The sequence below is a fragment of the Amphiprion ocellaris genome, chromosome 3 (genome assembly GCF_022539595.1).
Source record: "Amphiprion ocellaris isolate individual 3 ecotype Okinawa chromosome 3, ASM2253959v1, whole genome shotgun sequence".
NCBI classification, from domain to species: domain Eukaryota; kingdom Metazoa; phylum Chordata; class Actinopteri; family Pomacentridae; genus Amphiprion; species Amphiprion ocellaris.
In genome coordinates, this window is record NC_072768.1 from 10935782 (window position 1) to 11071966 (window position 136185).

Below are 136185 nucleotides of genomic sequence, written 5' to 3' on the forward strand. Positions count from 1 at the left end.
AAAGCTTATAACACATATACAATCTCAGAATACCACTTTGTACAGCAACAGAAGAATACTGATTGCAGAATATTGTTTGTAACATATATCTAAAGTGTTTTGTGTCAACCTATTTGCTAATGTAAGTCTGCTATGATACACACTTATTCAATCACAATAAAATTATTAACTTAGTGATTAACACAGTACTTTTCAGTGTTTCTAATTCCCTATTCACATGTACACACACACACACACACACGCACACACTCACACACACTCATACACTATTAGTAGCAGAGCCATTGGGACATTTCAACATGTGAAGAGGCTGGTGACATCCCACTCTATCACCTGAGCCGCAGCCGACCCCTCAGTCAGCAGTGTTCACCATTAGTCGATGCATTAATTCATCACAGTATCATCCAGTCTATTCACCAACTCACCCCTCGGACATCAGTAAGAAACAGTAACCCATTAATTATTCAGTGAAATTCGCTGAACATAACAGCTGCCGATGAATCAGCAGAATGAAAGAGACTGTTTGGATATAGAGTTTAGCATATTAGCTACTAATTACTAATAACTGCAATGAACACAAGGTCAAAGACAGAATGACTCATGGATAACAACAAAATACTGTATTTTTTCTTTCAAGTTCCTAGATTTCTATATCATTCTTTCTTATTGTACTTACTCCTTGTGTGCGCTTTACTTTTAAGCATAACAAAACAGTATGACACAATATTTAATCACATTACATTGCATTCACTATAAGTCATCAATTTGGCGGTCTCTTCATATTTTTAAAGGTTACTATATTGTGCTCCTTTTTAAGCCAATAATGAAAGTCTGACATTTCCCAGAATGCACCTTTCAGCTCAAAATACTACAAGTAGTGTCTAAGTCTAAGTAGTGGTAGTGCTCATCTGTGTGCAGGTCACTTTTATCATCCTTTTGTTTAGCTGCATGACTAGGCATAAACGGGCATGTCAGTGCATTTGTTTATTTACAGGGCTGTTTTTTTTCATTATTTGGTTTTCATTCATTTATTCGACAGAATTCACGCTCTCCATAAAATTAATCAAATGCAAGAAGACAGTGAAATTTTGTAAAATTTTATTGAGGCCTGTTTCAGCAGGATCCACATGCGATCTGTCTATATGTGGACATGACAAATGATGTGAAGATGGTCTGATGATGATGGTCTTAGAGTATATCTTGTGCTGTCCACAAATAACTTGCAGCCTTATCATCAGTCCTTTGCCATTCTAACGATAAGTTTAGCTTGGTGGGAGTTTCTTTGTTATCTCTCTGTGCCCATTGTCATGCTTGCTTATAGAAAGATGCTTGCTTCTTGTTTTTCAGTGCACAACTTCCATGTAGATCTACATACCCACACAAATACTATGTTATCTCAATCATTCTTCCTTTTATTTGCTAATGGATGCAATATCACACATGTCCTGGTGCTTTTTCAACAAGGTTCAAGCAGTATAACACATGCAGAATTCACAAATGACCCCAAACAAAATTAAAGACTGTCCATTGATTATTTCCTTTAATGTGTTCTGACAAGATTTCTAACAGTTTTTATTGATTATTTGTAAGACCCTCACAGACAAATGGATTAGTAAACGTGACCGACCCAGTGGGACAGTTACACGTCAAGCACAAGCAATATTGACTAGAGAGGATAGCTAGCAAGAGGTAAGTACAGTGCCAATGGTTAGAGAATACAATTTAAAAATACACTAAAATGAGTCCTTTCAAGCCTCAAACCTTATCTCATATTTTTACATTGTTTATAACAATTTTTGTTCATTACTTGATGTGAAATATGGACATTAATCATCGTCTATGTTCTCCTTGTGTGAAACCTGACAGCATCTTGCAATAAACACTTTTCCTAATGGCACAGATTTAAAAATGATCTGACTTTAGATACTTCTATTAATTTCTAGTAGCCTCCCAATGTGCAATCAATACCACATCTCAGTGTCAAGATTTCTATAGATACATGCACATTTTGCTACCAATTGTAGATGGAGCACAGCTTTCTATATTACACATTATTTTCTATGTAGGTGGATTGTCCACACACCTTCAATAATGATTATGACAGCCCTCCTGGTTTCTCATATGCTTCCCATATGTCTGCAAATGTTACACTGTTCGAATCTCAAATCTGATTATATCAGGCAACATTCACATAACAAATAAAGATCTCTTCCTCATATTTATTTCTGATAAATTAGATTCAAACAGAGAATCAACCAAACGTTTGTCATAAATCTGATGAAATATTTTTTTTTAGCAGCATCAGGTCATCATGTGTCATTGATTGTGTAAATTAATGGTATAACACTCTCTCTATCGCACCCTCAGTGTTAAATTACATCTGAAGATGACACCATAACTCATCATAGCTCTCAGCCTTTCTCTCTATTAAAATGCCAGTATGTGCTATCTCTAAACATTGCTATTTATGGCAATGGGCCCAGATCAAGATTGGAGCTGAATATAGTATTACTCACATAGTGGTAGTCAATACACACTTGTCAGATGGTATAATGTTAAATATTAAGCATTTTGAAATGAATTTCCAATATGCAATATAGCAACCTGTTGGCAATAATTCCTCAGCAGCAAACAGAAACCATCCAGTCATATAATATATGTAACCAGGATAGCTTACCGAGAGCCAAATGTTGGATTCAGAATTGCTTTAATACATGTTTACAGGAGAAGTGCATTTAAATTAGCCTTAGACTATAATATGTTTCCATTTAAATTTACATTTTCATTATTGCTGTCGGAACATTTAAATAGAAATAGAAAATTTAAATACTATTTTTATTAATAACCCAATAATTATTATGCACACAAACCTGTAGTTAAAAGTGTTTGTATGGTTGTTATTGACTGCACACCTGCACACTTTAAACTGTGCTGTTGGAGCCATAGTGACTGCATGAACAGAAAATCTGTCATTCTTTGATTCTAACCTTCGCTTGCTGTTAAATGCTCCTCTTTTGGGGATTTTAGTTGGAGGCAGATTAAAATATTTTGATAATTATGTATGATTCACAATTTTCAGGAACGTAATCTGTGTGTTAAGATTAGGTAGTCGAGAAAAGATCCTTCTCATCACACTTGTTTGCCTGCCTCCCCGTAAGACACACTGTGCTGCTGTTCTCTCAGCTGACGATGACTGAAGGCTCACATAGCTGAGGTTTTTATTTTGGTGTCATATTCAATATAGTGACAGAGCAAAACAGGATTTATAGTTTATGGAACTATAGTTTATGTGAAGGTTCACTTAAGACTTGATAGTCTTGCGTCCTCACTGACAAAGTCCCGCACAAGCCCTGTCTTACTTTTCCATCTGACTCACAACGGATCTGTGGTTTGGAGTTTTTCATGCATGATATTAGAAAAGACTGGGAGAGCTGAAAGTTTTTTCTACCAGCTTCTGTACCTCATTTGCCATTTTCTGCATTTATCATTGTGAAAAACAAAGAGTGTCTCCAGGGTTTACTTTCCCTTGTAAGACAGATGTACATCCAGTTCAGTAGTTGCTATTAGAAATCAAAACCTGTGATTTGAAAGTTAAGCAATGATTACTTTGTGCGAAATGAATATACTGGAGCTCCTAAAAAAGAAAAGAGAGAAGAAGCAGGAATCATATACTGTGAGGCCTGTGGCTGCTGGGCCCAGATAGTGCCTCCTCCCCTTTCTCTCTCTCCAGGTGTGTGTGGTTGAGACTGCAGCGGCAGGTGTCTTCAATCCGTAATCATCATCAACAGGCAGGAGCAGGTGGAGAGCAGCCAATCAGACTCCACTCTCACAGCAATACCTGACGCCACTCACCTCTCAGTGCCAGATCGTGATACCAGCCAGTAATCAGCTCCTTGCAAGTCACCTCTGCCTCAGAACTTAGTCACGCGAATCTCTGGTAATCTTGTCTGTCTTCTCCCTCTGTTCCAGCACTGGATCCACCTGCTCCTGTTTTCATTCTGCCTGGTTCCAACATTGGTCATCTCCAGTCCACTGCAGAGTCGTGTCCTCCGTTCCACAGCCCACCATCTAGGATCCACTCACCTGAACAGAAAACTCACTCTGGTGTCCATCCATATCTCCTCGTCGCTGCAGTCTCTCCAACCACACAACCTGGGTTCCTCAAACCGTCTTCCCCTATCCACGACCGAGACCTCAGCCACAGTTAAGATCCCCAGTTCAAGCATCAGTTTGTTCCTAGTTGTTCAGTTTGATTCGAGTTCCTGTAGTTGTTTTGCTAATTAGTATTTTGTATTTGCGTAGACTAGTTAGAATTTCCTGGTATTCTGTTTCTGCAGTTCCAGGTTTAGATTTCGAGTTTAGTGTTGAGCGTTATCTAACGTTTCTTTGTTTATCTCTTTCTTGCCTAGGTAATACCTACCGTGAGTCAGAGGTTTAGTGTAATGATTCCTCTCTACCAATAGGAGTCCTCTAGAGCTCAGTCTTGCCTTTGTTCCGATTTTGTCCAAGAATTTCCGGTTGTAGTCTTCCGGCCATGTTTGTAGTTCTGTTTCTTGAAAGTCTGTGAATAAACCTTTTTGCTTGATTTTTTTTTTCTTTTTTGAGCCTCCAGCCTACATATATTCTCATAAATTGGTTCCATGAAACTCTGCTGTCTCACAACTTTTATGTCTTTCATTTCTCCTTTCAGTTATTACAGACATACAACCCAGTGAATATTCCACAATATTGGATATTTTTTTTTGAAAAAAAACACCATTATCTGAACATATGAAATGAATAACACAACACACTGTTGAGGAAAGCTCTATTATAGGGTTGCATTTTAAGATATTGGTGTTGTTATATGGTTACGATTTTGAATGAGATTTTCCTCCTGAACAGAACTCAGGAGTTCTGGTTTCACTTCATATTCCTGCACTGATATGTTCAGAACCATAACAGCTACACTACTTAAAGCAACACTGTGTAACTTTTGCTGAGGAGAGACAAGTGTCCTCTGTGGCAGCAAGTGGTAATTACAAGAATAAAGTGTTGGACAACTGCCACTTTTTGTGTCTTTTCTACTGCGATCATAGTCTGTTTCATCGGACATATACTGTAGCTATTTGCTTGCCATTAGCGATGCATTTCATGTAGCTTTCTCCTCATCTTTCGTTTATCCCCTTTGCTATGAGGAATGGCTACTACATCCAAAACTGAAAAATTGCTGAGGATTTTGATTGTGCAGTAAGACAGCTCTGCATTTGTAATGCCCCTGTTTTGGCTGCTCCACAGTGAGAGAGACCTTTTAAACTGGAGGTAGATGCAAGTCATGCAGGAGCAGGAACTGTCCTGTTCAACAAATATCAATCTGTAATTTAAATGGAAACACTAGCTTTGATTATGGCTTTGTAGCACTTCAGTTAGCACAGGACCTGTGGTGGTCTTCACAGATCTTAACCCCTTAACCTTTCTCAGTTTCTTACAGTCTCCCAACCAGAGGTTGGGTCCTTTGGTCCTTATTTCTCCAGTCTTGCTGCCTGGATATCTGACACATCAAGGGGTGAGACAATGTTGTGGCTGATGCGTTGTCTTGGTCTCATTAGTAAGGTATGTATCTGTTTTTTAAACACTCTGCTGTGTTCCATCTCCTTGCAATATCGTCGTTCCTCTTGAATTCGCTTCAAATATCCAGTTGCAAAGGATTGATAAGAAGTAAAGCTGGCTATGACCAGTGGTGAGATTTTCTGATGTTACACTTTGGCCTGTATTTTGTCTAAGAGCTAAGGTGATGCTACAAATAGATAAATAGATCAAGCAATACTAGAGAAAGCTTTGAATAGAGGTCAGGTCAGGTTGGGGAATATGTGCAAGAGCACTTTGCCTCGTCGACGACTGTTGTCTGTATGCCAGAGGGTCCGTTTCAGCAACCTCTGAGAAAGCACTTATTGGTTTTTGAGGGGGAACTCTTCTCTTGCAGGTGTTGTCTGGCTGGGCAGAGCCTACAATCAGCTAACCTGGTACACCTGGCCAGTGTCCCTGGTTATTTAAGCCGGCCTGCTGAGCCAGTTCCCTCTCTCTCATAGCCAACCACCCACCCTCTTGTTCTTTGTTTTGGTTTGGTTTGTTTTACACTGACAACATGCACCACACATTGACCACTGCCATCATACACCTTCACACACCACTGATGCTTACTATCACACCTCATTGTCATTGTTTTTTTCTCAATAAATCACCATTGGTTGCAGTAAAACTTCTCTGTGCATCTCCTCCTTTGTTATGGCCTAAGTGCCAGTCATGACACCAGTGAATTAGTCATTTTTATCACAGTGCTCGCCTCCCTGTGTGCAACATTTCACCAAAACAATCCTTTTATTTGAGTGACACTGTTGCTGCATCCTGGCCTTAGCTCCACACAGTATGACTGTGATTGGTTTAAAGAAATACAAATATACACAAGAGAATGACAATGAGGTGTAGCCAGAGCATTCTACAGCACCAGATAGTCTGGCTACTGCTACGGTGTCAGTATTAAAAATCTTCAATACAAACATAGTAAGGCCTTCTTTTTTTGTTTTATATCAGATGGCCATAAAGCCTTTTCACACTTCTCAGACTTCTCTAGGGAGGTCTTACCCACTCACCCAAGTCACAACATGACAGGACTTCAGGGTGGAGAGTGAGAACGAAAGGGGAACCATTCTTAGAAACAAAACTTTTTCTAAAATACATATTTTTTACATTTTACAGAAGACTGAGGATTAAGTGTACTACTGAGAGAATTAAGTGTCCGTGGCTGAAAAATGTCAGGGGCATGATATGCAAATGAATATTTCTTTTTCTCAGGTTTCTCCTGAGAATGAAATTTTAAGCTCAATAAAACTACATGATTAAGTAAAGATTTTGAAAATAAGGTCAGATGCTTATATAATCCTTAGTAAACTCTATTTTACTAACAGTCCAAACATCAGTCTGTATTTGTGAGTCATAAATAAAGCTCCAGTGTGTGGTGGAATTTTCAGTGAATATCGTTGGTTTCACTGCTCTGTCCTTTGCCTTAGTAGCTCAGGTGAGCTGATACATAGAATTAACCCCAAATATGACCTCAGATTTAATAGCTTCCATGAGCTGAGTCACAGTGGACCTTGCTGACACCAATGTCTTTATTTTTAGGGAAAGAAAAGCATTTTGCCTTTATCTGTAACTTCAGCTCACTGAACAGAAATTAAACACTAAAGTTCAGAGACATGTCATAAAGTATTTGCATAATTATAATTATGACTGGGTCTCACTTACGTATGTTTGTACACTTGGTAATTATTTAATTTTGTTATTATTGAAACTGAACACCATAGATTTACAAAGCTGCAGTTTATGTCAAGATTTACAAATACAATTCTAGTTAGTTTATCATTATTTAGATAACAAAAAGGCTATTTTTGTTGAAAGAATATAAGATTTGTTGGATTTTTTTTCTCAGAAAGTATACAACATAGTGGTATTAGCCTGGATATGATCATTGCAAGTGATTCTCAAAGGAGCCATTGAAAAAGAGCCAGGACCTCTGACAAAGCATCAGAAATTCAAAGACTAAAAATTTGCACAATTTTGCAAAAACTTATAAAGAAAAGCTGCTGGACTTCTGGCAGGCTTCAGAGATATCAGCACAGTGTCAGAACATCTTTAAGTTTTTGCTGCTTGTGTGTAAGGCTTTTAATGGGCTGCTGCTCCTTGGTTTTTTGAACTCCTACACTCTCTCGACCCCAACGTCCTCTGAAATAGACCTCGTAGCTGTTCTGCAGTCAGGGCTGTTGCTGGATGGAGATCTGGCGTTTGAGGTCGCAGCCTTTACACTATAGAACAGCCTCCCACAGTGTATCAGGTTTGCTGCCATCACTGACACTTTTAAACTGGTTTCATATCATCTCTTTATATTCTTTTGACCTATAAACCCACATAGCATGCCTTTAAGTGCATCATTGAAGTCATACTGTGATAGTAGCTGATCCATCACCCTCTTTATACAGAACTGTCTCAACATTTGGTGACTAACAGCAGTCAAGAGAACAACAACGCTGTAAAGTATTGTAACAACTGTCAGTTGTTATGTTGGTGATGTGTCTTTCATTGAGATATTGTTCACTGTTCTTTTGTATTGTCTGTTTGTGATTTGTCTAACCATATTGTTTTATTTTTGCCATTATATTATCTAGTATGTAGTTGCTTGAATCTCAGAACGAAGGATGTAAATTAGCACTTAGCAGTTAGCATTAAACACTTTAGTTTGTAGCATTTCTATATTCAGTGAATGCACTATCCTTTGTATTCATCCACTTGTGTATTCAAATACTGTACAGTTTCAGGGTGGAGTCGCTGACATTTTTTTTTAGTATCCAGTGGTTTTATTGTGCTCTTATGTTTTGACTTTGTAGCAAAAGATAATTTGTAGCCATAAAACATGGTTCTTAAACTTATAAGATCAAAGGAAAGGATCGTAACATAAAACTTTAAAAGAAACACAGACTTTTTATTTTAAGTTCTCTCTTTTTGGTATAGTTTAATCAGAACAATTATCAACAGAGAAACCCAACAAATCCAAAGTTTTCTTTGGATTCCCTTTGAGCAAGCACTTGTGCGACAGTGGGGAGGAAAAAAAACTCCCTGCTAGCAGGCAGGAAGGAAAAACCTCCGGCAGAACCAGGCTCAGGGAGGGCGGCCATCTGCCTCGACCGGTTGGGGTGAAGGAAGCACAACAGAGATCCTGCACCAGCTGTTTGTGCTGAGCTGAAAAACAAAAACAAGTTAACACATAAACACAGAAATGGTGCAGTAGAGTGTTTATTGTGTGGGATCTAGGAGGAAGCTGTGAAGGAAAAACACACAGAAACATTGTCGATTGATTCCCTCATGAATCACATTTTTTTAGACATATATATGCTATATAATGAGCATTTGTGTATGCACACTATCTGTAGGGTCATTTGTACTAAAGCACAATTAAATTACCTCCGTGCTCCCTGTAATGTCGCTCCTCTTTCTTATCGTCTCTGGGTCTCAGGGTTCACTCATGGTGGGTTCAGTCCCTCGTCGTCATACTGGGGCCCTCTTTTCAGTCGTGGAGTCATTCAACGTCTCTCCTGAAAGAAAACAAACAAAACAGCACAGCAGAATCTGATCTAGTTTTTTTAAAGGACAGTATTTTTGGGAGCTTGTTTGGCTGCTGACAACGTCTTAAAAGTATCAATCAGACAGCCAACAACATGAAGAGTCTGAAATCAGCATGAAACTTACCTTTTTCTCTATATACTTATACCTACATACTTACATGGTGAGATGCAGCAAGCTGGGAATCTATGTGGCATCAACAACACCACTAATACTTACCTCTCTCCAGCCGCCAGTTTTACCCCCCCAGAAATCTTGCCCAAGTCCCTGGTGCTTGGAGGGCAGCTAAAAGCAGCTAGAAGCTCAGGGGTGGAGGTCTCGTGGGTAGCAGTGATTCAGGACAGTGGTCAGCTGCAAGCCTGCGAGCTGACAGCCATTGACCTGTGACCCACTGAACTGCAACCAACCGGGCCTGGGCCAGGCTGGATACAAACCAGTGAGCAGCCTCCCTCCGAGCCTCCACCCCAGAGCTTCCACCCTCCAAGCCTGCGAGCCGGCGAGCTAAGCCCCTCCGAAGAGTTCGCTCAGTGTCGACAAGCCGCAGAGCCGCCAGCCTACGAGCTGCCAACCAGACGAGTCTGAGCCAGCGAGCCGCAAGCCGGGGATCCTCATTCCAGGGAGGTTGGTGCAAGAGAGTCGCGACACTGCGAGCTGCAGCCTGGATAGCTGCAAGCCTGCGAGCGGTGCGACTGCGAGCTGGGGGCCTGGGAGCTGGAGCCCAGCGAGCTGGGGGGCGCTCGAGCTGGGGGCGCGGACGACTCTGATAACAGAAACAAGACAACATTTAAACATTTGCTTCATGAACACACATCAAATCATCATGAGGATTTACTGGTCATCAAATAATTAGCTTTATATGAGAACAGCTCATCAAAACCGTGTTCAAAGTCACGGAGGATGGAACCGTCGACTGTCGGATACAGTGTTGTGGTACACAGTGTGTTGTTGGAGATGACATGGACACTGTGCTTCTGTTAACTTCACTAGACATCTCAAATCAAAGAGCACAGTCACCACAGATGAGACTGAATGAAAACAATGCAGCAAACTTTACACATATTTGTCCCAAGAGGATATTTGAAGCAAAATTGATTAAAAGCAACTGAGATTTCAACTACCGATTTGTATTGACAGCTCTATGAAATAAACAGATATGGTTGTATAAAGTTCATGACTGAAGCAGCTGTCAACATCTGTATCATCATAGAGATGGAGACGGAGCAGTCAAGTTAGATAACAAAGTCAACAAATATCAACTTTTTCTCATATTCATTTCATTTTACCCTGAACACACCCCAAACTTTGGTGTAACATCAGAGCATCAGTTAATTCTCAGACTTCTCAAAGTCTCAAATACATAAACATTACATTTTCCAATTTGAAACAGCCCATCTCTGAAATAAGCACACAAATGTGTTCAGTGTGTTATTATTCTACAGGTTACAAACAGGAAAATCAGCAGAAAGGCTCTGTGTTTGACTCGGACTGAAAACACATTACACATAGTGATAAAATACGGAGTTTCAGGTTCCTCGATGACAAATGACAGATTCAACGCAACAGCTGTTTGTCGGACACTGAATTGAGTTCAGCTCTGAGCTCAGAACAACACAAATCTGACTGTGTTTTAAACAACATCTCAACATAAGTTCACAAACAGGATCATCACAACTTGATGCGCTTCTTTACATCTGCACGTTCTGACGTGCCCTCCTCACGGTTCTCCTAATAGTTCCAGCATCTCCATGGTTACCAGAATCTGCATTTTTGGTTATCTTTTGAAAAATGGCCCAGTCGCCATCTTGTTTCACTCATTTCTAACGCAAATTTCGACAAAATTGTTCACCTTAAACAATCAAAATAAGTTGTTTTTGTAACCTTCAGGTCACTACAGCTTTGTTAATACATCCCTCACATCTCCAGGCCTTTTCATAAAAGAAAACTCAGAAATAACAATTTTACACCACGTAAATGTCAGTATTACTCAGAGTCAACAAATATTTCCTTTTTATTTAACAAACACTTGTCTGCGACTGTTTGGGCAATTACTATCACTGCTATAAATCACAAAATTGCATGCGTAATTACGCACCTTGAACATTTGGTTTTAAGTCATGCTAAATTAATCGCGACCAGTAACAGTTATCTTTCCAAATAAGCACGCAAATGTCTAATATTCTCTCACTTTAACGAGGAGCATTTTATGAAAAATGTCCCAATTTCCATATTGTTTCCAAAACTTTGAATGCCAATTTTGACTAAATTTATGCCCTCAAAAACCAAAGTCACGGTTTTTCAAGTTACTGCAGCTTTGTTCGCACATCACTCACATTTACGGGGAACGTTAATACAAGAAAACTTAAAAAAATAAATACATAAATATAGTTTTACATCAAGAAAACGTCGGTATCACCCAAACTGTGGTTTTCGAGCAAATCATCAAACATTCTCTTACTTAAAAAATTCTATATTCATCTAATTATTTTTCAGTTTTGTTAACAGGTGTAAATTAGTGAATTAGGCTCATGAAAAGAACGAATGAAATTTCCTTACCGGCATGCTGACTCTAGGGTCTGCTGGCCTCCGAATAGCAGGTGATCTTCTCTGACTGGTGGTCTCTCCTGAAGGATGGGTCCCTTCTTCTTCTTTTCTTCTTCTTTTTTCCTTCTTCTTCCACGGATCCGATGAGTTTCTTCTTCCAAAGGTTTGTTGTTCAGATGCTTTCAAGCGTTAGATCTCCAAAGATTGCAGCTTTCCAGCGGTCAGGTCGTTTTGCAAAAGTCCTCAAAGTCCAAGTGCAAAAAGAGACAGAACTAAGGTCTACGGGCCTTTTATAGGCGATCGGCTTCTGATTCCATGACTTCCAAATAACGCAGAGGTGTTGCTATGGAGCTGAATGGATGATCTATTCTGATCACTTATCTGTTCTATAGCTGTTTTTTGCACCATGTACGTTTCCATCACCGCTGTCAGAAATGTATAAAGCTCTAAAATTATCTCCAACAAACAATATGAACCTTTTCTCTTAAGATCGGCCTTTCAAGATAATAAGAAAGATCACAAAAAGTTCAGCGGATAGAAAACATGACATCTTTATAGTCAGGCTGTTAAAGAATTCAAGGTTTAATTACATCAATTAAGATGTGAGCTGTTCTAATCTCTGCAGGAATTCTGATCCTTTCCTCTGCTGGTTTCTATTGATCACACTGATCTCTGCTTGGAAGAATTGGCAAGTTTTCTAATTTATTTATTTTTTTATGTTTTAGGCCAACTGTGAGTTTTCCCTGCTAATCATTGATATTTAGCCGACTGGCATCATGTAAGATGGTTTTAAAACGATTTTTAGGCATTTTTAACTCTGTTCCCATCCCAGTAGTTCTGTAAAATAAAATGTACCTTGCCTTCACTTTGAGAGGCCTACATTTTTCTGGGTAATGTCCTCAAGTATTGTTTTACAGTTTAATAGCTTTCATCATTTGCATCTACCTTTTATATATTATTGAGTTTATGATCCAAAAAACATTGGTCAATCAACTGTTGTTTGAATGAAAGGACAGAATTGGTCAAAAATATTTGTCACTGGGCGCCCAGATAGCTCAACTGGTTGAGCAAGCGACCCACGAAGGCAGCGGCCTGGATTCGATTCCAGCTCATGGACCTTTACTTCATGTCTTACTCCCATTCTTCTCCCTTCTTCCCTGTCTGCCTATCAACAAAAGGCCAAAAAAAATTTGTCATTGAACTGAGCCAGAAAAACTTTGGAAACACAATCACTTTTTTCATGTTAGCTGGAACTTCAGGGAAAATTCCACTTAATAAACAAATGTATATTATTACATTGGCTTTCAATGTGATCCAGTGCAAATACATGTCTCTCCTTATAATCATACAAGTACTGACAGCTTTGAAGTAAGATTTACAATTGCGACACACAAAATGTCCTCATAATCATGTAGGAAGTCAGACTGTGGTGGTAGCTGATCCATCACCCTCTTTACACTGCAAAAACTGTCTGTTTGCATTATTTTTAGTCAAAATGTCTCATTCCACTCGATTTAAGATAAATTCACTTAACAAGAGACATTTCAGCAAGATGGAGGGACTTGTTTTAAGACAATGCATCTTAAATATCTTATTAAGTCAAACAATCTTGAAATTATCTTGTTTTGAGTTGTATTTTACAAGAAAACTCAAAATAAGTTCAATACATCTCAAATTAGGAGGTTACATGAAAGCAAAAATCTATTTTTGAGATAAAAACTGCTTTCTTTTATAGCATATCTGGCTTATTTCAAGACACCTAAGCTTGACTATCTTGGTGAAATATAGCTTAAAATAAGTTTTCCCAGTTAATTTTAAGATCTCAGTATTCTAAATATCATATCTTATTTCAAGAAATCTTACCAAGCCATTTTCACTTGTTCTATTGGCAGATTTTCCACTTATTTCAAGGTAAAAGTTCCTTGAACTAAGTTTTTTTTTCTTGTTTTGAGAGGGGAATTTTTTCCAGTGTATACAGACCTCAACATTTGGTGACTTAAAGCATTTCATTGCAACTTTTCAAGAAAAATCATTAAAATAACAGTAGTTCATCACAAACTTTACAATTCTTCCTCACACTCAGTGCAATAAAACAGTGATAGTTATCCAGATACAGCACACAAAACCACATGCGTAATTACGCACGCTGAACCTTGGGCACTTCGACTCAGTCATGCTTATCCAACAACAGCCCTTCTCCGAAATAAGCACACAAATGTGTTCAGTGTCTTATGTGTATGCGCTTGTGTTTGCAATGTATTCATTTTTGCTGTTCCATTTGATCTATCATTTGTTTTATAGCTTTCTGTATCTGCTCATGCTTTTGGTGTTGCACATAAAGTTGGACTCAAAGGAACACACATTAAAATCTATGAGTCAGTTCATCCATCTATAGACACAGTAGCTGCTATATATTTAATGCTGCATTTCAAAATGAGGACATGCTCAATGCAGTTATCCGAAAATGCCAAAGAAAGTGTAAAACATGTTTACATCAAATAGTTTTGCTGCACATATGAGGACACCATATTATAGATGATTGATGGCACCACTGAGTGGGTGTAGCCCAGTTCATTGTTTGTTTTATGGTTACTTGTCATTGGAGATTAGGAAACCAGCCAAATGCTGCAGTTAAGTCCCTCACTGTTGGCTTTCTTTTTCTCCCCTTTTCTTTAGTGCCATGTGCAAAACACTTGTTTCGAATACATTTTGATGCAGTTCTGTTGGACTGTTCTTGATGCGTATTTTAATTTATTGCACTGTTCTTGAAGCTATCTTACTCCAGTGTCTGAGTTCTATGCTGATGAGCTCAGTAGGACCTGTATTTTAAGGATTTTATTTGAGACAGCTTCTTCCAAGTATAGTGATGCAGTATATTGCCAGTTTTGTAAAATAAATTGTTAATAATCTTCAAGTGAATGATTGAAGATTTATAATTCTCTTGATTTTCAGCAGTTTTTTTTCTTTGCAAAGATTTAATGGAATTAGAGTTTGATATTCTGCAGGTATATACTGAAAAATGACTGTGAAATCAATAGATATCAGCAATATACTATAATAAATTACAATGGATGCATCTGTGCTGCCAGTATTTTACTGTTATTTTAGTAGAAATCTTCACAGCAACTTTATTTGTTGCTAAATCTTCAAACAGTACCTTGTTTGTACCAAAGAGGAGCAGAGTGGGCTGCATTTTCAAATATATATACACACACACATATATATATATATATATATGTGGCTACAAAGTTCACAGCATTTGATTCCATTGTTATTTACACGATTTTCCAACTGTGACCAACCAAAATCACTGCAGGGCTGAAAGCACCCTAGCAAAATAAACCTTTAAAATCATATCTTGTTAGTGAGAAAGTGTTTGGAGTACAGGTTTATTTCACTTCAAAGTGTTTTTTTGGGATGAAATAACGCTTTGAAACTATAAGTTGTTGTTTTTATAACAGCCTAGTTTGGTAAGCAGCACTGTCGCAATAAACAAAGGTCTTAGAAATCCTGTCATTCAGCTTCAGTCCTGAAACTGCAACTTTCTCTGCTGCAGACACATAACACTACCTCCATAAACCCTTTTATAAAGTCCTCCATCAACCCATAACCTAAGTAAAAGCATATTGATTTTGAGCTTCTTCATGCATTTTAATGAAATTTTTTCAAATTCACTTCAATTTCTGACAGTACACTGTACTCAAAGGCTTTGGAAAAATAAAAGACTTGCCGGCCTGCAGTTATGCTTTTGTGGCACAATCAGAAGAATATTCTAATCTAGTTAACCCTTTGAGCTTTTTCTCCCTTTTCAAGCATTCCTGAGATAGTTTCTTGGAAAGGAAATGAAACCTCCTTTTAAAAAAAAAAATAGTGAATTCAAAGGAGATTGGTTGTTAGTGTGCATTCAGACTCGGATACTTGGAGGACTATTGAGGTCAAGAGAGTGTAAAGTGTATAAATAGATGCTGGAACTCAAGGTCAGGCAAGATGTATGTGTTGCATCAAAAGCGTAGGAAACGCACGCAGAGAAGCCTGTTTTAAATGTCGTTTGAAAAAATAATGGTAGTCAAGGCAGAGAAAAAGCCTCGGTGTTTATATTTATAGAAAAAGACTACCCCCTTGCTAATCAATAGTGTTAAAGCAAGCGACATTTTAAATGACCTTCACTCCAGAAATTCTGCTCAGTACAGCTGTGATCGTACATAAACATGCAGGGGATGTTACTAAATCAACACACACTAAGAGAGCTTTTATCAGTATCTATATAGGTGCAGTAAATGCTGGTAGTTGTGTCACAGATGCTACATTATCTCCAAGTGCTCAGTACTTGGTTCACAAACTGTTGCTGGTCCAATTTCAATTCTTCAATTTTTCCAATTACAATGGTGCAATATAATTTATTTCAGAGCTGCTGATATGAGCAGAAACTGCAATGAGTTTCAGAACACTGGGATAGACTGAGCTCAAATGGACTGAAAAGGCTTTGTGAGTGTTAACCATCAGACCTTTGGTTTATTAATTTCATCATTTCTTGTCTGATCTTCTTCATCACAATGAAACACGTTCAGAAAGAATAACACTTCTCACTTGCTCATCTCGCTTTTCATCACATCTCTACTTTTAATGCCTGCAGAGTCTGCTGAGAACTTGCTGGAAATTAACTTTCCACTTCGGTGAAAGCAAACACTGTGAAAGTCATTTTCCCCCGAACTTTTCAATCAGGAAGCATGTTCACTGCTTAGGCTCAGAGTTATTTTAAATATTTAAATGTATCATTGAGCTGTCTGCTTCATCGGGTATTCAGTTGTTTTGATTGTGGAATCGCATACTGATTGGCAGAGAACTGACATTTCATCTAAAGCCATATTTTGAAATTTGCTTCAAAAGAGTTATATATTTATTCCATCAAGTTACTATTATGATTGAGGATATACTGTATATGAAACAATGCTCATCAAACACTGTCCTGCATAAGGAATTATTTCAAGGTCACTTGTTATGGCTTCACTGCTATGGAAATGAGTCCAGCTGATATGAGAATACAGAGTGACCTTATGAACAAAGAGCTGAGGGCATCTGGAAAAACATCACATTTGAATCAACATTTGTTTTTCTAGGCAGCTCATTAGTTCACACACTGGACCAGCCCTTAACAGTTGAGATAATATTTCAGCAGCACAATAATTTTTAAATACCGCATTAAATCATAATCTTGTCCATAAACTTTCAGAAAGAATTCCACACAGCCTTTCACAAATCCCCCCATTTCCTAATACAGTGCCTTGCCAAAAACAAAAGTTGCCACCTGGATTTAACTAAGCAAACAGTTAAGAGCCTTCCATTGGATAATTACTGCAGTGATGAATACGTTTGAGTTGCAACAACTTATTTAACCCAAGCTGACGCAGTGAGGAACTTCTCATTTCTTAAACAACCATGTTGTAAGACAAATCCTGTGGTCATAGAAAGGATGCTAATCTGTCTCAGAAGGGTCAAATTATTGGCCTGCATCAAGCAAAGAAAACAACTCAGGAGATTTCTGAAACCACTAAAATCAGGCTAAGAACAGTCCAATTCCATTATTCCATTATTAAAACCTAAAGGATAGTAGTGAACTGTCATCTTTGAAGAACAAACGTGGTCGATCATGTGGTCTGTTCCAAACTGATGGGCAGATCAGGGTAAGAAGACAGATGGATGAAGTGATGCACTCATCGTGGTTAGTGTCTACCAGCCTGTGGGGGTTAGAGTTATGATCTGGGGTTGGTCAGGTTTAGCAACGTTATGTTCCCAAAGAATGAGGTCAGCTGACTACCTGAATATACTGAATGACCAGATCTTTCCATCAACAGAGTTTTTCTTCCCTGATGGGCATATTCCAAGATGACGATGCCAGGATTCATGGGGCTCACATTGTGAATGAGTAGTTCACGGAGCATGAAACGTCATTTTCACATATGGGTTGACCTCCACAGAGTCCAGACCTCAGCTCTATCGAGAATCTTTGGGATGTTCTGGAGAAGACTTTGTGCAGCGGTCCGACTCTCCCATCATCAGTATAAGATCTTGATGGAAAAGAAATGCATCACTGGACAGATATAAATGCTTTGACATTGCAGAAGCTTATCAAAACGATGCCAAAGTTAAAGGCAGTCCAACAAAATATTAGAGTGTGAAACATTGTGCCTTCAATGACACACAGTTTTATGGAAAACTCAAACTGTGGGAATACATATTTTAAGAAATATGTATTTATGTATTTGTGTTGAGTTCTGTATGTTTTTCTTACTGTAAGTCACAAATGTAGCTGTGATTGCAAAATAATGTCTCATCATTGGAATTCTCGTCATTTGAATTCCTACAGCGTGATTTAGGTTGATGAAATTGCTGCCATTTCTCATAGACACACTAAATGAAGAAATTACTACTTTATTTACATGTATATTAGAGTGGTCTTCTCAATTCTGCAGATTGAAGCAATTTGCAATTTCCATGACAGTTTATTTATTTAGAATTTACAACCAGGTTCTTAACTGGGCTGCTATGTAAATCTCTATCATCCATTTTGCACATGTTCAAGCTATCTAAAATGAAACCCCAATAAAAGCAGTATATGGGCCATTAGGGCTGCATATCCCGTGGGTTACTGTAGTGAGCATTACTGTTGGAACATATTTTTTAGATACAACACAACTATTGGCAGCATCAAGGAAAAGTATCGTGATCAAGCAAAAATCCCTCACAGGTCTGTTTGCAATCAGCCTCTTTGACTGACTAATTGGTATATTGGATTTATTCATTTTTAGTTCACCCCTGAAAATATTACTTGACAGCAGCTTCATATTTTGTACCTTCAGTGTAATTTTAGGATGAGTGAGTGTTTTAATATGTGGAACTTGAGCTGCTGGACCAGATGGAAACATCAGTGGAAACAGTGCCACCAGGGGGTTACAGGTTAATTATCTTAGTTTATAGTTCGGCTTTCCACCTTATTATCTTCTGCGTCTATTAATCTGATGTATTGACACCCTATGGATAAGGTTTTGTTGGATTTTAGGTGTAACTAATTATATTTAGTTTAAATAATATAGTTAATTTGTGTGGTATTTTTGTTATTTTCGTTTACCAGCCAGATGATATAAAAATCGTGAAACATCACACTGAGGGCCAAGCGAGGCAGAAATGTATTGGAAAAATATACACCTCATTACAAACACAACAGTCTCCCAACAGTCATACAAAAAGCGAAATCCTCTGTTAGTGCTGTGTAAAAAAAAGAAAAAGAAAAAAAAGATTCTGGAGCTGATTCTGCCCGCTGTGGCAGGTCTAAAGCAATTTCACAGACATATGGATACATTTCCTGGATCTTATCTATCAGCCGTACAATAAAATAACTGGTGTCGACATTACAGCACATCTGATGGGTGACCCCACAGCCTGTATATTTGTGGCCTTTAGAGGCTGTTGAATATGGACTTTTTGGATTGCCAGGGATAAAAGGCACCAATACCTAGTCTGTGCTAGCAGCACACCTGAGGACAAACACACCACAGAGACAGTATGCTGTTACTCATCATCACCCACACTGTCAGAACATATTCAATCAGATTGTTATATCACATTGTTTGGTTTTATTTGTCATATATTTAACATTTATTTTAGAAAAGATCCCCTTGTGAGAGCATTCCTGCGTTTTCCCTCCTTTTCTAATGGTCTCCTCCACCCTTATTAGTTTCACCTATGTCTTGTTTCCGCATGAGTTCTCCATTTACATATGTGTCTTCCCCTGTCAGTTTCTAGTTCATCTGTCTGTTTACCTTTTTCACCAAACTGCCTCTGCTTCTGCTGCCTGAGCTCCAGTCTGTTTATTGTGTCCTTCCCTGTGCTTTAGTGTCTCCCAGCTGTATTTAATTCTCCTTTTTGAAAATTTTCTTGGTTACTTTTTGACGTCTTTTATTGGACTTTGTTTGTTCAGTCTGCCTGGGTGCCTTTTCTTTGTTTTCCTGGCAGCCTCTGTTAACCCTTTCGGTAAGTTTTGGATTGAAGTTTGTTTTCTGCTACAACCTGATGCCTGGCGTGTCTGCATTTGGATTGTTTCCTGATCCCAGCATAACAAGATGGATTTGTTTACTCTGCACAAAGGAAGCAAAATTAATGCCAGCTGTAATTAACCATTAAACTTATGGCAAGCGTTAGGAAGGTTGCATCCTTCCAGTCGTTAATGCAGTTATTGAAGGGAAGGTTGCACTTGAACTCGAGCAGTTAGGTCATTATCAGTCCTTTGATATATGATGCAACACTCATCAGCATCAGATATGATCAGTTAGCTGTAATATTAAAATGCTACTAATGTGAAAACGTCAGTAATAATGTGATGTACTGTATATCTGTGTTGTACTTTTAATGCTTCTCATCTCACTTAATTGATCATAAATTTGATGTTGACTTTGGTAATTTACATGATAAGCAGTTTGTAGCGAACCACAAATCACATGTAAATAAAATCTTTGCCTCTGGCTGACTTCCTGTCCGTGCTGTACTTGATGAAACAGACTGAGGCTAATGGATGGCATTTTAATGCTTTAACTGTATTATACATTAAGCAGTACATGCAACAAATATCCCTGTAAAATTAGAGTAAAATACTGGCAGCTGTATTTTTTGAAGCTGTTAATTACTGTATTCTACTGTAGAATGTGAGGTTTACGGTAGAGCAGTGACAGTAGTGGTCAACAGCATTGGAAATATTTATACATATTTATTATTGCAATTTACTTAAACACTTAATGACTGTATAACTGATTGCAGTACTCTATGAAACTTTTCAGCACGATACTTTTTCCATGTAGCGTTGCCACTGTGGCCAACATTAAAATTACCTGTAAATAACATTTTCTTCTTTAAAAAATTATAAACACTACTGTGAATTGCAGACATATACTATAGATATCAACATCTTTATGATACAGAAATGAGATCAACCAACTCTGTTCGACATATTAAAATGCATATTGAGCTAAAACATCAAAAATAATTAAGGATAAGGCAAGTTACATTATAATAGATTGGTAACATTTATTCAAAGGCTGAAATGTATGGCAAATTGTAGAGTACTGATTATAATTTAGAAACCAAAGAAAAAATAAATTTAACGTATCATGTAAAAAAATGTAAAAATGAGTCAGGCATCAATATGAAGTTAGTTATAACATCATGTAAACTACAATATATATCATCTAAACAGCACTTTGTGATCTGTTGTGTGAGAACTTTTTGTGTAATTTCCCCCATTTTTTTATTTTTAATCTATTTATTTATTTTTACAGTAGCTGGATGTTCATGGTTGCTCTTATTTTGGATACTAAAAAATATCATGTTTTTCTATATTTAAGTGTGCTTTGGAAACACTTTATACTGCTGATAGAATTTGGTAGAACCTTTAATTTAACTTATTGATGTAGAAATATATCTGATACTTTAGAGTTACTAAACACTGTCAAGTGAAGCAATTAAACAAAGCCCAACTAACTTTCAAAATGTGTCCATATTTATTTATAGAAAGTAACCAACGGGTAATTTTATTGTCCTATTTCGTGTATTTCTAATAATTAAAAGCACTTGAGCCGTGGACATTAATAACAAGTTTACAGTTGCCGTTTTTCTGTTTAATCCAACTAGTTTTGCATGTTTTAATCAGTGTCTTATCAGTGTCTTACCAAACTTAGGACTGACATTTTCTGCACCTGTTCAGAACTAAAATTTACAGTTACTATAGTAACCAATAGTAACGCACTGGTCCGTCCACAAAATGACTCCGTTCTTGGTCCGTTTCCAAAGCTGTCCGTCGGGAAACAAGTGCGTCTACGGTTTTGCTCCGCCGTTGTACATTAACAGAGGCGGAGGGCAAAATTAGCTTGTTGACAACGTGGGACGCGGAAGAAGTTTCAAAATTCTGAATACCTGTCAGAGTTTTAATTGGAAACGTTATGTAAACAGCAATTACTGACACTGTTTAAACTGACTGCAAGTAAGTGACATTACACTTAGAAAAATTAACGTTTACAGCTCCGTCGCTGAACGAGGTTAAAGTTGACTTTAGCTAAACTAGAACAACCTGTTCTTGGTCGATTTTTACAATGGACGCGGTCATAAAATTCACCAGTCAAAGTCAAGGAAGGGACCGTATATTCAGGTGAGTGGACTGCTGTATTTGTGACCTGGTTATAAAAACTGAGGGTTTATTTTATTAGTAGAAAGGCGAAGTTACGAGGTGAGCGTGAACCAAACGCTGAGTTACGAACTTTCCTCCCTGACGCTTCTCTCCGTCTTCTTTTAATACTTCAGGGCAACCCAGTATGCATGTGCACTGGCGATATATTTACTCCGAAACCACTCTGAGAGAAAGGACCTTGTGGCGAAACTTAAAAGTCTGGAGGCCCACATGAGCGCTGGACGAAAATGTGAGTATGAAGGGAAGGAGTTGAAAGGGTCATTCAGTGTTTATGGCTGCTGTAATGAACTCCAATTATAAACCACACAGCTACTCCCTGTTGGGCTGAAGATATCTATCGCGGTTATTTAAACTATTATTGACCATTATTTAGATGAAAGATTTACCAGATAAAGTGTGAAAATTTTATATTTCCAAGAACCAAATGTAAGATTGATTTGTTTTAATAACAAACCAAACAGATTCTCACATTTATTGAAAGCAAAGAACAGCAGCAAGCACATTCTTACTTGATAAATGCATCAAATGAACAACCGAACAATCATGATAACTCTCAATTTCAGCTAATCTGTCTTTGCCCTCTCAAAATCTGTTCTTTTTTTCATATTAACATAGTAATATATCAGCAAAGTCAGGTAGAACTCCTGCTTTCCCATTCTTTAAAGCCCCATGACACAGGAGCTGATTCACAGAAAAATCTAATTAAAGCAAAAAAATCGTTTAACAGTCTCCACCTCAGTCCAATTTATGGTCAGTTATCCACCATTTTTGGCAGCCACTTTGTTCATGGAAGTATGTTTTCATAGAATATAACACGAAAAGACCAAAATGGTCCTTGTTGTGCAAAACACAGAAACCGATCTGCTATTTTTCAAAATGTGTGCACACTGCATAGCACTGACCTCTTATGGGAAATTATGAAAGCAAATGGAACATTTGTGTGTTTACTTGTATCCATAAATATATGGCATTTGCTTTGTGAATAGCAGCGAGACCTTTTACACTGAAGGTCGATATTTATTTCATGAAAGCGTGTTTGCTTTTTATGCTGTTTGTATAGGAACCCTCCATACATCATACCACTACCACATTGCTATAAATGCCATTTATTATTCAATAATAGATACCCAGTTTATCAAAATCAAACTGTATCTCCATGAATACTGATGCGTACAGGCATTTGTTAAAAGCACAGTGTGACAGTGAAGACATACATAACATGTTGAACAAACAGTAAACAGTATACATAACATGTTTGTGAATGATGTTGCAAAAAGTGATCCGATCACGTGCGTTCCTACCTTTTAAAAGTGTGATCTCACATAGCTGGACTTATTTCCACTGCAGTGGAGAACAGTCAGACAAAATTTCAACAAGTTGAGGATAAATTAAAGATTTTGTTTTCTCTTTGCCATTCATATCCATTCAGCCCATGGGCTTAGAAGAGGCTTTTTGTAGCAACATTGAACTCTGTAGCTTTTTGTTTTTCCCCACTGTGAGCTGAGATGAACACTGTAAGGGTGACTGCACTGTCTGCTGTTATGTGGACTGCCTGAGACCATTCACAGACAAGTTCACTTTAGAATCCGGAGGGAATATGGAAACTTTTTGGACTTTATGACTTTAGAATGAGTTCAGAATTTTCAGAGACTGACTCGACATGAGCTATACATGGAAATGAAAGATATGGCAATGCCTTAGAGCAGGGCCAGGGGAAAAAGACCTTGTGCCACTTTGTGTTGTTGCAGTCGAGCTGAAACAAGGCCAAAAGCCGGGACACAGAGAACCAGACCTGGCTCTGTCAGACCAACACTTAATTATCTATTCTCTGGACCAGAGCTGAAGCCATGGGGCTCTGCTGCCTCTGTGTTCGGCCTGCCTGGTAAAGTGGTGGGTGAAGGAGACATTCATGTCAGTTTAAAAATGAAGCTTTTAGGAAGATTTGCCTGTAACATGTTGTCTGAAGGGTTCAGAAAGTAAAGTTTGAAAGGAAGAGCCTAAACCAGAAAATGGAGTGAAGAGAGATCTTTATTTCTTTCATAGAGTGGCAAATATTTCAGATTCGTAGCTGATTGATTGATTAATTCCTTTATTTTTGTGTCAATCACACAAGCGTGGCCAACCCTCATGTGTTTACAAGACACAAATGCACTAGTGATGCAGAAATACATCCAAAACACACATTGCCTTTTATCCCAGGCCTGGCAAAGAAATTCCTACATGAAAAAGGTTCCTCTTCTAAAACATAGCTCAGGCTTTTCATGGTCATCCAACCAAAAGAAATCAAAATAAACATTGGACATTTTACTGAAAAATACCTCTATGATGTCTTTGTATACAGGACAGTAAAACATAAAATGAACCCTAAACAACACTGGTCCATAATACGTGCAATATATGCAACTGCCACTACCTCTTGTGCAATATCCAATTTTCATCCTGTATATATGAACTACAGTTTCTCTCTTAATTTAAATCCATCCTGTCATTTTGTGTTTTTTGTTTTTATTATTACAAAGCTTTCATATATATATATATATATTTTGTACTTTGCACTGTATGGCCTGCACCTTACCTTTCGTTGCACTTGTTGCAATGACAATAAAGTGAATCTGAATCTGAATCTGAATCTTATCATCAACCTTCACCTACATTACACAACAAACAAAGTCAGTCCTTCTCTGTAGTAGCATCAAACCTCCCAGTCTCTAAAGCTAATGGTAATGTTCCTGAGTGTAACTGTGTGCACAGGGATCTCTGTCTTTTGCCTAAATTATACTTCACATAAGTTTCCACACTGTATTTGTCCTTTATAAGACAGTTAGTTCTTAACTTTGGTTTATATCAAATATAAACAGTTTTTCTCTAAACCTAAGAAACATATAACTCCTCATCTCCTAAATCTCACAGAGTAACATATTGTCAAAAATAAATGATGCGTTATTCAAATGAAATAAAGATTTTCGCTCATTAGCCCAGGGGTGACGATTGGAGATGCCCCAATTAAATATGTTTTTTTGTCAGTCTCTGATTGGACATCTTCACCATTTGGCATTTATGTCTGATGTTTGGAGGCTCCCATCCCATATCTCCAGTAATGACCAAAACTGAACTAAATCTATGGACTCCCAGAAATGATCGTATCACTCTGTGATGCACTGCATTACAACTTGTATTTTCCCGGAAGTCCCAGAAACATAGTCGGCCACCAAGCAGCCACATAAACTGTATAGTTGTGTATAATCCTATAGAATCCTAGATTACCACAGTGCTTAACTTTGTTCACTACAGATCCCAGAGCTTGTAGTTTAGTTTAATGTAGCTTAACTGTTTCTTTGCAGTCCACTGGGCATTGCGATTATGAAATGTTGACCTGACATTTCATATTAAATTGATTACTGCTCTAATACGCTCTTATTTCTTCCTCCTTTGTCAGTGTTCAGGCTGGGAAACACAGCAAATTCCATTGAGGCTGCTAAGCGAACCATGCAACTCTCTGACCGAGTGCTGTCCCTGTGCCTTACCGTGGCCAACATCAACCGTGCCCTCTACTTTTTCTGTGACAATGTACTTTGGGCCAGAAGTGTCGGTCTTATCCGCAATATCGACAAGGAACGCTGGAGCGTAAACGCCTCTCGCTGCTACTTCTTCTCGTTAGTTATGAATCTGACCAGAGACGTTTATGTAGTTCTCCGGTTGATGCTTCAAAAAGCAAGAGATAAACGCTGTAGACAGAAAATGGATCAGCATCTGAGTGAGAGTCCTGAAGTCGCTGAAGCTGTCATTCCTCAGCTGGATGCTTTTATCTTCCTGCTTTTGGAGTCCTTAAAATCAGATCCAGCTCTTGCCTTGGACACTCTGAAGAACATTTGTGACCTCTTCATTCCCTTAGATAAGTTGGGCATATACCAGTCACACGGAGGAGTGATTGGGTTTTGTGGTCTGATGTCGTCACTGATTGGGATCGTCACCCTCGCACGGCCCACATTAAGAATCAAACCGTAGCAAGGGTGAAGATAAACTCTGCTGACTAACTACTGATAAACGGGTTAATCATGTTGAGTGTTGAAAGGATGTAGTGTCACGTAGCCGGAGCTGTAAACCTTAACCTGGTGAAATGAGCAACACAGTACAGGGACATTTGGTAATATTTATGTATGATTTGTTTTACATCAAACTCAAGTCAGCAATAACTAAGTGCTTGCAATTTTCTACAAATACAGAATTTAATTGGTTTGTACTACATTTTTTGATTATCTTTAAAACACTTTTTTCAAAGGGAGCAAACCAAGTTGATATAATATCCGTGTGCATTATTTTGTATCATTATGTTTGTATTTGAAGACTTGACTATTTTACATTCCTGCTTTCTATGACACCACACAAAACGCTAGCAGTTTTGTAAGTGCTTCCAAGTCAAGGGCTCTTTGCTCATGCAAGTGTTGGCATCTACTTTTGAAAAGTGTTTCTCTGGGATGTGTTTGTCACTTTTATGTGAACTACTTTCCTCTGCTCTCTACTTTGTGATAAAAATGCTGCAGAGTCAAGAGATGAATAAGTTGCTTCTCAGTCAAATGTGCTGTCGGAGGTAAAAATCATTTAGAGATTTCAGGGGATATCATACGTGTTTTGAATTTTTCATTCTGCCATTCTAAGAATGGAGTTTGGCTGAGTCGAATAATTTAAAGAAGGTAGAAGGTAAATAATATGCCAGATTCTTAATATATTGTCAAAAAATTGGATGCTTGTGTGTTTTGGTCTTTATGACACAGAGAAAGTGCTTCAGGGTAAACCCAAAAACCTTCAAATTCCCTGAGTAAATGTTATGAAAAGTTCATAGTAGCGTCATCCAGTTCAGATGACTGAATAATTTCACTATCTCGGTTGATTGAAAGGTCAATAAAACACTATTTTATACACATTAAACTGTGTTAAAATTGTGCCTTTTACTAACTACGTGTTTTGTATTTAAACGATGTTAATAATCGCTGAAGCGTGTGAGCACTGACTGCTGAAAAACGTTTCAGAAACAGAGTAACACTGCCCTCTTGGGGCAACATGACACCTTGCTGAATTGAAAAGAGCTTTATTTTTCAATTTCACTGAGACAATACACTTTTTTGAAAGCTTTTCTTGAGAGGATGACATGATAAAGCATCCACCATCAAAAATTGCAAAAATATATTCCATTTCCCTTTCACCGTACTTTGAGTTTTGCTGTGAAAAGAATGAACAAACTATGCCAAGATGAATCCCATGAAAGAACAAACATACAAAGCAATAAATAAAGAAATTTGTTCTCCTAGGTAGATCAAATGCAGTGATTTGAAACAGAAACAAACGCTTGATTTCACATTTCCATTGAGGAGGAAATTTCTCTAGTACCAACAAACCAAACAGTATGAAATATGTAGGAACGGTTTGCTGGTCTTGAAATTCAAACAAAATCCAGGCCATTATTTCAAATACACATGGAAGCAAATATTTAGTGAATGACGATCGGTGTCCTCGAAAGCCTGTGAGTTTTACAAGGCCAGTTTTCGTAGCTGGAAAAATGATCAAATTAAATAGAAGCCAGTGCCAGTACAGTTTGTACTTTTTTTTTTACAAGTCATCTGAGATAAACAGGAAACAAAGAGCAAAGCACTTTGAAAAGTGGCAACAGTGTTAAACTACAGATGTGTAAATACTGCTGGCCAAAAGGGTTTTTTTTGTTTGATTTTTTTTCCAGAATATCAATAATAGTTACGTGCAGAATCACTCTGCTTTGTGAATGAAAAGGCACCTTCAGTAGTTAGCTCCTGCAACAGTTTTTTAAAAAAAGAAAAAAGATGACAATTAGCACTTGAAAAGCCCCTTTTATCAGGGGTGTGGTATCCCAAAAACACACAAATGGCACAATTATCTTTATCATCCTGTGATTAGACGGATATTTCGCCCAGAGAGTGTCAACCATGATACATTTAATTGATCGGTATTACTTAAGTGGTAAATGGGAAGCCATTAAATTGAAATATTTAAGTCAGTTGTTTTGACTTTCAGGCTGTTGATGATCTAAATGTTGTTCCATCGTTAATGATGATCAAAAATGTTTCAGTACCTCTCTGGTTTGAATGAAAATATACTAGGCAAAGTACAAATGTGCTCTTGCCTTTTAATACAAGTGAACCTATTTACTACCAGTACCAGAATAAAGCACACAGGTGTTAGAATCTTAACGATAAGAGGTCATGAGACAATATTAAAACACTTCTGTAAATGTACCGAAGCTTTAAAAATCCCGTCTTTTTTAGCTTTGGTAATATTTAACACTCAAAACTGGCAAACACTTCCTGGGCTTACAATGATCAATGTTCCAATAGTTGGTGCCGATCAATATTCCTTTTATATGTGCCAAGACAGAGTAACGGCTGCTCGTCTTAAATCCTTCAAACACACCAGAGCACTTACTGTAAAATGTTGATTTGATTGCAAAAAGATCTGCTAAATACGTGACAATAAAACCACTGAGTATTTGCACTGAGCGCGTTGATTTGTAACCATTTCTGCAAAGATTTTTTTCTTTTGATAGAGGTGCTTGATAGGATTGGACAGTGAATTAAATTCCTGTACAGTTCATGATTATCTGACAGATAACGAGACAACAAATGAAGCAAAAAAAAAAAACAGATTAAGACATAAATTGAAAAAAAAAAACTAGAACAGCACAACTACCCAGTAACTAAACTTTTCTTCAAACTAAGAGACATTTACAGAAATAATGTGAGAACGTTGAACTGTGCAGGTAAAACCAAGGACATTTCAGAACAGAGGTACCAGAACCATGGAAATGTTTGACATACAGTACATGTTAAGGCAAAAATATCAACTTCATTCTCTCCTTTTAAGCCACTATTAAGACAACAGTTGTGAATACAGCTACATTGATGCAAACGTCTAGAGAACACTGAAATTTGATCACTAATTCCTACATCAGGCCACGGCTAATTAAGGTGAAATAAAAATTACAGGTTGTGGTTAATCAGATGCACCTTGTTGGGTACAAACAACTCAAGAAAGTCTCTAATGAGTCTAAAAGCCCCGCTAGCAGCCCCTAAAGGTCAGCCCACTCCTTCCACCTCACTGAACCAAAGTGGTTTAACTGAGTGAGCGGTCCACAGTGCCGTCCTCCCTGTGGGCTTTGTTAAAGGCATTTCTATCACATTCAGCAGAATAACATCCAAATGTAACACACACTGAAGTGAATTATTGTTGCTCAACCAAAATCCCACATTAAACATCATCAAGACTTTAAGCGAAGTAAAATCATAGTAAATAAAAGTGTACTGACTAGACTGATTACCGACATAAATACCCTGTAAGCTTTTTAAACTGAATGGAATATTGAAAAGCTTTCTATCATAGAGCGATGTTTAATTATTCATCTACAGCGTAAACACGGCGTGATTACTGTATGCGGCATTATCCGTAAACCAAAAGACTTGAGAGATGCTTGAGTCGATAACGCTGTTTTTATGACATAATAAAAAGGCAGTTCATGGTTCTGTAGGCTACATGTGGGTGAAATCGACACTAACAGGGCACGAGCACTATTTTGAAACCAGAGTTACAGTACTGTGAGGAGTCGTTTTGTGGCATTTCAACATTTCTCAGAAATGAAGCAGGACATTTGTTGAACGCTACGTGATAAAATTCCTTACAATAAAAGCCAGAGAAACTGTCCTAACCATTAATTCTGAGTGAAAACAAAAAGTAGCACGTTTTGAAATTGTGAAATAACTCCGCACGTCATGCTTTAAAGAGCTTCATGTCAGATATGAGCGCGAACTTTTGTGTCCTCGACAAATTTTGCTACGAGTTAGGATCCAGTCAGAAGAGAGATATACTGTTCTTTACTGTCCATATGTGATCTTTTACTTATAACTTCTGAATATTTGATGTGATTGAATATGTCATCATTTCACTTTCTGTCAGCGAAAAAGCAAATAAAGAAATTCCTCTGTATTTAAATATAAAGACTTTAGTAGCATTTGTTTACCCCTAAGATTGATTGTACCATCACTTTAATACTTAAAAATCAACACTTTTACTCTGACAAGGTAAAGGATATAATAAAAATGCAATTAGGCAGGAAGGATCTCATGTGTCAGCTTTCACTGTGTCATCTGACCATTTTACAGCAGAACAGAATCCAGCCGTTACAGCGATAATCGTAGCTGAAAACCGTAGTGTTAAAGGGTAACATTTGATCACGAGTCGGTGGTCTCAGCCTCGCTCCTCGATTCCATTAACACTCCGAGGAGTAAAGTGAATAGTGTCTCAGCGACTTCAGGACCCAGCTGGGCAGTCTTTTGGTCCATTATGAGTCTTTTGGTCCAGTTGTATTCCACCCTGCTGAGGGCAGAGGCCAGTCACTAGGAGAGTTCCTGTGATCGGTCATAATCTGTGATCAGGCCTTTGATATGCGACAGTTTCTTATGGAGGTACTCGCATCGCTTCTTCTCTTCCCTGTATCCAGGAAACTTCTGAGAGAGGGAGAAAGAGACACCAGTGAGCCTTTAGTACCTTAGATTTCAATCAGCATGGTGGACCTCATGTAAAAACATTTTTATGTTCGTGCTTGATTGACTTCACTAAACTCTCTTACTGGAACGAAGTTATTATAAAACATTTTTTTCAACCTGATGGATGCCATCTGTTTACAAGATGCTGCTCATCCAACTAATGCGATAATAATATAGCTACTAATGCCGTGTCAGCAATTAAGAAGGTATGGTTTGACATAAGGATGCCAAATGCCTTAGTGAAGCAAAACACACCATCATTAACTTGTTTAGAGGGCATGACATGATAGATGATAACAAATTAGATTACCGTTAATGTTTAGCTGACTGGTGCTTTAACAGATGATGTTTACGTCGATTGCGAGCTGCATTTATTTAAAACCTTGACAGATGCAGAGCTTTCAAATTAACTGCTGAACTCTATAAATTATGTAGCAATAATAATGTCAACGGAATCAGAAAGGAAAGCTTGTTTAATCTTTTAGTGAATGGGCAAATCATAATATACGTCAAATCGATACACTGAATAGTATTTATTTCAACCCTCTCTCTTGCTCTTGTCACATTTTTCCTCACTGTGAGATATTTTTTACTGCAATATAAAGTCCTGCACTTCTATGGAAACAGCACAGCCATGGCTAGAAGTAGAGAGAACTCATACAATATATTTTTGCACAGCATGAGAGTTATAATACCATAAATCATAAAAAAGAAAAAACTGAAGTTGGATTTCTTTGATTATTTCTTTTACAAAAACAAAAACCTGGACTTTTCCAAGTGCCCACAGGTGATACCAATACTGGAAAAAAATGGTGACTCTACAAATTATCTATAGTTTATAAGGTTTTTTGTCCCCATATTCGTATCCTCTCTGCTCTGTGTAAACACAGCTTGCAGTTCAGATGAAAAGTCCTTTAATTTATGTCACATGACTGTTGGTCACAGCTTAGTCAGTCATGGCTTCTCAGTTGTGTTGAGGAGATTTTTTGTATTTTACACAATCTCATTGAAACAAATAGTTATTTTTTGGTTAAATTTTAAAAGAGAAACTTAGAATAAAGTGATTTTAATGAAATTTCTCAATAGAAAGCTTAGATTAAAAGCTTAGATTTGGTAAAGTTTCAGCCGTGTAGTTCAAAGACTGTGGGAAAGTAAAACATCTGATCATTCTTTCTGTTTTTACAGGTTGTGGCTCTGATCATTCATGTAATTTTGGCAATTTTTGAAGATAAAATGCCTTTTAAACTTGCCTGCATGTTATGGGGTTCAGAGGGTAACTTTGATTTTTTGTTGATTCCAGTAACACATGTGACTACAGAAAATTATCATGCTAATTAAAGTGTTTATCCTACCTGCTATAGAAGGACAGAATATCTCTACACGACTCAGTAAAACTGGAAAATTGGTCCTTGTTTAAAACCCTTCTATGTGCCACTTAATCGTGAATATTCCATACAAGTGGTTCTTGCATGAGGTCCAGTGGATAAAGCTAGAAGTGTAGGATTAAATTAGATAAAATTTTCATAATTCTTACTTTCTTATACTTTCGATACTTCTGTAATATTTGGTCCTCCATAAGCTGCAAAAAAAAACCAAGAGAAAAGGTGTTAGTGTGCCATGTGTCTGCTCTATTTTCTGTTTGGTGTTTTGGAACAGCTCTAGTCGACTCCCAGTTCAGACAGTACCTTGTACTCTTGTGTTCCCGGGGAGAGAGTGTTGATCTTTGAGCCCAACTGAACAAACATCTCTGTGATAGCCCCAATCCGGTCATGAAGAGCTCTGTATTCATCGTACTCGGCACAGAAGTCGTCATTATACTGCTGACGCTGCTCCAGTGCTGTTATGGTGCTGTATTTTCTAAAAAAAAGAAAGCATTAAGTTTTAAAGAGCTGCTTTAAAAACAGATCTCTCTCTGAGGGATCTTTAAATGCTGAGTCTTTTCCCAGTATTTCCAGCAGATGGCGCTGCATGTTGGTGGACTGAGAGGCTTGACACGTCACAGATTTAATAACAGCATGATGTGTTGACCAGATGTATAAATGTAAGACATAAGATCATTTGTTTTCAAAGTAATTCTCAGTGAAGCTTTGTGACAGCTTATTTAGACACATCTGTTACTTCCCTCTATTTATATGAATGTTGTGAAGCTGAACGTAACCCTTTAGGGACATGTTGGCATCTGTTCTTAGTGGGTTCGACTCAGAAATTTTAACTCCTCAGTGACATATTATATCAACAAAAACTGATCTGGTGCACTGATGTAGTGACAGTTATTTGGATTTCATTCCAAAACCATAAATCCCTTCTGGATATAGGAATATGACATAAATAACCATCAGGGATGTGATATGTATTTAATCTTACATTAGGTAGTCAGGCAGTTCCTCTTCTATGGTTGGATTAACAGGTGGTTTCCCTCCTTCATGACCTGCAGATAGGAAACACACACGCGCGCATATTGAAAAAAGGTTAAAGCAATTTACCAATGCAAATGTGATAATGTGGCCATCATATCAAGGCTGATGGAGTCATTTATCGCTGTCTCCGATAAGAGATCTGATCCAAGGCAAGCGGTGACGTCAGCAGCACAGAGTAGGAGGCAACGCTGCCTGCTGACTCGCTCAACCGTAGGTCACCCAGCTGTTCCACAGTCAATCATCAACAGACTAGAGGGCGACAGTGTCAGAGTCCTAACTGCTCTCTCAAATGAAAACATATGAAGGCCTCTTTGTGGGCTTCCAGAAACAACTACAGCTGAGCGTTCTGGATTTATTCTTTTTGTTGAATTTAATCTGATCCTTTACAGAAATCTGCACAAATCAAATAAAGATGATTCACAATTGCGCAACAGATACATGAAGTGTGACAGAACTTTGAGGAGAAGACCATTTAATAGTTTTATTGCCATTTACCTTTGAGATTTTCTTGATTCTGCTTCATGTCTGGACTAGTCTCTATCCAGTCTGGTTTTAAACGCTCTCGCTCCTTGTCTTTGTGTTTTTTGGACCTTTTCTTTTTGTGCTGGCCATTGGTGAACTGCTGGTCGGTGAAAATGGAGGTGTCGTTGTGTGAAGGATTAGGGCTGGGTGCAGGAGGAGTCGCTTCTATCCTCTCCAGTTTGGGAATAGTAGTAGACCCGGTGACTTTGTGTGGCGAGTACAGACCGTTGAGGCTCCTGTGAAGGTGATTGTTGGTTTTGTCAAACTCCGTTTTAATCTGTACACCGGGGTTTCCGTGACTAGAGGAGCTACGAACACCGTTGGTGCCATAGTCTGTGTGAGAGGGTGACTGCAGACACTGGTCTAATAGCTTTTGTTTTTTAGGGGTTTGAATGTTGGATGGGTCCAAGGCCAAAGGGCGTTTCTAGAGGAAAAAAAGACAACACAGTAAGTGGAAGTGGCTAAATAGTGTCAGCAGTATGTGCATAAATAAGCTCTTTAGTTAGAGCTAGATATGAAGAGTGACACCCTTCTGATATCTTTACACAAGTCTATACCGATCAGACATTATGACCACCTGCCTAATATTGAGGTAGCTCTCCTTATGTCTTCAACAATGTCCTGAACTACTGGGCATGGACAAGGGCACCTTTCAAGGTGTCCTATGGGGTCTGGTTTCCAGACATTAGCCATGGATTCTTTGGGTACTCTGGGTTGTGCAGTGGGGCCTCTGGGAATCAAACTTGTTCCACTGTATTCTGGTAATGCTTGATCAGAATGGAGTCTAAGAAGTTTGGAGGTCAAATCAACATCTTGGGTGATTGTCATGTTCCCCAAGATGTTCCTGATTGTTTGATGTTTTTGAGATGTGGTGGGGTGCATTTTCCTGCAGTAACATTTAGGATTGCCATTTGCATGAGGGAGTGTGCTTGTTCTGGGTTTATTTGGGTGTCTAAGTCTCATCAACATGGATGCCAAAATCCAAGGTTTTCCAGCAGAACACCTATAGTACCAATATGATCAATGTTATTCACTTAACCTGTCAGTGGTCATAATGTTGTCGCCAATCAGTGTAAAGCTACAGTAGTTAACAAAAAGACAAAACAAGGGAACCATTTAATCAGACTGACATCCTCACCACACTAATTAACACTTTTTATATTGGTTGTTTTGTCTTTACAAAAACAAAGTGAGAAAATGCAGATCCAGTTATAGGTGTACTGGGGCAGGGAATGTAGATGCACAAAGTTTTCTTTTGTGTTGTCAGATTGTTTCTTGGATAAGACCGGTACCTTGGATTCTTGCTGTTGACAAGCAGTCCTTGTCCGGAGTTAGCCTGGCACAAAACGTGCTCATCCAACCGGATCCAGCTACATATTTAATGCATGTGACACGAGAGTGATGCCAGTCATTGCGTTTCACTCTGCACTTTACCCACAATGTCAACTCTTCCTATAACTCCAGATAGACCCGTATTTAGCCTCGAGCTTCTTGTTTAATTACACAAAGACGTAAGAGAACCGCATCAAAGTGGTGTGTGTCTGAAAATGAGGAAATACCCCATCTATTCTCACTTTTATGAGGAAGAATAAGGGGGGGAATACAAATCATTCAAGGTGAATAATTACCACTGAGAGATTCTTGGCAGGACTGAGATGTGAAGGAGAGTCCCCAGGAGTTTTGTGGAATGAATGGTTGGACTGGGGACTCTTCAACTGGCTAGTGTGGAGTGGCTGTAGTTTCCTGAGGAAAGATTAAGAACACAGCACCTTCAGTTGGACAGTGACTGCAAGGTAAATGGCCTGTAAAGCTAAACAGGAAGAGGCAGTATGTAGGTCATGAAGCTTGCTTTGGCAGATTTATGAGCAAGTGGATGAGTAATTATCATGTATTGTGACACGGCTACAGAGAAAAGGCAGAGGACCCAGCCTTTCCACATAAGAAATAGTCATCAGCATTACAAAACTGCCAATTTTTCCGTATTTTCATCAAAGCATTTTCTGTGATATGTTTTATTCTGTGTTTTTGGTGATACAATCAACAGGAGGCAACCACAAAGACTGAAGCCAGTCCAGTGGTAAGAACAATAGCAGCAGATTTAACCTCTGTAAGGCCAAACCCTCTTTTCTGGTAATCTGCTTCCTACAGCTCCTTCCTCAAACAGATGCCACTACAAAAAGTCACTACCCCCAGTGGAGTTCACACAACTCTCTTAATCATACGGTCAGTGTGAGTGGAGTTCAGAACCATTTAACGTTCTCATGAAACAGTAGTAAATAAAGCCTGAATAAGAAGGATCTTCTCCAACAAATTGAATACAGTATTTACAGGCTATCACAGTTTTATCACGCTTGGCAAACAATTCGATGGCCACATTCGTAAGCTTTTTACACTTAGCAGGGGTTGTGAACAGAGGGGGTTGTTGCAATCAGCCAACAAGACTTGAACTTTTTCCAAAACGCTCGTGAAGCACATGGCCTGCATGTTTACTGGCAAGCAGAGGAAATGTACGAGGGGAGGACGCTCACCCTGAAAAACTCAGCCTCGCAACTCTGAGCCTTCCATGCTAATGCCATTTGGCAACACGGTGCAGGGAATATTTTCCTCTGCTTTGATGTGTCCATTAAGAGATTCATCAGTGCAGAGAAGTAGTCATTTAGAAGCTCCCCTTTCAAAATGATCACAGCAGCCTTCTACATTAATTCACTGGCCTTTCTGTATTAACGCCAGCACTGTCACAAAGCATCCATCCTGTAGTTTTCACTACATTACCTGCCCAAAGAGGCCTCTAAAAGTCTAAAAGGACTTTAAGGTGATCGTTTGACAGTTCGGGAAATATGCTTAATTGCGAGTTGAGAGTTATATGAAAAGATGGGCTCTCAAGTCTGTGCGATAAAATATGGGGGTAGAGCCAGCAGGTGCTCAGCGAAGCACAGTTTTCTAGCAGCACCAGCTTTAGAAGTGCTGGTATGTAGATGTTTTATCTGTAGTTAGATCCAGGATTGCCAGTCTTTAGGCTAAGTTAGGCTAATGACACTTTGCTGGTAGCTTTATATTTAGATGGATGCATAAATGAGCATATTTCCCAAAACAGTGCCCCCAAATTATTGCTCAAAAACGTAAACAAAAGCCTTTTTTATACATTTTCAAGTCTCTCAATGGAACAAAACACAGTAAGAGTTTTTGTATATTATGATCAACTTCTTCAAATTCTCACCTGATCAAGAGCCTATGAATGAGTTGCTTCTCCTCCTCTACATATCCAGGCCAGTCTCTCTGGACGTGTCTGTAGAGCTCATCCTTCAGTGAGTAGCTGTGGTCTTTCGGGTTCAGTTTACCCACCTGAAAAACCAACAGCTCCGAATGTTACTTAATCCACAGAAAGGGGACAGAACATAACGGAAACGAGGCCAGTTGGAATTGTAAATGCACCCAGCTGTGTTGGGCTGCAGTGCTGTAACACTGCCTTTATATTAAACTACAACAAGTCCTGCCTCACACGTTTCTGTGACACAGTGGCACTGTATTGTTTTTGTCACAAACAGTTTAACCCTGCCCTTAATACAACCTAATCTCCCAGATACAAATCTACCCAAACCAACCACTTTCAATTCTGAAAGTAGTCGGATCCCAGCTGGAGACACCCCACCCCTCTCCTGTCAAAACACAATCTTCTCGTCCAAAGATAATTAAAGCACAGCCCTAATTACAGCTACCAGCGGCGGCAGAGTCTCTGCTCGATGATTGCAGTGAGACACTCAAACACTGTGAACACAGGAAATATGCCTGAAACAAACTTAGCTCACATGACCTTTTTTAGAGCGGAGGTTTTAGCTGTGCAGCACCAGGCTGATCATGGGGAGTTTACTAGTCAATTACACGTTTAGGGACTAATTTATGTTTACAGTTTCAGTCTTTTACCTAATATCAACCTGACACCTGACAAGCAGCTAAATTTGTATTTAATTTTAACTTGTTGCATCTGATGATATTCATCCATGGTTGCCGATGTGTTTACATAACAGTGTAGCAGGTATCTCACCTCATCCAGTACTGAGGTCAAGTCAGCCTTGTCCTTTGGAGTGGCCCGCTCCCTCTCCAGCCACAGTAGCAGCTCAGGTTTCTTGTAGGGCTTTAAGGCCAGGAGATGAATGATGCGATCCCTCAAGGGCCGGTGTGCCACAGGACTGGGAACCAGGCTCCTCTTGTTGCTGGGGGAGTGCTTGTTGCTGCTATCTGAGCCTGATACCAGACCCTGCTTCCTCTGGACCTTCACACACTTGCCTGAGATCAAAACAAAGGTGCACACAGCAGAGTTTCAGTTTGTGGGAGATAAAGACAGGCTACCTTGAACACAGATGTAACGAATCAGGATTTCTTTTTTTTTTTTGAATGACCCTGCACAAAATTAAGAAAGAGCAACAAGATTATTACTCGTCTGGTAACAGGATTCACATACACCCAGAGTATCCGGTAATAGCACAGCCAACCTTATCATTCCTAATCCAGTCCTCAGGCAGTATGTACAAATCACACCCTAATTCTGAAAGACAGGCCTACACATGAGAAACAGTACATTTTATCTTCATTGTATCTTTGTATTGCTATGCTTTATGACTTTATACAAATTCAACAGTTACTGTACGTGCAGCATTTTGGGGCCAAACTGATAAAGCAGTTTACACGCATAAATACATTGAACACGGCACTGTGCTTGTACATTCTGTCTGTCAGTGTGCAGAGGTAGTGTTGCTGTGGGCACAGGGATAGATAGTAGAGTTGAACTACTGCTGAGTAAACAGAAGAGCATGGAAACTGAAGCAACCAACACAGAGAGGCTCTTTCTTCCTGTTGCAGTACTAATTCAGTTGGACCTGGTCAGGCAGTGCTTATAGATATCTGCAGGATGTAATCTCATTACAACTGTAAGCCATACTTTGGAGGTTGCTATAGGTCAAAGACTAACTGTATTTTTACACTGGGACAACATGTTCAACATATATTGTACATATAGATGATGTTTTACATCAGTAATACTGTTAAACTCTTAATATTTATTCTACTTTTACTTCAAAAGGAGTCTCTTTAAATCTTGCAGGAGCATTTTGCAGCATTTACGTTGAACCATGTCACATGGATATTCGACAAATATCCTTCCTGCACTGAAACAACCTGCACGGCAACATTTCCGACAAGCAGCAACTAGAGCCACTGTCTCACTGTAATAAATTCACAGCTTCAGGGAAGTTTTAAGACTCTCTCAAGGAAGCTTTTGTGATGCCTTTTATTGGGACTTACAATAACTGAGATGCTTTACAGAGTACAGTCATACTGATGTGTTTATGAGCAATAGCCAAAGACTGAATGGAGTACTGTTTGCAGTAGTGTTATGATATTATAGAGGAAATAACTGTAAGTGCTGAGCTAAAAGGTAGCTTCAAAACAAACTGGATTTTTATCTCTCCGGCAGCAGGTGTGCACGAATTTCATTGCCTAGTTCTCAGTTTCCTCCTTTCCACTGAATGCAGCCGAACATTAAATCATACATTATTATCTAAATTGTGGACATTTTTTCTACTGCAACCTGTAATTGTGAGTTGCTATATGGACATTGTTTTTGATGAGTATAACATTACTGTACCATAAAAAGACAGCGAGTCACCACAAAACAACTGTGTACGCTCCACTGCATGTGGCACATACTGTGATCCATCGCCCATTCATTTCCCTCTCTCCAGGAGCATCCAGGAGAAGGCAAGGACAGTTATGTGCATGAAAAAAAAAACAGTAAAATGGGATATCCTGTTTCTATCCAGGATGGCTCATGTTTTTTCCAACATTTATTAGCTGAATAGCCTCAGAGAGGCTATTTTGGCAACAAACCGTGCAATGCAATGGGGCAGAAGCTGGCTCGTACCACAGTTATCCCAAATGTTATGTTGTTGTATTTGTCTTCCCGGCATGTTTCATAAAACATAATCAACACGAGGATTTAAGCTCGCTTGAGACATCTAAATTTCATCAGATAGGTTATTTATAAAGATATAGCACAGTCAGTTTAATCTGTAATGAAGTTAAAACCATGCATGTTGGGTGCAGATCACTCCAGGTTGTGTGTCCTATTTTTTTTTTTAGATCATTTTTAGATATATTTTATAAAATGGAAATGAATTAAGTTGCAGTCGGTGTAATTACATTTTAGGCAACCCTTCACTGGCATGAGACCTGTTAGGGCACACTTCTGGTGAATTCAGTCACATTAATGATGCTAGCAGGCAAGCTGGCACAGTGCCTGAGCAATCTGGTCAAAATGGAAGCAAAAGTACAAGAAAAGAGGCATGGCTCCCACATGAATAATTGCAACACAGTGCTTTGATCAATTATGTGATAACTTCCACACCATATGGTAATTATCAGCAGGATGAACTGGTGAGAGGCGATGGCGTGAAAGCTTTCTGCGAACATAAAAAACTCTCCAGTTGTCTGTCCTTGATCCCTACGTGCTCGAAAGCTGCCACGTCAACTGAGGCGGGAAGCTACAACAGAACATAGATACACCTATTGGCAAAAGCTTACTTGGCCCTGGCTTGATCTCAATTGCTGAGCGGCTCCAGATGTCCTTCTCCACCTGAGACATGCGCTCCCGGGTTGTCTGGTAGGAGTCATCCGTGGCACAAACTGTGATTTTGTCCTGAATGCTGCCTTGGCCCTCCAGGTGATCCCTGCCCTCCCTGCGTGGAGGAGGAAGGAAAAGAGAGAGGACTCAAGAGCGGCTCAACCCAATTAACTTTCCTTTTGTCAAAAATAGCAACAGAAATTCTTGCTGTCATCCAAGATGCTGTGTTGCCTTCCACACACACACACGCACACACACCCACACACACGCACACACATACGTGCACACACACACACACACACACACACACACACACACACACACACACACACACACACACACACACACACACACACACACACACACACACACACACACACACACACACACACACACACACACAACTGGTTCTGTGTCTTTTGTGGCCACATGTAAATTGCAGTCCTGTTGAGAAGCATCATTCTTCACAAGAAATGCAAAAAATTTGAAAGGCTCACAGGCTTCAGGGCAAATAAAGTTGCTTTAATGTAACCTTTTAACCAACGCCTTGACCCTGCCCAGCCACAAACACTACTTCTCTGTTCTCAATTATTACTGGTCACACCTCTGAGGTCAGTCGCGGCATGATGGCCTTTGGGTATTATTGTAGTTGAATATAGCCTTATAATATAGCAGTGGTACTGTCTGCTGTTGTACTATTGAAGAGAGAGGCCACTGTTTGGTCAGGCCCTGCGGTCTCAGCCTGAAACCAAATTTACTACAGATTCCATTTGTGGTCGGCCGTGGAAAGACTTATGTGAGCTGCTTACCCTGAGACATACTGGTGAATGCAGTCGAAGCTGGACTGAGGCTTGTCTTTGCTGTCACTGGATAGGTAAAACGAGAAGACTCTGAATCCATCTGGAGACTCAGGAGTTGGCGCTGGGATCTTCACGTACTGTCCAAGACAAATACAGAAACAAAACACAATGAATATGAAATTATTATAAACAGTGTTTAGCACAGTAAAATATGTGTCGGATTAAACTCAAAGTTAGTCGTACATTTGAGTTTGCAAAAGTCATGGTAATGTTTAACCTGTAACAGTTTTACAGTGTGTTCTTGACATGCACTGCTAGTTTGAGTGATGTGTTACATAATAAGCATGAGTTATCTTCTCCAGATGTAGCCTCAACTGATTCAGTGCATAAATACAACACAAAGCATTTTCTTTTATTTAAACGTCAGAGTACAATGACAACTCAGTGAATTTTCAGGTTTTTTCTTGCACTACATGTGACCTAAATAATCTTCCATTTAGGCCAATTGCTGAGCCTGTACGGTGCCTCCCAGGTCAAGGATGATGACCTGTAACCAGCCATGAGAAGAGCCTCTCTGAAAGGTATTTAAAAAAGTATAACGTACAGCCTTTCCACTTTGGTGATAACCTCTTCTGTCACTGACTGTCCATGGTTCCCTACCAACAAACAAGCCAGCAGGGTGACGTCTATCTCTGCTAGAAACCTGTTACATAAAATGACCTAAAAACCCACTTCCACTAAAAGGATAGTTCAACATAGAAAGTCATTAACCAACAGGTAATACGTCCTTTAAAACACATTGGGTAGTGGCTCCCTTCAACAGCGCCTGCAGCTGTGTTTCAGCCTGAAAATGGACAGTTTAGCAGTTTTGTTGATAGTGTCCTAGATTCAGTGAAGCCAGTGATTGTTACCCATCCTTTACAAATATGAGTTTACTGAGAAGTAGAGCTTCATCTGAGACGACTGCAGCAGCTCAGTTTTTTTCCTCCTCTATCCTACTTTGTGCTACTTCAGGTCAAAGCAAGCAGCCGTTTTTATCTGCAGGTCTCAAGAAAAGCAAATGTCACATGGACTTGAAGCTGCCTTTTTAGCTATCAGTCGTAAGTGATTGATTATGAGCTGACGGGCTGAGAGCGCAGTGCCCCTGGCAGATGTGGCAGGCAGGCAGGACTATAGCTGTCACAAATGCCCAGTCATGCAGCAAAGCCATAAGCACTTTTTTTTTTTTTTTTGCACGGAGCCAATGAACGGCTACTCTCCTCGACGCCCCTCCTCCTCTTCTAAAACCCAACGCATGCCATTCACCCTACCCCCATCCGCCTCCAGCTTTCCTTCATGTGCACAAGTCCACCCATGTCAAGACAAAACACAAACCAGCCCACAAGGCGAGGGACACTTCACACACACAGCTGACCATTAATTCTGACCTATTTATGTCTGACCGTTAACATAAAGTGGTAAAGCAGAGTCCTGTCTGCAGTGGGTTTCATGCTAATTAAGAGTGATCAACCAAAAAAGCATCAAAGTGAGCAAGGACTCTAGACCTATTACTTTAAAAGAAGTAAAGTAGTAGCCACCATGACCAAAATTAGAAGTCACTAAAACAGAGTTATTGATGTAGAGAAAGTCATGTGGAAGGGACTGCATTTAAATTAGTTTTTAAAATGAGGGTGCTGCTAAACAAAAGCTTTTTTGATAAGATTAGAGTGCACATTTACACATACATCATTGCAATAGTGCCACCATGTCCCCTCTTTCAGTCGATGGCAGCACTATGAGCCCCCTCCAGCCACACATTAGATCTGCCTGTCACCCCCATCCATGCCACCGTGCACACTTCACATTCTAATTCTAATCAATGTCACTCAGGTCAGACTGTTCAGAGGTCGCCCCCATTTTATTCACAGCTTCCTTCTCAAGCTTCATAACCATATGTCATTTAACCCATTAGTTCCCAGTTCCTGATTCTGCATGGAGAGCCTCTGTGTTTACCCTCAGGATCATAAACTAAGCCCTGAAAACCCCACGTAACAATGAAAAACATGATAAACTAAACCTGGACAGTAGAGGATTATGATGATTGTTTGCTTTCTTTCACAGTCGGATGAGAAAACTGATGCCACCCATGTCTGTATATAGATGTTTCAAGTTAGAGCAGGCAGCGAGTTAGCTTAGCTTAGAATAAAACCTGGAAATATAGGGGCTTTGAAAAGGTAAGAAAATCCTCTAAAACACACAAATAAATCTCATTAGTTTCATCATTACTAAAAACAAAATGCCTCAAATAACATCTATTTTTGGTTTAATGTTTCACTTAAAAGAGGTCAGATTGCCAGTAGTACTTTTGCTAAACAGCAACCCCTGTGGAACAAGTGACCATATAAGTATTGGAAGTGCCTTGCATAGACAAAAGAAAAACATCTGGACTCACACGACGTCTATCTGTCCATCTCATAACCAAGTAAAAAAAAAAAATCTTATCTCACTGACAACAATCACATAATTATGAGGAAAGGTTGGTGGTTATCAACTGTCTCAAAAGACAGAGGCATTATGGAGCTACAGTGGATTTCATTTGCTTTTATTTCCTCCTAGGATTGAAACAAGGAGATAATATTATTGCCACTGAGTAATGTGGATTGTGTTATCGTGAGAGGAGTTTTTTTTTTTTTTTTGTCAGTCCAATACATGACAAACATTTTTTTTCAACGAAGTAGTTTGTTCACTGACTTACGCTGTTGACTCCAGCTCAAACCATGTTTTTTTTGGCCTGTATTTGTTTACATTTTGGACATTTGATTAAATAAATGAGGTATTATGAGTTCCTTGTGCCATTATATGTACTGACAGCTATAAGTGAATTACTAAAAACCTGATTTTACATGAGATTTTATGAACATTCATTTGCAGGCCATCAGAGATAATGGTAAAATTCTAACACTAAAACTAGCTTCTTGTTTTTTAGAATACCTACATGCACATGCATCTGTGATGGAGTATCTACCATGCTGTTGCTCCCTTTGTTCCTCCCATACAGTTAAAAACCTCTGTAATATAGCCAAACTTTGCATACACGGAAATGTTACAAAAGTTATCGAAATTACACACTAAGAGATCACTTTTTAGCTGCTCCCATTAATTAAAAAATAACCCAAATCTAGCAACACTGAAGCTAATAAGCTGTTGTATGAATGGACTATTAGTTTATTGGATGTTATCTTGTATTTATGGAAAGTATTGAGACTACTGTATAAAATGTAATGAGTTTAACATTCGAAACAGTAGCCATGTAAATTCTACATTATGATCAGACATCCAGATTGGAAGTTGAAATCCACAATATTTTTCAATTAATATAATTACTGCTGTTAATCATGGTTGGAGCTCCTTACTTTTGCTATTGAGTCGCTTTCCATCATTGTCACATCAAGAAATCACACATTCACAGTCAAGTTGCTTGGGCAGTCAGTGGCATTTTTGCAGCAAAAATAACAAGTAAAACCAACAACTCCACTGCAGTCAGCGACCAGAGATTTACCGATAATGACTTTAAACACTGCAGAATATACCGATTATCATATCCAGCATTTCATCATCACCACACCCAACTTGATGAGCTCAACTCTGACTTTCTCTTTAGTCAGTGACACCACTTGTGCCATCAGGTTTGTTATCCTGACGCTGCTGTCAGTCAAGTAGTAGGTGCAGATTTACATAGAGATGCTGAGTCATAGATATCTCCACATGGAGCTTTGGACTGATCCCCTGAGGCTGTGTGAGTGTGTGTGCTGCCCTTTTGTCTTTTTTTTTTTAGACACAGGAAACCTCACTCTCTCACAGGTCACATGCAGGGAGTGAGGTCAAATATTTAGCCAACGTTTTAGGTTGAATGTCAACAGAGACACTATTATCAGCCAGACTTTGTGGAATCACAATCGAAGCTCATCAATGAACAAACCAAACAAAACAATGAGCAAAAATTGAGAGCACGATAGTGGACACAGAATCCTCAATAAAGTCAGAAAAATTGTAAATGAGTCACAGAAAGTACACAGAGGTTGTTTTTTTTGTCTCAGATTGACCAACAAAAAGCTTCAGACACAACTCATACATAGCAGTTAATAGCTCAGAGAAAACTCCCAGGTCAAGGGCTGGTGAGTCACGTATACACATGCAGCAGACAGAAGCTCGGTCACATGGCTCCACCAAACTGCACACATTTCTATACGCACTGTGGCAGCAAATTGGTTTCTGGAGTGTCTTCAAATTGTTGGCTGTCACGCTCACATTCAAATAATATTTACTTCCGCATGAGTTCTTTGATTGCATGGCACACACGCAGACATTCTGATACTCTGAGGCACAAAGTGACACAAATCTAATGAAGATGAATGCTGCTAATGCTCCGTCAGTGTCTTTAGTGTCAAGTAAAACAAAAAAATGTCAGTGTAATTATTTTTTAAAAAACACTATTTTAGGATATGTGTTTTCAGTTTTATTCAAATCTTTTTTGATGCGTCATTAGAATTTCCTGCTATGCGAGTTATTATTAATTATGGAGAGAACCATTCAATCAGCGTTATTTGTCCTGCTCAGAACAAGGGAAAGAATTCATTAAATTGCTTATGTACTACAGTGTCCTAATTATAATTGTTGATTCCTTTAATCTAATGATTAATTAATCAGGGAGAAGCTTAATCTGGTATTATTATGATCAGAGTCTTCTATTAACATGTGTCCATTTAATAAAACTGAGCAGCTTAGTATGAAGAAACACAATGAGAGCTGTGTGCAGTAATGCTGCTCATTATCATGACATGAGTAGAGTTTAGCAGTTGGACAGTTACAGTCAGAGCAACCAAATGTGCATATGTAAGGCAATCCTTAGCACCTTGTCAGTGCAGCCCCCTGTGGAGCTACAGGCTAATACAATAACTGCCTCTGTGGCTGCAGCCCAGCCACATCTGCTACTCCAGGCCCTGTGTGTTTTGGAGATGTCAAATACTTTCAAGCTGTTTTAAGGTGTGAACTGGACTGGAACAGAAAATCTTGGCAGGGGGCTCAGCAGATGAACAAGGACAAAGGGCACCGTTGGAGATGTCCTTGTAAAACTTCATCTGTAACTCCTCCAGCGTGTTTAAACCGCTCATCTTCGACAGGGTTAAACAAAGTTCTTAACCCTGCCATTTAGTGAGGAGGGAAGAAGAGGTTTATTAGGGATCTCTACTTTTGCCCAGTCCTGCGTGTTTGCAAGCCAAACATCTGCAGGGAAACATGAGAGGATAGTTTTTCTCTCTGTCTTTCTTTGCTCTGCAGACGAAAGCGAGAAGGCAAGGTTCCCAGCTCTGGTATTTGGCATGGCAGCACTGAGATGGGAGCAGGCGCCTGGATATGTGATTTACTCTGAAGCCTTTGCCTCCTGCCCCTGTCTGTACTGACACTAGTTACCATTGTCTTCTCATCTGAGCCTACTCAGCCATAGCTGCTCTGTGAGCTGCCCGTCTTTTGTTCTAGCTTCTTCCCCCACAAAGCTGAGTGCAATGGCCTGTCGGCTCGCCTGGATTATTCATGAACAGCAGGGACGTGTGGCTGTGTGTTGTTGGGTGGTAAAGGGAGGGATTGGGGGGTGTGGGTATGTGTATTGAGGGGATGGGGGTGCCGTTGACTCCCAGTAAACCGGTGCATGAAGGATGGCCCTAAATAGTCTTCCTTTAGGAATGTGCAACTCAGTAGAGTGGAGGGGGATGGATCCTGGCTGGAACAAGTGTATTTGGTCGTGATTCCTTTTTTTATTTCTGTTAATGTCAGCGCAAAGTTCATATGATATAATCATCTAATGGTCATGCTAACATTGTAGTATCAAGCATGTTTCAATGACACGTGCAGTCAAGCAAGTGCGCCGATGTTGACAGTGTCTCAAAGAAACACAGGGATCAGATTAATTATTCCCAACCTCTGTTCTTGGGCTTTGTACACTATGATCTACAACTCCACTGTGACGCACCTGTTAAGAACAAAATGTGTGGCCTCTCAGCATCATTTAGCCAGTTTATATCGTGCTTTCAGTGAGCCTGTATGGTGGTGATGCTGGAGGATCTATTCACTGAGGGGGGTTGGTACATACAGGAAAAGCAAAAGAAGGGGGGTGGGGACTGAGGGGAGTTAGTGTGTGGATATGGGGATGGGCAACTGTCGAGCAACCCCCAAGGTACTGCCTGTTATGCCAAGCAGAATCAGTCTTTTTCCAAGAAGCTGGGGCTAATCTGTCAACCTCAACAAACGCTCGCTGTCTCCCATCCTTCGGCACCCTCCGCCCCATCTTAAAGGGGTCTTCCTCTTCATACACAGAAAGATGGAGACAACACTTCAAAGCCGACATTTGTGTGCAAGTGGTAGGCCGCTGTTTTGTCTCATTGCAACCTGTCAGCTAAAACAATTTAAAAGAATAATCAATTAGACGCACTTTGCAAATGCACTCTCCCTCTTAGCGTTGCCTAATTTGCATTCGATGGTGACAGGGTGTGTAAGTTAGGAAATTCCCTTTTGCACGCTGGTTATTAAACCTCAGATGCTTTAACACAGTAATGTGTTTCCTTTGTTGATGCCTCGCTGTTTTACTGGAGCAATCCCACAAACCGCTTGGACCGCTGCACTACACTCCCATTACTGGACTTCTCTCCACACAAGTAGCCAGTCTGTAATCCTTTAACAATTCACAGACTGTGCATTGGAAAGTATGTCCAACCTGATTAACTTGCAGGGAAACGTGAACAAAGAGGGCAAAATCCAAAACATGCACCGAGATGTGACGTGTAAAATCAGGCTGCATGGATCGAAGAGATAAGCTAAATAACATTCACTTTGCTTGAATTGTCAACAGTCAACATACAGGTGCAAGAAAAAGACAAAGATAATTGTTTTAATAGGTATGTGTAATAGTATTCTTTTTTAATGAAAAATAGAATGACTAAGAGACATTTTAACCCTCTTGTCCCCATGCAGTTTCTTTTTTTTGGCTCCAGACACATTTTTACTCAACCATGGAAGTATAAGTAGAGAGAACTCAAAAATATCTGTACTGCATCATGACACAGCTATAATGCCATAAATAAATGAGTTAAATTACTTTGATTATTTATTTTACACAAGTGCAAAAACCTTCAGTCGACATGTACAACCTTTTTCCAAGTGCCCACAGGTGTCCCCGATACTGGGAAAACGCTACGCAACTCTATGAACTATAGATATTTTACTATTTACATTTTGTAGTTGCTTCCATACTTGTCTCCTATCTTCTCTGAGTAAACACAGCCTGCAGTTCAGCCCAGTTCAGTCAAACAGTCCCTGAATTTTTATCATGGGAGTGTTGGTCACAGCTGAGTCACTAATGGCTATTCAGTTGCACCAAGGAGCTCACCATTTTTAGTTTCTTGCAGGATCCATTTAGTGGAAGCATTTTATTTCTGGCAGTTTTATGAAACATGTAGCAGAGCGATTTAATGAAATATCCTGATTTTAAGGTTAGATTTCCTTTTCCAACAGAAAGACACATCACAGATTAGTAGTTCATGGACCGTCAGAAAGTCAAAAATCCATTGATTATATCTGTTTTTGTGGTTTGTGAGCATGATAAGCAAGTTATGGGGTTCAGGGAAAATCCTCAAAATGTCCAAGAGCCATGTTGTAATTACCAGTATACTAGTTCATATGTCAGATTTTGATTTTGCCCCACTTTACAAATATTTATCATCTGTATAAATTATTACATTATCTCTTGCATCTCCTTGTGGAACAGCATCTTTTTCTAATATAATGCAAATGTTTTAGTTAATTTCTTATTGTTCAAGGCTGTGTTTTCTGTGTGGAACTTTTCTCCCTTCCTCCAGTAAAAGTAATTATACTAATACTATTGATGCACGAATATGACACCTACTTTGTCTTTTGTTTTTAGACTGTAATCCTACTTCTGAACACTAAGTTTCTTTTTAAATCTGGGACATCATAAACTTTTCTTGGATGCTTCCTATTTTTTTCCATCATACTCCTACTTTCTGCAGTCTGTCTCCATTGCCATGGTTGTGCCATTTCTCAGTACTGGCAGACAAATCATTGCTGGTTAACGTAAAACGCATCTCTGCCGGTGGGCCAGTGCGGGAATGTCGCCACAGAAAGCAGATTTAAAACTGTGGTATGCTGCAACAGGCTTAATCAACATTGTGTCGTTCATTTATATGTAACAGCCCTGCACTGCAGCTTTAACAACCAAAAAACATTTCTAAATCTGCATACTCCATAAATCTATTTTCACAAAAGCCTGTGTTGTTATTGAGAGTTTTTCTTCACTGTTATTTTCAGTTTCTCTAGCTCTATGGTTCCAGATTAGCCTGGAATGTAAATAAACAACGAAAAACCACAAAAACACAGAACTCTATGTGTTTCACTGTGCTTCTAATTCAGGCATGTTTTTATATACTTAAATGTTACCACCATTAGCCTCACTGCCTGCCCAGTTTGTGCCATTGATTTCTGATCTTTTACAGCACAGTTGTAACCAAATACTGTTAAAATGCAGCCACAATCACAATGGTGTTCCTCAAAAGGAGCTAAAGAATACAATAATGACAGAGGAGCTAACTAAAGCAAACTCCTCTTTAACTGTAGGACCTCATGAGACTCTTGTTCCTAAAATATACTGTACGGTCCAAAAATCCTAAGGCCAACTGGCTCTGCATAAACACAGCGGGCCTCAGACGAGCAGAGAACACAGGGACTTTTGCCTCGCTTAACACATCTGGATGAATAGAGCGGCGTGTGCCCTTTCAGAAACACGTGGGACAACTGTCCCTCTCACTGCTATGCCACTGGGAGAGGACGGCTCTCAAACCACATTCCTGTTATTGTTATTCTAATTTGCTTCCAGAAAGAAAAAAAAAGATGTGTGCATGCACACGTACACACACTCGCACAGTGCACAAGCTTATTTGCAGCGCGAGGCGAAGCAAAGCGGTGTGGTGGCGGGGGGTAGAGTCAGAGCAGCCATGTGTGAGATAGAGGCCCTGATGTCTCCCAAGGATTCAGCCAAGGCATGGGGTGAAATGGCACAATAATCAAGAGGGCAGGCGGGAGGGAGCCCAGGGGAAGCTCTGCCTTCACACACAGTCGTCATGAGAATATCTTAAGAGCACCTCTACATTCCCTTCATCCCAACACCGCTGCCTTTATGTGACAGCTGTGCACATAAAAACAGACAGGGCCATAAACAAAAACAATTACTCTGGCAACTGCAATTTAACATTTATGAAGTGAGGAGGAAATGAAGCCAATGTCACACCTGAAACAGCTCAACACGCCGTATTCAAATATAATGTCTGTCAAACACTGCAATATTACACTCATAAAACACGTATTTATTTAATGCTACAGTATAGTGTTGAACCACTTCCTGGCATTGCAAAGGTTTGCAATGTAATAGGTGAGATTCAGGTTTTACCAAGTTCCAGACAAGTGAAAATGTCCACAAATGAGAGAAAATATGCAAAGTATGTGCACGTAAATAAGCAGCTTTGCTCACTCTACATGGACTCTACAGCATGGATCTAATAAATAGGAAGTGTGTTCTTTTCTTACTAAATGGATATAGATCATGCCAACAAGCAGGTGGCGTTGCCAGCCCCAAAGGAAAATAAGCACTAGGATGTGAAATTCCAAGCTATGGGAGCCCAGATCAGCTCTGAATATATTCTTTAATCCCTGGTGATGATGTCAGGAGCAATCCAGATTCTTATTCTTTTCAAGCTTTTATAAAATGTGAAAAAAAGAAGTATATGAGTACAGAGTATAATATTCTTCTTTCTTTATCATTCCATAACAGTCTGCACTTTTTAAAATTTTTCCCCTCTTTGCTCCAGATGCTTGCTATTGATCCTACCCATTCAGCTCTCTTTCCTCCTGCTGCTTACTGCACGAAGATGAGCAAAAGAAGATTGAAAAGCAAAAATAATTTGTAAGTTTCATAGCTGCTTTGAACACCAGATTCGGGGGCATCTGAGAGCTTCTGTCTTTCATTGCATGATTACAAGCTTGGCAGACAGTTTACAATAGCAGGGCTAAATGCCGCAGGGACAGAGTGAAAAGCAGCCGAAAAACCTCAGCGTGCTATTTCCCGATAGGAGCCCTGGCCCCTGATACCACTGAGCCCTGGACTGACGCCAGGACAGTGATTTGGAGAATTCCTCTGGTCTGTGTGGCCCGAGAAGTGCCCCTTTACAGGAAACGTGACATGAGCCAGTGGGGACAAAGATCAGAAAGAAGCAGTCATGGCTTTTGTGATCAAGCTCTACAGTTGGCAGCTGTCAGTGGACACATGACCTCTTGAACTTCACGCTGCTTTTGGAGAAGGGATGAGCTCTCGCCAACACTTATCTAGGGAATGGACTAGTGGAATATTGACATCTGTGATGCTGCGACCCAGAGACACAGACACTGGATATCCTCTTGGTCTGCTGTATGCCAGACTGCCATGTTCACCAGCATCCTCCCCCCACTAACGGCTTAATCTGGCCTCCCCCACCACCCAATGGTTGCAGCTACCTCATTAATGCCCAATCGTCCAGCTCGGGGACTATTGTCAGAGGGGGAGGGAGCCCATGCTTGAATTCCGCAAAGCAATTTGAATATGTAATGTGCCAGCCAAGATATAATCACCAAATCCTATTCAGTGATTAAAGCACACTTAAATTGCACTCACTTAACATTGCTTCACAGAAAGACTTATAAGCAGGTTAATCTGCTCTTCCTTCGACAGATGTTTCATTACATGTTTACATACAACATTTGCGTTTCGGACATATTTTGCACATTTCCCTGGATTAAAGAAAAAAAATTCCACCGCTTCTGTTCAGTTCCTGTATTTCAGATCTTTCATGTCTGCACAGACACAACAGGCATGGAGGCATGGGGGCTCCCTGGGGTTTGCCAGCTCCCCTACCTCCTCCCCCTCCCAGAACAAAGCTTCCCCAGTTGCAAGCCTGACCCAGTAACCTGGCTAGCAGCCTGGGGCGTATAGCGTACCCTGTCTTAGGGCTTCCAGGGCCCGTGTGAGCACACAGGGCTAGCATTTGTGTACAGAGCAAAGTCACTTTCGTCAATGCAATCGGCTCTTGCGGGGATTAGAACAGCTCCTTTTAGACAGGGCCGATTGTGTGGTAAATGTGTAGTAGCCTAGCGGGCAGAGCTGGGGAGGGTGTAATACTGGCTCAGCTAATCTGGCCGGACACAGGCATCTTTCTTTGCAGCCGCTTCACAGGAATGCCCTCTTACGCTCAGTACCAAGTGTTTTTTTTTTGTGCCTAGTCTTGGCATATACACATTTAGTGAAGGATATGTGACCCAACATAGTGCAACTAAGAAAATGAGTGACACCTTTCCTTCAGGCTATGAGTTCTGGTGCACTCACAACAGCCATATTCACTAAAATAAAACCAAGGCAACGAACTCCACCGACTGTACTACCACTAAACTCATCCAAACATTTGGAAAATCACACGGCTGACCGCTTCTTTTGATGCAACTTAATGCTCATCAGATACTTAGGACTCAAATAAGACGTCCAGAGGAACTGTCATGAGTGTGCTCCACGGCAAATCAGAACTAATTAGAGTGCTCAATTTCTGAGGCATTAGGGAGAGTATGCAAAACATCTTACCCCCTGGCTCCCCTTGAAGCAAATCGCTGGCTGATGTGATAGTGATGCCTGAGGAGAGAGAGAGAGAGAAAGAAAGAAACTGGTCACAGATTCACGAACCATGTTCACCCTTAATCTAATGGACAGCTCATACATTATGAGTGAAAAATACATTGCCATTGTTCCTGCTCTGTCTGTTGAATTTCTCCTCTAGATAGCTGTGTTCTGGCTCGATGAGACAAGGCTCGGTAAACTTAAAATGCCACGATATTGACACAGATGCTATTCCCCGAGGTTCACGGTTTCTCTAAAGAGAATTAGGTGTAATATGTGCAATCAATCAATCTATGACCTAATCAATAAACTTTTGTCATGTTGTTGAGTGAGTTTGAGCTGATTTCCCCTTTAAATGAATAAAGGCTAAAAACAGATCTCACAGGAAAGACAAAATACCTTCTGAAACCAATTACATTTATTTAAAAATTGACTTTTTATAAGCCCTGTGTGTTGTAAAAACTGTACTCTCTGAGCGCACAGTGTACCTAGCTTAAACTCCCCAACTTCCTGCTGTTTCTTCCCCCCTACAGATAAAGAAATATTAAAATCGTAAAAAAAAAATTCCTGCCTTTGAGGCAACATGATACATGGTTAATAGATGGAGACTATTATCTGTGAAGTACAGCTGTGCATGTGATTGACAGCACTCTTAATTTATTATTAATGCTTTGGAGAAATGTCTTCCCTATTGAGGAGTATTGTTGTGATTTTCTTCATCATGCCTTAGCTTTTAATATTGAATGGAATAATAAATATTAAAGCGCATAATGCTTCTTACAGATTACAAACACAGCCGTAGGGCGAATTAAAGGTCCAGATTTGACCGTTTTTATGGAGACTTAATCATAGCAGAAGAGAAAGCAGCTTATTGCTAAAATGAGGCTTAAAAAGCTGAGGATGTTTATTAATGTGGTGAATTATTTACTGCCACAATTAGAAGTTTACTACAATACCCTTTATGACGGCTTTGTGGGTTGTAACTAGTAGTTTGTAAGTGGTAAAGTATTTACTAATGCTTTATCCATTAGTTATTGACCAGTAGTCATTTTTGGTAGCAAGGTTGATGAAAATATGTTAATCCTCCTCCATCTGAAGCCTTCAAACCACAACATGGTCATTAACTTTATTACGACTGCAGACAACTGATGGCTTATTAGAGAGTTACACACCCATTAATGGATTGTCAATGCTTAAAACTGCAACCCCAAAAAACAGAAGTAAGCTAAAGCAACCTCAAAGTTGTTGATGTTGACTTAAACCTTATCTATAAAGCATTAGTAAATGGATTATTAACCATCAGCAAAGCCACTGCTGCCAGTGAATCTATCACTTTCCAAAAAAAATCCACAAAATTAATACGCAAATGGAAGTATTGTATGATTTAAATAAGTCTTAAGTCAATTTTTAAACAAACATTTGCTGGTTTTTGGAATCTTGGGTGTGCATATTTGGTGGTTTTGCAAGAAAAGGGCTATTTGAAGACAGCTTTGGCTTTAGGAAATTGTGCTGAAACTGCTGGTCCTCGGAAAGCTATTCAGTTTTGAAAGCAAATATTTTAATACATCATTAATTTTGAAGTTTTTCAAGAGTTCCACTTGTTATGACCTTCGCTGGCCTCCTATTGTGATTTTTTTTTGGCTTTTAGGTTATTATCATGGTTGAAATTTAAATATTTTTAGCTAAATATGACAAAATTACCATCAGATAAATCAACAGCTGCATAGTGACATGATTTCATGTACAAAACAAGTCTGTATTTCCTTTCCTCTCCCCCAACACAGACACGAAAATCATAAATAAATCAGAATTAATAACAGCAGCTCCCTCGGGTTCCTGCAGGACAAGAATCTTCCACACCTCAGTGCGAGTCCAGCGGTCTAAAATTTTAAATAAGTGTGTTTTCAGGGGTGGTCTTTTGGACTTGGAAAACTTTGGCAGTAACCTCTGGTCCTGCCTGCTGTGGCCTGGAGGAAGCTGTCAGGCTGGATGAGCTCTGGAGTTTACTCTGCTTCACAGACCAATGAGCTCCGGAGATGGGCGGGCTTCCAGGCGTGTAAAGGGCAAAAAAACAACAATATACAAGAGCTCAGCAACAACTTACAGATCCGTGCCAACGAGCCCAAACCCTGAACCAGCGAGTCCCCTGCATCCAGGTCCACTTTTACTACCATACCGTGGCGCACACGGAAATACATTTATTTGTTTTGACGGCTCAGAAATTAAAAAAATAAAATAAAATCCAGAAGACACAACCAAATGAGCCTCCTCCTGCAGTCATAACTGTGGGACTGTCTTATCAAGCACTGCTCTGGGAAAGACCATTTGGATAGACTAAATTATCTCGGTCTAATCTAATGGACCATAAAGGCAATAAAACAGTCTCCCGATTCAGAGGAGTCGGAATAATTTGCTTGATAGCTTGTTCATTAATTTATTCCCGAGAGCGGAACAGGCAGAGAGAAAAACTGCCTTTTTAGAAACATTTAATGAGCGGCAGTCATCTGCGTTCGCCCATAATCTAAACGATAAATTTCAGATGTAATGTAGGCTACATAAAAACAGCGCTCAGGGCGCAATCACACACCCCTGTCATATGGGAACTTTAATTCCTTTTGGGATTTTTTTTCGGGTGGCTCTGGTAAACAAGCAGGAACTTAACCCGACCCAATTTTCTCCTCTCTCTCGCTCTCTCTCTCTCTTTTTAAAATTAAAAACAAAACAATTCCTCAGTCATTACGGAAGAATTTAATGAAATCCGTTCATTCATCAAAGTTCACAATAAATCCAGCTTCGCCTGCCTTCAACACAGCCAGAATAAACTAACGCAGCTCACTATTTATCAGCCGTTTGCTCGATGACACATGATCAGCAAGTATTTTAAACTTTTTTTCCTTTTCCTTTCCTACTGGGCAGAACAGGCTGCGTTTCCAATACAGTTTCTCGGAGTTGGGAGGCGATTGAGGAGAAATGAATATATAGATTTCAAGAAAAACTAACAAAAAAAAAAACGCTCCAAAGTTACAAGCGGGATTTTTGTCTTACCTTCAGGTTCTGGTAGGCTTCGAGGGTCCGGATGGCAGTGTCAGTGAGTTTGACGTGGTACAGACTTTGATTGGGGTTGTTTTTGTTGATTTTGCCACAGGAGAGCCCATACCGATGCTCCTGTCTCAGCGCTGCCATTTCTACAACTGAAGCCTATTGGCGACATTCTGCATGAAACGTCACCGGGGAGACGACGTGTGGGCGGGGCCAGCGAGCACACGCACGCCTGTCACGTATGCGCTCACACAAGCACACACACACACACACACACACACACACACACACACACACACACACACACACACACACACACACACACACACACACACACACACACACACACGAACACTTGACGCACAAGAGTAAATAAGTAAGAAAGTATTTAGCTTTCGCTTTCCAGGTCAGCACTCATTGGACATTTTGTTTCCAGTCTGTATTTATCTGCTCTCTGATCTATTCTGGCTCTCTGGGTTTGCTCCAAGCTGCTTCTCCTCCAGCTGGATTTTAAGTAAATTCACTCTCTCACACACACACACACACACGCACACACACACACGCACACACACACGCACACACGCACGCACACACACACGCACACACACACGCACACACACACGCACACACACGAGGATGTATAAATACAATTGCAGACAAAAATAGCTGGCTTTTTAGCTGCTACATTCATGTTTATTCATCTTTTACTCAAGTAAATGTACATAAGCATAAGGTTTGTTCCGTCTCAAATTACTAGGGGTCATCTAAGTTGTTAGAAATCTTATTTATCACAAACTATTTATATTTAAAAGGATATGTTTGATTTTTTTTTAAATATATTTATTCAGTACTTCTTGAGGTGATTTACAGAAATAATGCCTATTGATTACCCACCTTTACCTTTAAGGCTGTGCTTGCATGACATTATCTTTGGAACTCTTCAAAATATAGGTGCTTATTTTCACTGTTCACGATTCACAGTCCGCAATTTTGGACAAGTCGATCACATAATCTCAAATTATAGGTGAGAAAACTTTAAGCCATCTTTGAGGCACACATTAATATTTCTGAACCATTTGTAGTTTAAATATGACATTTTTGATAGCAATAATGAAAGAGAGCTCACTGAGCAGGTATGACAGGCTGTACCTGAAAGACCACAATATTGGTGTCCTGGTCGTTCAACAGGTTGAGCTGGCATCCCATAAACAGGGGCTAATAGTCCCTGAAGCAGTGATCATGGGTTTGAATCCAGCCCGTGGTCATTGGCTACAGGTCCTACCCACATTCTTCCCTCCAATGTCCTATATAATAAAATCTAAAAAGAATAAAATATTCTTAGTCTAATACAAGGGTTCTGGGTTTTCAAAATGCTTCCCCAAGTATAAATAAGACAAAAATATGGTCATGTTTTTTAAATTTTTGGACCAATTACTGGAATGATAAGACATTACAGTGAAAATTTCTGGCTTTTATCCTTAATAGTTCCTAAGCTATTGTTGCTTTAACATAGCCTGTAATTTCAATGTGCAAAAAAATGTGCTGAAACTGGGTCTATGGGTATTTTAAAAAAGAGCTTAGAAAGTATTTAACATTATATATATATATATATATATATATATATATATATATATATATATATATATATATATATATATATATAATGTCATGGTTTTTATAAATATCCATATTTTATGCTTTAAAAATGAAGATGGTCAAGGAGAAATTGTTCTAAAAATCTGATGATTTGAGATGGAATGAGTATTACCAACTAAATTAATATATAAAAGTAAAAATCATCATTCAAGATGTCTTTTTTTCCCTGAATGTTAGATGCAATTAGCTAAATTTTGCATATTTTTATCATCTGCTTGAATTAGTTAAAGATCGACAGATACTGAACATTTCCAGGAGCAGGAAATTTTGATATCAATATATCTGTTATATATACACACAATATATCTATTGTGTGTAAATATATGAGTTATATTAAAGCTTTCCAGCAATGTTTTTTTCACAAACTAATTAGCGATTTAGCATTAAGGCACCACTTAACTCTACACCACTGCCTGTTTAGCTGTGATGCATTCTCTACTACATGTGCTGCACACAGTGCTGAGAGTGCTGTAAACAGTGGAGTCGGGGTTGTTCTGCTGGACAAACTATAGCTTGACATTTTACTACTTTCTAAATTACCTCACGCACCTTTTCCTGCACTATTTTCTGTTAGAGAAGGTTTTCATATGGTGTGTACCGGACAATGTCTATGCAAATACTGATATATTAGTAATAAGTCAATAATGGCTGATAACACTGGCCAATTGATATATCGTTCAAACTTTTGTTACTGTATCTATAAATTGATAGAGAACAGCAAAAAATAACCACCGCAATTTTTTCAAAGCCAAAAGTGACATGTTGAAGTTCAAATAGCTTTGCCCAACCAACAGTAAATATTTATTGTAAATTCAATTTATTATTAAAAAAATACTAAGAAATTTGAGGAGCTGCAACCAATTTTTGCTTAAAATTTAGCTAAAATGATCAATTATCCTGACAGATGCAGGATAAATATTAGTGTTAAATTATGTCTTACATATTAATGTTCAAGCACTATTTTAATAAGTTGACTAAGCTAATTTAATGGTTATTGTTTTGAGTAGTTGAGTCCATGATAATGCATCTGAAATGTAAATGTAACTGTCAGTTGAGTCATAAGGACAATATTATCCTCTGAGACACAGTGGACTGCAAATAAAAACTAGCATAAAATGAGAGGACTTAAGTAACGTGACAGAAACTCAAAATGGTATCAGGCAGTACCCAGAAACAACAGACTCCTACCAAATCCCTTGAAAGGACACAATTCTACTCACAATAAACACATCTTTTGTCTTTGTGTTAGAGAAATTAAATGACAAATATTGAATTAGGATTCATTTAATCCTCGGTTGACAACATGCTTTGGCTGTGGATTAAACAGGGGCTTCATTTTCAGTAGAGCAGTTTTTATTAACGATACAGCACACAGGATGTTGATGTCTAAACATTATTAGTCTCACATTAGATTAGTTGTCAGACTGCTGTGTTGATGTTCCCTTTTAAACTGCATGTTTACTTCCGAGATTGAAAACGTGATTTAAAGGCACTCTGCATGGAGCCATATACATGATGTTGCTTTGGTGAAACGTAAAATAATAACTTTTGCAGGGGTGCGTCGGTGAAGAAAAAATGGATAACGTTTTCTGTGCTGTTTCTGCACAATTAGTACTAAGTGCCTCTTGACCTAACAATCAGTGTTACCACAAATTATCACTAATTATATCAACCTCTGTGAACAAGCACATGGTGCTGGAGGAGTTTGGCTGTTGATTATTTTATTAGTTAGTTTACAACAAATGTAAATCTCACTTTTCCAAGAAATGACCGTTGATCCTGTCTAGTTTAACATATCAACACACTATAAATGGTTGTAGCCTGAATGTGATACTGACTGCAGGTGCAGATGCAAATTCCTGGTTAAATATTTCAAATACTGTGTTTTAAAGCTCAAATGGATTAGTTTTTTTCTGTAACCATGACAGGAACAAACATCACATAAAAGCTGTGATAGGTTAAAGAACACTGCATTTGTTGGTGTTTTTTTTTTTTTGAATATTCATGAATACACCCAAACTGATTATATAAACAGTAATCCGGTGTCATCGTTACAGCGGGTTGTTACAGCTCGTCTGCGGCTCTCATGGCACTTCTTAAAAAGTGAGAATAAAAATCTTCCAGTGTGTCGCGAAGTAAATTAAGTTAGAGCTCACATGTCCTGAGATCTTATTGTTAGATATTGCATTCATGGAAACTGCCTTATGGGGCACGACGGTGAAGTCATTAAGAAGCTTACAGACGTTCTGGCAGATTAGGTTTTTCTCTTCTAATCCTGTAGATTACCACTGCACATGCCTGCTGGCTGAGAGTGCTTCGTTGCGCTGCACAGTTTCTTTACATTGATCATTTTTTTGTTGGTGCCACAACACTGAACTCCGTCGACTAAGAGGGATACGAGCAGGAGAGCGAAGGAGGTCAAAGTGCAGCAGAACTACAGAGGGAAAACAAAGCTGCAGGAGGGACAACGCTTGAAAAAAAAAACATAGATGAAGCCAGGATTTAGAGATATGTTCTGAGTTGGATTTACTGAAACACAACATGGATTTTTATAAATATCACGTCATGGAGATATTTTTGTCTAGTGACATGGTATAGGTGGCAGACAAAACTACTAACGTTCATCTAAGTGGAACATTGGCTGACCAAACAGGATCGTCTCTTTTGAAGACTGATGCAAATGGTGTCCGTCACTTTTTTGGGGTGAAATGGAGACAGAGCCATGTTGTGAGGAGCATAAGGACTCTGCAGTGGAGCCTATAGAGCCTGAGGTAAAAGAGGCAGATTCAGAGCCTGCTGACAGGGACCGTCTCAATGAGTTGTCCCGTGGGCCTGCAGAGGAAGGAGAGGAGCTGTGTGGGAAAGAGCAGGCTGGAACGGAGAGCTGTGCAGGGAAGAGTGAAAACACTGAGATTAAAAGCCCCTCTGATCCTGGGGGAGAGAGTGGAGGGACAGAATTGAAGGAACGGAGGAAACTGAAGAAAACAAACAGTTGGAAGATGGTACGATTCCAAGACCCATCAGAGGACGACGATGTTGCGGAGAGGGACAGCTCAGCAGAGAGTCTCTTTCCAGATTATGCAATGGAGGAGTGGACCTCTGCAACCTTTGAGGAGCTGTTCATGGCAGAAGATTGGAAGGACATCACAGGTGAGGCTACATCAAGGGACAGCATGTCACATGTAGAGACACACACTGTAGTAAAAGATATTTCTAATTTACAGTAACTTATGATGTAATTTTGCATTGAAACCTTTACAAAAAACAAGAAAAGCAACCGATATGTGACTGAGATCAAGCTTGCCGTGTTTGCGGCTGTTTCTGAGGACTAGCAGATTAACCCTGCTTCTTCCTGCATGACCTTTTCTTCTTTCCTCATGCAGAGGACCGGCTGTTGAGGAAGAAGGTGCTGAAGTGTGGGACCCTGCAGGCCCCACATCCCACCTGGGGCCAGGAGGTGACTGTGAAGATGCAGTGTGTCCTGGAGGACCGCACTGTGGTGGAGAAGGACGGCAAGCTCGTCTTTGTTATCGGAGAAGGAGATGTAAACCAGGTGAAAGCTCTTAACCTGTAAGGGGATAGTTCTCTGCAGCATTGGGTTATTGCTTAACATCACACAGTGGTGAACAGAGATGGTAACAACAGGTTGGCAAAACTCCACAGCCATGCTAGTGCCTCTATGGCTCTATTAGCTGGTTAGCATTGCCATGTTAGCATTTTATTTGTGTGCTAGGTTGCTAAAATTGGCTGATTATCACAAAACACAAAGCGAAGCTGATGGGAAGTTATTAGTTGTGCAAGTATTTCATCATAAACCAAAGTAATGGAAAAATGAACATTTGAAGCTGGTTGTCAAAGTTACTCCAACTTATTCTGAGCCGAATTTAGTGGTCATTGTCATCCTAAGTCTACCATTAAAATTACAGCTGAACCTCTGACAACATAATAATCCAGTCTGGACCAAAGTAGCAGACTGATCGATCGGCTGGCATCGTCATTCCTAAAGCGCACATGACTAAAAAGCATGTTCATGTGCTTGAAACTTGGAATTCACCATTTTTTTTTTAGTCAACACAGAAATGCTCAAGTTAAAATGGCAGATAAGGCAAATAAAACGTGCTTGTTGTCATGTGCAGGCCCTGGAGGAGTGTGTCATGTCCATGCAGAAGGGTGAGATCACGTTACTGCTGGCAGATTCACAGTACGCCTATGGACTTCTGGGAAGGTAAGGACTTTCCACTTACTGTTGTTTGACAGTGATCTTATGAATTAGGAAACACACTGAAGCAGAAATAAGACTAAAGGGTTTTGTTTTTTTTCCGTAAATGACATCCAAGTCTCATCCCAGTTAAAAGCCCACGCCTCTTGAACCTGTTGCTGTGGGGGCAGCCTGGTTATCCAGGGGTAGCGGGGTTAATGGACCATAAACAGGAGCAGATGGCTTCCTCCTAACACCATTCAGAAGCAGCCTATCAGTGGTGTGCTTTTAACCTCCCAACCTATGGGAGGACACCGCTCATGTTACGACCAATGGCTTGGGTTTATAACCTTTACACCATTAAAGTGCCAGTATAAACACAGAGGAGATTGGTGTGTCGCTGCTGAAAACCCATTGTTTATAGTTTAAATGTTTGCTCTAGATAACCTGAACACGTGAGAATGAGAGAGTAATGCACCACAGTGATTAGAGCAAATTGTGTATGATAATATACCCAAAGAAAATATTTGAATGGAAAATCTTTTGAGGTGAGACTAGACGGAAAGCATATGAGCAAATGTGCTTAATGTGATTTAATTTGTTTTCTGGCTGATTGAATTGTAAGAGATTACTTTCTGTCGCTCTCGCTGCTGTGAGGCTTTTTCAGCAGACAGTAATATGTTGTATATGTAGCAGTTTCATAAACGGCAAAATTGTGGCCATTAATTTAATTCTGAAAGCCATATTGTGAACTCTGTGTTTAAATAAGCCTGCACCCATTAGAGCTAATTAAACATTATTAGATAGTTTCAAACACTCTATCTAGAGCCATGGGTGTCCTGTGAGTGGACAACAGTTTTCAAACATGCTTCCGTCAGCTGAAGCACATAATGTTGCTACCGTAAAAGCTCGCCAAAACCCTAAACCACGGCATTTATCTGCATTTTTTACCCACATGCAGAATGTGCTGTACCATTAGCCGAGTAGCTGCTCTGGTAAGTAATGCATAAAATCACATCTGTGCACCCAGAATTATCATGTGGCAGTAAAAGCCTGTAAAAAAAAAAAAAAAAAAAAGTACAGGGCTAAATTTATGACTCAAATCCACTTTTACAGCTGAGAGTAAAACACAGTACATCTGAAAATTGTGGACAACATAATGTTCAGATTTACTGAACATTGTGTTGTAAAAGCTTGTTTGCTTTATTAGTGTGTGTAGCAGAGTGTTTCAGCTCTTTGTGAGCACTGCTCGTGTTTGTATTATGGAGCTCTGTGAAGGACACGAGGGGGTGAGGGGTGACATGAAGTCTGAGGTGTTGTCTAGAATCTCGCCGTGTGTTGTGTGTTGAGAAGGAGGCAGCAGGAGGTTAGTTAATGATTGTTTTGATGCAGCTGATTAGGGTTGTGCGCTGTGCAGTCACACTAGGTTGCACCTTACATAAGGTAGACAATCAGAGCTACATGCAACTCTTTAAACACAATTCAGGCGTTGTCCATTTGCCCTTAAACAGATATTCTCCAGTTCCTTAAGTTAAATATATTTGTTGAAACTTGAGGTGGCATGGTATGTTGCTACGAAGCCCATATCCTTTAACCCTCCTGTTGTTTTAATTTACAGGCACTAAAAAATATTGTTTCCTTGTCTAAAAAAAAAACTCAAAAAAATTCAGCAAAAAAATCCCCAAATTTCAGAAAATTTGCAAAACCTTCAGGAAGAAAACTCCAATAATTCCTTAAAAGTTTCCGTTAAAAGTTTTATTTTAAAAAATCCCCCAAATGTGGCAAGAAAATTCTTGTAAATATTTTCAAAAAATGAGTACAAATCTTTAAAAAAAATCCTAAAAATATCTAAAGTGATTACATACATATCAGTAAAACTTGTAATATTTTCTTTAACAACATTCACAAAAAAATGAACCAAAATCCAGCGAATTTTGCTGGATTTTGGTTGATTTTTTTGTGAATGTTCTTAAGAAACATTTTTAACGTTTCTTTTTTTCCACCAAAAAATGTTCAAAAAATTTCCCAAAAATGTTGAAAATGTGGACATTACAAATTTTTTCCCCCCACATTTTCAAACTTAAAAACGGGTCAGCGAAGCGAAGGGGAATATACAAATCACAAGCAGCAACAGATGTCTGCATGTGTGCGCTGCAAAATGACATGGACCAGGAGGGAGAATCTCATTAGCCTCTCTGTTTTCTGGCACATGCATTGATTGGACTCCATCAGCCGCCACTGAGAGCACTTCACAGCTATCTATATGGGGACAATGTACAAAGCCGGTCAGATGGTATGATTCAGCACAGCACAGTGGAGTGGTCTGCAGCTCGGTGTGTGGGTGATGGGCCGGCTGCAGCGTCTGAAGCGATCAGAGCTGCAGCTCCTGATAAAGGTGAACACAAGGATAATGAAACCCCAGGTAAAAGTCACGAGCATTTACATGATGGATTACGACTGTCTGGCTGAATGGACTGTAAGAAACACTGATGTTTTGTTTTTTTCCCCCCTCTGTGAGACATTAAAGCCTTTTGAAGATGTGACAAAAGACTCGATTGTGCTTTTCGAGAAAAAAAACTGTGTCAGATCTGTTCCCCCACGGAGAGATGAGACTTAGTCAGAGACACAGACTGCATCCCCTCAGTCAGGAGGTCATTATCAGAGAGCAGTGGAAGCTCACATCTGCTGATCTCTGGACAGGCGCAACTTTAACACTCGTAAAAAGAAAACCCTCAGGGGCCAGAGGGAGTCTGCCTCATCAGCCCTGCACAACTCCAAAGTCAACAGCATTAAATGTCACTGGCACCTGCTTTATTTTCATCTCAACAAAAGTAAACCTGCAAAGCAAGAAGCCGTTATTTACGGCTCTTCTGAGTGTTTTTAGCCGTACGTGAAACACTACGCGACGCATTTAAAGACGTCTTCAGTGAAGAGGTGCGCTCCAAGGTTACGTTGGCTGCCTGTTTGCAAATATAAACAGAAGCTTAACCCCGGTGCTGGCAGCAAAGGTGTTGGCGTACGTTTACTCCTGGCATTACTGAGAACCACCTCAGAGGAGTATATGTTGAAGTGGAGTTAATGAGACCTCCAGGATGTGTGAGAGTTAAATTAATAGTAGAATCCACGTCAGGATGGACAGTGTCAGGCAGTTAATTATTCTAATTTTGGAAGAAATGTTTCAGGAGGGGATTGTGTGCTATTTATTTTTTCATGTTTGGAGGACCTAAGGATGCTTTTGGTGATATGGACAGGGTGAGTAGACTTATAAGAAACAAGTGTTAGATGCTGCAGATCTTTAAACACATGCAGTAAGAACAGAGACTCAGTGCAAGAAGGCAAAGATCAAATTGATCTGATTGCTTTTTACGATATCTGGTAAGCAGTAAAGCAGCAGGATTCTATAAATGTTGAACAAGGAAACAGCAGTCACAGAGTTTGTCCAGGAAATAATGAACCATTTGAGGTTTGGTGGAGAAGGGTGATGCCACAAGTTTAATATAATTAAAATGATAAAATTAAAATAGAAATAAAATCAGTCTAGATTGAATAGCCCAACTTGTTCGTCAAAATTAGAAAAAATATCCCTCCTAGGTTCTTGCACTTTGATGTACGTCGTGGTGCAAGTCACATCTTGCAAGTTGCAGATTTGGTGAAATGGGAACCAGGTTCTCTGCTACAACATCAGTGGAAGACTGCAGATATTCAATTAATCCATTTCACATTGAACTTGCAATTTGAAACAATGTGATCCTCAGGACCAATGCTGCAATTATAGATATAGCTTTTGCAAGCTGTCTGACCCAGGATTTAAACTCAATGTGAGTAATGATCCATCACATTTAACACCATTACATAGTAAAAAATACTATTTAACAGGGCTTTAAAAGCTTCAAATCGTTTAGCCCTAATTCAGATAAGGAAACCTTGTTTCTTGTAATTAACGGCAGAAAAAACTTGCATCAGTAAATGCCCAGGTGACATTATCTATCGAAGTGGTCAGCTCAGCTTGATTGGCTGTTTTAGGGTCATAGTGGGATATAATCTATATCTGAGTGTGGTTTGTATAACAATGAAAATTGATTTTGTGTTGTCAGTAATCTTCCCTCCTTGTAGCATCTCTAGACAAAGCAGTAAAGAATCCCACACTGAATAACAGACAGTAACTGACCAGCAGTGACAGTGACCCAACAGTACAGCATGCATGTATCATTACATAGGAACCACCGAATAGCCTTTAAAGTAATATTCAAAACACTGTGGACCACACCAGATGGCTGTCACTGTCAGTTTCTGAGGCAGGAAAAACAAACAGGTCCTACTGTTGGAGGGGAGGGAGGAATCTCCCCCCCCGTTTGACCCTTGGGGGGAGGTGGGCCTGGTGGCTGCTGGAGTGTTCATTATACGGCGTTTACTGATCTGTCTTTATAGTGGCAGGGTGGAGCAAGCTGAGTAAAGTTTCAGTTCATGGGAAAGTACTGTGACATTTTCGTTGATGATTGATGGTTATTGTGCAATATTCATCATCCGTTAGTGAGCTATACGGTTTACTTTGATCGTTTAGTGTGGTATTTTGTTACATGTGAAGATAAATAGCGGACTGATATCCATTGAATAGAAAAGTGTAGCTGTAAACACATCTAGGTGGAAGCAAAGTGTTTATTTTTTTCCAGTTTATGTATTTTAATAACATATTGCATCAGACTTTGTAAGACATAGACTGAGAAAGTCCTGGACTTCTTCCCTTTAATGTGTTATTCACAGCTCTGAACAATACCATCACGTCTTAGAAAGGCATTTATGCTTGACACTAAAGGACAAGTTTGTCAATTTTACGCTTCACATTTGTTTATAGGTTTTTGTCAGTACTACTATAACACTTGAAACAGCATTAGTTACAAGAATCTCTGGTTCTGCTGCTTCAGTTGACTGTCCAAATGACGATGATGGAGTGCAATGCTTAACTGATATAGTCCTCTTTTAGAAATGTTAGAAAATAAGAAAAGATACGACTTCTGTAATAAGGCTGTAGGATCAGCATGTTAATGTGCTGATACTAAGAACATATCATATTTACTTTGTTCATATTAGCCATCTAACATTTGCGACTTCACAGAAAAAGTACTGATGGGAGTGTTGTCAATTTTGAAGGTTTTTCATCTGAAATCGTAAGACACAACAAATGTTTGGCTGTTAAAAATCTACCAGAGTTATCCCAGCGCTCTCACCCCAGTCTTGCTTTTATGTAACCATTACAACAGGCTGTTTTCACCCGTACTGCGATGTTGTCATATCAAAACAAAAACGTGGCCTGTGAAGCATCCAGTCTGCATCAAATTCAATTATTATATAAAACATTTAACTGGAGTCAGTGTGCAAGCGTAATGTTTGACGTGCATTATCAAATACCGATTCAGAATTAATAAATAATACGGGTCGACCAGCGGGACATCTTCTTGGGAATGTGCTGTCTTTGTTGACACTGTTGAAGAAGTCAGTGCATGTGGAAAGCTTTCTCTCATGGCCTCTGAGGCACACCCACACCCAGCAGGGAATGCAGCTGAAAAAGGTAACAGTGGCATTTCTCAGAGCAGAAAAACACGAAGACTGACACATTCACAGAGCAACCGTGATCAATGGGATCAAGACCGATGATGAGTGAGCATATTTGTTGGCAGCTTTTTGAAAGACGTGAGAAATGTCAGTGACTCATGACACATTTGATCTCCGTCTCTTTCTCTGTTCTTCCTCACAGCTGACACAGATAATTCATTTTCTGTGCTGTAGCATTAATTAAATGTTGGGTGTTAGGTTCATTTGTGATGGTGCGCGTCCTCTTCTTGCAAACCGATCCCTTCTTATCACACTATGTAACACAACACAGTCAAGAACTGGCAGTTCTGCTTTTTATTGTATCAGGCACTTGCAATTAGACAGGTAGAGTGACTCACTTGCCTCACGGCTGCACTGGTCTCTGGACTTTTATGGCTTTCATGCACACACGCTCTCCTCCCCGTCGCCATACATATGTAAGAATGCTGTCCACTCAGAAAATCTTTGAGGTGGAGTTCCTCTGTGTGCTGAACACAGTGTGACTCACTCTGCAGAACCACCTGGGTCAAATGAATAATGTGACCTTTGAGAAGCTCCTCTGTGGAAAACACAGTGATGCATCTCAACCATTCCTCTCCCCAGCGGTGTTTCCTCTCCATACTAAGTTACGTAGGCAAACAATCAGCTGTTTGGTATAACTGACACCAGAGTGGAGAACATTGTTCATTGTTTTACTGTTCGTCATTAGTGAAGGATTCCAGAAGCAGATGTGAACAAACCAACAGCTGAACTCTTGGCTGCACAGTCATGTGACCTAAACAAGTTTGACTGTAGCTTTTGGGCACTGTGTGTGTGTGTCTTTCCTGGCAGACTGACTAGAAACCACACCCAGACCTCACGCTCCAGGAGCAGGCCAGCAAACACTGACAGCTGTAAGCATGCTCCAGATAAGATCAGGCTCAGCTCTCTACCAACATGAGCTCTCCTGGTTGCTACAGCTACGGACACATCAGTGCGCAGCTTTGGCGTGTTGGACTCAAGCTAAAAAGAAGCGTAGGAAATAAATCTGAGCCAAGCAGACTCTTTGTTTTCCCTCTGAAATCTAGATGGTGGGTTGTTTTGGCGCCACGGTAGTATTTTGCCACTCAGGCCACTGTTTGAACTGTGCATGTCCTTCAACTAATCTCCCTGGATGTTTACCTTTTTCCCCTACTGCTAGCAGCCTTATCTCACTCACCGACAGCCTTGGTAGTAATATACTGCCCTCAGTTATATCTACTTCTGCTTTCTGTGGTCAGGGGATATTTAGTGATGTGAAATGTGTTTATATTGAATTTTTGGTAGGTAGTGTATTTTTAGAGCAGATAACCCGCAGCGGAGTAAAGTTACACTGGTCAGATCTGAGCCTACTTTTACTTTTACATTACTTTGTTTACAGCTTGACTGCAGTGCTCTTGCCAAACGAGTTCACACAATCCTGATTAAGCCTATCAAGGCCAGGTACATCTCCCTGTATTTAGCAGTATACGGGTGTTTTTAATCTGCTTTCTGTGGCCACATTTCATCACTCGCACACCGGCAGCGATGCATTTTATCAACCGGGAACACTGAAGAAGACAGCAACTGCAGAGATGGAGACAGAGGAGGCTACAATAACAAGGAACATGTCAGAAAAACCTAGGAGGTATTGAAGAAAAGTTTGTGATGCTCCAGATAAAAAAGAAACTTGGCATGGAGAGGAAAGATTGCATTCTAAAAAGACAGCATATATCATGAACACGAGTCAGCAGCGTTCGTGTAATTTGACTAAATGCTACAAGGGGAGGATAAAAGTTTTAACCTGCAGGTTTAGCTTTTTTTAATTTCTTGTTGCATATTATTCTGTCTGTTTTTGGTAATTCAGTTCCCCTTCGCTGTCCCTGTTCCTCTAAACTCTACTGTTGGAATGTGTAGTTCTAATATAACATAAATTAAGACATAAACTTGTAAAGAGGTCGGTGTGCATCAAATGAAGAGTATGTTGGATTGCTGAACAGCATCTGAAATCTACCTCACGAGGCTACAACCTTACAGTGTTGAAATTTTCTGAAATTGGCAATCCACCACTTATATTTGCTTCACACAGCAGCTGCAGAGGTGAGGAAGTGAACAGGTTTTGCTCTTTTTTCCACCATGCTAATGATACTGCTCTATTGATAGCAGCTTTGATCTGTTGGCTCACTGGTCCACTTTCATCCAGACTGAAATGTTTCGACAACTACTAGATGGACTGTCATAAAAATCTGCCACACACATTCAGAAACTATCGTCAATTTTAATCATTTTATCCAAATTCCTGCAAAACTCACTAGGTTCCCTTGAGTTTCCACTGTAGCAATGCTAGCATGCTAAACTACGATGGGATACATGGTTAATATTATACCTGATGGGTATTTGATGAAGAGATCAACAGGATAGCAAGGTGTGTTGAGCCTAAAGCCATAGATGTCACAAAGCTGGTTCTCTTTTAACCTGGCTACATCGCCATGGTAACTGATGCTGCACAGCTAACCTGCTATAAAGGCGATTCTGTTCGGAGTTTGGCATTAAAATCAACTGTAAGAAGTGCCACCGTTTACCATTTCTTTTCCTGACCATACTGACAGACTGAGTGATACAGATTGTCAGCTGAGGGAACTCGATATATGCGCAAACCTGTTGAGCCATATGTTGGTAATCCCACTTAATGCTGTCAAAATACCAAAATATGTTTTTATCCTTTGTCCTGATTTGCTGCTCAGTCCGTTTTATACCAATGGTGCTGCAGTTAATAGAACTCAGATTAGAAAATGAATGAATCTTTTGGTATTTATCACAGAGAATATTGGATTTTGTTTGATTTGGCCAAAACTGAAGTGCTTTCTACATATCCTTTATTTAAGGACTGTGTCAGACCTCAGTTCACTACTTGAGTATCTTGTTTAAATGTACGAAGTGTAAAGTCTAATGTGCAGCTGTCATGTTAGAAATAAGCATCTACATTGAGAGTCACTGTGTAGTGAAATAGACTATTTTCTACCAGCGTTTCTCTCTTGTGTCCTTTGCAACACCTGTGATTTGGCTGTAATACCTTTTTATGTACTTCATGGCTCTCTATCATAATAATCTGTTCCCCTTGGCTAAAGGTAGCAGCACGTGATGGGCCCATTTTGTGCAGTAGAACCACAAGATGCATTAAACGCCCCCTTTTATGGGAGCACACACTGAGCCCGAAGAAGAAAACATGCGTCAACGCAATACCAAATAAAGTTGATAACAACCATCTTGATGCCTATTATCTGTGGTTGGGGTTTTAGATTTTGTTGAGCCAGCTAACACAAAGAAAGTCCGGCTCTGTCAATCAGCATGTTAGCTTGTGAGTGTCTAAACATTGTAATATTAGCATTCAGACAAGCCTCAAAGAACCACCAGCAAATCATTGATTACTTTTCATATCTACAGTGTGTGTAACATAAGGCTGCCCTTGAGGAAGCACTGTCTGCACGTATGCGTCATTATCCCAGTTTGAGCAATTATCACATCTCCCCTCCTTCTTCGACAGCCTGCACATATTGCCTTGAAGCGTGGGTGTTCACAGCAGCCATAAACACTCAGATGTGGTCTGACGGCATGTCATACGCATTGCTTTGTTTTGAACATACGCTGGTCTCTACTCTGCTATGTTAGCCAGAAACACAAGCTATTGCTTTGTATTCATAGCTGATTTCAATCTCCCTTGTCACTGCTCAGACACAGAAGCTGTTTCTGGGATTCTTTGACTTTCAGGACCACCCAGTCCCACTCGTCACTTGAGGCTCATAGGAGTCACTTCTTATTATGATTTTACAGTTTTAGACATTTCAGACAAGGAAAAACGCTACTTTCCTGTAATGTCAGCCCAGACGGGCCATGCAGTGATAACAGACAGAGTTGCCGGGCAACTCAAGAACCCACTTTATGCATTTATGTGTAACTGCAGCAGAATGGAAGCAGATGGGATAGTGGAGGGCCAAGCTGTTGCTGCCAGTGTGGCAGTGTGCACACACATACACACTCATACAGTATGTCACAGGTCTGTGTAGACAGGTTAACATGCTAAATGTATCGTGCTCACAGAAGGCAGCAGCACAGACAGCAGGATATCTGAGCAAATAAGCTTATGTGTTGGTTGTCTGCGAGCGATGTGCGGCTGCTGCTGCTGCTTTGGAGGGATGTGAGGTGACGAGAGCAGCCCAGAGGAAGGAGATCTGTAGCAGAGTGACAAGTGGCCCTGGTGTGTGTGTGTGTGTGTGTGTGTGTGTGTGTGTGTGTGTGTGTGTGTGTGTGTGTGTGTGTGTGTGAGTGTGTGTGAGGGTGATGAAGAGGTACCGTCAGTGGGGACGTGGAGCATGACTCATCGCGCTGAGACGTCAGCACTCCGTCATCAGTCGTCTACGGCAGCGTGTCACAGGCAAACTCGTGCACACACATTCACGCACTCACATACAAAAGACTTCCAAAATATTCCTCTCAAAGTTAATGACTGACAGACTCCCACTGATGTCCTCGCAGCAAAATCAAAATCAGATGTGCAGCGTTTAAGCTTCAGGGATTAACCAAGTCTTATTATAAGATCTCATTATAAATGAAACAGTCTCCGTTGTTTGATAGCACTGATGGGATTAGTTGCACTGCGGTAATGTTTTGTGTTGTCATTCCAGATGGTGAAGGACAATACAAGTGAGCTCATGTATACCAAAACACTGCATTATCTGTGGAAGAAAACAAACTCATTTGCCAGTATAATAGGAACAAAAACAGCCTAAAATTCCTCCTAGACAGGCTTTCTGTGTTTGCTTTCAAGCTCTCTGTGATGAGAGTGAACTATGCTATTGCCACTGGCTTGGGTTAAGGCAGGCCAAGCCCTTCTTCTTAAAAAATGTGGTTGTTTTAGTCGTGATTAATGCTCCAGGACTCATACCTCTGCACAATGAGAGAGAGACTAAAGAGACAGCAGACACAGACTGCTCCTCTGTGACAACCTGACTAATAAGTCAGGAGTTAAGGGTTCTGCTATTGATTCACAGGCTGCACAGGGAGGCAGAGCCAGCTGCTGCTGAAAGGAAGCTGGATCTTTATTGGCTAGATTACAGACACACGCATACACGCTGATGCTGCCATATTTCTCCTGGTCATCGATATGACAGGAGGGCGGAAGTGAATGATGATGATGGGGTTTTTGCCTGATGTCCACAACTTTAGAAAAGTCAACATGTACGGATCATTGTGAACTACTCTTCAAATATGTCCGACACGAAAGGACAGAAGGCCAGGTGTAGCTGTACAGGTGCACACGAGCAACAGCTGCTGCTTTAAAGTTGCATCTCATTTAATAATCAGTCAGGCAGGATGATAACTGCCGCCTGTTTGTTGTCCGCGCAATTTGCAAAACGATATTCCAGAAACGGTGACATTTTCTCTGTGGGAGTTATCTGGTTTCAACACATGCACATATGACAGCTCAGACTTAGAAGGGAAATTAATTTCTGATCACAATCTCTTTATGACATTTATTCCGCTACCAGAATGTCACACATAAAGCAATGAGGAGCTTGTGGTCACAAACATTAATGTTCACAACCACAGAGGGAGGCAAACAGCAACCTTGTTGAAAGATAATTAATGTCTCACCTTTATTCTGTGCCAAAATAACATTTTCTGGAAAAGAAAGTCTCAGGTTTGAACGCTCATCCACGCAGATGGCATAAAATACTCTTGCAACACTCATGGTTTCAGGTCTCCACTGAAGTAGGCGACATTTATGTGAAGTATAAAAAGTAATGGAAGATGACGACTTTCATCTTTCAAAGAGGAGGATTTTTGGCTCCTCGGTCCAAATTTGTCGTAACTTAGAAAGCTTTGAAGTTCAAAAGTGAAATCCGAAACTGGTAGAGATTTGGTTTATCTAATCAGTAGACATAATGTCTGTGTAAAGAAAGAAGCGGGCTGTCATTGCTTCACATTAACCTCTCAGAGAATCCAGTGAAACTAAACCTCAGTCCCCGGGGCTGCATGAGAAATTGCCACTTGACCGCACCGTGCACACCTTGGAGGTGTCTGCTTGTTCATATGGATTGATTATGGGTTTAGAGTCAATCCTAGGATAAGATATCTGCTGCAGATAACAGTAAGGCAGATTTACTGGATGACCTTTGGTGATATTTCTGCGTGAGACAGATTGCTCTCATCCCCCCTAACACATACCAAAAGCTTTGAGGAATAATTCATCTAGATGCTGCCCCACATCAGAGCCCAAACCTGAGAGATTTCAGATTATTGCATAAGGTAGAAACCGAGACCTGTCCTGCTCACCTGTGAGTCAGAAGAAAGGTGTTGCTTTTGTTTTAAAGCTTTGAACTTCCCTCAGGTATTCATTCATTCACTGCAGAGGCGGCGGCAGAGAGCTGGCATATAATTAAATTGCATGGACAGTCTGACTAATCTCCTGGGAACCTTTCCACAAGCGTTTGCTGCTGCATTTTTGGAATGAAGCAGGATAGAGAAGAGATAAATAAATGGTTGGCAGAGAAAGCTGAACCTTTACTGAGTTGGGGACCCAGATATCCTCGTCTAAAGTTGGTGGAGTTTCAGTTTTGGTTGATCTGCATACTTCCTCTATTTTGATCGCTCTACTTCGTACCATTTTTCTTTCTCTCCTTGCGTGTGACCAGTCAGTTAAATGGCATTTAAATGCCAGTAGTGGTGAATTCATTTTCATTCGTGATGGTAATGCCAGGTCACCATAACCAGGCGTTGTTAGACTCTTGTTGACAGTAGGATTTTAAAAGAAGGGTCAGCTGACATGATTTGACACATACACATGTAGATAAAGCACTTGCTGCTGTGGTAACTTTCTCAAGTTGTAAAATCTTGTCAGATATTAGATACATTTTGGCTTGTCACAGCAGGAAACACACAGTTATGAATAAAAACATTTAAAAACTCTAATAAAGTTAAAATGTCTGCTATGAAAAAGATCTACAATGAACTGCTGTGTCCTGTTTAGATATTTGATGATCCTCCCACTTCACTGATACGTTACTTTAACTAGACTAGCTGAAACTTATTTCATTGTCTGGTATGTTAAAAAACATCTACCAAGCGCCAAACTCTTGGGCTGAAAAATTAAGCCATCGCTTAAGTGTCAAAAACTACAGTTCCTCAAATCACCACTTGAGGCTGACAATCAAAGTGAGTAGAGCCCCATAGACTCCAATGTTAAAGTGTAAAATTTTATAGCACAAATAAACATGTTTACAGCCTGATGCCAAAAACAGTTTTGGCCTCTATAGCTAGCTTTCCTGTTTCACGACAGCTGTAAAGGGGAGGGATTTTTATATAGGTGACAGGACAGTCCTCGGCCCAGTTTATGTGGTGCACATCAGCTCCACTCTTACGCCACCTCTTTGCTCATTTTTAGATCAGTTGGAGTAGTCAGGTATGACAGCAAGATAGCGATGACCTGAGTTTCAAAACCAATCTCGTTCGGAAACCTATGGGCAATGTTGTACACCAACTGCACCTCAGTGGACTGTCCACTCATCACAAACACAAACTAAGCTCTTTCAACTCTGAGTTAATCGGTGACGTAAAGAAAGCTAACATCATAAATTAAGCTCCAACACTACAATTTAGCACAGCAATGACTACAGACAGAACATAGCCTCCACTTTTAATCTTGGATATGTAGAAATGTTGACGGTGGTGTATGTTTAAAGCACAACACAGCAGCAAGAGTCAATAAGTTTGAATCTGAATCCCCTTAGTGGATATTAAAGTGCACAAATCTGACTATGTGTTATATGTTAAATATGTTAACATATGCTGTTCGCTGTAATGCGTTAGTTGCAAAACAGCAACTGAAAATAAAAAATATAATGTGACTGTAGCCTAATAACAATTTCACATATTAATAATGATTTTGGTGACTTGTAGTTGAAAAAGGTTAGGCGAAAAATGAGCGTAACTTTTATCGAAACTTCTATTTTTTGCTTTACTTAGTGGCATTTAATAAGTATATTTCACCATGTCGTAAATTTAAACGTAGTAACATGCTCAAGCGTATGCGAACATTGTAGATTTTTAAAACAAATGTACTCAGCTCCTTTCTAGATCTCAAAGATAGTCACATGTTTTGCTACCCAACAGTGATTATAAACAAAACTTCATAGAGAATATTTTTTAGCATTTTAGATAGATAGATAGATAGATAGATAGATAGATAGATAGATAGATAGATAGATAGATAGATAGATAGATAGATAGATAGATACTTTACTAATCCCGAGGGAAATTTAAGTGTTCAGCAGCTTACATACAACAACATAAAATAACAAAACAAGCAGGTTAGTTATATTAACAATTTTGACAGAGGAAATGTGGGGAAGGAGAGCTGATTAACAACACTGGCTTGCTGCTAGCAAAACTCCATCAGGTTCCTTGATTTATGCACTGTTTTTCTGTTCTCACATCTTCATGTCTCAAATACTCCCATTTTCTGTGCTTTTACCCTTCCAACTGTACATACAGAAAATCACTGTATGTCCTGTAGCTGGTTTATTAAAGTTGTGTAACCAAATGATCCTCTCAGTCTGTCTGAATAGGTACACATCCCTGGGATTAAAAAGTCTTCTGTACGCCCTGCAGGTACCCCGGGGGTGAGATGGGATTCATTTTAACAGGCCTAAAGAAATGTGCTGTGGATTATATGGGAACTTTTGAGGTGCTCAACAGCCAGGATGTAGGCAGTAGATGCCCTTGATCCCTGCGAGCAGAGTTTCATTGGCTCATTGCTGGAGGAGGAAATAAAAACAAATAGGAGAGGAAAGCGCATGCCGAGGCAGCAGCTGAAAGGCCTTACACTGTTAGTTTAGTTTCTTGATCTCCGACCGTAATAGGAGGCTGTTGTGCTGCAAATTAACTAGCATGGCTGCGGGCGAGGAAAAACAGCTGTGACGTCTCTCCGGTGCCAGGATTATTGCTAAGCTTCTTTGCATGGCTGTATTGATGCCGTGTGTCCATCCAAGAGTCAAAACAGACACAGCACCCAACGGCAGCAGCAGTAGACCTGATTTCACTGCTGTAAAAATATAAACAACCTCATAAATCCTCTCGGGTTTCGTATTATCATACAAGCTGCACACTGCATTTTTTATGGTATATTAGCGCACTATCTGAGGTTGTAACCATAGAAACCAGCGTGAGGCACATCGCTGGCCTTTCCATCATTTATGGAGCGCGTGACGTCAAAGTGACCACTGTTTTTCCTCTGAGGGAGTTTTTCCCCTTTCATTCAGAGCGGCGAGGGGTCTGCATGACAGATAACAGGGTGAGTCAGCGACACTATCACACACCTTAATGAGGAAGTTTGCAAAGCCACTACATATGAATCAAAGTCATCTATAATGAATGCACAGACCTCCCATGACTCAAGAGGGAAACGCTTGTTCTTATCACACCATTCGTATGAACAAGAGTGGAAACATTCCTGGTTTCATCTGATCTGCTTACAGTCACAGTACGAGAAATACAACCACGTCATAGAATCAGCAGAGCATTGAAACCCTGCTGGCTGAAACACAGAGACTGTCTTTACTAGTGCAGATGAATGTGGATTTGATGTTTGTGTGATTTATATCGTTCATATTGGTGTTAGTTATGGACATTTGAATAGAAGATCAGTGTGAACTTTGTAAGAGAGTCCGTTCACTTTTCCGCACAGCTTAACTGCTTTTGCGACACATGAAAATGATGTCAAACCCTACAGCTACATCATTTAGGTATTTCAAATTTCAGATGGAGTTGACATAACTAGGTGTCACCCAATATGTGTTTTTTCAAGGCTGATATTGATTATTTCTGATCAAGGAGACCGATGAGCAATATTTCTAAGAGTATTTGCAGTAAAAACAAAACTCTTGGTATCAAAATTTAGAACAACAGAAGCTAAAACACAAAACTTTGTTGAAAATCTTTCTTTTCTTTATGTTTTACATGTGTTTAATTAAAAGGAACATTTTCAGCCTTTGTCCTTCAGTTCAGTTGTCTGTGTCACGTAAACAATGACATAGTGCTGCTGGCAAGACATTGCTTGAGACCACAAAGTGTTGTCTACAGATAGAGAGGCGGCTGCATCAGAGCCAAACTAGTGCATTTTTTTTAACATATTTATTACTCTGCCAAGGAATGCGGCGGAGTTATGTGACGATCAGCGTACGTTTGTCCGTCTGTCTCTCTGTTAGCAACATTACTCAAAAACGGACAAACAGATTTGGATGCAATTTTCAGGGAAGATCTGAAATGACACAAGGACCAAGTGATTAGATTTTGGCAGTGATGCGGCTTATAGTCTGGATCCATGGATTTGTTAAAGATTTCTGTATCATTGCGAGATAGCAGCATGGCGTCACTGTAACTATGACAACAAGTGAACGCTATGCCAGCTGCCTGCTGATGATCACATGATTGCGATCCTAAGCCACTGCTGCGGACTTATCGGGATTTATCCGTTCAAAATCATACAAGGACTGAGCAGCCTTAGCGGAATACTGCACTCTCTCTTCTTGTTTTGGTTATGTCAAAATCAGTTAAAGAAAAATGGTACTGGTCATCAGAAAAATGTTCAGTATCGGACTGAAAAATTAGCTGAGCTCATAATTGCTTGACCCCTAAACATGACCACAGATGACCCTGGCGATGACCTGCAGTAAACTTTAGAGAAGGCAGATCTTTCAGACTGACACCTGAGCCTGTCTCTGTCTCTTCGGCTAGCAGAGCTGCAGCCACAGGAAATGTCTCACACCTTTAACTCAGCCCAGTATTGTGACCCAGAAAACTTCCACGTCTCTTCTCTCTCCTCTGGTTTTAGTCAGGTGACAACCTGCTGCTCCGGCAAAACCGAAGTCCAGAAAATCTGCGAGAAAATGTGTCAGTGTACAGTTTAAGACAAAGTATTCGCTAGATGTAGTTTGAGCTGTGCAGTTAGGACTCATCAAGAAATGTCAAAAATGGCTCCCGTGTCTTTGAATACACTTTTGTGAATTCTGTTTACGAAAACAAATCTGCTCCAGCTCAGTGAACCTATCTGAAGCAGACTAGAGGCGAGTTCAGTTGATTAATTTGCGACTTTAGTCCAACTAAAATACTTCGACAACTGTATGATCTATTTCTATGAATCTTTGAACAGACATTCATGGTCCTCAGAGGATTGACTCCCACGACTTTGACATGTTCATGTTGTTTCGTCACTGTTCAGACTTTAATTAGAAGCTGCCAAGTTGGAAAAAACATTTATGTCAACCTCTAGTTATAATGCCAAGTCAAGGAAGAAGTTCTGACAGGTCCGACATCTGCTATTTGTTAAAACGACTTCACCAATCCAAAAACATAACAAACTAGCTAATTTAGACCAGTTAATGGCATGGCTACAAAGCTAGAAGTAACCATCTTGAAATGATGCATGAGTACTCCCACGCTGGAACAAGGGAATTTTCTTCCTATTTGGCCAAAGTTGCTTGAATCGGGCGTAATTACAGTGTGACAGAACCTTGAGCATGACTGTGGACTCCCATTAAGTCTCAGTTTAGCTTTACAGAAAGTAGAAAAAGTGTGACTGCCGTACAATTATACAACATTAATTTCCCTTGTGTGATGAGAGTTTCTTGAAGAGCAGCAGCAGGGAGGCCAGGAAGACCTGCAGCTCGCTTTATCGGACGCTGACCCGGACTTTAGTTGCAGATTCAGGTTTCACTGGGATCTTGCGGTGCAATCTCACCCCACTGACCAGCCTTTGCTTCCTGTTTGCACTAATAAGACCCCGGGGACTCATTGGTGGCTGTGCATAGCCAGTGGTGTGGTGCTAATCACCAGTGACCCACATGACACCGTAAACCTTATAGATCTGTCAGCACGCTACATCTCAGATTACACTCATCAGTTGGCCGGTCATGCCGATGGCAAGAGTGTTAGCTCGACTCTCAGCTAGTCACATTATTCCTCAGTGTTTTAGACTCTAATCCGGTGTTCTGTAGATTTACTCCGCTCGCTGAGCTTAACGACATCTCACCTGTTGAATTCTGCCAGTCTTTTCGTCAGGCAGCGAGCAGTCGGCGTGTGTGTGCTGCTTCTGTTTCATTCGCAGGATAACACATCATTTGGGATTCATTGAGTGTTGATGTGGCACATTTAGTTATCGCCGTTAGCACCGAAGCAGCTGCGTCTGCATCGATTAATAAGAAATGACTCATCGCTTCTCGAATAATGCGTCTTATTCTGCCTGAGTCATGAGCTACAAAGTGGGTTCCTCTGTTTAAAAACAGAATCAATACCTAATGACATGATGAGTAAGGGGGGTTCACTGCTCGGTTATTTATAAACCAAACACTGTTCAGCTCATGATTCACATCTCTTTGCGAGCCAGCTGGATATTGTGACAGTATAATAAATTTGTTCTTTCTTCCCGTGTTGAATGAGACATCCAATAAATCTGCTTAAAACCTAAATACACATTATAAACAATTCTCATGGGATGTAGAACCAATATATGTAAAGCTGCTTGACTTAAGTGTGCAAAATTACTGTATGATTAGTCTATAGTCTTATTAAATTGTTGATCAGTATGGCACCCGCAAAAATCTCACAGCATTACAAGAAAAAAGCCATTTTACAGCCTTAGAACACAAAATATAAATACTCACTTACTGTTCACTATAAGATTCGTGTAATTTAAGGTAAATGTAATTGAGTATTTCCATTTTGTTGCTACTTTACAGTTCTACTCGATGGAAATTGAGGGAAAGTGACAAAGGCTAGTAAAAGGTTCCAAAACTTAATACAGTCGAGAATCCAGTTAAGGCTGCAATGCAGGACTTTTACGTACTCATGAAAGCCCGCTATTTTCAAGCCCTCAGCAAATGAGCTTGCATGGCGTCGATTAAGCCAATCAGCAGTAAATCTCTCTGTATTTTGCAAGGTGGTGGAGCTTTAAATCTTTAAATCAGATACTGAGGTTACAGGAACTAGAAGTGTGGTGGAGAATCCTAGAAAGCATCCAAGAAAAGTTTCTGATGTTCTAGATAAAAATGAAACTCGGCTTTCAGAGCAAAGATTATAACGATTATTAACGACAAGAAATACACATCAAAATCACACATTTGTGTAATTACTCTCACTGTCTGAAGGGGGACACTAGAGTTTCACACTGCAATTTTGAGTAAATAATTAAATGAAATGTAAAAAATTAAACACAGATCTTTGTTCTTCTTTTTTCAACATCAGATTAGTTGCATCAAATTTGTGTTCTTAGCTTTAAGCACAACACTATCGTAGATTACAGACAGATATACTGTAGTTTTTACTCAACTATCATCAGCAACATCAATTAATTATTGTACAAATCAAGATTTGACACACAAAACATGTGCACTGTTTTTAAGATCTGATGCCTTGTTGTAGATTAAATGACTTAATATTTAATATATTGAAAATGTCCTCTACCATGACCAACCACCAGGAGTACAATACAACCTAAACCTAAATTATTCTCCCTTGCACACATGCACACGGTCATTTCTTTTGTACTGAGCAATTTTAGTTTTATTTGAAGCACATTTTGCTGTTGCACGGTGCAGGATTTTACTTGTAGTAGAGTATTTTTACAATTTTTTATTGCTGTTTTTACTTAAAGTATCTGCATACTTTTAATTTAGACACATTTCAGGCACATCTTAGAAATCTGTTTTTAGTATATTAAATGAACTGTCACATAAATGACAGCAACACTGACAACAAACCCACATTTCTTCCTGTGCTACGTCTGCTCTGATAAACTGCTCAGGCTCAGTGCAAACACGTTTTAAAGTCTTTATATTGATGCAGAGCTGTGAAGTGTTGATTTGCTGGTTATAAACTACACGCTTCTTCAGCAGCGGATTCAGGGGTGATTTCACAGGAGCCCATTTAATCTGGAACCAGGCACTAGTAGGTCAGAGTATACAGGACACTGTGTGTGTTATTGTTATATGCCGTGCACTGTTACATAATACGCGGCCGAGAATATTGTGTAATATTTCCAGATAAGAGTTGAGAAAAGTATGCAAGGGCAACAAACAGCTACAGTGTGTTCATGTGCTGCTCATTTGGTGTCATATTTTTAGTGCGCCTAGCAAAATGCATGGATCTGTTTGACTGTTTTAGAAAGACAGAGTGGAACACAAGCCGTTAGCTGGATGGTCTTCATGAATCAATCTACCGTCTTCTTCTTCTTTGCTGCTTCTGAACACCTGTTATATAATTGGACTCTCTGATCCCCATAAACATCCAGCAGAGTGGTTGAACAATGAAGACAAAAACAGTTAAAGATGACCCGCATCTGTTTATTTCCCATAATGATAACGTCTCTGAACAGCACTTCCTCCAGCAGCGAGCGCACGGATCCAGCTCAGGTTTCTGAGACCTCGGCTCAGCTGCCGGTTTCACACTCCTGTACGTCCTGTGATAGTCGATGAGGTCCACAGAGAGGAGAGGTGAAAGGGTAATCTGATCCCACCTGCTGACACAGCCTGGCAGTAACTGGGGATACAGCTAATTCTGTTAGACAAACATAAATTGTGTCATTCACACAACCGCTTTGAATAATTCATGAACTGACACAACTCCCAGTACTATCACTTTGCAGCAAACAGAGAGTGGGTGGGGGTCACCAGGAAGCCGTACTTCCTTCTGTCTGACTTGTTGTTGTGTTGAGTTTATTAAACAGACAGGATGAAAGTTGAAGGATTTTAAGTATTAGTATTTTTTATTGTCTTGTTTCAATCAGTGATGTACCCTACTTCAAAACGGTCTTTTCAAAATGTAGTCGAGCTGTCTTTGCATTAATTCCCTCCTCTCTCTCTCTCTCTGTCTCTCTCTCTCTCTCTCTCTCTCTCTCACACACACACACACACACACACACACAGACACACACGCACAGACACACACAAACACACACACACCTTTGGAATCAGAGCCTCCACGGAGCAGCTGATAATGGACCATTGTGTGTCATGTGGTCACAGGAGCCAGATGATTGAAAACCAAATTAACTTTCCTTCTGAGTGACTCTTGAGTAAGCTGAAGCCATCGAAGGCTCACGGGTTCATATCAGTTTCAAATTCTTGTCTGCTTAAAGTCACTCAGACGTCTTTAAAAGCGGTGCGTTTAACATGTGTGAGCTGTTGGATGCAGTGAATAAAGAGAACAGCTGCCAGAGCCTGAAAAACACAAATATACCATCAGAAGCGCTGTTGATAATTGTTGCTTTTTATGAATAAAAATACTCGCTATGGAGTTAAATTTTAGTGTCTCTCAAATTCAATGAGAGAGTTAAAACTTCTGATTACCTCAGACACTATGCTGCTCAGCAGAGTCACGATTCACAGAACCTACCTCTTTAGGTTATCGCTACTTAACATAGAAAATCAGACTCCTGCCAAAATCTTCTCCAATTTAAACTCTTGTATTTGCATCTAAATATACAGATTGTTTTCCAGTGCTGTGTTTGTGATTGATGACTTTGAGTGAAAGTTGGGCTGGTTTTGCTCTTGTTAGAGTTTAATTGTGAAAGAAACATCTGGAGCAGTGATGGGATGAGGATTAATAGAACAACAGTAGGTGAGGAGCTACACAGACGACTGCGATTGATGGCGTGATTGTTGTGTTCATCAAAGCAGAGTTTGTTGTTTGGTGTGAGTCCAAGTAGATAAATTGCTATGTCACAAATATTAGGGCCTGAACAGTTGTTGGTTTTTTTTAACGTGACCCAGATTTCATGCATCTTGTTGGTACGCAGGACTCTAACTGGCCCATTTCTGACTATCTCACACTTGATAACTGATTGATTAGTTGATTGATTTAAGTATTCTTGATGAGATTAGAGTCTTGCGTGGAGGGTTTTAACCCTATGATGCACAACATGGGTCAAAAGTGACCCATATTCAATGGAACATGGGTCACTTTTGACCCATGTTGTACATCAAAGGGTTAAAAGACATCTTGTTTAACTCTAAGATACAGCATGTATTTGTCCTGTGATAATATTACATGTGTGCTTGTTTTTGTGTTTGTTTGTGTGCAGAGAGCCTGATATTCCAGCCTGGACTCCTTTACTCTACCAGCTGCAGCTGCTGGACATCAGAGAGAAACCAGACCCGCTAACTCTGCCCATCGCCGACCGCATTCGCATCGGCAACCAGAAACGAGAGCGAGGAAACTTCCATTTCCAGAGGGAGGAATACAGCATGGCTGCCAGGGCCTACTGTATAGCTCTGGATGTGCTAACCACACGCAGCAGAGGTAACCTGCCATCAAAACCTGAATTCATTCATGGAAAATATTTCCATACCATCAGCTATAGCAGGCATGTGTTATAGCAGTTGATAAAAATGGAAATGCAGCGCAGATAAAAGTGTGCACACACAAGAGACATAAAACACAGCGTCTGATGGAGAACTCAGGCAGCACATTTCCACATCAGTCTGAACCCAGAATGACATAACAGTTTAGTGCTTCTCCTCCATCCTGCCGTCGCGCTAATCACAGCGTCACGATGCAGAGCCACATCCGTCCGAGCCGAGTGCCATGATAAATGTTTTTGCTTAATTCTTCTGCATAATCAAAGCTAATCGACTTTCTTATTATTTCCACCTTCTTAATCGTTTTAATCATTGACGAGGCAGGGTGGGCCCGAGGGGGAGATGCAGCTGAACAAGTCGGTGAAGAGAAAAACATGAACTGCTTCATAATTTATCAATGATGGTGAACCAGTGAGTGAAGTCACCGTGACTCTGAGGAGGGGAGTTCATCAGGGCATCGAGATCGTGTAATTAGCGGGCGAGGAGGCGAGCAGAAAAATGGATAATAAGGCAGGAAAGACACAGACATCTTCACTGGGACTGGATCATTTTGGGCCTGTTAGGCAGACAGGTGGAAAGTATAAATCACTGTAATCGACTAAGTAGGAATCTGCAACTAAATCCAGGCACAGACAACATTATGAATTTAATTTTCTGCTGATTTTACAGGCCTGTATGAAAACAAATAAACAACTTTGAGGAGAGGTTAAAGCATTTATCACATTTCATTGTCAACATCTAATCGGTTTCATATCAGATCTGAACAAAGAAAGAGAAAGAAATCCTAACGCCACATGCAACTTGCTTTTTCATCAAGAGACAATGCTGAAATAGAAGTTTTTGTGGCCGAGTGGTTAAGGCGATGGACTAGAAATCCATTGGAGTTTCCCTGTGTAGGTTCAAATCCTGCCAACAACGCTGAAGTGATTTTCAACTGTAAACCCAGGTTCCTAACAAGCAGTGATAGATGAAAACTGCATTTCTTTGCTCTCTGTGTACTGACAATAAAGTTGAATCTTATCTGAAAGTCTGCAAAGAATGTAAAATTTGAGGTTGAGTAAACTTTAACAATTCATAAATAAATATTTTAGAGTATCTAATTCAGAGAGCCAAGCCCAGAGATGTTAGAGAATATGCCCCTAAAAAATTCCTGAATACAAATATATGGAGGACGTCTACAACACTAAATATGGTGCTTCGATGGCACGTCCCGCCCCTCTCCCCAAAAAGCCAATCATCAACTTTGTAACAGTCAAGCCGGAAACATCGAGCCAATCGTGTTGTACTGATGCAAGCAAAGTATCATAAAAGTGTTTGCATCCGTAGTAGCATAGTCACCTGCAGGGGAATACGCCTTTCAGATGTTATTTTAGGGCAAAGTCCCCAGACATCTCAGTGCTTTTATCTGATTTGACTTGTGATTATATGTATGCCATTTTATGTTCCAGTGACCTTGAAATGAGCAGTTATGGCTCTTTATGCATTCATTCATTCAGACAGGGGCCTGGTACTGCTAGCTTGAAACATTGTCTCCAAAATGACCGCCCAGTGGTGAGACTTACCTGTAAGAAGTTTGATAAAACTCTTTTGATAACTCATGTGCAAAAAAGCTAAATGACTACCTAAGTGACTTGTACATTGCTTTAAAAAATGAATGTAACAGATTTAGTGAGATTTATAGACTTTAGTTTGACGTTATGTCAAGTTGGGCCAAAGGTCTTTCTAGTAATAAATATTATGACTGTTACAAAATTAACCTCACAAGTTTAAATGTTCAGATTAAGACCAAATGGTGTTATTAATAGTGTGATTTTATCTGAGTAATTTCCATATTAGGGATTGAATCTCCACAAAAATTAAATAAAATCCTCCTTTGCTGTTGTTCATATTGAAGCATGTGGCTCTAATGACTTTCTATGATGTGTGTGAAAAGGGTCAGTAGCAGTCAACACAGAGAAAATTAACACAATTCTGTAGTTTTCCTCAGTTCTGTGCAGCGTTTTAGAACCTTTCAGCTCATTGTTTTGATTTTATGTCGTCTCCAGGCTACTTTTTCGGCTCTCCCTCATCAACCTGGTTTCCAGATGCTGTGGGGCAGTTTTTACTGTAAAAATAAGACCGACAACAACAGAATTGCTAACTGCACGTTACTGGGCGCACCAAATGATATTTCTGAGGAGTTGGTGGAGACCAAATCAGACCTAAAAGAAGAGTTTATCCAGGCAACGCAAACGCCCCAAAATTAATCGCTAATGTTGCCCTCTTGCCCTCTTTTGGATGTGTAAATCAGGAACTGTGAAAACGTGACAATGTATCTGTGTTGCATTTACATCTTGTTCTGTTGCCTCCAAGTACCCAAAAATCAGCTTAAAGAGCACAACTTGGAGCCGCATCCTGATGAACATTGCCTAAATTTAAGCAGACTGTTCAGTTAAGTATGTGGCACATTCACATAGAGGTGGTCCCCAAGCTGCTAACATTTATTACCCATCATGCTCAGGGCCAAGAGTAAAATTCCTTTGTGCCAGCAAGTGCTCATTACTTCTGTTGCTACTTAATTCAGCCGGACATGTTTGGGTCAACCATGCAGTTGTTCAAGCAGGGATAGTGATAGAATATCCAGCTGAATAAAACAACAGAACACAAACCAGCCTTATAATGACACCCAATGGGAGTTTCTCCTTGAAAGTCCAGCTACTTTTTTTTTTTTTTTTTTTACTCTGTTTCCAAGAACAAGTCCCCCAGATGAGTAAAGCAGTCTCAGTTAAACCTGTCTCACTAGCTTCATTGCATCCACGGTGTTTATGCCACCAATAAAAAAACAAAAAAAAAACCCTGGATACAATGAAAGTGTGCACAGCAGCAGGGCGCATGTGATAAGCCATGTGTCTGTGCAGATGGCAGCGATGGGAGCGTGAAGGCAGAGGAGGAAGAGGTGCAGGACTACCGGGTGAAGTGTTTGAACAACCTGGCCACCACTCAGCTCAAACTGGAGCAGTTTGATGAGGCGCTGCACACCAGCCGGGACGTTCTGACCCTGGAGCCAAACAACGTCAAGGCCCTTTTCAGGACGGGAAAGGTGAGCGACCAAGAGACAACATGTAGCATCTCATTTGATCCTTATCAGCCCATAAAACCAATAAATTGCAGGGAGAGTCCCCGGAAGGAGAAGGAATTTGTTTATTATGGGATTGGATTTAATTATTTTTGAGGAATAAATAGCCATACCGCTATCTCTTCTCTGTCTGTTTTGATTTATGGGTCCTCCAGCGCTACTCACACTGCAGCTTTTCTAATCTCTTTCAGCTCCTGTCAGACAAGGGTGAATACAAAGAGGCGATGGAGGTACTAAAAAAGGCCTTGAAACTGGAGCCAGCCACCAAGGTGAGATTATGTGGGTGAGCAGGTCCGTCTCCTCACCGTGTTTCTTCCAAATCTGCCCGTGAAGCCGTCACACACACACACACACACACACACACACACAAAAGGTCATTCTAAAATTATCCCTGGACACAAATACTTTTAAAGCTAATGAATCCCCCAGTTAATAGAAATGACTCCGTAAGTTTGGGTTTTTATTCAGTTAAATGTGCCATTAAGTAGGATGAAAGGCAACTTCTGAATTTTATTTTAGAGATAGTGTCAAACTTAACAGTGAATGAAGAATGTTCAATGCACAACACAGAATCAGAAACATTAAAGCACAAACCAGCAAAACATTTGGCTGAAAGTGTAATCATTGCATTTTTACTGCATTTCAGCAACATGTAGTTAGGAGCTGCTTCATATTTAACTACAGTCATTTAATGGCTATAAAATAATAGTTATATGTACCTTCAGCATCCAAACAAGACTAAGAGTCTGCAGCCATAATAGCAGCTCAGAGGCTGTACTTAAGAACAGTGGAGCTTTGAGCTAAATGCTAACATCAGCATGCTAACTTGCTCACAATCGGTGTCATGTTTAGCATGTTAGCATGCTGATATTTGCTAATTAGCAGCAAACAAATTGCAGCTGACGCTAATGGGAACATCATCAGCTTGCCAAGTGTTTGATCAAAAAGAAATTTTGAGTTGGTTTTGAATTGAATGTAACGCACCACTAGAGTTATTACAGCTAATGCTGAAGGGTGGTGTAGCAGCTAACCCCACTGATTATACAAAGCACCAGTTTAGCAACACCAAGTGTGATCTGCCTAAAAAGACATACATCAGCATAATAACAGCTAAACAAAATATGCATTCTTATACAAATTTGTGTCAGTTCAGATGAAATATTAGAAATAAAGTATTTTATCTGTCATATGCTGTTTTTCTCACATTATTCCAACCTTCAGAAACACACTGAAAACACAAAAACATTTTCAGACAGGTATTCAATTAGATCTCCAGGCTCATTTCTCAAGAATGTGAATGTGGAATTTGACATAGAATAAGATGAACTTTGTTTTCCACCTAATCAGGACTACAATATCCACAGATACCCTTGCCATTCAAAATATTTAAATATATATTCTGTACCATCATAGAAGAAAACACTTTTTTTGATATTCAGTCTCCTCTTTTTCACAAAAACAGACATAACCCCTCCTAATATCGAATATGAACGAAAGTTGTTTTCATGTCAGCTTGAAAAGATCCTCGTGAGCTGCTTGTGTTGAAGGCCTGTTCTGTCTTGTTTGTGTGGTTTGTCTAATCTGCTAAATCCTCCACAGAGGCTCGAGCAAACTGCACATCTGGCAGTCTACAGATGTGACCGCATTGCTCAGAGCTTTCTGGCCAACTCGGTTAAAAATAAGAAAACAAAAAAACACATACATGAGTTAAATATTGTCAGTCTGCTCCAAAAGTTGTAAAGTGAAGGTAAAAAAAATCCTGAGTCATCCTTTCCAGTTACAGTTTGAGTCCATACTGTATAATTAAGAGAACTGGTTGGGAGAAGTGTTCACATCACAACAAAAGTGAAACATATTCTCAGACTATGGCCAGTGTTTTAGTATTTTAGTTCATGGGGCTGATGCAGTGCAGGGTGGATGTGATTTAGAAAGTGTAAGAGGACATTTCCATCAGCTGTTTGCAGCACAGTGCTGCCAGTATTACAGTGACCTGACCTATAGGGCACACTGCCACCATCACAAATACGCCTGGTCTTGTCTAGACGAAAACAAAAATATCTGCTGCTTTGGTAATTACACCCTTGTCTCAATGGTGGATAAAATACTTTGGAGGAACCTGATTTAAGCTCCTCTGTGAGAAGGTTATTGTACGGCAGTCTGTAGAAGGCCAGGAAAAAGCCATGAAAAATCTAAATGTTTTAAACGGCTTTTGTATGTCAGTATTCTGCATTTATTTTAGAATTTGATCTGATAGGCCATTATAAAACTGTCAGTTTTTTGTATTTTATTTTGTCCTCAAATTGATTTTACGATCCTTATCCTGTCTTATTTGTTGTACACCTTTGTTTTATAACCTCTATTGCCCTTTGGTCAATTAACATCGTTGTAACATGCTATATAAATTATATAATTTGGTTTCATTTAAAAGTGCAGTGGAAGCATGTCATGCTTTCTTTTTTAAAAGAATTTTATGACTAGCTACAGTGTCTATTGAGGAATCTGATGAATTCATTTACAAAATGTTATATGAAGTTGTTATATAAGTTGTTGTTGTATGGCTCTTTGGGATAAAGTTTATATTTAAATATATGATTATCAGGATTGGTTAGCTTTGTCATTAATGTTTACTTTATCTTCTAAACCTCTGCTCTCACCTGCTGGACATTTTTAAAACTGCAGCTTCACACTTTCTGTCTAGATAAACAGTTTTAGTCACTTTTCCAACACCACATCCACTGAAAGCAACTTTTTACAGGATGTATTTTAATTTTTTTCTGTCCCTTTTTCTTCAGGCGATTCACGTTGAGTTATCTAAGCTCGTCAAAAGGCAAACAGGAGGCAAAGATACCAAAGAATGGAAAGCCAAACCAGCAGAGATGCTTGGAGATGACATCACACCTTTCCTGATTCCACCTAAGAAGAAGCCATCTGTGAGCTGTGACAAATAAACATCTCCAATTTGATATTCTGTGATGACCAACAGATTGGATTTTTACTAGACCTTGTGTCTTTGATGTGGTTTTAGGGAATTTCCTGGAAGTTCATACTCGGAGCTCTGGTGGTGGCCTTGGGCAGTTTAGTGACGTCAGTGATTCTGACTGCAAGAAACTGAAATCCTCTGCAGGAAGCACTTTGGAAACCATCACCATGAGCAGGAGCAGAGTTCAGTCTCCAGTCCTCTATAGTCAGCTCATTTAAAAAGAGTTTTCTACTGCGAGTGCAAAGCAGCAGCACTGGAGCCTGAACTTGCATTTATTCAACTTTCATGCAGTACAAAAAGATTTCACTGAAAGTTGAAGAGTTGAATCGAGTGAATTCTTAATACCAACAGAGAATTCCACTGATCGATAACACAGAAGTGTCTAACAGACGTCTTTCCAGTTCAATCTGTTTTATTTGGAAAAGGGGTTACATTTCTTTTTGTCATAAAAAACCTGCCTTGGAACAGGTCACAGATGCTCAAAAAAAAAAAAAAAACTAAACCCAGTGGACATGGAAGTTTTGGAAAGACTATCCAAATAATTAATCAAAAAGTAACTTAAGTTAATGAATAACACTGTAAACATCACAAATGTGAAATATTTGATCAGTGCTCCCTTTAGAGGTTTAAACTGCAAAGCAATATTGCTTCCACTGATGCTTATAGTAAAAAAAAAAATTAAAATGTGAGCTGTCCTTTTGTCTGTTTTTCAAAAATAAAAAAATAACACCACAGTCAAAGAAATATGGTCTCAAAGGAAATGAAAGTGCATTAACCTGGTATAACCATTAAAATGTTTAGATAGAATCTCAGTTTAGGCATGAATGTTCCTTATTTATTTAGTTCATAAAATTACTAGCAAATAAATACAAAATTTTAGAAAAATATAAGCTTGATTATATTACATGTATATTTGTACGCGTGCAATTTTCCAACAACAGCAACCTTCAGCTTGATCAGAGATTTAACATCTATGAAACTTCATGGGTGAAATATACCAAAGTTAAAATATCAAGAAAGTGTCCTTGCAGAAGAAATGGGATTCTTCATCACAAAATAAAAATGGCACGGTGTCCTTCATTGCTCCGTCTACAGTCCACAGCAGCTGTTAAGAGTCTTCTTTGGGTTGTTTTGACTGAGTCTGACCTGAGAATCTGATTGCCGTCTCAGTTTGACATTTTTCTTTACTTCTCTGAGGAAAAGTAAAAAAATAAACGCAAGGTGTTACAGTTTGCGAAGGAAAAAACATTTCAACTTAAACTCTCTGCCTGGCCTCCTACCTTGCTAGGTGAAGCACAGCCTCCACGACGTTGGTTCCCTCTTTGGCACTGGTTTCGCAGAACAAGGCACCGTACGCCTGCAAGCAAAGCAGCAACATCCCTGACTGCAGTTAGTTTACGGAGACGCCTTGGAGGCCTGGCATCTGTATAAACATTTTTCCACCAGGTGGAATGAAACTTACTCACCTTGGCCAACTTTTCCCCGTGCAAACTGCTCACACAACTTCCCTCTGGAAGCTGCTCTCGGAGGTCCACCTTGTTTCCAATAACACACATGGGGATTTTTTCGTCTGTTGAATCCTTCACGAAAACAAAGGACACCGTAAATTATTTTCCTACTTTTTATGGAGGTGATTCTTTGTCATTCATGCAACATTTGATGAGCATCATTGCCGCTACCTGAATCTGATCCACCCACGCTCTGACGTTAAGGAAGCTGCTTTCTGAAGAAACATCATAGAGCAGCAGGATTCCATGAGCTTTCCGGAAATAGGACCTGGCAATGCTACGGAACCTAAAATAAAAAGAAAAACTATCATTTTAGTATAGTGTTTACACAGTTAGGACACCACTTTTCTTGCTGCTCCTTTGTTAAACAGCATGAAACGTCCCAACAAGAAGCACCGTACCTCTCCTGCCCAGCTGTGTCCCATATCTGCAGACACGTCTTCTCTCCATCCACCAGCATCCTCTTTATTTGGAAATCAACGCCTGGGAACAAGAGAAAGCAGATTTGAATGTCTGTTAAATGTCTGAGATCAAGAATGCGTCAGCGTTACATTGAAAGTGATGTGTTGACTGTGGCACCAACCCAGCGTTGTCTGAATATCTCCTCTGAACTCGTTGAGTGTCAGCCTCAGCAGGAAGCTCGACTTTCCAGCTCCGGCGTCTCCAGCTAAAACCAGACGATACATCGGTGCAGGTTCCTCCGTTTCTGCCAAGTCTGCTTCTAATGGCTGCATGAACAGAACACAGAAATAAAAATTATAAGCTTATCCAATTTTGACCATGAGAAGGGAATTGAAAGCTACTAGAATAACTTTTGTCATCGAAAGATTAGGTTCCTAAACAAAACAAATGGGGTTGAGAATATAAAGATGTGGTTATATAAAAATATTGTTTATACAGCATTTCAGCAACAACATTTCAGTGTAATAAGTAGATACTTTGGACTGACAGTGAATTGAAAAACAATTATTTGTGCTTTTGACACCTCGCCACCAGCAGCAGCTAGCAGATCTGCCTCACTGTACTTAACTCCTTGACGCCTATTGTCACAAATTCGCAACATACCACTTTCATTCAGATTGCAGCCGAGATAGCGTATCCATTCTCCCACTGCTGGTTTGTGCTTATTCAATACGTACCTCGGAACCTCTTACAAGCACTGGTTTCTCGTAGGACTGGTTGGTGTAGGACCTAATCATTATGTATCTGTTATTATTATTATATATCTGTTCTATGTGTAATAGACAGAGTAACAATCTCCACTTATTTAGCATCAGCTGGAAAGCAAAAACACGCAAAAGCTTTTTTTATTTAATTGTAAATAAATTCAGGCATCAAGGGGGTAAGCATTGTAGTGATTTGATAGAACATATTCCCAATGACAATGTGCTGATGTTAAGCAGGTGATTTAGCACTGGGAAAAGTTAAGCGATCACTAAAGTTATTACAATTCATCCTGATGGGAACATGAATGTCTGTTTCAAATGTTACTATGATTCATCCATTTAAGGACTGAAGAGATGGAGCAACTGACTTGTACATTACTTGTACGTTTGTCAGTGAACACCTATAACTAGACCTACCACCTCGTAATTGTTGGTCTCCACCAACCAGTCAAGCAGCAGTTTACATCCATGTCTCTGCATTGTCCAGTAAATCCACTAAACCCTGCGACATGCTGTTGAAACCAAGTGCTGATGAATCAAAGTATGATAAATGGCTGATTCATACAAAATGCAAAAGAAATTTAATGACAATGTCATTACTTGATCATTTTATCCTAGTAGACATTAGTGTGAAATTTTGTCATAGTTTGCTCAGGAATTCTTGAGTCGTGGCCAAAAACCTGTTTTGTGAGGTCATACTGACTTTACCTAAACCACCGTTTGTGAATCTCTGTTATTTGAAAAGTTAGTGGTGAAGAAAAATGAATAGCAGAAGAATCCTGGATGAATCCATGTTAATATTAGTACAGAATTTATCTAGAGTTTTAAACTGTTTGACTTTAAGTTCTGCTCTCCTGCCTGATTCCTTCATGCTGCATGAAAGTAGAGCTTATCTATTAGTACTTTAGTTCTACCCTGGTGGTCTAACTATCCTATGTTCCGTAAATCACCGTATAAGTGCTTACTACAAAGGTATTATGCAGTAAAATACTGATCCAGTTCACCTTTGTGGAGAAGGCAGACAACCGTCTTCGTAGGGATGAAGCAATGGAGTTCGTCCTGCTAGGAGTCACTGACACTGCAGCTTCAGATTTCACCTCTGATATCTGGAACAGATAACAAAAATGCTAATTTTAAGTGAAAGAGAGCACAGCAGGGTATTGGCAGCGTCTGACCCGCTCATCAACCCCTGTGTTCTCTCTGACCTCCACATCAGATGGGACATATGAGTAGCTGCGGTGCACAGTTTCCGTCGAGCTCCTGCTGTCATCACTGTCATAATCGCTGCCTGAGATCTCGGCCGTTTCCATCGGCAAGGAAACTCCACTGTCCAGGTACTTATCAGCCCAGGTGGTCACATGAGAGTAGGTTTTGCTGGGATCCTGCTCCAAGCTGCACCCAAGCATCGACACATGCACTTAAGGCTTTAGCTGTGACAATTTCATTCACAGAGATCAAACCGCAGAGTCACAGAGGTGTGTAAGAAACTATGTACCTGCCATGGTTGAGTGTGCTCTGTCGGAGGGGTTTCATCCTTCGAGCTGGGATTTCATTTTGGGGAGACAGCTGTTGAACAGATTAGAAATGCCAGGGAGGAAACTTTATTTCTTTGCTCCTAAACTAGTGAAAACTGTTAGCCTTTATCTGACGTAGAGTCAGGAAATATGAAACTAGCAAAGAAGAGACTTACCCTCCTTTTACCTGCGACCACCTCATTGGCCAGTGCTGAGCGCAGCCCATCGTTACTGTCATACAGCTTTTTATTCATCTCCCTAATGATGCGTTTAAGGAATTACATGACAGAATCAGATACATGTAGATTTATTTACAAACATACACCTGTGGAAACGAGTGCCGTTTTACAGTTCAAGGGCTGATTTTTATGTGGTTCAACTTAAACTGGATGGTATTTACAGACTGGACAATAAAGAGTAAGAAAGAATTTGCATAGACAGGACTAACAGAAGTGTCAAGGAACGTATTATGAGTCAATATTTGTCTTCAATTGGTTTGATCAAATCCCTAAATCAATTCATTCTCTGATGTTAAACTGCACAGTTCAAATCACCTTGTTTAGACCTTGATCATTTTTTAAGAATGTGGTAAGAAGAGGCATAGACGCAGCGTTACATACTGTTTTTAATCTTGCCAGTCTCTTGTGGTCTAGATTATAGATTGTTGAAGACCCTTTGCAAACCTTTAAACTGCAAAAATTTGCCTATCGTTCTAAGACACGCTTAACCAGCAGATGCTTTGTAAAAGTAATATGTAGAAATATTCATAGCATTCATAATACAGGACAGCATCAGAAAAGCCTGCTTTGCTGTGGTTATTAATGTATAGCACTTTTTGGATTATACCTTCTCCTACATGTATAATAAAATGTAGTACAAATGTGTTTTAGTATACGCTACATTGTTAATTTAAAAAGGCCCATAGTAGACAACATTATCAACTGAAAAACAGACTCACTGGAGGATCTGAATCTGACTGGAGTACGACTGGTATTCCATCACCATCCTCTTCAGGTCCTCTGTTTCTCTGTGAAAACATAAACTCTCATTGTGTTGGATCACATTTCTTGTACGTCACACATGAGCTGAGCTTAAGGTTGTATGTATTTAGTATTAAGCATGATCACGGCTTCCCACAAACATCGTCAAATGAGATGTTCTATGCACTTCATAGAACACTCTGCACACAAAGCAGCTCATAGATAAAAGCTCTTGGTTTCAACTTCAGTAAATCTGATGTCAGAACATTTTTTTTTCACTTTTCATGGAATTTTTGGTCACATACTTCTGCAGTAAATGAGTGAAGAGACTGTCACCAAACTAGCATATACTGAAGCCTGCATGTGAAGCGTTTAGGGAACATAAGTCATTTTTAGTGTCTACAAGTTCAGCAAGTGAGGTGCTCTGGGTACAGTTTTATTTATATTTAGCCTCTAGGAGATTTGTAAAGATTTATACTTTAGCTGGAATGAATCACAACATGGAAGTGAAAGCAGTGCTCCATTAATTCAAATGTGAAAAAAAAAAGCAATCCAAATATTTTGTCTGTAATGGTGATATCAATATTGATCACAATAACTGTGGTTATCAGTTTGGTGATGACTGTGCAGCCCCTAGCTGAGCTGGGCTTAAACACAGGGCTTTACCTCTCATGTTGAGCTTTCTGATCTGCATACATGTTCTTCAGTTTGTCCAGCTCTGAGTGCAGGATGGCGGTGTTTGTCTGGGCCTGCAGGAGAGAGCCTCGCAGCTGCTCGTTTTCCTGTCAGGAGAGTCGGTCAGTAACAAACCAATACAACATGCATGTGATTTGTTCGACTGAGCTTCCAGCATGACTTACCTGTGAGAGATTACTGACTTGTCTGTTTAGTGTCATCACCTCCTCCTTTGTCTGGTTTAGCTGAGACTCCTCTCGGCTCTTGACAATAAACATTAGCACCTAGTTAAACAGGTTATGTTGCTGATGACAAATGTGTTTTAAAAAGAGCAAGCATGGAAAACCACAGTCAGAGCTTCGAAATTACCTCAAACCCATCTTAAGCATTGGTGTTGTGTAATCTCTTGGAATTTTACAAGTCAGCATATACACAACATACCAATATACTGGCATTAAGTTAACAGTGGCACATATTGTGTACTGGATCAGCTGATTTAGATTTAGTCAGGCTTTTATGTCCACCGTCACCATCTACAGGACAAGGAAAGCAAGTGCTTCCACAATTTGTCCCAAGTGGAGACATTCAGCACTATGGTACTTTTCTTTAATTGCTCTCTTTTACAATATGTGTGTGAGGAATCATATGTAACATTTGAAAACAGCAAAATTTAACAAAGTATTTAACTGCAGTATGCCTTCTACTCAATACAAGATTACAATTGCATCTTTCAACTCTAGATTCTCAAGTATACATTTTTCTACTGGTAGAAATGCTCTAATTGAGTGTTGTGGTGTACTGCAGATCTTCTCAGGTATTGATAATGTACAGTCCAGCATCAGATTTCTATTGATCTATAGATACCACTGAAGCACAACACAGATGAAACAGGATTCTCTGTGTATCTTCCAGTAAAATGTAAGTGAAAGATGTGATTCTCAGCACGAGGACAGTGAATTTTTGGGTACAAAAAAGGGTCTGGAGGACACGGCGTAACTCACATCCTTTTATTGTGCAAACGGAGTAATGTTTCAACATTACTGGTTATTCATCAGTAACTGCACAACATGGACGAGTCTTATCAATGTGTAGAATTTGTTAATTATACATCTGGAAGTTATTGCGTTTGCATTGTTTTGTTTACTCATTGATGTAGAGTAGCAATGTTAATGAATATAGGAGGTAACTGCCATGAAATCAAATGATGTTTGTGACATTAAGTATTGATATCAATTTCTGCAAGCAGCTTAACTGTGAACATGGCTTTCCAAGAGGTGTGACAGAGCCTTTCTTTAACCTGTTGGTCACGATAAACAATCATTACATGCATTGGAAACTGCGTGAGCTTGTTGATTTTAATCCATGCATGCTGTCTATGCAGCCACCATGACTAACCGTAACACCAACCTTTAAATATTTTACAAGAAATGCGCACTAGTGTACATGTAATACATGCAGATGTCCTGTTGCATTGCTGTAACCTCATAAGCTTTCCATGCAGGTGACTGTGACAATGATGCCTGTTTAAAAATATATATATATATAAAAAAAAAAATTCTTTCTGTCAGTTTTCAGATTTGTTGAAACACAAAATCCTCCCACGCAAAAAGCAGCCGTTAAAAATAAAAATGCTGCAGTGAAAATCACTTGTACCATGGCAGAAAAGCAGGCTGGACAGGAAACAGCATGTGGCTGCTTTGCAAGCTTGGGAGCTAGAATGGCTCATGGGCAAACAAAGAAGTGGTCTTTCAAGCTGGCTATGCACCAGACTGTCTTGTGATTTTGCAGGTCAAACTTCAATCAGACTTAATTTTGGCCAGAACTAATGAGGCAGGCTCTATTCACAACCAGAGGAACAGATCTTGAACTGTTCCTAATTTAAATTGATGTGGCCTGCATCTCTGACTGACTGCACTTTAAAGCCCTAGTCAAACAGTTTGTCTTCTGTACATACACATCTAACGGTGCATCAATACAAGCTGTGTTGTGATTATTATAATAAAAAACATAGTATGCTTAAAGCAGCACTAGCCTTCAAAACACAGATCACATCCATGGCCAGTTGGCATATTCATCTCTCTCTCAATCTTACTTTCCCTCTGAATTGTCACATTTCTTTCCTCCGTTTCCAAGGTCATTTGCCACGGAGTTTTTCTATGTACTTTTATCCAGCCAGCAAATAACCACCACAACCGTCTCGTACAGATAAACACCACTGTGTCTTTTTAGTTTACCATTTTTCTGCAAGAATGGAGAAGCAAAATGTGATCACAAGGGGTCACTGGAGATATGTTTAGGTGCATTCTGTTGCCTTGAGTGAACTGTCTTCTTTCTCAGCTTGATCTTAACATATTGTGGATATTTTTTGCATTAAATGCAGCTTGTGGATGCTGGATATTAGGCGTAACAGGAGTTTATATGTTCTTTGCTTAAAATGTGAGAAATCTGAAAACACTTCATCTTTTGGTCTGGCTCATCATGCTTTTCGAGAAATTAAACCATAGCTATACATACAAGAGCTCTCTTTCAGGTACAGTGGCTGTCTTCACTTTTTCATGCAAAAAAACCCCCAAAACAAAACAAACATGTTTTCCATGGGAGAACAAATGTGTGTTGTCTGTGGAAACCTACTTTCAGCAGTCTGTCCACTGTGGCATGCAGGTCTGCAACCTTGTTCTCATGCTTTCTCTGCATGGTAGCCATAATTCCTTCCATTTTCTTCCGCTCCTACAAACGTGAAACCAAAGCAGTTAGAGGTGCAGACTGGCCCAGGCCTTCAAGAGGGGCTTTCATCTGACTTTACAGAGGCTCTTTGTGAAGAGACGTGTAACCTGCTGCTGTGTGCTGCACCAAGAACATGCAGGTAGCTCAAAGAAAATACTGAAGAATGCGTGCAAACTTTTCTCTTCAGTGTGACAGTAAAATGTGTTTCTCTGAACTGTTCATTGTTTAAATATGTCTGTTTCATTGTGGATAAATCATCTAGTCTCTCACATTTAATGTCGAATTTGTCCTAAATGTCAGACTGAATCACAGGAACAACTGTTCACTGTAAACATAGCAGGTATCCCACTCACCTCGTCTCTCACTCTTTCCTCTGTTACAGCAAGTTGTTGTTGTAAATCGTCCTCCAGCTCTGTCAGCTGACTGCTGATTGACTCCTCGGCTCTGTTTGAACAGAAAAGTGTGTTCACATTTTCAGCTGGCAGCGTCACAACTGCTCAATCAAAGTCCGAAAGATTAACACTACAAAAGTATAGAAGTGCATTTACCTGCTATCCATGTGTCAAGTCTACCTGACTGATATGACTTCAAACATGCTGTAGATGTGACTGTTCTGCTGCGATCCAACAACACATGAACCAACCAGAGTCGAGGGAGGGGCAGACTTTGAAAGGTAGATTTCACAGGTGTGTTGATCTTTTAAAGTGGCATTTCTTAATTACATCCCACTGACATTTGTTTTAGTTTTTTGCAAGTTTTGTGTACAAAACTTAAAAAGACTATTTACTGCAGCACAGTGAAAACACAGACAGGAATCCCCAGAGTATAAAAAGTGTTAAATAAAATGGGCAGGGCAGCACATTTAAGTCTTCCTACTTCCTTGAAGAGAGCATGTCCCCTTCCTCATGCCATGCACTTACTGAACCACAGAAGGAGCTTAGACGCTAATAGAAAGCTCAGACATGCAGTCTGATTAAAGGTACTATGTGAGGGATCAGTTACAGATTTAAAAGGAAATTATTATCTTCCTTAAGCCTCTAAGATACAAACTGCACAATATGTGTTCAGCCTGAATATCAGTTACCACTGTGACCAGCACTAAAGGGATATTACAGTCAAGTATCCTCTTACTGCTGCGAAGTTCACAGGAATGACTCAAGGATAACATAGCTGTATGCAAAGTTTTTTGAAAGAATTAAACAAAAAAAATTTATTAAGATTTGTAAAAATTCTTCTATCCTTACAATGGCACACAACAAGCATGGGCTTCTCGAAGCAGCTGCCTGAGGATCTGAAAACAAAGCGACACTGATGTCTACAAAGCAGTGGAAGGCCACAAAAGATATCAAAGTGCTTCAGACTAGCAATTTCCACTGTACTGTAATTATGAAATGGCAGTTTATGAGAACTGTGGATGTCATGACAAAATCAGACCAGGAAGACCAAGAAAACCTCAGACTGTATGTATGCTGGGCAGAAAGGCGACAGAAAGAAACCAGTATAACTGCAAAGAAGCTGCAGGAAAGGTTTAGCTACATGGGAGTGGTGCTTTACTGCTCCACTGTGCATGAAAAGAGTCTTTAGATGAAATCTCACCTGAGATCTCCTCACAAAAGTCAACACGTGAACTACACACAGCAACGTGTGGAGTCTGCAACAAGTGCCTTAGACTGCAAAAAAAAAAGAGCTCTTTGGCCAAAATCGTCAGTTAAGTTTGGGAGGAGGGGGAGGAGCAGTATTTGATGAAATCTGCGAGCTGTTAAGTGGGTAAAAATAATCTGTGTTGTGGTTGTGTGGCAGCCAGTGGCACAGGAAACACTGAGCAGATGGATAGATACCACTAGCAAATTCTGGACACATGTTGCACAGTCATTCAAGAAACTGAACTTGAAAAGACGCTGGCTTTCTACAACAGGCCAATGATCCAAAGCAAGCCTCAAAATCCACCACAAATTATATTAAGTAATGCAAGCTGAAGCTTCTGGAAAGATCCTCACAGTCTGCTGACTTAAACATCGAGATTGAAGAACTGTGGGTAGATCTTAAACATGTTGCGCCTGTAAGATAGCCAAAAAACATCTCAGCACTTGAAGTGATCTACTGGGAAGAGTAGGAAAAATTCAGACAGACTCTTAGCCGGACTCAAAAAGTGCTTGCAAGTTGTGTTATCTGCCACAAACAAGAGGAAGGCGGTATCAACATTGTTGAGTAAACTGGCATCATTTGGGATTGTATTTCTACCACTTCAAACACACAATTTGACACTCAAGACAAAGAGCAACAACCTCTTGGGCACACGGTTGATGCTGATGTATGAGCGACATCCAATTACAAATCCCAGAAGTGTCTTTATTTTGTCTATTTGAGTATAATGACTGATGACAGATGGCATAGTAAACCACAGCAACACCAAAGGAGCTCAGCGGCAGTTGCATTAATCTGTTTTTTGATATCAATTTGTGCCTGAATCACTAAGAATGGCAAATAAAATCTGCTTGTGGAGTTCATTTTGGGAAGCGTTCATTGTACATTACCCATTAATAACCACTGAAGCTACTTTAGCCAAAAAGTTGAGAAACTTACTGAAGATTTCCCCACGCATACTGACAAAATCCGTAATGACTGGTTATATTTTTTCAGAAGTTTGGTCAAGACAAAAACAACAAAGGAGAGCAAAACCTGAATTTCCACTTGAAGCCGGACTCCAAGGAAATGCTGCTGCTCCATGTGTGCTGGATGTGCAATCGGGCAAGTCAGCTCTGTATCAATATTGTTTTTCAAGCCAAAAAAGAAAATCAATGAATGCAGCTTTCAGTCAAGCACTTTATTTACTCCAGAAGGCACTGGGTTTTGATTTATTCATGCTCCCCGTGGTTTACATCCACAAGAGGGCAGCAGGTCACTGCTGGATTCAGTCAAAACAAGGTTTAGTTTCAGTCAGGGAGATCAGGATTATAATTTTTTTTTAATTGGAAAGTTGAGGACTCAATTTTCAATGAGCGGATTTTGTGTCACTAGTGAATGTCATCACTTCTCAACACACTGTAGCCACAGAAACCCTGTGTCATCTTCATCATCATTTGCACTTTCGTAAGATGTGAAAATTGTGCCTTGCTGCTCACACAACTGGCTGCTACTTACATTCTATGTCTATATTATATTTTAATATTTCATTTTTACTTCCCTTTTACAGGTCAGTTGTTCTGAAGTCTACTGAACCCACACATGAAAAATTGCATCCTACCGCCTCAAACTGGTCTCCAGCTGTTCGCACTCCAGCCTGTTGTCCAGGCTTTGACTGGTCAGAGCGCGGATGATTTCTTCATACGGCTGCAGCAGAGTCATGTTTGCAGAGGAGTGAATGGCCTGGTAAAGATCAGCCAGCTGCTCCCTGAGACTATGGAGAGGAGAACGCACAGTTACAACCAGAAATCAACAGGCCAGTAGGTCACAGTACCATTTTCTTGTCTACTTCTCCTAAATACAGCTTTTTAGTGTCAAATCCTCCACTCATGTTGCCCTGAAAGGAGGCTGTTAAAGGTGGTAGTGTTATGATAGACAAAAAAACAATACATTTTCAGATGGATAAGGATCCATTGCGGTACAAATGGATGGTACAAAAACCCTTCTAGGTATATATAGTATGGATATGATTCATAAGGGGGTGTCTTGACATAAAGTGCTTGGCAGCGGATCCTTTGGGTCCTGACACTATGCTCAGTTAGACTGAAATCTGGGGAGCTATAATGCCAATCTGGTAGAGATAGTAAGCTGACATGTATTTCAATCAGTGGTTCACAGCTATTCATCATGCTTCTATTGCCATCCAAAGTTTTCAGTTGTTTTCTCATTTTCAACATGCTCTACGGTGTTACTAAATATAGATCCACTTGCAAAATGAATTGTTTACCAACTACAGATAACACACATAATTACAGAAATTGTCATTTTATTACATATATCTCAGTGAAACAAATACAGCCTTGTATAGCAGTCTTGTAATAAAGCTCACCATCATGAAGATACTAAAGAGATGCACTAATTCTTAATAGTGGTTTTGTAGGCTGCAATGAGAGGTGTTTTCCCTATATTATCGACCTGATTTGAATTAATAAAAATGTCTAAACAGCTTTAAGACTAATTTGACAAAAACAACAACAAAAATATTGACTAAATGTCCATTTTAAGGTCTGTCTCCTGGGTTTCTATTCGTTATAACAGAGTTGACCCAACCCCACTCAACAAGGAAGACCATAGTATGTGACTGAAAGCTCAGGAAAAAAAAACTTGGATGTGAAGCTTATTTATTGATTTTGTTTCTTGTATCAATACTGTTTTAATTACAGCTGTTCATGTCATTTGAAAAAGAAAAGCTACTTTTTAGTCTGGCATCTGCATGACTAATGTGTACGTTGGGATGGAGCCTTGATGCACTGATGTGTGTTTTGTGCGTCCGGCTAATGAGTCACCGGGACTGTTTGACACTCACAGAATTATGTAACAAATTTCTCTTAAGATTAATGAACACATATATATATATTTTTCAAAGAATTAACCCTCCTATTGTCTTCATTTACGAGCACCAAAAAATATTGTTTCCTTGTCTGAAAAAAATCCAAAAATTTAGCAAAAAAAATTCCCTGAATTTCTGAAAATTCGCAAAACCTTCAGGAAGAAAATTCCAATAATTCCTTAAAAGAAGTTTCTCTTAAAAATTTTATTAAAAAGAAATTTTTGTAAATATTTTCAAAAAATGAGTAAAAACCTGAAAATATCTAAAGTGATTTATTTATTTTATATATATATATATATATATATATATATATATATATATATATATATATATATATATATATATATAAAATTTTCTTTAAGAACATTCACAAAAAAAGATTTTTTTTGTGAATATTCTTAAAGAAACACTTCTTTTAACATTTTTTTCCCACCAAAAAATGTTCAAAAATTTCACAAAAATGTTGAAAGTGTGGACATCAGACATCAGTGAAAATGCTTTTTTTTTCCACATTTTGAAACTTGAAAACGGGTCAGTTTGTCCCACAGGACGAGGGTTAATTGAAGAAAAAACGCCAGGAGACATTTTTCCCCGGAGCGGCCGTTAATGTTAGCAAACAATTAGCTAACAACTAGCTAACATCCAGTAGCAGCAGTAGCTGTTCGCTCCTGGAGGTAACTTCAGGTCGACGCTTTACCTTTCTGAGAGGAGACAGTCTGCATCTATCCGGCTCACAAACTCTTCCCACGGACTGCCTGAGGTTTGGGAAGCCCCGGAGCCAAAAGAAGCCAAATTCAGAGTCTCGGAAACCTCCTGAAACCTGGACACAAACTTGTCAAAGTCGATGTATCCTTGCTCGTGAGCGTCGAATTTGCCGAACAGAGTTTGGATCTCGGTTTCGGGGACTCCGAGCTCCCGGCAGACCACCGTGAAGTCCTCGTACTCGATCGTCCCGGACTTGTTCACATCACAAGCAGAGAAGAGCCTCCGGAGTTCATCCATAGCTACGAATAAAAATAAATCATATCGTATAAAATGTTAAAAATCCAAAAGCCCCGGCTCCTCTCCTGGACTGACCGCAGCTGTGTAAAATAACAGCCTCTATCAGAGCCTCAATTTGCGGACTCACAAAGGTGCCGGAGCGGATTGGTCCAGATCTCAAAGGAGGCGGGATATCAGCCAAAATCAGTGTGACGCTTCCTACCTGGAGCCACTGCAGCAGTCCAGGTGGGGTTTGCATGTGTGCAGGGAAGCTGTAATAGAAGTGCCAGTCTCTGTTTGCCTTTAAGGTGTGAGGGCTCTTATCAGGTTCACTCCTCTTTGTTCAGTTGGTTTCTGGCTCCACCCTGAGATATTAAAACTCCAGAAAATATTGGAAATCTACTAAAATCTCAACATCCAACTGGATAAAAAGCACGTGAAGAGGGCATGTTTTCTCTCTTCCAACATGCCCACCTGTGTTACTAAAATAAAATGTTTACCAACTATATATAGTATATATGTTTATGGAAAATGCAGGCTAAAAAAGTACGCCTTGTATCAAAGCTTACCTTTATGTAGGTAATAAACAGACGCACCCATTCAATTTCACAGTGTTTGTGGTTTAGAAAACTCTACATTGAGAGATGTTTATCATTATTTTTTTCACCCATTTTAGATTAAAAATAACCGTACAGCAGAGGGCATCTTTCTGCTACTAAAATAATGAGCCATTTAAAAAAAATTTTAAAATCCATTTTATCTGTATTTGAAAATTTAAGTGCTTTGATAAACAGCAGAAGTCTTGTTTTAAAGCATACGTTAATGTAGGTAATAAAGAGATGCATTTTTTTCAGTTTCACAGTTTTTGTGGTTTAGAGAACACTACATTGAGAGGTGTTTTTATTGTTTTATCCATCCAGTTTATATTAAATATATATATACAGCAGAGGGCATGTTTTAGCTACAAACAAAACCAAACCATTTTATTTTTTATTTATAGAATTAAAATGCTTTTAAATACAATAGAAGTTTTGTTTTAAAGCTTAGCTTAATGTAATTTAGAAAGTTTGGTGTTTGTGGATTAGAAAACACTATATTTACAGATGTTTCTATTATTTATTTATATATTCATTGATCAAATTTATTATTATTATTATTATTATTATTATTATTATTATTATTATTATTATTATTATTATTATTATTATTATTATTATTATTATTATTATTATTCAATAACGCTGCCTGAACAGCAGAGGACATGTTTTCGCTACTGAAATCATGAGCTATTATCCAAAGAACTAACTATGAGGGAACAATATGGCCTTGAACAGCAAGATTTTTATACATACCTGCAAACGAGACACTGCTTTGACACATTCAAGAAAGACACAGATATGGCCAATTTAGAGACTGGAATGATGGAAATACTCGTATCTGCATATAACTCCGAGGGTAACACTAAAACCATTTCCAAGATTTACAACTATTTCTCTCAGAGAAAACACAAGAATCTCTGTATATTAAGGAGAAATGGTTTAGTGAGAGTAATGAGGTTATCTTTCAGGATGACTGGTATGTTATTTGCCGAATACAATGGAAAACCACTAGTTCTACAAGCTGGAAGGAAGTCTGTTGGAAGAATCTTGTATGTTTTTTCATAACCCCTCAATAAAAGCGGCACTACGCCACTAATTCCGAGTGCTGGAGAAGGTGCGAAACCGATAATGCAAATCACTACCACATATTTTGGTCCTGCCCAGCGCTGGCCTCTTACCGAAAAAGTGTCTATCAGGTTATACAGGAGGTTCTTCAAACCACTTCCCCTTTTAGATTCGATATTCTATACTTGGGCAACCTTCCACAAGAGATAGATGCTAAAGACACGAAGCTTGTGGCAGCAAGCAAGAAGGCCATAACCTGTAAATGGCTGCAACAACAGGCTCCCTTGATTGATGATTGGATTGATATTATTTAAGACATACGCAAAATGGAAAGATATGTATGACATATTATCTCAAACTTCGCCAAGACGTTTTTGCCAGTGTATGGTTTAACCCTGTAAGACCCAAATATGGAAAAACAAAACAACACACAAACAAAATAATAATAATAATAATAATAATAATAATAATAATAATAATAATAATCATATATATATATGTATATATATATGTATATATATATATATATATATATATATATATATATATATATATATATATATATATATATATATATATATATATATATATATAAAAATAAATCCGAAATACTAAAAAAATGAGCAAAAAAAGAGATAAAATTTTTGGGTAAAATATGTCTAAAAATATATAAAACATATGCTTGCTAATATTTTTTATATTTGGGTTTTTATACATACATATATATATATATATATATATATATATATATATATATATATATACACACACACACACATAAAAATGTATGTTTAAGTAATAGAAAGTAATAATTAAAAAAATAAAACTGATGTATATTTGCAACAGTGGGTTTTACAGAGTTAAGTGGACCGTATATATAGCTCCGAGAAGAGCAATTTTATATTATATATACTATGTTTTTAACTCAAATATACACGTTCCTTCCAGTTCTATGGTGTATATAGCTCTGTTAGTGGTACCAGACAGATTCTTTAATAAAGGATAATACACAAGTTATTAGATACTTAAGTGTTTGCCTTTTCTCCTTTCTTTTCTATTTTTGTTTCTGTATATAAAAGAAAACAAGTGATAACAAAGAGATTAAAGGTCCGTGTATTTATCTGGCAATTGGATTTTCCGTTCTGAAACAGGTATTGAAAAACAAAAAATGAGTGGTTATTTGATTTTCGTTTTAAAATACAAAAATTAAAATTGAAATACAAGGCGTTTTTCCTTTTCATAATCAAAAAGGGATGTACGAAATTTTAAAAATGCTTTGATTTTCATTTTATATTTAGAATAACAAGAAAATAAAATCAGTAAGAGACAGAAACGAAAAAAGGTCAGTATTTTTATTTTTTGAGACCGGAAGTGGTCATCAGCAAGTGTGGAGCCAAACGACAAGATTCTCAGAGGGCGGAGCCACAGAGCAGTGACTGGTCAGACCATAGATAATATAGAAGACAGCTCGCTAGCGTATCTAGTCTATGTATCTGTGGTTGGCAAGTCTGGTCGCATCTCTGGCTGCTGTTGACCTTGTTTTTGGAGTAAAACACGGTAAGAAGATAAATACTTCTAACCAGTAGCGTTGTTTTGTTGTACGTTAAGTCAGCGACTTGTGAAGAGTTGTGTTTTGTCGTGTTTGAGCAGTTGGTCCGGACGCGTTAGCTAGCTAAGCGGCTAAGTTAGCTAGCGGGCTAATTAACACAGGTGGCTAACTTACCGCTGAACACCTGTGTTAGTTGCTGCTGCAGCTGTCTGTCATTAGAATGACCTTCTCAACCTGTATTTCTCTGCTGTGTATTTTAGCTTTTAAAAAAGTTATTTTACTTTAAGGTTAACTGAAACCCGTTGAGCTGCACTGAAGTTTAACATTCAGCTGGTTTGAATTAAACCGCCCTTAAAATTGCGCAACATTACCTGTCTGAATCTCCATAATTTCATTAAATTCCTTCTCTCTTCCACTGCTCAAGTTCGATCCAGTATATAAAGTGACATTAATAGTGAATAAACTAACAACCAGCCATTGTATTTATTTATTATTGCATGTATTTGTAGTAAAACATGAGTTGAAACATCCTACTTTTGGATCTAGAACTGCACAAGCCGTTCATTTTCAGTCACCTGATGAGTTAAACTCCCCTTTTTATGTAAGGTTGAAGCAGAAAGTCTGAGTTAACAAGAAAGTTCTTTATAATTTACGATACCTGTTATCTCTGACTGAGGCTTTAGTTTTTGTTGAGCCGATTTACACGTAGAAACTTTGTTCAGGAAAATTTCTCAGTAGCTCAGAGGACAGGCTGCTTTTTACACAACCTTGTAAGAGAATGTCTGTCAATGCTTTCAGCAGAATTTAGAAACACAACACTTCCTAAACAGATATTTTGAGGCTGAACGTTTGAGAGTACATCAGTGTGTTTGTTTGTGGTCTTTCTGTTTCTAGGTGGAAGCTGAATTAGTGAGGATGACTCCTGCCATCTCTAAGCTCCTCACACATCTTTACTTGTGTTACGTGTGGCTGGTTGCTGTGTTTCTCCTTGCTCTCTCTGATCTCCCTCCTCCCTTTATCTGTGTAATTGCAGCACACCTGAGTGCTGTTAGCACTTTGGGAGGAGGAGGGTATTGAGGAAGGCAGGAGAGAGCAGCAGTCAGAGCAGAGATTCGAGCACCTCCCAGCCACACGTCCTCCTGGACAAACGCGTGAGGGGTTTGGTTGCGTTTATAAACTTTCCTTTTGTGATTAACATTGTGTTCTTTTCGTTTCAGGTACTTTGGCTATTCCCTCCCCACACATGTTTAGATTGCTGGGTTTTGTTGGTTTAGTTTGGCTGTAGTTGCTGGTAGTCCTATTTTCGCCGTTTTCTTTTGTAGTATTAATTTGTGGTTAGGAAGTTTAGTACGGGGTGGTGACTGGTCCGAGAGCCCATTGCAGGGTTAGCCACGTTCACCACCCCTCATTTGTTTCTTTTGGCCAGCAGCTACAGCCCTTTTACTTTCACCATTATTTTCATCTTAGTTGATTCACGTTAGTTGAATTAATTGTTAATAAAGTTGGGTTTTTTTCCCCCTCATTCTCACTTTACCTGCCGTGTCTGTCTAGTTTGTATGTTGCCGGTCTCTTTGTTTATTCGAGCCTTGTCAACTTTAAAGAGGCCGTAACATATATGGGGGCTCGTCTGAAACGCGTTGAGCGGCGTTTTTTTTTTTGTTGTAGGCTTTATCGAGGCACTTATAGTACTGATAATTTGTTTGTTTTCTTGTCAGTATTTGTTGTTTTGGTGTGTTTTTTTGGGTAAACTATCATTTTGTAGTCGGTGTTGCTCCATGTTAATTTGTTTATTTAACTGGGGAATTGTTTTTGCCATTACTCTGATACTTTATTCTGTTTGCCATTTTGTTAAGCCTACCTTTTTTTCGTGTGCTTTACTATTTACGCACGCGTATCATTAGACAGAGTTACGTGCGTGTCCGCGAAGTTTTTGGTGTGTGTGGTGCCATTTGTCATCTCTGCTCTCGTTTGTGCTTGTGGCGGCTAAACTTTTTCGACGGTGAAATTGTTGAGGATTTTTTTTTCTTCTGTAACAATGGAGTTTAATATTGACGAGTTTATGGCTCATCCGAGCCTTGAGATATTAAACAGATGCAAGAAGGAGCACTTGCTTTTGATTGCCGATCGTTTTGAAATTAACGTTTCAAAACAGAGTAAGTTGCAGACGTTAAAATCTGAACTTATCGCCGCTTTGTCTGAGAAAGGAGTGCTGGAAGTTGATCCGGATGCTCCAGCCTGAGGAACACCGGCTGTGCAGCCTGACTCCAGCGACTTGGTCCGCCTTTCCCTTTTGTAGGGAAGCAAACCTTTCAGGGACTTAATAAAGATGTTAACGAGGAGACGGCAGATGCTAGAGATAAACCTGTGTTTTTATTGTAAAAAGCGAGGACACACCATGAACCAGTGTTTTGCCCTGAATAGGGAAAATAAACCGACTAAAGCAGTAAACTTAATGAAAACTGAATCCTTACCGTCTGAGCAGCTCTTATCCACCACTAGTGGCGCTAAAACTGACCTCGACATGTACGCTCCTTTTGTGATGAAAGGTTCGGTTTCATTGACGGAGGGAGGGCTAAAAGTCCTCATTAACGTCCTGAGGGACAGCGCTGCTTCACAGTCAGTCCTTTTACAAGGAGTGTTGCCGCTGTCGGGGAAGTCTTCAACGAACTCCAGTGCGCTAGTTCGGGGGTTTGGGATGCAGTTCGTGCCGCTTCCACTCCATACCATACACTTAGAGTCAGATCTGGTAAAAGGGCAGGTGGTGGTAGGTGTTGCCTCTCGGTTTCCCATTGATGGGGTGTCCCTCATTTTGGGTAATGACTTGGCTGGTGGTAAAGTTCTTTTAAATCCAGAAGTTACTGCGGTCCCTATTTCAGAGCATCCAGATTAGCTGGAGCAGACATTTCCTGAGGTATTTCCTGTCTGCGCTGTCACTCGTGCTATGTCTGAAAGGCAAAAGCAGGATTTGTTGAACGATAATGACATGGCTTTAGCTGACAGTTTTATGGCTGATGGAGAAAATATAAACTTTTCATCAGCCGCTTCTGCTCCTTCTCGTTCCGTGGTTGCTCCGGCAACCTCGGTTGTTGACTCCTCTGTGGCTGAGCACTTAAATACAAAAATCTGCATGTCTCGTGAGCAGTTTGTTAGAACAAAAGCGTGATGTGACTCTCTCAGCTTCTTTTGATGCTGTTGTGCCTGAGTCTGAAGCTGAGAAGTTGTCCACCTGTTATTTTATAAAGGATGGGATACTGGTGCGTAAATGGACGCCGCCGCATGCTTCCACGCAGGATGATTGGAGTGTTTTGACACAAATTGTTGTCCCAAATAGGTATCGCACTGAGATTCTGAAGTTGGCACATGACAACCCGCTTGCTGGTCATTTAGGTGTTAACAAAACCTATGATCGCATTTTGCGGTGTTTTTCTGGCCTGGTTTGAAGCGCGATGTGCGACAACACTGCAAAACCTGCCGTGTGTGTCAAGTTTGTGGAAAACCCAATCAAATAATTCCCCAGTGTCCATTACACCCGATTCCGGTTGTGGGGGAGCCATTTGAACGCGTAATAGTAGACTGTGTTGGCCCTTTTCCGCGCACTAAAAGTGGTAATAAATTTCTTCTGACCATCATGTGCTCTGTGACCCGCTTTCCTGAGGCTATCCCAATGCGTAAAATCACTGCTCCTGCGGTTGCAAAAGCCCTGGTGAAATTCTTCTCTCTGTTTGGGTTGCCTAAGGAAATACAAACTGACCAAGGCTCCAACTTTATGTCACGAGTCTTTGCGCAGGTCATGAAACAGCTGGATATTACTCATCACTATTCTAGCGCTTACCATCCAGAAAGCCAAGGTGCTCTGGAGCGTTTTCACTCCACACTAAAGAGCATGCTCCGGGCATATTGTTTTGAGGTTGAAAAAGATTGGGATGAGGGCGTTCATTTCCTCCTGTTTGGGGCTCGCGAGGTAACTCAGGGGTCTTTGGGGTTTAGTCCAGCAGAGCTGGTGTTCGCGCACACTGTGCGCGGCCCATTAAAACTCCTGCAGGAAAAGTGGCTGGGTGATAATAAACCACAGAATCTGTGTGATTATGTTTCAAACTTTCGTGGTAAACTTCACCGTGCGTGTGAATTAGCGAAGCAAAATATGTCCGTTACTCAGGCTAAAATGAAGCGATGGTTTGATAAAGACGCTAAAAACAGAAGCTTCAGTCCCGGTGACACAGTGTTAGTTTTGTTGCCTGTACCTAGTTCGGCTCTACAAGCTCGTTACAGCGGTCCTTAAGTGGTCAAGGAGAAACTAGGTGATCGAGATTACATTGTAGCCACCCCTGACCGTAAACGACGTAACCGAGTGTGTCATGTAAACATGTTGAAGCCTTACCTCTGCAGGGAATCTACTCATCCGACTCCTGGCAGTGAAGTGCACAACACCGTGCTGGCGCTGTCCAGTGCTGAAGCCGCGTTGAGTTCCCAGGTGACGGAGGAGCTGTCCGGTGCTGGAACCCCCGGGGTGCTGCCTACAGTGGCTGCAGCTGACCTCGAGGACGTGGTGGGTCCGTCCCTAGCTGTGGTCCAAGGCAGACTGCAGAATTCTGCAATGTTGTCTAAACTTGACGAGTGTTTTTTGCACCTCACTGAGTCCCACCGTGAGGATGTGGTCCAGTTAATTAAATCGAATGATTCATTGTTTTCTGATGTGTCCACACAAACTAATGTCCTTGAGCACGATATCGACGTGGGTGACGCTTCTCCGATTAAGCAGCATGCTTATCGGGTAAATCCGGAGAAGCGTGCTCGCCTACAAAAACAGGTCGACTATATGCTGGAGAACGGCATTGCCGAACAGAGCTCCAGCTCGTGGAGTTCACCGTGTCTCCTGTCAGTGAAGTCCGATTCATCTGATCGTTTTTGTACGGACTTCCGTAAAGTTAATGGTGTCACTAAGCCCGATTGTTATCCACTCCCTCGAATCGATGACTGTGTGGATCATGTCGGCAGTGCTACTTATGTGACAAAGCTAGATCTCCTTAAAGGCTATTGGCAGGTACCGTTGACTCCGCGCACTAAGGAGATAACTGCGTTTGTCACTCCAGACGCCTTTTTGCAGTATACGGTTATGCCGTTCGGCGTAAGAAATGCCCCGGCGACTTTTCAGCGTTTGGTCAACACTGTTTTGCATGGTTTACCTGGTTTTGAGGCTTACCTCGACGATATAGTGGTGTATTCGAGATCGTGGGTGGACCATATTCAGCAGCTAGGGGCAGTGTTTGCAAGGCTACGTGACGCCAATCTGACCCTTGGCAAAATGTGAATTTGGTCAGGCCACTGTCACATACCTAGGAAAGGTTGTGGGTCATGGGCAAGTTAGGCCAGTAGAGGCGAAGGTTGAGGCGATCCTGCGTGAGGGGTTTGGTTGCGTTTATAAACTTTCCTTTTGTGATTAACATTGTGTTCTTTTCGTTTCAGGTACTTTGGCTATTCCCTCCCCACGCATGTTTAGATTGCTGGGTTTTGTTGTTTTAGTTTGGCTGTAGTTGCTGGTACTCCTGTTTTCGCTGTTTTCTTTTGTAGTTAGGAAGTTTAGTACGGGGTGGTGACTGGTCCGAGAGCCCACTGCAGGGTTAGCCACGTTCACCACCCCTCTTTTGTTTCTTTTGGCCAGCAGCTACAGCCCTTTTACTTTCACCATTATTTTCATCTTGGTTGATTCACGTTAGTTGAATTAATTGTTAATAAAGTTGTTTTTTTCTCCCCCATTCTCACTTTACCTGCCGTGTCTGTCTAGTTTATATGTTGCCGGTCTCTTTGTTTATTCGAGCCTTGTCAACTTTAAAGAGGCCGTAACAACCTGCACATGAGGAAAATCACTCCTGTAGAATGCAGGTATGTTTGTCATTATTATAAAAAGATGTTGCCTGGTGACCTGTCAGAAACCCATTATACAGAGTCAGCCAAAATAATGTTTACACACATCAGGAAAAGAAAAACTTGCATAAATATTTCAATACCAAATTTATTCAGACATCACGAGATTAACAAAAGTTATCTTTGACCTGTACAATTACAAGAGGTGCTCACTCTGTAGAAGATCGTGATACTGGCCTCCTGCTGACTGCTGACGTCTGACGTTACGGTGAGCGTATTGCGTCACTTCCTGTTGTAGCGCTGTGTTGTGTTCTGTGACTGTTGTAGCTTATCCACTCCATCTAATTTGATATTCATTAAATCTGTGTGTAGCGGTAATATTTGAATCGTAACATGCACTCGTTTTCTTCAAGCACCTTCTCAGTACTTAATTCTAAGTTAATCTGTTATCTCTGTCCGCTAGCCTAGCACTTAGCTGTTAGCATGGCTTCTCCCTCTTCCTCTCCTTCTCTTTCCTGCTCAGTGTGTCACATGTTTAGTTACTCCTCTGCCTCCTTTAGTGATAACGATACCTGTAATAAATGCAGTCTCTTTGTAGATTTGGAGGCGAGGCTCTCTGAATTGGAAGCGCGGCTCCGCACCATGGAAAACACCCCGCTAGCTGTTAGCCAGGCCCCCTTAGCCGGTGCGGACCGCAATAGCATAGCTGCTAGTGTAGCGTCTGCTAGCCGTACCCTAGCAGCTCCCGAGCAGCCGGGTCAGGGTAGCTGGGTGACAGTTCGTAGGAAACGTAGTCCTAAGCTCAAGCCCGCTGTCCCGGCACCCCACAAACTGCTTCACGTTTCTAATCGTTTTTCCCCACTCAACGACACACCCGCTGAGAAACCAACTCTGATCATTGGCAGCTCCATAGTCAGAAACGTGAAGCTAGCGACACCAGCGACCGTAGTAAAATGCCTCCCAGGGGCCAGAGCAGGCGACATAGAAGCAAATTTGAAACTGCTGGCTAAAGATAATCGTAAATACAGTAAGACTGTTATTCATGTCGGCGGTAATGACACCCGGTTACGCCAATCGGAGGTCACCAAAATTAGTGTGGCATCGGTGTGTAACTTTGCCAAAACCATGTCGGACTCCGTAGTTTTCTCTGGACCCCTACCTGATCTGACCAGCGACGTTATGTTTAGCCATATGTCGTTTCGCCGCTGGGTGTCTACGTGGTGTACTGCAAACGACGTTGGCTTTATAGACAATTGGAGCTCTTTCTGGGGAAAACCTGGTCTGATTAGGAGAGATGGCATCCATCCCACTTTGGCTGGTGCAGCTCTCATTTCTAGAAATATGGCTGATTTTATTAGAACTCCTAAAGCATGACAACCCAGAGTTCAGACCAGGATGCAGAGTTGTAGTCTTCCACACCTCTCTGCAGTTTCCTCTCAGCTGTCACCCTCCAGGAATTCAGTTAGCTTTATTGAGACTGTGTCTGTCCCCCGACCACCAAAATTCAATAAATTAAACAATTCAAAAATAAACAAAAGACATAGTAACCATAAAAATCTAATAAAAATTAATACCACTATTTCAACTGAGCAAAGAAACAGGACAATTAAATGTGGTCTGTTAAATATTAGATCTCTCTCGTCTAAATCTCTGTTAGTAAATGATTTGATAACTGATAACCAGATTGATTTGTTCTGTTTGAAACCTGGTTGCAGCAGGAAGAATATGTTAGTCTAAATGAATCAACTCCTACTAGTCATACTAACTGTCATGTTCCTCGAATCACAGGCTGAGGAGGAGGAGTGGCAGCAATTTACCTCTCTAGCTTAAAAACGAACCAGAGACCTAAACCTAGCTACAGTTCATTTGAAAATCTTACTCTCAGTCTCTCTCATCCAGATTTAAAAGCTCAGAAACCAGTTTTATTTGTTGTTGTATATCGTCCTCCTGCTCCTTACTCTGAGTTTTTATCTCAATTCTCAGACTTTTTATCTGATTTAGTGCTCAGCTCAGATAAAGTCATTATTGTGGGTGACTTTAACATTCATGTTGACGTGGACAGTGACAGCCTTATGACTGCTTTTAATTTAATATTAGACTCAATTGGGTTTTCTCAACATGTAAATAAACCAACTCATAGTTTTAATCACACCCTTGACCTCGTTCTGACTTACGGCATAGAAATCGAACAGTTAAGATAAGTCCTTTATTTCTCCCCACGCCAGGGGAACCTTGTATTCCTTTAGCTTTGAGCAGTAACGACTTCATGAGCTTCTTTACAAATAAAATTATTACGATTAGAGAAAAAATTAATCTGGTCCTTCCTACAAATGTCACAGATGTATCATCGAGTACAGATGCTTTAGAATTGGTTGTAAGACCAGATGGATATTTAGAATTTTTCACTCTTATACATCTCTCTGAGCTAATTTCAATAGTTTCTACATCCAAACCATCCACATGTCTTTTAGATCCTATCCCAACTAGACTGTTCAAGGAGGCTTTACCTTTAATTAATTCCTCAATGTTAGATCTGATTAATCTCTCTATAGTAACAGGCTATGTACCACAGGCTTTTAAGGTTGCTGTAATCAAACCTTTACTTAAAAAGCCCACTCTAGATCCAGATGTTTTAGCCAACTATAGACCAATTTCCAACCTCCCACTTCTTTCTAAAATTCTGGAAAGAACAGTTGCAAATCAATTATTTGAACATTTACAAAGGAATAGCTTGTTTGAAGAGTTTCAGTCAGGCTTCAGAGTGCATCATAGCACAGAAACAGCTCTGGTGAAAGTTACTAATGACCTTCTCATAGCATCAGATAATGGACTGGTCTCTATACTTATTTTGTTGGACCTTAGTGCAGCATTCGATACAGTCGACCACAAACTTTTATTACAGCAACTAGAACATTGTATTGGCATTAAAGGGACAGCACTGGACTGGTTTAAATCCTACTTATCAGACAGGTTCCAGTTTGTGCATGTCAACAATGACTCTTCTGAGCATACAAGGGTTAATCATGGAGTTCCTCAGGGTTCTGTCTTAGGACCAATACTGTTCACATTATACATGCTTCCCTTAGGCAATATCATTAGGAAGCACTGTATTAATTTCCATTGTTACGCTGACAACACTCAATTGTATTTATCTATGAAGCCAAATGAAACTAATCAGCTAGCCAGACTGCAAGATTGTCTTAAGGACATTAAGTTTAAAAGTTTAGTTTATTTATATAGCACATTTCAACAACAAGGCGAATCAAAGTGCTTCACAAGGACATTAAAACAGCAGTTGAAAACACAATTATAAAAAGAAAGAAAACACATTCATAAAATCATTAAAAAGGTCATTAAAATTTAAGGATGCAGAAGAGTAAAAGAATCAAAAACAGAAGTTAGGAAATAAGGACATTTTAAAAGTTACACTGCAGAGTTTGTCATGAAATAAGATTTAAAATAACTGTTAAAAGAACTTAGTCAAAAGCAGCTGAGAACAGGTAAGTCTTCAGAATGGACTTAAATGTGCTGAGACTTTCAGCTGATCTACAGTTTTCTGGGAGTTTGTTGCAAATATACGGAGCATAGAAGCTGATTGCAGCTTCTCCATGTTTGGTTTTCACTCTGGGAACTAATAAAAGACCTGATCCAGATGACCTATAATTTCTTACTACTAAATTCAGACAAGACTGAAGTCATTGTATTTGGCCCCAAACATCTTAGAAAATTGCTTTCAAAGCATATAGTTACTCTGGATGGCATTACATTGGCCTCCAGTACTACTGTGAGGAACCTCGGTGTTATATTTGACCAGGACATGTCCTTTAACTCGCACATAAAACAAATCTGTAGGACTTCCTTTTTCCACCTGAGAAATATTGTGAAAATCAGGAACATCCTGTGTCAGAGTGATGCAGAAAAACTAGTCCATGCATTTGTTACTTCTAGGCTTGACTACTGTAATTCCTTATTATCAGGTTGTCCCAATAGCTCTCTTAAATATCTACAGCTGATCCAAAACGCTGCAGCCAGAGTACTGACGGGAGTTAGCAAGAGAGATCATATTTCTCCTATATTGGTTTCTCTTCATTGGCTTCCTGTTAAATCTAGAATACAATTCAAAATCCTTCTTCTGACATATAAAGCTCTTAACAACCAATCTCCATCATATCTTAAAGACCTGATAGTACCATATTATCCTAGCAGAACTCTTCGCTCTCAGACTGCAGGCTTACTTGTTGTTCCTAGAATCTCTAAAAGTAGAATGTGAGGCAGAGCCTTCAGTTATCAGGCGCCTCTCCTGTGGAACCAGCTCCCAGTTTGGGTTCGGGAGGCGGACACCCTCTCTATTTTTAAGACCAGGCTTAAAACCTTCCTTTTCGACAAAGCTTATAGTTAGGGCTGACTGGGGGACCCTGACGGGGTCAGCTGGTGTTTTCATTTGCACAACTGACTTCCCCTCTTGACGTCCCTTTAGTTTGCCCCTAGTTATGCTGCTATAGGCCTAGGCTGCTGGGGAACCTCTCTTGATGCACTGAGCCCTTCTCTAACTACCTATGTATTTACTATATATACCATTATTGCATTACATTCACTCTGTTTCTTTCTGTGTCCTTTCTCCAAGTGTCCCTGGTCCCAGAGCTGGATGCTTCAGATGTATGGTTGTTCTCCCACCAACTGTAACCCTCTACCTGTAACCCTCTACCTCTACCCCTCCACCTCTATCCCTCTACCTCTTCTGTCCCTCTCAACCCGCCCGGCCAGCAGGCAGATGGGTCCCCCCACATTAGAGCTGGGTTCTGCTCGAGGTTTTTTTCCTTGTTAAAAGGGTGTTTTCCTTGCCACTGTCGCCTTTTGGCTTGCTCTGGGGGTCAGGCATATGGGTTCTGTAAAGCGTCTCAAGACAATTTGACTGTAATTGGCACTATATAAATAAAATTGAATTGAATTGAATTGAAAGAAGTGGCCACTGGCTTCCAGACATTTCTGTTGTGTTGTAGACATCACTTGTTGATGCTCCATTCATGAGGGTAGCGCCATCTGTTGGGAAAACATTGTACAACAGGATACAGTTATCGTGATTTGATCAAACTTAGAAAGAGGTATCTATATGTGTAGAAGTACTTATACAAATGAAATATTTATAAAAGTTTTTCTTTTCCTGATGTGTGTACATTATTTTTGGCTGATTCTGAACTTAATGAGAACAAAACTGTCATTTAATTGTTGCTCTGAAAGCTTCTTTAGTGAAAACCGGCTGGTGTTCTGCTTTGAAACAAACTGCTGTTGAGGTCTGTGTTTTTTAGGTTTTACCCCACAGTTTCTGAATAAACTGATAGTTGTTTTTTTCCTGATCAATGTGGACGTTATAATTGATGGTAACATTTACTGATCATATAATCAGAATGACAATATAACAGTATAACATTCTGACCACCTGACTAATACTGTGTTGGTCCCTTTATGCTGCTAAAATTCCTCTGACCCAGTGGTTCATCAGAACCTCTGGGGATGTCCTGTGGATCCTGTGGATCCTGTGGGCTGCAGGGTGGGTCCTACCTAGACCAGGCTGATCCTGGACCATCCCACAGATGCTCAATCAGATGTGGATGTGGGGAGTGTGGAACCCAGGTGAACAGCTTAGCTCTGTCGTGTTCCTCGGACCACTCCTGTAGTAGCAGTTCTAGTTTGTTCTGCTGAGGGTGGCAGCTGGCATCAAGGACTGCTGTTGCCATGGAGACTAGGGGGTTGTTTGTCCTGCAGTGTTTAGGTGGTGGTACATGTCAAACATCCACATGAACGTCAAGGTTTCCCAGCAGAACGTTGCATTAGAACAAGATGATGGATGTTGTTCTCTTCAGCTGTCAGTGGTCAGAATGTTGTGACTGATTGGTGGATCTGTCTGCCTTTACTCTGACATCCAGAGTTATACAAAAGTGTAGTATGTGTGCAGTGCAGAACAGATTTACTTTATTGTATGCATTTTCTTTATTTTTTTTAAGGGAGATCATTTTTTTATCCACCTGAAGAAGACCTAATCTTTCCCTTCAAAGGATAATTAATTGTTACTACGGCTTCCATAGTGGTCCCATCAGAGAAAATCATATCCATATACAGATTTTTATTAATTCCGGGGCTGGTTCAGTAAAGATTACAATAATTACTACATCAGATAATTCTTGGTTGCAGTTGGAATTTTGCAGACTGAGAGATGGTTGAGAAGGTTTGCAGTTCTTGTTTCAGCAAAATATGTTATAATAGAAGATCTTTATTGTCATTGTGCATGAAATTATCTGCAAACCAGCAAAGTGTATCAGTCTGAGGTATCTAAAAATAAATAAGTAAAGAAAAATGCTTCTAAAGCCAATAATGAACAGAATATTTTGAGGGAATATTCTAAAAAGGAAAGAAAAGCTCCATTCTCACTCTTCTCAGGATAAACCTTCATTAAAATTTACTTTAAATTTAGCTTCAACACGAGATAAAAACATTTACTTTCATTACTGATATTGTCAAGTTTTAATAAAGTTCCTGCTATTTTTATAAAATGATGAAAGTGAATAAATTGTATTTCTGTGTTTGATTTCTGTCTTTTCTCCTGTCATCCAGATGTTCAGAGGGAGATGATGCCACATCTGGTCCAGCTGATGGAAGGTCTTGAAGTTCTCTGACTGGCCTCGACTGAAGATGGTCGTCTCACTGGATTTAAGGTTCAGATGCTCAGTAACAAACTCCACCAATGAGCCAACAGGGAAGCTTTAGGTTTATTAAATGTTGCTATGAAGGTATCGCTGTTTTTCTTTGTGAATGCAATGAGCTCCAACTGAAACTTGAATTAGAACTTAGAAGTAAATTCTTCCATCTGAAAGCATTTAGTTGCATTAATAACCTGATAACATTCTAATTTTTATTCCAGTCTTGGTTGAAAATAGAATCTCTGTATTGATTCAGGTAAAAACTGAACTTCACAGCATGTTGGAGCAAAACAACCAGATGAAAACTGTGATGGTGTTGGATTGTCAGACCGTAATGTTGCAGCTCAAAGCAGCTTTTCTAGCTCAGTTCATTCTGACATTCAGCTATGAATCAACACAGCAGATGGTGATCCATGCTGTGGAAGTCTCACATCTCCTGATTTAATGGAGCTGCTTTGCACTTTTTACACTGTTTATTCACCAACACTTTATTTAATAAAAGTCCCATCTAGTTTTTATGAGGAATGTGATGTTTTAATTTCTCTGTTAATAACTGCAGTCTAATGCAACAGCTGGAGTTGTAACATCTGTCCTGATATTGATCATGAAATATTGATCAGAATACTTATGGTTAGCAGTCATCCCTGAAGTTTTACATTAAAATCTTTACTTGTGTTGTGAACTTTGGTAAGAAGCAGAAACGTTAGCGTTGCCATGGATACATGAGTATTAAATTCTGTCCATGTTTCCATTTTGGTAAATTCAGTCCAGTTCCAGAATGTGGAGGAATTTAGTCTCAATCACAGACAACAAATATTATCTGAAAGTCGGGTTATTGTTGTTTATCAGCACAATACAAAAAGATTAATGTTAGAAATATTCCAGTTAAGACTCTAGAATATCATGATTTATGTAAATTTACGTCAATAATATGAATGTTCAGGTTAAGATTGTACAGTGATATTTATTATGTAAGTTTAGCTGATTAAAGTTTAGGACTCTGCACTAAAATTTTATTTTAATTGACATCATTATTATAATATTTAGGGTCAGACCCTACAGTATTGAGGTTAAGAAATCAAATATTCTATAAAATGTAAATACACTGAACTCATTTGGATATATTTAAGTGAGACTCTACAATATTATTTGACACAAATCTATCTAAATCAAAATTTTAATACTTTTCACGCCAAACACTTACTGGACTGATTTAAATATTAAAATCACTCCTTTCTAATCCTCTGCTGTACTTTCAAACCTGAGGCCTTAAATAGAAACACACAAGTATCTGATTGAAGGAACTTCTGCAGAGTCCTGGTTCCAGAACATGATGATAGAATTATAGACAAACTTTAACAAAAGCTGCCTGAGAGTTTACAGGTTTTTATGTTGGATTTCTTCGGTAATTTAATGAGAGTTATCAGCAATAATCAAGTGTTCATTTGATGAACTACATTTCCTAAAACATCCAGAATTGGAGCTCATATCTTTGACAGCTGTAAAGTTTCTGCTCCTTCAAAGTTCACAACACAATGAATGAATTCCTAAAACACTCTCAGTGCTGGAGAGTGTTTGTGATGCTGAAGCAGTGACCAGTTTTTCTGTTTCTTCTCTGAAGCTGCACAATGAGGGACGTCTGCAGAGACTGAGAAAGAGTCTCACCACATCCTGACATGAGGAAAAAGACTTTATTGAAGACTACAATGAGAAAAACTATCAGACAGCAGACGGCTGCATTTAAGGTGAGATCTGAACATTTGATCTGGAACAGGAATTCAATAACTGCAGCATGAGCTTCATTTCAGTCTGTAGCTACTGAATTCATGGATGAATAATCTGGCACTAGAGAAGAAGACCATCAAACATCCACGTCAGCTGATGGAGGTCCAAGAGTCTCACCGAACAGCCAACCTACAGAGTGAAGACCTCGAATCTGATTGGACGGCCTCCTATTCAGCCACATGTGTGAACAAATGCCTCTAAGCTGATTTGTTTTCTAAAATAAATCTAGTTTGAGTCCTAATCTATGCCTGTGTGTTTGCTTCTTTACACCACTGTTAACAGTTTAGGCTGTTAGATTGTTCCAGATAAGACAAGTACAAGATTCTTCAGAGCTGTTCTACCACGAGCCTGACAGGAAGAACGCCAACAGCTACTGAATGTTCCTGTGGTTCCCTCAAGGCTACAGGAGGAGCCGTACGAGGACGAGCTGGTCCACCTGATGGTGGCCAGTCGCTGTGGTTCAAAGCCAACACCGACTACGTGGACTTCTACTGGACCACATGGAGGCCTTCAAACCGGACCAACAAGTTCACCGACTCCCCGACTCGTGGGTCTGAGGATGCCGCCGAGCCTCGGTCCAGCCGGCCTCCTGTCTGTGGGTGTTTGAGTGCTGAGAGGTTTGTGGATCCACGTGAACGTGTCTGTGTTGAAACAGCAGCTTTGGACTCAGTAACGCCAGGAAAAACCAAGAGCTCCTTTATTTGTGACTTCCACTAAAAAAACTGATGAAAATAAGTTTGCCAGGGTTCTGACCGATAACAGATTATTAAATACTGAAAATAATTGTTTAAATATTCCTTTAAACAATCCTTTTAGGTCTACATTTCCTTTACACTGACTTCTTGGTATATGTACAAGTATTTTGGGTGGAATATACCATTAAGCCCGATGTTCAAGGGTTCTTCTGGGAATATACCATTAAACCAACCTTTTAGGTAAATGTTCCAGGATGTTGGGTAGAATATACCATCAGATAAACCTTTTAGGTCTACATTGGAAGATTTTAGAGTAGAATATTACTCCAAACCATCCTTTAGGTCTACATTTAAGGTGGAATATTCCTTTACACCAAGATTTTTTGGTCTACATTGAAGGATTTCAGGTGGAATATTCCTTTGAACGAACTTTTTAAGTTTATGTTCAAGGATGTTGGGTGGAATATACCATCAGACCAACCTCCAAGGTCTACAGTAGTGAATTTTAGGTGGAATATACCATTAAACTCACCTTTTAGGTCTACATTGGAGGATTTTCAGTGGAATTTTCTTCCAAACCGTCTTTTAGTCTACATTTAAGGATGTTTAGGATGGTATATTCTTCCGAACCAACTTCTCAGGTCTACATTTCAGGTGGAATATTCCTCCATAGTAACTTTTTTGGTCTACATTGAAGGATTTTTCCTAAACCACCCTTTCAGGTCTAGAGTTGAGGTTTTAGGTGGAATATTCCTTTTAACCAGCCTCTCAGGTCTCTCTGAGGATTTTGGATGGAATACTCAGTTAAACCAACATTTTAGGTGCATGTCCAAGGATTTTTGGTGGAATGTTCCTTTAAGGTGGATGTTTGAAGACCTTGTAGGTGGAATACTTCCTGAAACCAACCTTTCAGGTCAATATTCAAAGATTTAAGGTGGAATATTCCTTTAAACCAACCTAAATTTCATGTTTTGGTCATTATCAAGTGGGAAACCTCAATCCAGACTCCTCATAATGACGTTTGAGATTTATGCTGCTGTTATTTGTTTAGTCCAGACTAAATGACAGAAATCCACAACTGTAATTTTATTTCAGGACTCGGTTATTAAATGTCAAAACAATCCATGTGACTCTAAAAACTCAACAGCTTTACAAACTCTAAGATTAAACTCTCCACAAGGATCCAAAATAAGTTGGACTTCTACATGAGAGCTTTAATTATTCTTCATCTACTTCCTGAAAAGTTTGGTCAATAAAAAAGACAAAAACTAATATTTTCAGCTGAACTAAAGACAGACTTTGTGATTTTTCTGCTCACATGTTGTGTTGTTGTAAACTTACTCTTTCAAATAAATAGCCTCCTAACCCCCTGGAAACCAGCGTTTGTCCTGTTTTTGTGTTGCTCCTCGGCGACCCTAGACAGCCGGGTCCTAATGTTTTTTGAGCAACACACCATACTATGACGTTTTTACAATGATGGTTCTACTATGGAACCAGTTTGACATGTTCAGGTGTTCTTTGTGTGAAAACTCAGAGATTTCAGGTATCAGAAGGTGGTTTTCAACTTTCTTTGTTAACTTTCTGCTTCAACTTTAAACTAAATTTCCTTCACTAACCCAGCCCTCTGGACTTCCAGTAAGCTGTGTTCCTATTGGCTGTCCAGGTGGCTGCTTGGTGTTATCAGGAACACCTGAGCAGCTCAGTGTCTTCCTGCTTTATTTAGCTGCAGACAAACATTTCCTCTGCTTCTCTTCACCACTGAACCGGGTTTGGCTCCATTGCTTTAGTTTGTTCTTTAGGCGTTGGCTTGCAGCTTCCAGCAGTAAAATCGTCTTTAATGTGTTTCTTGGTGTGTTTTAGGGCTTTGTACTGGATAGTTGTCTTGGTAAATGTGGTTCTTTAGCCACAGTTAGCACATGGTGCTAATGTGTGCAGTGATTAGTGGATTTGGTGCAGCTGAGTTGTGTCTTTATCTTGGCTGTAGTGAGTCTTTAGAGGTTTTTGGTCAGACACATTCTGTATTCTTGTTTGTGAACCAGTTGGTTGTCCAGAAGGTAAGAGTTCCTGTCCTGATTCTCTGTTCTCAGAGGTTCTCTGGTAGGCTGCAGGAGACTTTAGCGTTTGGGTTGTGCTAGTTTGGTTTTTGTATGGTTTCATTTGGACGACTATCTTGAGGCCCCTCCATGTGGTTTAGTGAGGTTTTCTGGAACAGTTCTACAAAGCAACCTGCAGCAGAAGAGACTTTGAGAGTTTTTAGGAAGTTCTGGAGACCAGACTTTAGAGCAGCAGAAACATTTGTCAGCAGTTTGAGCAGGAGAAGGTGAGCTTCAGAGTAGAAATGAGACGGAAACCTGCTTGACCCGTGTGGTGAGGTCCTGTACCAAGAGTTTGAGCAGGTTGTGAAGAGTCTGTAGTTCTTTGGTCTGAAAGCACAAGAAGAGTCGACTCATTAAAGGAGAAAACAGGAGATATTGTTGGTTCTTCTGTCGCTCTGCAGTTTCCAGGTTCCTTAGACTGAATATCAAGTTTATATTTTAAATGATTTGCCATGTGAGCCCAAGAAGACTTCTATAAACGCCCTCCATCCCCTGGACACGTTTTATTATGATATTAAATCTTTTTTTTTTAATGTTTCTGAGTTTTAGTCATAGTTTTAGCATAGTTTTTTTCTCTTTGCTTGTTTAGTTTTGCCATCTGTGTGAAAGGTGCTTAACAAATAAAGTTGAATTGATAAACTGAATAACTGACTAACTCATAATTGTGACAACAGAAGTATTTTCATTGTGATTTAAGGGTTTATTTCATTTTTAAGGTTGGGGTTAAAATCTTGACAGAAAAAGAAGATTAAAGAAATAAACTACATAACAAAAAGCAATTAAATCAAAGGAAAAAAAAATTAATACAATAAAATTTTTAAAAAGTTTTATTATTAACAAGTATTTTTTACATGTGTAATTATGGAAAATATTTTATCTGTAATTTTAAATATTTGTTTTTTAAAAATTTTGTTTAATTTCATAATTGTATGTATTGTATCTTGTTGATACATACAATTAAATGATATTAAACAGACAAAATATTGAATGAGATAATTAAACAAGATACAATACATGCAATTATGAAATTAAACAAACTTTTTAAAATATAAATATTAAAAATTACAGATAAAATATTTTCCATAATTACACATTTAAAAAATACAATTAAACAAGAAGAATATTAAACATTTTTAAAAAATACAAAACATTTAATTAGATTATTAAACCTTTAAAAAGACAAAACATTTAATTACAAAATTAAATGTTTAATTAGAAAATTACATCTTAAAGACAATAAAACTTCAAATAGGAATTAAACAGAAAATACAATGAAGCATTTAAAAAGAAAATTAAACATTAAAAGGTGGTAATACATCTAAAAAGAAAAGATTTAATTGAAAAACTAATTATTGGGAAAGAAAATTCAAACACGCCGATAAAACATTTGAAAAAACAATTAAACATTAAAAAGACAAAACATTTCAAAATCAAATAAGACATTAGAAAAGAATAAAAGGTGAGAAAAGAGCAAAACTAAATGTTTAAGAAGAATCAAACTAAAGACAAAACATTTGAAAAGACACCAGTTAAACTTTAGAAGATCAAGTTAAACAGAAGAGACAATAAAATGATCAAAAAGAGCGTTTTCTAATCTGAAACAAAAACATCAAGTTGTTTCTTCAAACATTTCCTCTTTCTATGTTCTTGGTTTGATTGTGGACAGATTTACTAAGAACTCATTTCAGAAAACTGCTTTCCAGATAAAGTCTACTAGTAGTTGAAGGCATTGATCAAACTAATGTTACCTTCTGATCTCCACAAACTTTACTGTTCAGTGAAGAGAATCAAAGTTTGTTGAGGATTTCTAAAAAACCCACAGGTGAAGGTCTGAGAAGAACTCAGATGGATGGTCTAAATGTGAAATCAAGACTCATGGTCACAAGTTTTAAGGCTTCTGTTAACCATAAAGTTCAAACTAACAGAGAAGTACTGAGAAACGTTTAAAATTTCAGTCCTCAGACTGTCTGAAGGTTCAAACTAACAGAGAACTACTCAAGAACTTCGAGGTTTTCAGTCCTCAGACTGTCTGAAGGTTCAAACTAACAGAGAACTACTCAAGAACTTCGAGGTTTTCAGTCCTCAGACTGTCTGAAGGTTCAATCCAACAGAGAACTACTGTGGGACTTAGAAAATTTCAGCCCTCAGACTGTGTGAAAGCTCAAGTCCTGAGGACTCGGGAGGTGTGGAGGCTTGGAAAGTCTTGGAACTGAGGGTTCAACCCTCCAGCACAAAGGCTGAAGTCCAGCCTCCTGAGAAAAACGGTCAAGTCGAGACTCGAGTTAAAAAAAAACTCAAAAATGACAAAAAATAGATGACAAATGCGCAAAAAAAAGAAGAATTAGTATCTGAGCGGATAGCTCAGGGGGATAAGAAGAGGACTACCAAGTGGAAGGTCGCAGGTTCAAGACCCGCCACTGGCCCTTTTCTTTGTTTGTCTTTGTCAAGATTTGATAAAATATAAGAAAGTGTCCTGGTCTTGAACGGCGACCTGCAGCTCCATAGGCAAATCCTTAACTCACTGAGCTACAGATCAGATGAAAAGAAATGATTTCGTCGTCCCTTTGGCATCGTAGTTCCTCAAAGTGACCACATGGGCAGAGCCAAGGCGGAGTCTGGGTGGAGTCAGGGCGGGGAGGAGGCGGGGAGATGGGTGGCGGCCTCCCCCTCTACTCCCCCACCTCCCCACCACACCTTCCCCCGCCCGACGAGTTCTTCGAGTCTCCAGGAGTTCTTCGACGTCTCCACGGGTTTTCCCGAGTTTCTGGAGTTTCCACGAGGTTGGAGGCAGAACAAGTTGTCATGAAGAGGTGTTGAAGTCAGCGAGGATGGACTGACTTTTTACAGCAACTAGAAGGACGACGACTAGAAGAGCAGGTCTTTAACCACCATCCATAAAATCCATGGAGTCGGCGCCAGAGAAATGAAAGAAGGTCAACTTTTATCAACCTCCATCCAGATGTTCAACTTGATATCTTTACTTGGAGATTTTTAGCACCACAAACCTTTAGTATCACACTTTATTATCATTTATTAGGACTTTAATGGAATCCACCAGCAGTTTTTGTTGACAAACTTTATTCTTGTCATCGTGGGACTGCAGTATTTAAAACTGTTCCTTCTATCTGACCTCATGTTTATTAGTTTTAGTGGAGAAAGTTATTTTAATTGTCGATTAGTCTCTTAAAAACCAAATAATAAATTGGATTAGTCAAGAGCTTTAAATTTCTTACTTTGTCATATTTTAAATATGACAAAAAAATATAAAAATAAAGCGTCTTGAGACAATTTGACCTGTAATTGGCATTATATAAATAAAATTGAATAAAAAATTGTATGTATCTTTTAATGTTGGAGTAATTCAGCCATATATGCTGGAAAACACATTTTCTTTGTCCATTAATCTGTTGATTGTTTTCTCCAGTAATTAATTTCTTGTTTTGGTTTATACAATGTCAAACCCAAATATATTCAGTTTACTATCATAAAAACCAAAAAGATTTACATTCATGATGCAGGAATCAGACAGTTTTTCACTTTTTATCTTAGTTTAGTCAGAAAGATAGTTGATAATGTGTGAATTGTTGCAGCTTGTGAGCTGTAGAAGGTTTTAATCTTTGGGGCTGAGTGTCAGAAAACATTAAGAAACCAACATCATCAAAACATTCAACAAAAGATTTGAACTTCATTAAAGGGAAATCCAACTTTTGCATGACAATGTCTAATTAAAGGACATTTATTTCCAACGTAAATGTGGGATATTCATCCTCTGGAGCTTTCTCTTCACATTGTCTTCCACCTGGACTGGTTTGGTTGGGAGCATGTGCAACAAACATTTGAAAAACTGCACTTTAACATCAATGAATGGACACTCAAGTTTAATCTCTACATAAATGAGACTGAGTCTGGATGTGCTGCTCTGTCATTAACTCCTAAGTTTAGGGAAAGTTCAAACAAAAGAGGACAGTTCAGATAAGACTTGAGAATGAGCTTATTTTGAACAACCATCTCAGACTTTCTGAGCTTCAGCACCTACAGCAAGATATTTTAACAACAAGTAACTCAAGAGATCCAGAAGTTGGGAGAGAGTTAGCTTTAGCTGAGCCAAAGAACATGTGGGACGCTAACCTAGCAAACATTTCAGACTTTCATCTGTGAATTCTGAGAAATAATTTCCTATTTAATGACAGCTACACATCTTAACTCAGTCTCATTAAAACAGACTCTAATTCAGTGTCATCCATCCATATTAAAGTGCAGTTACCCAAAAATGTTTGTTGCATGAGCTCCAACAAAACCTGTCCAGGTAGAAGGCCACTTTGACAAACAGGAAGTGGAAGATTCCAAGCAGATTTATAGAAGGGGGAACCGGACTGTACTAAATGTGGTCGAGTATAGAGGGGTGTTTTGTGGGTTTTTAAGGCTGATAATGATTATTAGTGAGACATTTGGAGTCGATATTCATTTGCAGTCGAATATTCATTTGCAGTAAATGAAAGTATTTAAAATCTTGGATGTTAAACTTAGAAGAACACAAACTCTAACAGGAAACTTTGTTGATACCGTTTTTGTTTTGTTGACAGATGTTAAGTTAAAGGAGTTTTATTTAGTGACGTATAACCAATCAAATCACTCCCAGAAGACAGAGCGACCACAGGTAGATAAAGGTTCAGAGCCAAAGTAGCGCCATTTTTAAATGTATTTATTACCGTAAATCAGTAAAAAATAAAATACTGATAATCAGTAAATCAGTCAGCCCACAATTACTACAATTCTACAATGTATGTCTCTTTCCTTTGACTTATTTGTACAATATACGATGTATATGATGGGCGTTTTTTTCATACCAAAGGCTATACTATGATGTTTTCTAAGAGACATATGATGCTACTCTGGTTGTTCTGGCCCTGGGCCACTGCACTCCTCCTCTGTTGTTTTCTGGATTTGTACTCAGCTGCATGCCTTCGTCCACCCGGCCTCCGTTGATGCTCCGCCCGCCTGCCGTCTCTGGAGCTGAAGCTGGATTGGAACAGACCAAAATACAGTCCAATCACGATGCCAGCTGCCTCTCAAAAGGCTCCTTCATCTGGCAGGTGGTGGAACTTCTTCTGAGGGAAGCTGAGCTGGCCTGGCAGAACTTTGGAGATGTGTTCCAGTGGTTGGTGGGATGTGTGGGGAGATAGAGAGGGGACCTTTGAATTGTTCAGAAAGGAAAACAGGGAACCCATTGGTAGTTTTAGTTTAGGATGCTACTGCGGTGTGTTTTTGGGCTTGAAGAGGTTGAACAGGAAGAGTTTTTTTTTCGTATTGATTATCGTTTACTTTGTTCCTGGTTGGAATGCCCATCAATGCCAACATGAAGTCTCACTTTTAGTTCTGTTTATTTATTTTCTATTTTACTAACACCCATTTGCTTTTAACCCCCTCACATGTGTTGTTGTAAACTTCCTCTTTCAAATAAATACTCGTCTAACCCTCTGGAAACCAGCGTTTGGACTGTTTTTGTGTTGTTCCTCACCTACTTCTGACAGCCGGGACAAACAACGTTTTGTGGACCAAAGGCTAAACTATGACGTTTTTTAGAGCGACATGCTACACTATGACGTTTTAGAGCAACATGCTACACTATGACGTTTTAGAGCGACATGCTAAACTATGATGTTTGTTGGACCAAAGGCTATACTATGACATTGTTTGAACGACATGCTATATTATGACGTTTTTAGAGCGACATGCTTTTTTTTTAGCAACACTACATGATGACATAAAATACCTTCCTATGTCGGTTTTTGACATGCCATATTATGATCATTTTACGAATGTACTACACTTTGATATTTCTATTACATGAGTTAAGACAACAATTTTATGACGTTATGACTTTTTTTCACAGACAACTCCAAACTATATTATGACATTTTGCTTTTTTTTTTTTTTTTAAGAAAATATGACATATCATACATGTTTTTTCACCATTGTTGACCACATACTAAACTATGATGTTTTTTGGCCATTTTTGACCACAAACTGTACTATGGCGTTTTCTTGCGCCAAAATTCAGGATGATTGTTTTTTCAAAGAAAACCTTTCTGGAGTGTTTTTGATGGCTTCCTTTACATTATTTCATCATATGGCACGTTTTCACAACATGTTGAAAAATCGCATTTTTCGACATAGTATACTATGGCGTTTTTTTGTGACAAAATTCATGATGATGTTTTTTTTCAAAGAAAACCTTTCTGGAGTGTTGTTCACTGCCTCCTTATTTCATCATATGGCACGTTTTCACAACATGTTGAAAAATCGCATTTTTTTCCGACATACTATGGCGTTTTTTGCACCACAATTCATGATGATTTTTTTTTCAAAGGAAACCTTTCTGCAGTGTTTTTCACGGCCTCCTTTACATTATTTCATCATATGGCATGTTTTTACAACATTTTGAAAAATCGCTTGTTTTTCGACATAGTATAGTATAGTATGGCATTTGTTTTGCACCAAAATTCATGATGATTTTTTTTTTTCAAAGAAAACCTTTCTGGAGTATTTTCCTCGGCCTCCTTTACATTATTTCATCATATGGCATGTTTTCACAACATCTTGAAAAACGACATTTTTTTCGACATAGTATACTATGGCGTTTTTTTGCGCCAAAATTCATGATGATTTTTGTTTCAACGAAAACCTTTCTGTAGTGTTTTTCACGGCCTCCTTTACATTATTTCGTCATATGGCACGTTTTTACAACATGTTGAAAAATCACATTTTTTTTTCGACATAGTATACTATGGCATTTTTTTGCGCCAAAATTGATTTTTTTTTCAAAGAAAACCTTTCTATAGTGTTTTTCAGGGCCTGCTTTACATTACTTCGTCATATGGCATGTTTTCACAACATCTTGAAAAACGACATTTTTTTCAACATAGTATACTATGACGTTTTTTTTGCGCCAAAATTCATGATGGTTATTTTTTCAAAGAGAACCTTTCTGGAGTGTTTTTCACGGCCTACTTTATATCATTTCATCATATGGCACGTTTTTACAACATGTTGAAAAATCACATTTCTTTTTTGACATAGTATAGTATGGTGTTTCTTTGCACCAAAATTCATGGTGATTTTTTTTTAAAAGAAAAGCTGACCACAGTGTTTTTCAGGGCCTCCTTTACATTATTTCATCATATGGCACGTTTTTACAACATGTTGAAAAATTGCATTTTTTTTTCGACGTAGTAGACTATGGCGTTCTTTTGCGCCAAAATTCATGATAATTTTTTTTTCAAAGAAAACCTTTCTGGAGTGTTTTTCACGGCCTCCTTTACGGCCTTTTACGAGAAATAAAAGAAGCTAGAACCAAACCTAGACCAAAGGCTATACTATGCCGTTTTTAGACCAAAGGCTATACTCTGACGTTTTTTGGATGACATGCTATACTATGACGTTGTTAGATGGACATGCTATAGTATGACGTTTTTAGAGCGACATGCTATGCTATGACGTTTTTAGAGCGACATGCTATACTATGACGTTTTTTGGACAACATGCTGAACTATGACGTTTTTTTGGACCAAAGGCTATACAATGACATTTTTAGAGCGACATGCTACACTATGACGTTTTTAGAGCGACATGCTATACTATGACGTTTTTAGAGCGACATGCTATACTATGACGTTTTTTGGACCAAAGGCTATACTATGATGTTTTTAGAGTGACATGCTATACTATGATGTTTTTTGGACGACATGCTATACTATGACGTTTTTTGAGCCACATGCTATACTATGACGTTTGTTGGGCGACACTCTATACTATAGGCTTTTTAAATTGACACAGTACTATGACGTTTTCATTTTGCACTTTTTGAACCACATAATAATCAGTTGGGGCTTTTTGCTGACATGCTATACTATGAACTACAGGCCATACTATGTTATTCTTGAAAAGTATACTATACTTTGACATTTTCTGAATTACATCCTATACTATGGCGTTATACACAGAGTGCTTTGGCTACATGTTGATTTATGATCTACATTTTGTCCTGTTTTGTTTTTTGACGGGATTACCACAGACCTGACCATGAACACCGTTGACACCCACCTGAGGGAGACGCTGCCTAAGATCTCAAGGCTGCTTGGTCGTGTCTTTCTGGTCCTGCTCCAGAACGTCTTCATCAACTACGTCTTCTTTTGAAGAGGCCCTCAGATGCTGCAATCTCTGACCTTAAGGAGGAACTGCTACTTTCACTCTGTAACGAGACGGCAGTTATTTTAAACACCCAGCTCCTGGCAGCTTTGAGTGAAAGTTTAACCCCCATCAAAACAGAACTACAGACAGTTAAATCTGAGCTGTCGGTCAGTATTTCAAACATCAAGTCCGACCCGGATGCCCTAAAGCACGCTGTGGGTGAAACGGAAACTTCACTCTCCACATCACCGACGACATCGTCACACTCCAAAGCAGAGCACCTGTCTGCTGAACTTTTAAAAGTGGACTATAAATGTGAAGAATGTGAGCAGCAGCAGACTGTGAGCAGTGGAACAGATGTGATCAGAAAGAAGTCATTTTCTTTTTTCTTTTCTTTCTGGTTGACTTGATGCTGTCAGATGCAGATGTTGGAGCTGATTCTGATCTGTCAGGATAAAAAAGCTGCTTTTCCTTCACAGACTTTTCAGGAAATTATTCTCTCAGGTTTTCTCTGCTATTTATATTTTTATTATCTGTGATTATTTCATTATTTCTTTATTGTAAAAATAAAGTTTGAGGTATAAAGACTCATTTAGTTATTTTAATTCTGAAATCTTTGATGTAACAGAACTAAACTTCCATTTTCCTTCTTGTACTTCTGATACTAGAACTAAACGTATCTTCAACACGGATCATCTGCTTTTAATGAATCAGCAGCAACATCACAACCACAAATGAGACAACTTTCAACAACTTAATCAAACTGATGTCATTTAAAACTATCAGAGTCTGTTTTAGTTTCAAATTAAAGCTGATTACTGACAACTAGAACATTAACGTTACTGTTTTAATCATATTTAAGTTTCCTGAACGTTACATTAATGTCAACCAGCCACAGTTTTATGAACTTAATGAACCACTTGACAGGAACACAACACACTTCGCTGTTTACATGAAACTCAACACATTAGCTTGATGCTACGTTAGCTTTAATCAGGCTACCACTGAGCAGCTAGCTCGGTTAGCATCGCTAACATTAAAGCTAATATTTACTATGCTAACTTTCTTCTCTGGTCAACATACACTGAAACAAACTCCACCAACATCTGGAGCGCATGGCACACATTATATCTGACACTAAAGCTGCATATAAAGTGCATTAAAAGCGGCACCGATACGAAAATAAACATTTACTTGCCGAACTATCAGAGTCCTTTCAGTGTCTGCTGGTAGAATCAGCCGAAGGTAGAAAACTGGTTAAAACAAGCCAACGGGCAGGAAAACTGTCTGTGGAAAATGTTCTGCTGCTGCACCGATAAATAAACCAACAGTTATTATATCAGAATTAATCCAAACGAGGAGAGCAGAGTCTCTGCTGCCTCCTCCATAGGACCTGTCAATCATTCCAGACCGGACTGTCAATCAAGTAGCCCCGCCCCTGGCTTTGCAAAACTTTAACGCTCTATAAAAAAATCAATATTGATTTATTTTAAGATCTGCCACCTGATCTCTCATTTTGACCATGAAAACTCACGAAAAAAAAATGTATGTACAGTCTATGACTCTGTTTGGCTCCACACTTGCTGATGACCACTTCCGGTCTCAGAAAATGAAAAAACGGACCTTTTTTCGTTTCTGTCTCTTACTGATTTTACTTTCTTGTTATTCTAAATATAAAACGAAAATTAAAGCATTTAAAAAAAATCGTATATCCCCTTTTGATCATGAAAAGGAAAAACGCCTTGTATTTCAAATTTAATTTTTGTATTTTAAAACGAAAATCAAATAACCACTCGTTTTTTGTTTTTCAATACCCGTTTCAGAACGGAAAATCCAATTACCAGATCCTACACGGACTTAGTTGGCATATTTTGCTGTTTTCAGGCCTAAAATCAACATGGCCACCTATAACCAAACACCACATGGCATTTTTAGAGAAATATTCTTCTAAATATTATATATACAATTTAGTAAAATTGAAATTGAAAGTTATTTATAAAGATATTGTAGTAAACCTGTTGACACGCGATAAATCCACACTTGACTCACACACTACTTTATATTAAATAACTAAAAAAGCCTTGGAGTTGTACCAGTCTTTTCTTCAGGAGGAAATGACATCATGTGGAGCAGGTCATGTGATCTGGAATTAACGCACTTCCTTGAGAGGTGTTTTTTAATGGTTAACTTAGTTAAAAGTGATTTCTCGGACACAGATACAATTTGTTATTTTCCATATAAAATTTGATATATTGCCAAAAAGAAATATCTGTCATGATTAACTCAACTTAATAAAAAGAACACAATCAAAACAACTTCTGAAAAAAGCTAATTTTATTTTTGTTTAGCTAATTAGAAGGTGGTTGTTATTAAATTCAGACCGTTATTTAGTTGACATTTTTAGTGATATCCAGTCATTTTTATTAATAAGTGATTGTTTCCATAATAAATAATTATGGAATTTGTAAAGACATGATTATAATGAACATAAAATACTTTTTTTTATTTGAATAAATATGTATGCAAAACATATCCCATGGACTTCAAAAGTCCCTCAATTATATATTGACCCACCAACGCAGAGAATGAGTGTGAAAGTAAGCCAACCCAGAACACATTTTATAGGGATGGTCAGAGAGTGGGTCAGAGGGAGAGGGCTGTGTGTAAATGCCAAGGTGAATATTGGTTAGTTTGCCCATAGTTGCTAATCAGTAACAGATGGGAAGACAACAAAGAACAAAAGGTGATTCAATGAAGGAGTCTGGTAAACACAAAAGGTAAGAGATGAGGGATCTGGCAGACAGTAGCAAATAACAAAAGATAAGACCATTGTGAACAACAGTGGGTTATGGAATGAAGGAGTGACACTAGAAGATATCTGTAGCAAAAGATTTCTTCACCAATGAGCTATAACGTTATGACTATGCAGGTTTCGTCCTGTGTTATATTAATAAGTGGAACTACTTCTCTCAGTGTGATCTGTTCACCTCGTGATCGCCTCATCTGTTTCACTCCTGTTCACTCTTTGGTTTCACTTCACTTTCATCCGCCTGCTGCTGCGATCGGCTGCACCTTTTCAAAAATCAACATGATTTTGCTCGTATTTGCTTGGCGCCTCTAACTTCAGCTTTTCACCTGCCTGGACAAGGTAAGCTGCTCTGATCGTCCGGTTTTCACACATATCTGGCTGTATTATGTGTAAACGCAAACTTTCACTTTCATCTTTTTTTTTCGCTACGGCGTCAGTTTTTCTTTGTCTTTACTGCTTTGTGTTGTGTACCAGACACATTTTGATATTATTGCATTATTTTCAGACGACTTTCACTTCAAGTCATGTGGCACAGGTGAGTCAGATCTACCCATATGCTGTTTTCTGTCTAATTTGTGAAAAAAATACGCTCAGTGTATTGTTAGGAGGAAGTACCCGACGTGAAAAATCACAGTAACCGTGTTGCCTTCAATGGTAATCATCTGTGAGCTGCATAATTACAGCTGCTCACCACTCACGTATATAATTAAACTGTAAAAAGTTAACAACAACCTCCCCCGTGTGCAGCACAACAAAGTGTACAACACGCAGGAGTACTATGAGAGACTCCAGATATTCACAGAGAACAAGAGGAGGATTGACAAACACAATGAGGGGAATCACTCTTTCACAAGTAGGAGCTCTCTGGATTTACACTTACAGTTTTACAGGTTCTTGTGACAGACTCTAAAATGCCTCTTTTCTTCCTGCAGTGCTCTGAACCAGTTTTCAGACATGACATTTGGTGAATTTCGAAGTCGTTCCTCTGGTCTGAACCACAGGTAACACCTACCAAACAGGAAGCAGTTTACAATTTTTTATTTGGCAGAGTTATTTTAAGTATTGTCTTTTGCAGAACTGCTCTGCTACCAAGGGGAACTACATCAGCAGCAACGGACCACATCCAGTCTCCATTGACTGGAGGAAGAAAGGAAATTATGTGACCGATGTGAAGAATCAGGTGAAGCTTAAGACAAACACTCACATGCACAATTATTA

The 136185-nt window shown here is 39.4% G+C and overlaps 4 protein-coding genes and 1 non-coding gene across 11 annotated transcripts; 3 read left to right on the forward strand and 2 right to left on the reverse strand.

The window, feature by feature from the left end:
* Positions 1-21564: 21564 nt before the first annotated feature.
* Positions 21565-26848, forward strand: pex11a (peroxisomal biogenesis factor 11 alpha). The gene is made up of 3 exons (XM_023295392.3): positions 21565-21883; positions 22036-22151; positions 25359-26848. The coding sequence occupies exons 1-3, from the start codon at positions 21828-21830 to the stop codon at positions 25925-25927; spliced, it is 741 nt and encodes a 246-aa protein (XP_023151160.1). The 5' UTR covers positions 21565-21827; the 3' UTR covers positions 25928-26848.
* A 144-nt stretch (positions 26849-26992) lies between these two features.
* On the reverse strand, positions 26993-55782 carry LOC111585784 (RNA polymerase II elongation factor ELL). Its single transcript, XM_023295391.3, has 12 exons — positions 55624-55782; positions 52546-52593; positions 40851-40978; positions 40002-40156; positions 37468-37709; positions 36643-36767; positions 35054-35168; positions 33399-33849; positions 32851-32914; positions 32172-32343; positions 32021-32065; positions 26993-30447 (listed from the first exon to the last, which is right to left on the reverse strand). Exons 1-12 carry the CDS (start codon positions 55759-55761, stop codon positions 30337-30339), a joined length of 1794 nt encoding a protein of 597 aa, XP_023151159.1. The 5' UTR covers positions 55762-55782; the 3' UTR covers positions 26993-30336.
* fkbp16 (FKBP prolyl isomerase 16) lies at positions 55712-121418 on the forward strand. Of its 6 annotated transcripts, none has more exons than XM_055009369.1 (12): positions 55712-55856; positions 59555-60423; positions 60657-60826; positions 61410-61498; positions 83190-83407; positions 86364-86545; positions 86773-86850; positions 89374-89511; positions 89607-101571; positions 119307-119407; positions 121014-121137; positions 121242-121418. In XM_055009369.1, the coding sequence occupies exons 2-9, from the start codon at positions 59982-59984 to the stop codon at positions 89691-89693; spliced, it is 1404 nt and encodes a 467-aa protein (XP_054865344.1). In that variant the 5' UTR covers positions 55712-55856; positions 59555-59981; the 3' UTR covers positions 89694-101571; positions 119307-119407; positions 121014-121137; positions 121242-121418. The 6 variants fall into 6 exon arrangements, with proteins under 6 accessions (XP_054865344.1, XP_054865345.1, XP_054865346.1 ...); XM_055009370.1 differs by lacking the exon at positions 55712-55856 and having other exon boundaries at positions 57345-60423; positions 89607-98814; positions 100769-101571; XM_055009371.1 differs by lacking the exon at positions 55712-55856 and having other exon boundaries at positions 57345-60423; positions 119307-119482.
* Positions 84303-84384, forward strand: trnas-aga (transfer RNA serine (anticodon AGA)). Its single transcript has one exon. It is a non-coding gene; the product is annotated as a tRNA-Ser (tRNA).
* zgc:162879 (ras and EF-hand domain-containing protein) lies at positions 89956-103773 on the reverse strand. Of its 2 annotated transcripts, XM_055009367.1 has the most exons (17): positions 103339-103773; positions 101373-101525; positions 98482-98572; positions 98036-98131; positions 95590-95667; positions 95396-95511; positions 94708-94776; positions 93926-94007; positions 93731-93801; positions 93441-93627; positions 93240-93341; positions 91653-91797; positions 91471-91552; positions 91241-91355; positions 91028-91141; positions 90842-90918; positions 89956-90753 (listed from the first exon to the last, which is right to left on the reverse strand). In XM_055009367.1, exons 1-17 carry the CDS (start codon positions 103641-103643, stop codon positions 90651-90653), a joined length of 1986 nt encoding a protein of 661 aa, XP_054865342.1. In that variant the 5' UTR covers positions 103644-103773; the 3' UTR covers positions 89956-90650. The 2 variants fall into 2 exon arrangements, with proteins under 2 accessions (XP_054865342.1, XP_035797458.2); XM_035941565.2 differs by lacking the exons at positions 101373-101525; positions 103339-103773 and adding an exon at positions 98677-98812.
* Positions 121419-136185: the final 14767 nt, after the last annotated feature.

Coding starts and splice junctions, on each gene's coding strand:
- fkbp16 (XM_055009369.1), top strand. CDS start 59,982: ATGGAGACAGAGCCATGTTGTGAGGAGCATAAGGACTCTGCAGTGGAG. Junction 83,408..86,363: donor GCTAACCACACGCAGCAGAG/GTAACCTGCCAT, acceptor GTGTCTGTGCAG/ATGGCAGCGATGGGAGCGTG. Junction 89,512..89,606: donor CACCTAAGAAGAAGCCATCT/GTGAGCTGTGAC, acceptor ATGTGGTTTTAG/GGAATTTCCTGGAAGTTCAT.
- LOC111585784 (XM_023295391.3), bottom strand. CDS start 55,761: ATGGCAGCGCTGAGACAGGAGCATCGGTATGGGCTCTCCTGTGGCAAA. Junction 52,594..55,623: donor AAGCCTACCAGAACCTGAAG/GTAAGACAAAAA, acceptor CTCTCTCCTCAG/GCATCACTATCACATCAGCC. Junction 35,169..36,642: donor ATTCATAGGCTCTTGATCAG/GTGAGAATTTGA, acceptor ATCTTTCCTCAG/GAAACTACAGCCACTCCACA.
- zgc:162879 (XM_055009367.1), bottom strand. CDS start 103,643: ATGGATGAACTCCGGAGGCTCTTCTCTGCTTGTGATGTGAACAAGTCC. Junction 95,668..98,035: donor CAGTGGACAGACTGCTGAAA/GTAGGTTTCCAC, acceptor TTTATTGTCAAG/AGCCGAGAGGAGTCTCAGCT. Junction 91,798..93,239: donor TGTCTGCCTTCTCCACAAAG/GTGAACTGGATC, acceptor CTGTTCATGCAG/CCATTAGAAGCAGACTTGGC.
- pex11a (XM_023295392.3), top strand. CDS start 21,828: ATGGACGCGGTCATAAAATTCACCAGTCAAAGTCAAGGAAGGGACCGT. Junction 21,884..22,035: donor GGAAGGGACCGTATATTCAG/GTGAGTGGACTG, acceptor TTAATACTTCAG/GGCAACCCAGTATGCATGTG. Junction 22,152..25,358: donor CATGAGCGCTGGACGAAAAT/GTGAGTATGAAG, acceptor CTCCTTTGTCAG/TGTTCAGGCTGGGAAACACA.